The sequence below is a fragment of the Lutra lutra genome, chromosome X (genome assembly GCF_902655055.1).
Source record: "Lutra lutra chromosome X, mLutLut1.2, whole genome shotgun sequence".
In the NCBI taxonomy this organism is placed as follows: domain Eukaryota; kingdom Metazoa; phylum Chordata; class Mammalia; order Carnivora; family Mustelidae; genus Lutra; species Lutra lutra.
The window spans coordinates 15,885,383-16,029,561 of record NC_062296.1 but is presented as its reverse complement, the minus strand read 5'-3'; the positions used below and the strand labels follow the sequence as shown (position 1 = coordinate 16,029,561).

Sequence of the window (144,179 nt, the reverse complement as noted above, 5' to 3'; positions counted from 1 at the left end):
CTACCGTTCCATGAAAACTACTTTAGTAATGTTCTAACTGCAAAATGTTCATTGCATTTAACTTTAAATACAAAATTTTAATCACATTTGAACCGAAAATGTTGACAATCAGGGCCTGGACTACAGTTGGCGGTGTTGAGGGCTGAACAGCCCAGGAGGCTGATCTGTCCTCAACCTGGCTCCAACCCAACCCAGGGACCACCCCTCCTTGGCTTTCCCAGGACTCCTGCTTGGCACATTCCATTGTATTAGCTGAGATCAAATAGAGACACTGATAGAAAAATAAAACTTACCAAAATTTTACTAGAGAAGAAAGAGAAAATCTGATAAGTCCTGAATCTGGTAAAACTGTGAACGAAAAATTAAAAACATCCTCTCCAGAAGGCTTCCCTGATGAGTTCTCCAAACATTTAGAGGGAAATAACATCAGTGTGACACAAATTCTAGGACTAGTTCCCAAATCATTTTACAATGCCAATATAAACCTGACACCAACATCTAACAAGGACATGAGAAGAAAGGAAAATTACAGGCCAAGATGTCTCCTAAATATAGAAAAGAAAATTCTAAACAGATGATAAGCTAACACACACACACACACACACACACACACACTCACACGCAAACACAAATAGACAAAAAAGAGAGACTTCATGTCATGATGTAGTGCATTCCATGAAGGCAACATTGGCTTGAAATTTGAAAATCAGTCCATGTAAAGCATATTCAGAAAAAAAAAAAAACAAGGAAAAATTCCATTACTAATTTTATAGATGGGTTCAAGTTCAAGAGCAACTCATGATTAAAAATTATTAGCAGATTAGGGGCACCTGGGTGCCTTTGGCTTAGGTCGGGATCCCAGGGTCCTGGGATGGAGCCCTGGGTCAGGCTCCCTGCTCAGCGAGGAGTCTGCTTCTCCCTCTCTGTCCCTCCCCACCCCCACTCCTGTTCTCTCTCTCTCTCTCTCTCTCTCTCTTTCTCTCTCTCAAAAAAATCAATAAATAAAATCTTTTAAAAAGCTGTCATCAGTTTAGACTAGAAATCAGTTTCCTTAACCTAATAGAATGTATTCACCCCAAAAAATCCTATAGCAAATATTATACTTAATGGTGATAAACCAAACACTTTCTACCTATATTGGCAACCAAAAGAAGGATTGTCAAGAATATATGGAAGTCATAAAAAGTGCAGCAGTGCCAGGAAACTATATTAAGTATAAATTTTGGAAAGGAGGAAGCAAAAATGTCACTCACAGATGGCATTGTTTGGTACATAGAATATCCAAAAGGATATAAAGAACTAGAGTTAATAAGGGAAAAATAGCCAAGTTACTGGATGTAGGAGCAAGAACCAAATACCACATCTATTTCTATGGAATAATGAAAATACTTAGAAAAAGGAATTTAAAATACCATTGAAAGGAGTGTTAAGAACATCAAAACCCAGGGAGTAAACCTAAGGGAAGGTGTGTTGGAGCATTACATGTAAGACAGAAAACCTCACCGAGAGATGCTAAAGCCCTCAGTAATAGGGAGACAGTAAGTTTGCATGGATTGCACTCATTATTAACTCATTATTGTCATTTCTGCCCAGAATAATTATTGCATCATACTTAAAATGTAAATAATTTTTTATTTAAATTTTTCTTAAAAACCATCCTCTTAGTTTTGGGGGAAATTCATGACCTAATACTAAGGAATATATGGATATCAAAAGGCCTAGAATAGCTGAGACGCTATTTAGGCAAAAGCACCAGGTTGGGAGACACACACGGCCAGACAGCAGACGTAGGAGCCATGACAACGCTGTGGGGTTGGAGCAAGGGTGGGTGGATACACCAGTGAGACAGGACAGGGAGTCTAGACATAACTCTGGAAACAGCGGGTGCTAGATTGCTGACACTGGGGCCTTCAAGCCTCTGTGGTCCATTCAGTAAGTCCACCTGCTCCCTGTGGGGAACGGCACCTCTGCCCTGATCCCCTTCCTGTCCATATAACACTGATCTCCCATGAATAGGAGAGCTAGAAGGACATGTAGGATATTATCATCATGGCTTTGGAGTAGGCAAAGATTTTGAAAAAATAAAAGCACTGACCATGAGCCATGAGGAATGGGTTGATTAGACTTAATTACACTGAGACATTCTGTTCATCAAAAAGACACTGTTGAGAGAGTGACATGTGGGTGGCCTGGGTGGCTCAATTGGTTAAGCCGCTGCCTTCATCTCTGATTGTGACCCCAAGGTCCTGGGACAGATCCCAGCATTGGGCTCCCTGCTCACTGGGGAGCTGGTTTCTCTAGCTGCCCCTCTCAAATAAATTAACAAAATCTTAAAAAGAGAGAGAGACAGACAGACAGACAGACATGGGGCACCTGGATGGCTCAGTTGGTTAAGCATTTCACTTTTGATTTCTGCTCAGGTCATGATCTCACAGTGGTAGAGATCCAGTCTCACTTTGATCTCATGCTGGCTGGGAAGCCTACTCCAGATTCTTTCTCTCTCCCTCTCCTTCTGCCCCTCCCTCCTTGCCCCTCCCTCCCATGCTGGCATGCCCACACACTCTCTCTCTCAGAAACAAAAAGAAAGGGACAAAGCAAAACAGATCAGCAGAAGACAAAATTATATATTTAAATACACACACACACACACACACACACATATATATGTATATGTGTGTGTGTGTGTGTTGAACTACAAATTAATTTTAAAAACACAAATATCTCAGTAAGATGTGGGTTAAAGTCCTGGAAATGCTCTTTATAAAACACATACATGAATGGCCAATAAAGCACATTAACCAGTACAAAATGCACATGTACACAGAAGGAGAGGCCCCCGCACACCCACCAAGGCGGCTGAGATTGAAGACGCCCTATAGCAAGTGTTTCTGAGTATGGAAGGCAACCAACTCTCATATACTGTCAGCCCCAGATTCCCACTTGGATGACCACGGCCACCCACAGAAGGTTAGATAGAACCTCTGCGAGACTGAGATACAGAAACCCAGGGAAACTACTCCACCCCGGGCTAAGACAGAGCATCCAAACAAGAGCAAACCACCCCAAAGTGCACGAGAGCCCCCGACTAAGAATTCACCCCAAAGGCTTAGTGAGACAGACCACACGAGGGAGAATGCACCCCCTGAGCAGAGCCCCCAGAATGCTCCCCAGCCACGGCTGAGACAGGGTAGCGGAGGAAGAGCAGCCCACCTCCATAAGGGAGACCAAGAGCCCAAGGAACCCTCCACCCAGGGCTGGGAGAGCGCACTCAAGGAGAACCCCCCCCTTCTGGGCAGAGATGGACCTTTTGAGGAAGAGTCTCGGCTCCCCAGATGCAGCGGGAGCGCCAAGAAAGAGCCCAAACCCCCAGTGCTGAGCAAGCACCCAAGGTGAAGTTCTCTCCCGGCCACGCCCGGCTCAGACGGAGCCCCCCGGGACAGCTTCCCAATCGTCTTAAAGCATCGGAGGAACAGCACCCCCATAGGAGGGGACAGAGCCCCCACGAAAGTCTCCCCAGGACTAAGAGTCCCCATCAGGGACCAGCAGAACACCACAGAAGCCCAGCCCCACCATGGCTGAGACAGAGCACCCCGGGAAAATGCCCCCTCGTGCTGAGCTACACCCCAAGGCGAGTCTCTCGCAGGCTGAGGTAGAAGCCCTCAGGGACAGGAATCCGAGGGCTGAGCTGGTGCACCCCAGGAACCATGCCCCTCACGGAGCTTGAACGGAGAGCCAGGAACCATTCCCCACCCCACCAACACCCGACCCGGTTTTCAGGAAACCCCGTCGCCCCCAAATCCCCCACCCTCCGTGTTAGGATTCAGCACCTGAAGACGCATCCCTTCAACAGCAATGAGAGATTTACATAAGGAAAGTCCCTCACAGAACTCAAGACACCACCAAGCACAGATTTCTCTGCAACATGGCTTAAATAAACTGCCCCGAAAATGCGTCCCTTGTGCTGAGATCAGAACCCACCCAAGTGTCCCCACAGACCAAGGTAAATGAAGACACCACAGCCAAGAAGAAGCACTTCCAGGTCACAAATTGAGCCCCCGGGGAAAAAAATCCACACTTCCAGCCTTAATATCCTGACCTTGTTCCAGGAGGCTGAAAGAACTCACACAACGGCGGTGAAATTGTGGTGCCTCTCACGTGGAACTTTCTAGAACCTGCCCTCCGAGTTGCTGGATATACGCCCCCTAGGGAGTATGGGAGTGGTGTGCACAGAGAGCTGTCTGGCCAGAAGGCTCATCTATTATCACTGCCTCAGGGAGGTCTAAGCGCAGCTGCAGGACGTGGGGTGGTGGAGGCCACACTGCCATGCAGATGCCTGGTCCCCGAGAAGCTGTGTGCCGTGGGAAACCTGATGCTGGAGAAGCCTCATGTGCCCCACGGAGGGAGCTGTGCCAGAACCAGGAAGCAAGTGTTCCCCGGCCGTGTATCGGGCTCCCTCTACAGGCAGACGTGGGTCACACATGCCACAGGAAAAAAATATTTAAAGGAACCAGAACATTTTTTCAACTGGGCAGGCTAGAATTGTGAATTTGGAGCTGAGTGAATAAGTCAATAGCTGGAGCCCTATAGGAATAGAAAAGGAGGCAGATCATATGATCGTCTTAACTGATGCAAAAAAGACGTGATAAAATATTCATGAAGAAAATGAAAAGTATTTGGTAGAAAGGTGTCTACACAAATCTGCTTTGCACATTATTCTTGGGGGACAAACATTAGAAATACTGCTCACAAAATCAAAGCAAGACAAGGCTACTGACTGTCATCCCTTCTCTTCAACAGTCCCTGCAGGAGGGCTGCCTGGCCCCATAAGGTCAAGAACAGGGCTGCACACACAGAGTGAGCTGCGAGGGTATTGAATTATGCACAAGCCCACAGTGGTTCTTTTGGGGGAGTTGCCAGACACATCCAGTAGTGACAACTGTCTGGAAGTGGAGCTTTGGGGAGGCTGTAAATTTATTTCTTCCCCTTTGGTGGCTGATAGGTTGCTGCTTCGCAGAGCAATCATAGCCGTGAGTCTTGATATTCAAGGTTACTGCGGAGCAGAAGAGAGGATAGGAAGGGGGCCCTTTAAAACACCACAAAGCTTGTGGTTAGTATTGTGATTTAGCCATTTTCTTTTTTTTCCAAAGATCTTATTTATTTGGCAGAGAGAGAGAGAGCATAAACAGAAGGAGCAGGAGAGGGAGAAGCAGTCTTCCCACTGAGCAGGGAGCCTGATGTGGGACTCGATCCCAGGACCCTGAGATCATGACCTAAGCTGAAGGCAGACACTTAACTGCCTGAGCCACCCAGGTGCCATGATTTAGCCATTTTTCTGGAATAGACATTGTTCTGATTTTTTCAGCCCGTTGGTTAATTCCAGAGTTCTGAAACCTTGATATTTACCAGTATTCTCATTACCTTTTTGCATCAGTGGGTTTTCAGAAGTTCTTATTCATAAGTGCATCTTTCTACATACTGTATTTCAAATTACAAATCCAAGAAATTAGACTGTGTATTATTTACAAAATCTTCTTCCCCTGGAAAAAAACGAATATATGGTGCCTCTATAATTATGCACAACCACCTATGACCAGGATTGTAACAAATCTATCTAACTATCCCCTATTTTTCATTAAGACCCATTAAGCACCTGCTAACAGAGTTGCCTAGATGTTCCCTGAGGGGATAGCTTGTACAGAGGGAGTCTTTCAAATTCCATATGTAAAATTTCCTTGCTATTAAGTTGCATAGCTAAACACGAACAAATATCATTGTTGATGCTGAGTGATGTTTCAGATTTAAATCCTTCTTCGGTTGTATTTCTAAAGAAAATGGTACAATATTTTTTTCTGGAAGGAATAATGATTCACAAGAGAGCCATAACTGGAATTTCTCCAGCATTAATGAACTTGTGAAAATAAAAAATATATACTTTTATATATGCAGTGGCGTCACCTTTTTGTCCCCTAAATCTTTGTAAATTAATAAGAATGTAACTATTTGATTAAATGTAAACCTCTTCATAAACATTAAAAGAAAACTTCCCAATACCGTGTTTTTCTTCCAGTATATCCAATGCAGTCTGAACAGGATGTTTTATCCCCCAGACTGCTCTATCATTTTGCCTCTCTATATATGCAAACCCCACCACAGTGGTACTCACATTAGCATTTGCCTGAATAACCAGAAGACTAGCATCTTGAAGGGACATACTTAGAATCCCACCTACCACTCAGGATGAGAGGGGACAACAGCTGCACTGCAGCACCTCTCTAGGTCAGCCCTATAGGAAAGTTGTTCAAGGAAATCCTCCAGAGGGCAGAAAGTTGAGCTGGTCCCCTGGTTGTCCATTTTGATTGAAAGTAGAGATGGCCAGAGATATGTCAATATTGATGTGTATATTATGCCCAGTTGACTGGCTGAGTGGTCAGGAACTTTTAAGGAACACAATTGAAGAGCTGTGGCCAAGAGGTATGAGGAAGAGGTACGTAGATACATCTGTCCCCGTGAGCATAGGATGTATAGATAAGTGTGTCTCAGGAGACTAATCAGTAAAGAGTAACCTCAGCAGAGCAGAGGTTTAATAATCTGATGGCTAGAAGACCTATTTTGTAAATACCCATTAGGCTTTTCCCCAGCAGTCATGTCAGAACCCAGTGGGCTCAAGAACTAGGTAGCCAAGTGGCAGGGATGGAGCTTATACTCAGCAAAATGGGCCTCTGCTCACCAAGGCTGATTTCACTACAGCCATTGCTGAGTCCCAGATCTGCCAGGAGCAGAGGCCACCATGGAGCCCCTAATATGATACCAGGGAGTGATCAGCCAACTACCGGGTGGCAGGGACTTTACCTTGGACCAATTTCAGCTGAAATTGATGGTCCTTTCGAGAGACCATGATCATGGAAATGTGTTTCTCTGCACCAGATACAGTCTGAAATCTTGTATCTTGCATCATTATGTTCTAGGGATCTAGAATACTCTTCCTTTATCTCACTTATTACTGAGTTATTACTACAGGCTCAAATCACTAAGCCTAAAACAATTCCTATGCCCTTCAAGGCAGGGTTGAGAATGGGCTGGCCTCCCTTACATAATAAGCCCAACTCAAGAAAAACCCAAACTGACTTATTCTGCATTTGGAAGAACCTAGGCTCTGTGACGGCTTCTTATCATACAGAGAATTTTCACCTCTTTGAGAATTTAAATGTATATATTGACTCTCCTCACACACACACACACACACACACACAAAAGTACTCTTATACACACTTGGTATACAATTTCAGGGGGCCTGACCTGGCTTATATTTGTTTATTTTATTTTATTTTATTTTATCTTATTTTATTTTATTATTAGATTGGCTCCAAACCCATCATGGAGCCCAATGCAGGTCTTGAACTCAAGACCCTGAGATCAAGACCTGAGTATCAGGAGTCAGACACTAAAAGCAATATGAAAGACATAAATATATCAGACGAGCTCAAGAAAACACCAACTATTCATGTCATAATCTATCTTGTAAATATACCTTTGACAAGACATGTCTCTCCATTTCAGGGATTAAATTCATTTTTCTATTCCTAAATGTAAAATGTTTCCACTAAGATAAAATAAGGATTTAGTGTGCCGCACACCTATTTCATTTCAAGGAACTCCACGATCAACTACCAATGCCAAAGTTCTCTGAGAGTCAGACTACTCTGGTGGTCATCATGAGAACCACTCCTGCTTGGTTTTTGGCTGATAAGTGGTGCCACTTGGCTCTACCTCTTCAGATTCCAATCATGACCATTGTATTTACGAATGTTAGAAGTTTCCATAGTAATTTCTGGCCAGCAGACATGAGCTACCATAGCACTCTTCAAAGATGTTGGCCCTTTCATTACAAATTAGTTTTTCTCAGTCTTGGTGAAAGATGTGTCATCTGGACCCTCCAGAGGTAGATGAGCAGATCTTACATGAAAAATCCACTCTAACATAATCTCCCAGAGCCTTTGGATACCTCACACTACAGTCCACCAAGGAAGTTCTTCTTAATTTAGAGTAGGCTTTCTCCTTAATTTAGAGTAGGCTTTCTCCTTAATTTAGAGTAGGCTAACATTGGTCCTTATGTCATGCAACCAACCAAACAAGTTAGTAGAGCAGCCCAAAAAGCAAAAAGTAGCAATTGCCAACCTTCATTTTAATAATTCCAAATCAAGGGGTGCCTGGGTGTCTCAGTTGGTTAGGTGTCTGCCTTCGGCTCAGGTCATGATCCCAGGGTCCTGGGATCTGAGTCCCGCATCAGGCTCCTTGCTCAGTGGGAAGTCTGCTTCTCCCTCTCCCTTTGCCCTCTCCCTCGCCCCCTGACACTTGTGCTCTCTCTCAAGCTCTCTCTCTCTCTCTCTCAGATAAATAGATAAAATCTTTTCTTAAATTCCAAAATAAGAAATTTGGCTTGATCCAACTTTATATTTCTTCCACTTTTATACTCTTCCCCTAAGGGCCATTTCCAAACAAATACCCCAGTTGTTGGCTGTAAGTATTAGAAAAAAGCTTGCAGTTTTTCTGTTCTAGCACAGCTCCCAGTGGGTAGCAGGGTGTACCTCACTCTCTGTGCCTGTGGGAACTTGAGTCAAGTTATAGCTCTAGAAGCGAAAAGGGATGGAAAGTGCACCTCCTGAGGAGGATCTGAGTGTCCTGGAAGGGAACTAGCTCAGAGAAACCAGATCAGGTTCTTCAGAAAAAGAGAAAATTAATCTCCTTGGGCAAGAGTGGTAGAATGCCTACTAGCAAAGAACACTCACAGAACTTATGGGGTCAAGGCAAACAAATCCATGGGAATGGACCAATATATCCTAATTAAAAATGTCAGGATTCTGTTCCCTTCTACTCAGTACCCAAACATTAATAGTAGACATCCTGTGAATTTGGGATTCAATGTGTTGTAATTCAGTGTTGTGGATTTAATGTTTGCATCCCCCCAAAATCATATATTGAAATGCTAGTATTCTAATGCAGTAGGAGGTGGAGCATTTGGGAGGTAATTAGGTCATAAGACTGGAGCCTTCATGAGGGCTTTCAGGCAAGGAAATCAGAAAGAAGTCCCTTATCAGAAATTGACCTTGCTGGGACCCTGATCCTGGACTTCCCAGCTTCCAGAAATGGGAGCAGTTAATGTCTATTATTTAAGTCAGTTGCTAGTATTCTAGGATAGCAGCCCAAGAGTATATATATATGAATGATTATACTTTGGATCTGGTTTTCCCAAATCTCAGTATTGCAGTTACTGGACGTAGTGGCTCCTTTGAGGGCAATCCGAGAAACCTGCAGGTCCTGTCTTACCTCTTGAGCTGGGAATGTGAGAACTTGGGTTCATCATTGTCTTTCCCTGATTCTCAAACACATTTAAAAAGCAACCAACCAAAAAGAATAAATGAAACAAGATGGGCTCCAGAGGGAGACAAACCATAAGAGACTCTTAATCTCACAAAACAAACTGAGGGTTGCCGGGGAAGGGGGGTATGGAGAGGGTGGTGGGTTATAGACATTGGGGAGGGTATGTGCTATGTTGAGTGCTGTGAAGTGTGTAAACCTGGCGATTCACAGACCTGTACCCCTGGGGCTAATAACACATTATATGTTTTTAAAAAAATTTTTTTTAAAAAGCAACCAACCAACTCTGTTATACTTTTTATTGTGACTAGAATGCTCGAAGGTAGCAAACACTTGGTGACCCAGAGCCTGGTTCTTTATAGACACTTGATTAAAAGGAGATAAAATTTATAAATTGAATAACTCTTTGCCACTTCCTGCCACACACTACCAGTAGCCTCTTTAACACTGGAAACAGGGGTGCTAATGCCTTTAAATCCAATGGGATTAAAGATATTCCAGAAACACCAGAACCAATTCAGAGAATTATCTTTAAATTTAGATTTTTCTGGAACCACTCTCAGCACCAAAATCAGTATCAGCCTGTACTTCAATCAGAGAAAGTAGAACCAATGTGTATATGTGTACATGTACACATATATTCATATATAATAGTTTTAAAAAACTATTTAAATAGTTTTAAATATAAATACTGTATAAGGTTAATTCCATGTAACAATAAGGTTAATTCCATGTAACATGGAATTAACCTTATACGGTATTTGGAGGTAGTCATGTTATCTCCACCTATAAGGCTATTGTCTCCTGTAAAATGCTGAAGCCAAGAGAACATTCAAGAAGGGGAGATCAGACCAGACTGGCACTTACAAGCACCAGCTGGAACTCCATGTGGATTGACAGAAACCCATGGCCATTCTTACCTCTGACCCTAGAGAAAAGGGTATCCTATAGAAGCGGAGGTCCTTCAAAATGGAATTGAACACACACTCCTGGTCCTGGAGTCAGAGAAGCTAAAGTCAGATATGAGGAAGATAAAATAATCAATTAGGTGAATCAGCAAATTAGCCACGAAGTGTGGAGCCACAAAATGGTCACTGCCCCAAGGATCTCTGTCCAGAAACACACAAGAGTGGAAACGGTGTAACTTCTACTTCAGCCTAGCCACCTTTTCATATGACAGAGGTATCAAATGGCCATTGTTTGAAGGTGGACCCATGAAATTCCTGCAGCAGAGAAAAAACCCCAGAGCAGACAGAGAAACAGGCATATTCATCAATCACACTGGGAACATATCCACCAGCTGGGTAGAATCTGCCATCGTGGGGATTTGAAGAGGGTAAGCTGTTATTCTGGATACAGCTTTGTTTAACCTTCCTATTGTTTGTCAACTGGCATTAGGAGAGTCCCCGCAGCAGATTTGACCTTACATTTCTCAACATAAACTAGCAAGATTACCTCCTGTGCTACATGAACTGTCAAGAATGGTAGCTCAGTTTCTTATAATTTAAAGTTAAAAATAGACCCCAACTGGGGCACCCAGGATTAAGCACCCAATTCTTGATTTTGGCTCAGGTCATGATGTCAGGGTCGAGTCCCACATCAGGCTCCCCACTCAGCATGAAGTCTATTTAAGACTCTCTGTCTCCCCCCGCCCCCATTCCTCCCCTCTCAAATAAATAAATAAATAATCTTTTTAAAAAATTGACCCTAACTTCTGAAATGACTGCTTTACAGAGGTTTTCGCAGACTGATTTTGGAGGTGTTTTTTTTTTTTAAAGATTTTATTTATTTATTTGACAGGCAGATATCACAAGTAGGCAGAGAGGCAGGCAAAGAGAGAGAGAGGGAAGCAGGCTCCCCACCAAGCAGACAGCCGGATGCGGGGCTGGATCCCAGGACCCTGGGATCATGACCTGAGCTGAAGGCAGAGGCTTTAACCCACTGAGCCACCCAGGTGCCCCCGGAGGTGTTTTTAAGATGGAAAACCAGTTGTGGGATTCCTAAACATGCTATGCCTACTGCTACTGTAGCAACATTTAATGTGTCAGAGCAGTTGGTGAAGACTTATTCTGGGCTCAGCAAACTGGATCTTGTACTAGAGGAACAGGGCAGAGGCATCGACTAGAGCACTTAAACAAATATGGCCCCAGTGAGCAGAGAGGCTGCACCTCAAACACGCAACACTCCTGGGTCCGGGCAAGAAGCAGCATATGCACTAAACGGTGTGCAGACTTGATTTCCAGACTCTGCTCTGGCTCTAGCTGTCTATAACCTTGGATGGGTCCTTCTCTTCTTGGGGCCTCATTTGTGTCACTGTAAAATGGCAATCCAGGGACAGATGATGTCATAAAGTCCTCGTGGCCTGGACATTCCTGTCTGGGGAGATGGCTTTCCCTGCCCACAACAGTGGGATGTCTCTATTAACACTTTACTTATTTTTAACACCTTTATTCTAAAGTCTGAAAACTACCTTGTTGGAAAACAAAACGGTTGCTGTGAGGAATCTGAGGTAATCCGCAGACACTTGTTATGATGGTTCCTTCATCCAACAAATGTTCCTGGAAGGTTTTCTAGCGCTGGGTACTCTGGTAGACACTGAGTGAGATGGGGGTGAAGAAGATCAGATGGTCTGTACTTCACACATCTTACACTTCAGGAAGTGCATGACTCATGAGAGCACTGCGCTGGCAGAAAATCTGCCATGAGCATGGAGGTGGTTCAGTGTCTCACACAATGTGAAGTTCACAAGGACAGGCAGAGCAGGGCCAGGACTAGGTTGATCCAGGTGCAAAATTTTAGGAACTGCTGAAGCACTTGCCAGTCAAGATGAATAACAGCTTACCAACATGTTTTTGAGAGTACCCAAAACTTATTTATTGATAGAACAAGTTTGGAGACAAATTTCAGAGCTTACCATTCAGACTTCACTGTGTGTCATGATATGGTCCCTTTATTTTTTTTTATTTTTTTTATATGGTCCCTTTAAAATCCATTCAGCCCATAGGGCACCTGGGTGGCTCAATTGGTTAAGTGTCTGCCTTTGGCTCAGGTCATGATCCCAAGGTCCTGGGATCAAGCCCCATGTCGGGCTCCATGCTCAGCAGAGAGCCTGCTTCTTCCTCTCCCTCTGCCTGCCTCTCTGCATACTTGTATGCTCTCTCTCTCTCACTCTATCTCTCTCCCAAATGGATAAATAAAGTCTTTTTAAAATATCCATTCACCCTCATCCTTCAACAGACTCAGCCTCCAAACTTGAGGCTCCTTGTGGTTTCTGAAGCTCATCACACTATAAAGATCACTCAGTAAGTTATATGCATTTTATTCATTAATAATTTTTGACTTTTCAAAAAGAAATTTGACCAACTATCAAACATTTCCTGACAAAAATATACTTTACTGGGAAAATAATGTTATCAAGAACATTTTACACTTCAGTTACTTAAAACAATTATGAGGGTTGCCTGGGTCGCTCAGTCATTTAAGCATCTCCTTTCAACTCAGGTCATGATCCCAGGGTCCTGGGATAGAGTCCCAAGTCGGGCTTTCTGCTCAGCAAGCAGCCTGCTTCTCCCTCGTCCTCTGCCTGCTTCTCTTCCTACTTGTGCTCGCTCTCTCTGTCAGATAGATAGATAGATAGAATCCTAAAAAACAATTAGGAATATTATAATGGTACTCAATTTTTTTTTAGAGAGAGAGAGTGGAGGAGGGGCAGAGGAAGAGGGAGAGAGAGAGTCCCAGGCAGGCTCCATGCCTAGTGCAGAGCCTGACAGAGAGCTCGATCTCATGACCCTGAGATTGTGACCTGACCTGAAACCAAGAGTGGATGTTTAACCAAATGAGCCACCAGGCACTGTGGTGCTCACTTCATTTTTAGAAATTTATTTTTCATGGGTTTTTTTTTCAATCTGGAAACTTCGTGTGTAATATTCTGTTTGTAATTATTGAGTTTTGTATTTTATACAAATTCTTGTATGCACCTAAGTCTTTAATATTGTAATTTAGATGCCTATAGATAGTTAATATAAATTACTTAGGTATATATTATATACTACATTTACTTTAAATAGATTGTATTGATTTAAAAATATATTAATAAATTACACTATAATTATTTAATGGAAATAAGACACCAAAAGGAATGTGGTGCAATGTTTAAAAAGGTGTCATTTAAATAAATTGTAAAAATACTATGACACAGCTTCTAATTTTAATAAAACAATAATATTTTACTTGAATGTGGAATGAACCCAGAACAACATGCAGATTTTAGAGAATCGACTTCACATGATGACCGAAGATTTTTAAAAGACTGGTGTATAAGAAAATATTCTAATAGCGAGTTGATTCATCATGACTGGATCAATTCCAAAGAATGCTTGCCTTTATGTAGCTTTCCATGGAACTTTTTAGCAGTCCTGAGACACATTCAGATATTTGAAACTACAAAAACATTTTCAAAGATTGGAAGAATTGGAATAGAATAGAACAGAATAGAATAGAATAGAATAGAAACATGAGAATTCCATGTTTCATCACGTTCATCATCATGTTTCATATATTTCCAAAATAGAAATGTATTAAGATATGTGTGTGTGCGTGTGTGTGTGTGTGTGTGTGTGTGTGTAGTATCAAAGGGCCATCCCTCACTGTAAAGGAGCCTGAGTGAGTAAGAAAAGAGTTAAGGTATAGGCAGGGAGAAGTAGGGGGCCCCTGACTAGGCTCTGAAATTACTCCCAGCAGGCAAAAGTGCTCAGTCAGAGAGAACCAGAGATAAGGGAACAGACCAGACCCCCCTGGCCCCTGCTGTGAGGGAGTATTTTTCTTTGGCAGCTACAGTGTGATTACAGAAAATAGCCAAACCTCAAAATAGTAAGTCATTAAGGGCGCTATCATTTGTCCTTGTTCAAACCAAGATGGCACAAGTACTCAAGGCCACAAGCTCCCAGGTCAAGTTTTCAATAAAAGACCGGCCCTAAAAGCCCTCAGTGGCAACCCATGTGGGACCCCTCTCACCCTAGAGAAAATTTTCCTTCCTTTCTGCTCGCACCTTCACTTGATAAACTTTCACTTCACTTCACCCTATTGGGTGCACGAGATTCATTGTTCCACTCTGTGAGACAGGGACCCTGCAATCCTGCAACATGAGGCAGGGGCATATGTATTGAAGGACACATGGCCACCCACCCCAAAGTCAGGGTTCCGTTCCAGTAGTGAGGAGGAGAGGGGACTGAGCATGGGTGGACAGGTGGCGGTCCTTTTCCACGCAGAACCCACACAGAACCAGGGAGCGGACCCACTATCTGCATGTCATCGTAGCACTGACCGAAAAGGGGCAGAAGGAGAACTACGGAGGCTCTCACTTTAGATGCGGTGGCACAGTGCCTCTCTGAGGAGGTGGCATTTAAGGACAGAGAGGAAGGATGACAAGACTTTGGAAGGGAGATTGAGGCAGTGGGAAGTCTGCTAAAAAGACCCCTGAATGGGCGCAGGCTGCCCTTTGCAGGGAAACAGGAGGCCAGGGTGGCTGCAGAGCAGGGATGGGGGAGAATGTGGGGGTCCCGAGTGTTTTTGGACACAAGCATGAATCTTTTCAAAGGCCCCACCCATGATTGCTTTGTCAGTCCTTCGTGGTTGAATGGTTGAAGGTCATGGTTAAAACAGTTTAAACACGGGTCTGGGGGTGCCTGGGTGGCTCAGTGGGTTAAGCCTCTGCCTTCATCTCAGGTCATGATCTCAGGGTCCTGGGACCGAGTCCCGCATCGGGCTCTCTGCTCAGCAGGGAACCTGCTTCCCCCTATCTCTCTACCTGCCTCTCTGTCTACTTGTGATCTCTCTCTGTGTGTGTCAAATAAATGAATAAAATCTTTAAAAGAAAAAAATAAATAAATAAACACGTGTCTGTGCAGCACACTGCTCCCCGCATAAGGGACTTTTGCTAGAAGGGGATAACTCTATTCCTCTTTTTATGTTCCCTGACCATCACTTTTAATGATTACATGAATTGGATAATAAAGTCGTGGAAAGTCAACTTGAAGCAGACGATCAGCTATAAGTGGAAGCCTGCTGCATATCCAAGGGCACAATCATGTGGGACCCTGATTTTTGATCTTCAGAGATGACCTACTCATTATGTGCGAGCTCTTTCCTGAACCATCAGGGTAAGTTGTCATGGAAGCAGGGTGGGAAGATGAGCATCTAGAGTTAATTGCACCCCCCTCATCAAGGCTCCTGAAAACATTCTCTGGCTCCAGAGACCCTGCTGCTTCTCTGTCCCTAATCAGTAAGAGTTGGCTTTACCACTTCCTGAGAGAGCCACCTTGCCTGTGCCTTCAGCTGCCTTGGCTTGAATCTCCTCCTCCCAACAGAAGAGCCAAATCATCTCTACTCCACAGATGGTAAGAAGGAGTAGAAGAGGTTGCACATTCTGAGTGTGTTGCTGGACTCGGTGGCACCCAGAAATCTGTGAGTTCATGCTGAGGGTGATGAGGAGTGATCGCTGGGCTCCCTAATGCTGTGTGACCACTACATGGAGATGGACTCTGGGGAACCTGGAGTACAAGGGAGATGTCTACTCTCAATGCACAGAGAGCTAGCCACCGGCCGACATGCTCTTTGGGGGGGGGGGGGGCGCGGCAGGAACACCGTCCCTAAGGGGATGTGGGCTTTAGCTTTCAGCAGACTTTCTTCCTTGGTCTACTCCATGTTGCAAAAATTATCTGCCTAGGAGCACTCAACCCCTGGGAGCTCCTGTCAAGGAGGGAGAGTGAGCAGAGAATGTTCCAGATCCAGGGTTAGATGACAAATAAGGACCAATGGCAGGCTGTGGGCTGGGGACAGCCAGAGGCTGTGGAGTCTGGGGGCAGCACTGGAGGACTGGGAAGAACTTGGCTTCAAGCCAGAGCTGGCTTGGAGTGGTTGCTCCAGGTCCGCCCTTATTTGCTCATGACCTGGGGTTATGTACCCTACCTCCTTGTGTTTCCACATCCACTCCTGCAAACTGAGGTTGCTGAGAGCATCAAACTCCCAGGTTGGTCATGAGGTTTAGAAATAATTCATTAGCTATTTGGCACAAACTGACTAAGTGGCAGCTGCTTATTTAGGTGTGGAAGAACAGTGAACTGGACGCCCTTCGCTTGGATCTTCCATGAGACGCTAGACAAGCAGAACAACTGTCACGTAGTGGTAAGTACTCTGCACAAGGTACAAATGCAATGGAGAGATGCAAAAAGGTGGACAGTAGCTTTTACGGGGTGGTCAGGGAAGGCCTCCTTGAGGAGGAGACATCTAACGTGAATCAGAGTAAAGGGCCTTGGCAATTAGTCCTTTCAGAAGGGCCCTGGCCTCTACAGAACACCCTCTTCCCCAAGCAAGGTGGAAGGAAATGTACACTCATGGGCATCAGTAGGTCTTTGTGGTGCATGAGGCTCATGTCTGTGGCTTCCAGCCTGCTCCTGATCCCTTGTTCCTGAATTCCTGCCCTGCCCCAGCATCAGATGAGGATGCAGTCTGACAGACACTGCTGAATCAGCAAGGACCATTGCATGAAATCCTTTCCCTGGAACAAATCCATACTAGCACACACATCAACACATATGTGCATGGACACATACAGACACGTGTCCATATTCTCTCCTACTGGTTTTCCTCCTCCTCTCTGATACAGATTTGATGCTTAGAGTGGTTCCAGAAAAGCAAAAACTTTTTCTTAAAAGGATTTTATTTATTTGTTTGAGAGACAGGGCAAGCAGAGGGGGAAGGGGCAGAGGGAGAAGGAGAAGCAGGCTCCCCGCCGAGCAGGGAGCACTACGTGGGCTCCATCCCAGGACCCCGGGATAATGACCTAAGCTAAAGGCAGATGCTTAATGGACTGAGCCACCCAGCACCCCAGGGAAACAGAATCTTAAGGATGAGTTCTCTGAAAATGTTCTAGGTTTATGAGATTTCTTCTTTAATCTGACTAGATTTAAAGGCATTGGTGACTCTGTTTCCAATGGTAAAAGAGCACTGGTAGTCTGTGGCAGAAGTGACAACTGAGTTTCTCAAATTATGACATTTATATCTCTATAATCAAGAACCTACCAAATGAATCCAAAGGTCTGTGAACACTGTAGTCACAATAAGGAGGATATTGTGGAGAACTGGTTGCCTCTAAGTCAGCTCAAGAATATAGGGAAGGAGAATAATGTCCCCATGTTCTTCAAGTCCCAGCTCAAGGTCTACATAAAAGATCTAAAATCTTCTATGAACTAGCCCTGAAAGAAATCATTATCTCCTGCAGCCACAGGGCCAAGATGTGGGAAAACCAAAGTCCAAGACTAATCCTGTGATGTTTTGTATTAGAACACAATATGATTTCCCAAATTCTCAGGGTTTTTCCACATAATATTGATTGAGAATGATTCCACTGATTGAGAATGAATGAGATCCTGGAAGTTGGAGTGGGACACATGCACAGCCTGATGGAACCCGGTAATTTGAACCCTTAAGTTCTCTGAGGTGACTTTGCCAATACAAGTTGCTTGACCCTGCCATCTGAGGAGGTTTTCCCTCTCTGTCCAAAGAATCTGTAATCATCTTGCCTAATGGGGCCGCCTTGCAGGGCATGGCTAATCCTGCACACAAGCTACCTCCACCACCTCTCTTTCAAAACCCTGTAACAAGCCTCAAATTCCCACAGGCCAGGAAATGTGAGTTATAGTGGGTGTAGAATTTCCCAAAACTGGGGCACCTGGGTGGCTCAGTTGGTTAAGCATCTGCCATTGATCAGCTCAGGTCATGATGCCAGGGTCCTGGGATTGAGCCCTGTGTGGGGCTCCCCACTCATTGGAGAATCTGCTTCTCCCTCTCCCTCTGCCTACCCTCACTTTTGCTCTCTCTTTCTCTCAAATAAATAAATGAAAATTTAAAAAAATAACAATTTACCAAAACTAACCATATGATTTTTCCCAAACAAATAGTTAGATATCTGGGAAATTTGCACAGAAAATACTTCAGGGTAGGTTATGAAGGAAAATAAAGTTAAGTAGACCAAATATATTGATATGGAGTCATTAAGCCAAGCCTCTGGATCCAATGCTTTTGCTTCAGCAGATAGGGATGGCTCTAACACTTTGCTTGGCTGTTGGTTGAAATAAGTCCCAAAGGCAGCCTATCCTTAATTAAGGAGAAATGTAAGAGCTTTCCTGGTGTACTGAAGGGGAATAAATACAAAACCTTAAAGAGCCTGGGAAGTTAAAGTGAATTTATCATGTAAGATGTGTTCACTCACCTCAGGAGTTCCAGGAGATACAATATTCACTGAGGCTGTGGTAAATTGCTTTCTAAAGAGAGCCCAGGAATCTGTAAAGAGCTCTGTGTGGCTCTTCTCTGTTGGTCAGAAATTACTGTGGGCTTACCCTTGAGGAAGGACCATGCTACACTGCCAAATATTTATGCTGTTAATTGCTATCCCAACCTTCCCCCAGTGGACCTGTGGCCAATTACTAGGATAACAATGCACAGTGGAAAGGTAAGTAATCAGAATTCCAAGAGATTATTCAGTATTGGCTCTGAACTGGCACTAATTCCAGGAGACACAAATATACCAGTATTGTTCTCTAGTTAGAGTATTGGCTTACAGTGGTTGGGTAATCCATGTGGTTTTATCTCAGTTTCCTCTCTCAGTGAATCCAATCAGTCAATGAATTCATGCTCTGACCATTTCCCAAGTGTCAGAGTCTATAATTAAAACAAACATACTCAGTAAGTGGCAGAAATTCCACACTGGCTCCCTGATGTATAGAGTGAGGGCTCTTGTGATAAGAAAGTCTAAATAGAAGAGCTGCTTTAACTATAAAAATAGTAAACCAAAAGCAGTACCACATTCCTACAGGGGTTGGAGTGCCTTTGCCACCATGAGAATTAGAAAGATGCAGAGTTGTGATTCTTATGACATCCCTTTCAACTTCCATACTGGGCCTGTGCAAAAAAGATGGCTCTGAAAGAAAAATGGATGATTATCATCAACCTAATGGTGGTCATTCCAATTATAGCTGCTGTCCTGCATGTGGTTTTTGTTGCTTTAGCAACCAACACATCCCCAGACACCTGGTATACAGCATTGATTGGGCAAATGCTTTTTTCTTTCTTCATTAAATATCACCAGAAGGAGTTTGCCTTGAGCTGGAAAGGGGAGCAATGCACCTTCACCTTCTACCTCAGGCTTTTATCAACTCTCTGAGCTTATGTCATAAGCTATGCCTTAGAGACTTTGATTAGCTTTTCCTTGCACCAGACATGATGCTATTTTTTTTTTTGCATTGATGACATTATTCTAGCTTATAAGGATGTAGAAACTAATATAGACACATTGGCAACACACTTGAATGAGAGAATATGGCAAATAATTCCCACACAAAATCAGGGACCTTCCAAATGAGTGAAATTTTTAGTGATTTAGTAGTCTGAGAAATGTTAGGATAGTGCTCATTAGTGAACAGAAAGTTTCTACATCTTGCTTTTCTTACCACTAAAAAGGAAAACAGCAATGAAGTGGCCTGCTAAGATGCTGGTTGTAACATATAACTCATTGTGGTATGCTACCATGACCCATTGACTGAAAACCTACCACCTTGGAATGGGTCCCAGAAAAAGAGAAAATTCTGTGATCCTGCACCTGTGGCTTCATAGAGAGTTCCATATGACCAGATGACTGGGGGGAAAATTGTGCCTGATTTTCAGTCATTTCTTCACAATAGCCGCGCACCATCAAGTTAGTTTTCTATTCTTGTGCAACCAGTTTTACCCCAAATTTGCAGCTAAAAACAATGCAAATATTTTAACAAGCAGTTCTGTAGGTCAGAGGGCAAGGCAGGCTCCATTGGTTTCTCTGCTTAGGGTCTCATAAAGTTGAAGTCAAGGGGTTGATCATGCTGGATCATTAGCTAAACACTCAGAGAAACTGCTTCCAAGCTCATTCAGGTTATTGGCAGGTCCAGGATGTAGGACTGAGGACCATTTCCTTGATGTCTCTCAGATGAGACCACTCTAAGTTCCTAAGACCACTCCTATACTTTCTTCAAAGTGGTACTGGAACATTATGGTCACGGTGGCTATGATGGAGGTTATTCATGGGCTCAACATTAACTTCCAATCACCATGGCCCATCTCAATACAGTCACCAAAGACTGTGTAATCTGCCAGCAACAAACCAACACTAAGCCCCCAATATGGCACCATAACCCCAAGTGGTCATTCAGCTTCAAAGTGACAAGGGGATTACTTGGGTCTGATTCCATAATTGAAGCATTGCTTTGTTTTAACTCAGACAGTTATTCTGGATACGGATTTTCTTCCCTCCCAGAGTTCTTATAGAAAACCAACATTTGTAGTCTTAAAAATGCCATATCCACCATCATGGTATTCTACACTGTATCATGTCTAAGAACGAAACACAACAGGAAACGAGGTACAGCAATGGAATCATGTTAGTGGATTCCACTGGTCTTATATTCACTATCATCTTGAATTGGCTGGCTCAATAAATAATGGAATGACTCTCGGAGCCTCATTTATAGTTCTAGCTTGGTATCAATTCCTTTTGGAGCTGAGGCAACATAATCAAAGAGGTGGCAATGCTCTATCTTAGTGTTCAATACGTGATGCTATTTCTCCCATAACCACATTTGCATCTTCAGCAATGAAGAAATGGCAATGTGAGGAGGACCTCCTCTCACTTAATCCTCCATATCCAATAGCAAAAACTCTGTCCCTTCAACATTAAGTTCTGCCAGACTAGAGGTTTTTGTTCCAAATGGAGAAATTTTATCAACAGGTGACCCAGCAATGATTCATTGAAATGGAACTTGAGACTGCCAGTTAACCACTGTGGATTATTCATCTGTCTCAATCAACAGATATAAAGGGGGTTTCTGAACAGGCTGGGGTGGTAGAATCTATCAAAGAAAATTGAGTTCTTGCTTAAGCAGTGGCCTAGGATAAGTATGTGTGGAATGTCTACAACACTTCCTAATATTCCCATGTTTTGTGGTTAAAGTATGTGGAAAATTACAATAACCCAAATCATACAGGATGTCTAAAGGTCCAGATCCTTCAGTAAAGGATTAAGTCACCCCACCACCAGGCCAAGCACCATGACCAGCTGAATTGCAGTCTTAGGGCAAACAAAATAAGAATTGGGTAGGGGCACCTGTGTGGCTCAGTTGGTTGGTTAGCTGGTTCTTGGTTTTGGCTCAGGTCATGATCTCAGGGTCCCGGGTTGGAGCCCCATGTCAAACTCAGTGCTCAGCAGGCAGTCTGCTTGAGGATTTCTCTCCCTCTCCCTCTGCCCCTTCCCCAACTCTCTCTCTGTCTCTCTCTCTCTCCGTCTGTCTGTCTCTCTTTCTCTCTCAAATAAATAAATAAATAAATCTTTTAAAAAGGAAGCTAGGAAGCTACTGTATTATCTTGATGAAAGGTCATATCAGAGAAAACTAGAGGGATAAAGAGAAATGGTTGGATTCAGGAATTTTTACGATATTTACAGGAGAAAAAGAAAAGGAAAAGCAGAAGAAAAGAATGGAAGGGGGTTACCAATAAGGAGAAGGAAACCAGTAGAGCATGGAGTTTGGGAAGCCAGGAATGTCTACATGAAGGACAGACTGAACCCCTGTGTCCAGTGTGGCTGACAAATTAATGGCAGACTCACCCAAAGCCAGTGACCTTGATGGGAACTACTCCCTTGGCATGGAGGAGCCAGAGGCAGGGCTGCCCTGGATCAAGTCAGGGAGGGGAGGGGAGGACGGGGATCCTCACCATCTTCCAAGGACATGGCTGAGTCCCCAGGGTGGGACACTCCCTCCCCTTCCTCTCACTGACAGCAGTGCCACGCTCAGCATTCTCTTAGAAGGAAGAGGACTCGTGGGTTCTCCACAATGTTTGTTTGGCTTTCATCCCTGATAGCAGACTCCTCTGCTTTACCAGTCATTATTTCCTGAGAAGCATCAAGAAACAATTTCCATTAATGACAAAAATGCAACCATGCCCAAACTGCATTCTACATTTGTATAGGCAACATGCCTCTGAAGCATTTATATGAGTTTTCCTAGGGGCCAAGGTTTACCATGCCCACAAACACTCTGTTCTAGTCAATTTGCATGGAGCAAATTGCAGTATTGCATGGAGCACTGGGTGTGGTGCATAAACAATGAATTCTGTTACGCTGAAAAGAAATTAACAAAAAAAAAAAGAATACAGGGCAACTTCCCTAATCTCACAGAGCACAGCTACAAAAATAAATAAATAAATAAATAAACAACTATACTTAATGATGAAATATCAAACAGATTTTCCCCAAGTTTGGAAAAAAGACAAGGATGTCCACTATATATTCAGTAATTTTCCAAAGGTCCTAAAAAAGTGCAGTAGCACTAGGAAAGTATAATAGTTATAAAGTTTGGAAAGGAAGAAGTAAAACTGCCATTATTCATGGATGACATTGTTCTGTATATAAAATATGCAAAAGAATATAAATCATTAGTGTTAATAAGTGAATTAATCAAGTTATTAGACATAATACAAACCACTTTTTCTATTTCTGCAACAAATAATCAGAAAAACATTTTTAAATGCCATTAAAATAGTATCAGTTACATCAAATATCTAAACCTAATGAAAGCTGTGCTAAGGCATGGCACAAAAAGTACAAAACATCACTGAGAAATTAAAAGCTCCAGGAAATGAGGAAAAATACTTCTTTGCATAGATTGAAAGACTCATTAGTAAGACTCATTACTGTCAATTCTCCCCCAAATGATCTCTACCAATCCCACTTAAAATCTCACCATGTTACTACCTCTTTTTTTCAGCGTAACAGTATTCATTGCTTTTGCCCCACACCCAGTGCTCCATGCAATCCGTGCCCTCTCCAATACCCACCACCTGGTGCCCCCAACCTCCCACCCCCCGCCCCTTCAAAACCCTCAGATTGTTTTTCAGAGTCCATAGTCTCTCATGGTTCACCTCCCCTTCCAATTTCCCTCAACTCCCTTCTCCTCTCCATCTCCCCTTGTCCTCCATGCTATTTGTTATGCTCCACAAATGAGTGAAACCATATGATAATTGACTCTCTCTGCTTGACTTATTTCACTCAGCATAATCTCTTCCAGTCCCGTCCATGTTGCTACAAAAGTTGGGTATTCATCCTTTCTGATGGAGGCATAATACTCCATAGTGTATATGGACCACATCTTCTTATCCATTCGTCCGTTGAAGGACATCTTGGTTCTTTCCACAGTTTGGCGACCGTGGCCATTGCTGCTATAAACACTGGGGTACAGATGGCCCTTCCTTTCACTACATCTGTATCTTTGGGGTAAATCCCCAGTAGTGCAATTGCAGAGTCATAGGGAAGCTCTATTTTTAATTTCTTGAGGAATCTCCACACTGTTTTCCAAAGTGGCTGCACCAACTTGCATTCCCACCAACAGTGTAAGAGGGTTCCCCTTTCTCCACATCCTCTCCAACACATGTTGTTTCCTGTCTTTCTAATTTTGGCCATTCTAACTGGTGTAAGGTGGTATGTCAATGTGGTTTTATTTTGAATCTCCCTGATGGCTAGTGATGATGAACATTTTTTCATGTGTCTGATAGCCATTTGTATGTCTTCATTGGGGAAGTGTCTATTCATATCTTCTGCCCATTTTTTTCTATGATTATCTGTTTTGTGTGTGTTGAGTTTGAGAAGTTCTTTATAGATCCTGGATATCAACCTTTTGTCTGTACTGTCATTTGCCAATATCTTCTCCCATTCCGTGGGTTGCCTCTTTGTTTTGTTGACTGTTTCCTTTGCTGTGCAGAAGCTTTTGATCTTGATGAAGTCCCAAAAGTTCATCTTCGCTTTTGTTTCCTTTGCCTTTGGAGACATATCTTGAAAGAAGTTGCTGTGGCTGATATCAAAGAGGTTACTGCCTATGTTCTCCTCTAGGATTCTGATGGATTCCTGTCTCACATTGAGGTCTTTTATCCATTTTGAGTTTATCTTTGTGTACAGTGTAAGAGAATGGTTGAGTTTCATTCTTCTGCATATAGCTGTCCAGTTTTCCCAGCACTATTTATTGAAGAGACTGTCTTTTTTCCATGATTCTTTATATGGAAAACCCAAAAGACTCCACCCCCAAACTACTAGAACTCATACAGCAATTAAGTAACATGGCAGGATACAAAGTCAATGTACAAAAATCAGTGGCTTTCTTATACACTAACAATGAAAATACAGAAAGGGAAATTAGAGAATCGATTCCATTTACTATAGCACCAAGAACCATAAGATACCTGGGAATAAACCTAACCAAAGAGGTAAAGGATCTGTACTCAAGGAACTACAGAACACTCATGAAAGAAATTGAAGAAGACACAAAAAGATGGAAGACCATTCCATGCTCTTGGATCGGAAGAATAAACATTGTTAAAATGTCTATACTGCCTAGAGCAATCTATACTTTTAATGCTATTCCGATCAAAATTCCACCGGTATTTTTCAAAGAGTTGGAGCAAATAATCCTAAAATTTTTATGGAATCAGAAGAGACCCCGAATCGCTAAGGAAATGTTGAAAAACAAAAAAATAAAACTGGGGGCATCACGTTACCTGATTTCAAGCTTTACTACAAAGCTGTGATCACCAAGACAGCATGGTACTGGCATAAAAACAGACACATAGACCAGTGGAACAGAGTAGAGAGCCCAGATATGGATGCTTTTTTTTTTTTAATTGACAAGCTGAGGGGTGCCTGGGTAGCTCAGTCGGTTGAGCATCTGACTCTTGATTTCAGCTCCGGTCATGATCACAGGGTCATGAGATCCAGCCGTGAGTCAGGCTCCGCACTCAGTGTGGAGGCGGCTTAAGGTCTTTCCCCTGGGGCACCTGGGTGGGTCAGTGGGTTGAAGCCTCTGCCTTCAACTCAGGTAATGATCCTGGGGTCCTGGGATCGAGCCCCGAATTGGGCTCTCTGCTCAGTGGGGAGCCTGCTTCCTCCTCTCTCTCTCTCTCTGCCTGCCTCTCCACCTACTTGTGCTCTCTCTCTTTCTCTGTAAAATAAATAAATAAAATATTTAAAAAAAAATCTTTTCCCTCTGCCCCTTCCTCCACCTAGTGAGCACTCTCTCACCCTCCATCTCATTCTCTAAAATAAATAAAATAAATCTTTAAAAAGAAAACTTAAAAGCTAATAGTAAAAAGTCCACGGATACCAGAAAGCTTAGAATAGACAAGACAATCTTTTGGAAAAAGAATAAAGTTAGAAGACACACCCTACTAGATATGAAGATTCACTTATAAAAACACTGTAATTAAAACAGTGTGGTCACGGAGCAAGGTAGGGCAAACACACCAGTAGAAGGACAAAGAATCTAGAAATGAATCTGGAAATATAAAACAGCTCGATTTCTCACACAAGAGCCCCTGCAAATCATTTTGGAAAGGAGACAGTGTTTTTAATAACTCCACATAATATGTACAGGGGGAGAAAATGAACTTTTATTCTTACCTCATTTCATTCCATAAAACTTTATTAGAGATGAATGGAAGATCTAGTAGAAAACTTAGGATATTATCTTCATGGCTTTAAAGTAGGCAGAGATTTTTTTAACAAGGAGAAAAAAAGCACTAACTAAAAATAATAGTGTTTAGTTATATATAATTTAAAACTTCTGTTCATCAAAAAGATGCTATCAAGAGAAAGTAAAAGCAAAACAGATCTGTAGAAGAGACTCAAAATTATATGCATCATTATAAATTATATATAAATTATATACATATATGTTTATTTATGTATATATATTAATGTATATATCATGTATATATATTTATGTATAAATATATATTATATAAAAATATATAGAGATTATAAAAGACTTGAAATTATATCTATATAAAATTTATATATATATAATTGGATAAACATTTACATATAAAATATTCATATATACATATATATTATGTATATATATTATGTATATATATTTATTATATAAAAATATATAGAGATTATAAAAGACTCGAAATTATATCTATATAAAATTATATAAATAACTGGATACACATTTATATATAAAATATTCATATATTAATATATTTATAATGTATAACTATGTAATAAATAGAAATGACATGTAAATTGTCTATATTTAAATAGATTAATCTGTATGTATAATTGGATATATATACCTCTCTCTCCAAAAATTGCTGGAATCTAGAGCATATATAGAACTCTATCCATGAAAAATTTACAATATAAGCAAAAGACCCGAAAAGGCACTTCAGAGAGACATACCCAGGTGGTCAATCCACAGCTCGAAGGTGCTCAACTTCATTAACCAACAGGGATATACAGCTTAGACATAATGAGAGGCCCCTGCACACCCACCGGGCTGAGAGTCCCGACTGCCTGGATAGCAAGAGTCTAGAATGTGCTGCAGCTGGAGGTCTCATCCATTGCTGGACCCAGACTCCCACCTAGATTCCCAAGGCCATGGCTGAAAGGTTAGACAGAAGTCTTTCAAGGCTGAGATAAAGAAATCAAGGAAAATGCAACTGAGCAATCTGGTTTCAGTTGAAACAGGGGAATTCTGGCGATACAAGACGCATGGACTGATGGAGAGTTTCTTTAAGATGTCGCTCTTTGAGCAACTCAGCCTTGACTTTTCCCTGCAAAGATGCTGATTGCCCTAGTTTGTGTCAGGAAGGCACAGTTCTGGTAAGACCCTGTCGGGGAGAGGAGGCATGCCTCCCCGAAAGGGCATAATAGACAAAATCACCGGACATCAACCTTGCTAATGAAGAAAAACGTATCCCCTACCCTTGTTGCCTGTTGTTACTTCTCCTTTAGTGAACTGCTTCTTCTTTAAGTGCCCTTGATGTTCCTTCCCAACTATTCCATTAGTTCTTCTCTTACTCAGTTTTAGCTTTTTATATATTAAAACCATCTGCACCATATCTTCTATATTCATTGTAAATATTTGATAACTCTCACTAGTTTGTTAAAAGTTAGCCGGTATTCTTTCCAAAAATTTTTTTCTTGCTTAAATTAACCAGCGCCTATTCAAGAAGTTTGAAATGAAATAAACTTAATACCAAATAATAATAATAATAATAAGTTAAAAGTAAGTCAAGAAAATACTACATTCCATATAAATATTAAAATTAAATAATAACAAGAGTTATTACTGGCCTCCTCATAAAGTTTTTAAAACGCTGCAATTTTGGGGGGCGCCTGGGCAGCTCAGTGGGTTAAAGCCTCTGCCTTCGGCTCAGGTCATGATCCCAGAGTCCTGGGATCGAGACCTGCATCAGGCTCTCTGCTCGGCAAGGAGCCTGCTTCCTCCTCTCTCTCTCTCTCTCTCTCTCTCTCTGCCTGCCTCTCTGCCTACTTGTGATCTCTGCCTACCAAATAAATAAATAAAATCTTTTAAAAAAGTGCCGCAGTTTTTTGAAGCTTAACGTCTCCTGATCTGTTCCCACACAATACTCTTTCTTCTCATTTGTAAAAGTGAATTTTATTGTAAAATATTGTATATAAATATATTATAAATACAATTTATAAAGGTGGAAATTTACAAATAAATTGAATGCTTAACATACAGAAGTGATGAAATATTTTCATATCATTATATGATTAAATACTTTGCAACCATTAAAACACAGGTTTTAGGCTGACATTTACCAACTAGAGAAATTGCTGATGACATAAACTTATAGAAAACAACTGATTCTAAGATATGTAGTATGATCTCAATTTTGGGTAAAAAGTATCTATTTGCACATTAAAAAACTGCTAAAAGGGAAGATAAAAATATGTTCACATTTTACTGTTTTCTCTTTGTATTTATAACATTTCATTTTTTCCCCAATGAGAAAAAGTGTCATTTTTAAATCAGAATAAGATGTAGCTAAAAGAAAAAAGAGAAATAATAAATCAAAGTACCCCGCCGCACAGCTGAGACAGAGCATCACAGTGACAGCACCTCCCCTCAAAGTGCATGAAAGCACCCAAATAAAACCTCACCCCAAAAGCTGAGACAGACCACACCAGGAGGAATCTACCCTGTAAGGCAGTGACAGAGCCCCCCAAGGCCGGTTTCACTCTAGTCTTAAAGCATCCGAGGAACAGCACCCCCATAGGAGGGGACAGAGCCCCAGGGAACTCTCCCCAGGATTAAGAGTCCTCACCAGAGACCAGCAGAACACCACAGAAGCCCAGCCACACCTTGGCTGAGACAGAGCATCCCAGGAAAATGCCCCCTTGTGCTGAGCTACACCCCAAGGCGAGTCTCTCGCAGGCTGAGGTAGAAGCCCTCAGGGACAGGAATCCGAGGGCTGAGCTGGTGCACCCCAGGAACCATCCCCCTCACGGAGCTTGAACCGAGAGCCAGGAACCACTCCCCCCGTCCCTCACTTAGGACTGAGGTGATCACCCAAAGACAAGTCCCCTCACCAGTGCTGAGAGAATGACGTAAGCAAAGTCCCTCACAGAACTCAAGACACCACCAAGGACGGCCTCGTCTCCAACATGGCTGACACAAGCTGCCCAGAAAATGCCTCCCCTGTGCTGACGTCAGAACCCACCCACGTCTCTCCACAGAGCTGAGGTAGGTCCCTCAGGAAGACACTGTAGCCAAGGGAGAGGCACCCCCAGGGCACAGAGAGAGCGCCAGGGAAAAAATATCCACTCTCCCAGGGTTAAAATCCTGACCTTGTCCCAGGCACCTGGAAACAAGAATGGCACTGAAGTTGTGGTGTCTCTCAGGTGGAACTTTCCAGAAATATGCCCCTGGGCAGTGGCTGGAAACATGCCCCCTAGGTGGTCTAGGAGTGGTGCGCACAGACAGCTATCCAGCCAGAAAGCTGATCTATTTGTTATTACTGCCCCAGGGAGGTGTAAAGGCAGTTACAGGACTTGGGGTGCTCTGGCCACGCTGCCCTACAGCAGCCCGGCTCCCCGAGAAGCTGTGTGCAGTGCAGAGCGGGGTGCTGGAGAAGCTTCATGCCCCCCAGGGGCCAGCTGTGCCCACTGCCCAGAACCAGAAAGCAAGTCTTCCCGGCCACATCTCAGGTGTCCCTATAGGCAGAGCACAGTTACACATGCCATGGGGGAAAAAAATTACAGGAACTGGAACATTTTTCACATATCAGGCCAGAGGAGTGAGTTTGAAGCTGAGAGGTAAAAAATTAAAAAGCCAAAATACTATATTCGCCAAAAAGGAAGAAGGTTATGATTTTTTAAAATGCAACAAATGATCATGAGGAAAAATTAAAAGCCTTTGTTAAGCAGAATCTCCAGCAGAAAACTACATTGTACATTATTCCTGGGGGAGAAACATTAGAAGTATTCCACAAAAAATCAAAGCAAGACAAGATTTCCCACCACCATCCCTTCTGTCCAACACTCCCTACTGGAACTCCTACCCTGCACCTTCAGATAGTAAATGGCTGTTTGCTCAGAGCAAGCTCTCACACTGGTCAGTGATGGATGAGCCCGGGAGTGGAGTCACCGGGCACGTCCACTAGTGACAAGTGTCTGGGAATGGAGATTTGTGGGGAGCTCCAATCAGTTTAGTCCCCTCCGGTGGCTGACAGGTTGCTGGTGTTCCGAGCTACTGTGGACGTGAGGTCCTTGGTTTCAAGGCCACCGTGGAGCTGAGGAGAGGGCAGTAGGAATAGCGCTCCTCACAACAGCCCAAAGCCCACTGTCCCCAGTGGGACGGAGCCATCTTTCCTGAGTGAACGCACTTCTGGTTGTTGCCAGGCTTGGGTTAATTAGCACGGTTCTGAAACCAGTTAATTAGACAGGATTTGCCCGTGTCCTCCTTGCCTGTATGCTGGAGTGGATTTTCCCAGGCCCTGCCTCCACCGACCCAGACATGCCTCCTCCTATAGGCTACATAGTAAACTAAGTATAAAATCCAGTGCATGAGACTGTAAATTATTTATGCTGTTTCTCTCTTGTTCTGGAAGGAAACTGGAATAGGCAGCGCTTGCATATCAGGAAGAACTCTCTAGAATCCCAGGCTGCACGTATTGCTTCTCTAGCCAACTGGTTTTAGCAAAATCCACATGAGCGTATGTGAATCGCCATTCCGGGAGGGTATTTATTCATTTTTTTTTAATTTTGTGTGACAAATTACCCCAATTTCATGGCTTCAAAAATCATGCCAAACTTAGAGGCCTGAAACAATATTGTTCTTTCTTCTCTCAGGGTCCTGGAGCTCAGAAGTCTGATTTCAGCCGAGCTGGGCTCTCGTCTAGAAGATCTGGGTTGGATTGCGGTTCCGAATTCATTCGCATCTTTGGCCGAAGTCAAGTCCTTTGTGCTATGAGACAGATGCTGCATTTCTCACAGGCTGTTAGCAAGGGCTCAGTGTCACCTCTAGAGGTCACTCTCGGGCCCTTTTCATGTGGCTCTGTTGTCTCCAAGGGAGCAATGACACATCAAATTCTGATGTTTCTAAGTCCCTGGGCTGCAGCCACCAGCTGGAGGACACTGATTCAAAGGCTCAGGAGGGCGGCTGGGCGCTCCCATTCATCCCACTACAAGGGTCAGATGATCAGTAATCTCAGTTCCATCTGCGAAGTCACTTTTGTCCTGTAATGTCGGGATGGGAGGACACCAGGGGGCAAAGGTCACGGGGAACATCTTGGAATTCTCCCCAGCAAGAGAAAGAAGTGAAGGTTGCAGGACTCAGAGCCATGGGTTTGGGGCCACTTCCTCGTGCAAAGCCCTCATGGCTTCGGGACCTGCTTGGGCTGATCTTGCACACACCACTTCCATTTGGGAAAGGGTGCTTCTGTGCACACCCGCGGCTATGACTTGGTGGGTCAGAGAGCACCCAGGTTAGGACGGACAGCTCAGGTGGCATGGGGACACGGTGTCCCCTGGTCAAACCTTCAGTCCTACTAAGGCCAGTAGTAAGCCCAGTGTTATTCCAAAGGACCGGAATGATGTTTTGGTTTGTGCTGGCTTTGGAGCCGGGCTCCTCTAATTTGTGCTGGTTTGGAGCCGGGGTCCTCTGATTATGGACAAATCTGATTATTTCTTGTCCCCAACAGACGGTCACACTGGTAAAGGGTTGCAGGCCCCTTTGGGTATGCATGGGAGAAAGATAATAACAGAAACTTTTTTAGAAGGGCGCTTCCGTAAGAAGCCTCCCCCTTCATACACGAGTTTTTGGATCTTTGACTAAGTCAGGTGTGGGGTTTGATTGATTCAGGGACCCTTAGGTCAGAAGGGGAGTAAGCAGGTGTACGTGGGCAACGCACGAGATACTCCCATGTCAATACGCCCACGTCCACTTACTTTGGTCAATGGAAACTACACCAAGTTAATTCATTCAGGACTGCTAATGGCCATGAACTGCGGGAGAGAAAGTTTAGGTCACCCATCAGGAAAAGGATCATCCTCAGAAAAAGTGCCTTTGAGGCTAAAAGAAGGTGGAATGTGGAAGAAGTAATCACATAATCATATGCAGAAAAAAAAGACTGTAATAATGAGTAATTACTTCTTTATATTCATAGGAATTTACTCACATAATATTAAGCAAATAATTTTGGTTTTGACACCCTCTCATCCCCTTATCTTATAGCACAAGATGTTTTATTAATTTTTTTTCAGTATTTAAAGTACAGTATATTAAATTGCAGGGTAAATCAGATAGCCAAGGAATGAACAAGACAAGAAAATATAGGATTTAGTGCCCTCTGTTAGGGAAGGGTTAGGATTTTCTCAGTTGGAGGTGAGAGAGATTTGTGTCATGTTAGGCAGAAGTATGACTTTGTCATCGTCTGTAGAGATTAAGTATGGTTTAAGGAGATAGGTATGGGTACCAAAGTGACAAGGGTATCACTTGTGTCAATGCATCAATTTGGCTAGGCCAAATTACATCACCCGCAATCCCCTTTCTGGGATGTATGTGGTTACAGTGTGCCACAGACAGGTTCTTTGAAGATTGGGGATGGTGTCTGAGGGGAAGCAGCAGCCACTTTGTAGCTCCCACGTGCTCCTGCTGATTGGCTGATTCACCTTACCGAGGTGAAGTAGCAGCTGGCCCTGCAGTTTCTCTTCTTTCCCCGGGATCCTCCTTCAGCAGCTCTATCTTCTGGGCCACATGTAGGCACTTAGCTCCATGCAAAGGGCCCTCCTGGCTTCTGTGGGTTACCATCATCCCCAAGGTCAGAGGAAACAAGGATGAGTATGTACTTCAATTGTCCTTATGCATTCCAGATCATGTTTGTGTGTTCCGGCCTGTTTTTTACTTCCTTACCCTTAGCTGAGGTGACAACATCCTTATAGAGCCTGCTTAACTGCCTTCCACAGTTGTGTAATGCCAATTTTCTTTAACAAATCTATCATCTGTCTATCTATCCATCCATCCATTTATATAACCATGCATCTATCCCCCCTACTTTTTCTGCAGCTGGCTGAATGCTAAGGGCGGGGTGGGGGGGGCAATGATCAAACCCTTATTAATTCCATTATACCACCTGCTTCTAGACTTGTGAGGTTTCCCTCTGTGCTGATATCTTGAACATCATCCTGTTTCGAAATCCATCTTTTAAACTCACTCTGCTGTTAAGTTCAACATTTTGGGACCAAATGTGAACAAATACCATTGATGACAATGAGGGATGTTTTGAAGTCCAATTCTTATGACCTCTTCTTCATTTTTTAAAAGAAAATGGTACAATTTATTTTTCCATGAAGGAATGACAAATCATAAGAAAGATATAACTAGAAATTTCTCCAGCATTAATGAACTTGTGAAAAACCAGTAAGATGTGTTATTTTTACATATGTAAAGTTGAAGTCTTTTTTACATAAAATATGTGGAAATTCATGAGAACACTACCAAATATAAACTTGTGTATAAACATGAAAGGAAAACCTCACTTTATCTCGTTTTTCTTTTAGTGTTTCTTAAAATTATTTATTTATTTATTCGTTTATGTATTTATTTATTTTAAATTTTAAAATTGTACACACTTAAGTTTTACAACACCATGATGTATACACATATACATCGTGAAATGGTTATTACAGTCAAGCTAATGAACATCTGCATCTCCTCACATAATTATTTTGTGGGGAGGGGAGGTGAGAGCACCAAAAATCTATTCTTTCAGCAAATTGCCAGGATTTGATACGGTATTAACTGTCCCCACCATGCTGCTCATCAGATCTCTAGACTGACCTATCCTATGCAACCCCAACTGTACCATTTGACAAACTTGTCCCTCTTTTGGTGTTTTAAAAGCACAGAATGTGCAAGTCAGCCTGCACATGGTCTTCCATTCCTATCTGCCTGAGCTGCTCCACATCATATCTGGAGACAATGTCCTTAAGGGACTGCTTGAGCCAGTTCTACGTAGCAACCAAGTTCATTGGTTCATATGCACTCGTATATGTGATATACATACGTTAAAATCTCCCATTAGTTGTGCTTTTGAGGTTGAAGGCAACTGATACAGATTGGGGTACTGAGAATGGTTCCAAAGGAACAGAATTTTAACAGTGTGTTCTCTGAATTTGTACTGGGTTTCCTGGAATACATCTCTATTTAGACTGGAAGGCTTTAATACCCTGTTTCCAATGGTAAAGTTGGCACTGTTAGTCCACTGCGGGAAGTGGCAAAAATGCTACTCAAATGTTCACCTTTAGTTACCTATCATTAAGTGCCTATAAAAGATAAGTAAGTCTCTGGGTCACCAAGTATATGATATGTTAGAATATTTTCGTCAAAATAAGGAGGATTATGAAGAAAAAAATTGGAGTATTATGGAGTTGACTTGTCATTTCTAAACGAACTTCAGAACTTGAGGAAAGAAAAGACTGAGCTCGGGACCTTACAGTCCCAGATCAAGTCCAGATGAAGCACCTGAGAAGTCCTGTTACAGGTCTGAAAGAAATCGTTATCTCTTGTAACCATGGGCGCAAGATTTGGGGAATCCAGATCCAAAGTTTAGTCTTTGAGTGGCTGAATTACAACACAAATTAAATTCACAACCTTGCAGGGTCTTTCTGTTAATATTAGGACACTGACTGGGAGACATAGGATGCTGGAAATTGGAGTGCGGATATACAGGTGTATGCCAATAAGTCAGGTCCTCAAAACTCTGAATTATGTAAGGTGTCTTTGCCAGCAGAAACAGCCCTTCCACTCCTACCTGGAGAGGTTATTTCTCTTTCGCCTGAAGAAGCTCTAAGGGTCTCACCTGAAATGGTGGCCAGGCAAGGCCCTGTTGGTCTTCCTTTGTAGCTCTTACCATCGCCTCTCACTGCTCCTTAACATATACCTAGACTCGAAGGCCCGCAGGCCAAGACTGAGTGAAAAAATGAGACCCGTGGCAAGATGTGATAGTCACCAGAAGCACGTCACATCTTTTAAAATAGATACAAGTAGCCTGGGGTAAATGTGTGGGAATGGCTCTGAAGGTTGGGGTAAGGACATGGAAGCAATATAATGCTGGATCTTGTTCATGTACAAGTTCTTGTGTGGACACATGCTTCTGTGTCTCTTGAGTATGTACCTAGAAGTGAAATTGCTGGCTATCTGGTAACTTGATGTGTTCTTTTTTGATGAAATGCCAGCCTGTTCTGCCAAGATGCCACATCATTTCACATTCCCACCAACAACATGGGAAGATTCCAATCTCTTCAGGCCGCTTGTTAAACACCTATTAACAGCTATCCCGGTGGGTGTGAAGTGGTATCTCATTGTGGTTTTCAGTCCCAGCTCCCTCCTGACTGGTATGTTGAGGATCTATTCACAGTTTAAGACTGTAAACATGAGGTCCGCATCACATTGCTGGGTGTCAGCCAGGGGCCACGGTCAGCTCCTAGGTCCTCCTGCATATCTTCTCGCCCTTCTCACATGGACCCCTACACCTTCAAAGTGGTAAAGCGTGGCAAATCCTTGACTTCCTCTTCTCCCTGACCGAGATAGCTGCCTACCTTTAAAGGACTCACCTGCGTGGATCAGGCCCAGCCACAGGACATCTCAGGGACAGTGGATATAAAGAGCTTCTGTCAACTGCAAAAGCCCATCACAGGAGGTCACTGCCTGGGTTGGGGGTGGGGGGCTGCAGGGCCGTGGCCTCAGTGAGGACCAGGACGCGGGGGCACTGGAGACCCAGGTCATGGAGCTGGGGTGCAGTAGGGCGCAGTTGTGGGACGTCTTCCCGGAGGGTCAGGACAGGACAGACCTTGAGCCCTGGCTCCCAGTGGCAGGGGCGATGGCCTTGCTGCAGCTGCCAGGAGGAGAGGGTGGTGGTGGGGGGGACATCTGGGGGAGGCCCCAGGGTGCGGGCAAGCTGAGAGCTTTCAGGGCGCAACCCCCCACCAGCACACCCGGGGTGGGCAGGGTGGGGGGGGATGGTGAGTCAGTGAGGGCAGATGGGGGCCCGGCGATGGCTGTATCCACTTCTCTCCGGTTCCACAAGTGTCTGTCCTGGAGCCATCAGTCATTCCCCAATGAGTCTCCAGGCAGTGACCCAGAGAGACTGCTGCAGAGACCTGAAGAACGCAGCTTTGAAGATGGGGTGCCTTCACACCCAATATCCCGACTCTTTGGGCTACTGGGGGAGGGGCCAAGTTCTCCCAAACGAAACGGCCATGAGGGAAGCTGCATTTTGTATGGGAAATGGCCAGAAATACTCAGGACGCTGCTGGACTTATGCTTATACTAGACAAGGATCACTACTTACCCTTGGGCTTTTAGCACGTCTTCCAAAAGATGGGAGAGTAAAAGCCACCAAGAAAGTCCTAACTGTGGTGTTCTCTCTCTAGGGACCCAGACCCCCAGGGAGAAGTTTCTCTGGCACTGCTGACAAGCTGAAGATGAAAACTTGGGAGCACAATACAGGGCTGGCCTTGACCCAGGATGCATATTCGAAGCTGAGTGATGCAGACGTTTTCTGTACTAATGATGCTGATCACTGGGACAGGACTCTTCAATATTTGACAGTACCCTGGCTGCCAACATTCTGAAAAATGCGGTTCCTCAAGTTCCTAGCAATTTTCATGTGGAGACAGGTATGCAGCACGAGAAAACCTGTAGGCCATCCACCCAGAATTTTGTCCCCCTTAAATAATAACAAACAGCACATATTTCCAGAAACTCTACCAGTGAGAAGTTCGTTACGGCAGCCATCTTCCCCACCCAAGAAAGAGGGGTGGGGGGATATTAGGGCCCATGAGTTCTGTAAAAGCTACAGTGAAAAATCACAATTACAAAAGCAAAAGTGATAGTCTTCTGTCAGATATTAGTCCAATCAGGATATATAATCGAATAAGAGGTTTTGGGAACTGGTTTCTGCTTTAATACAAAAAAGAAATGGTTTTATAAAAGGTTTCCAAATATAAGTAAACTTTTCCAATTATATCTGATTAAAATTTAAAACTTGGGTTTTCATTTGAGGGGTTGTATTTAATTTTTTAAACATTTTATTCATTTGAGAGTGAGAGAGACAAACAAGCAGGGGGGAGGTGCAAAGGGAGAAGGAGAAGCAGGGAGCTCAATGCAGGGCTCGATCCCAGGACCCTGAGATTATGACCTGAGCTGAAGTCAGATGCTTAAACGAGAGCCACCCAAGCACCCCAGGTGGGGGGGTTGTATTTTAAAGTTCAACTCCCAACTGCTAAAGATTACCATCGATGATAAAGGAGCAGAGGGGACACCTTATTAAATTTCTTCCCCTATCATTTTATCTGGAATTTTGTACACTCTTCCACTTTCAAAGCCTATTTTAAGTACAGGAAAATTTATATAAAATTGTCATAGCAGTAAAAAGTATTACAATGAAATTGTTAGAGTGTTAATGGAACATGCTGTTTCACTCTTGACACAGTTGTTTGGAAGGGATTGCTTGACTGCTTTTAGAACTCAAAAAATATGTTTTTAAACACCCTGTCAGAGAGTTATTTTCAGTATTACAGATTCCTGTACCATTGTGTTAAAATTTGCCTGTGCTTTGGGACCTTCCTAAAACATTCTCATTTGGAATATATTTAGAGGATAACAAAGTTTAAACATTGTTTTCACCTCAACAGTAGAAATACTGTTGTTTTTTCCTTTAATGCTACCAAAATAAAATACTCATTTTTGCAGTAAAAACATCCCACAGCAGTACTCATACTAGTGTTTGAATAACCAGAAGACTGGGATATGGGGGGGGGCGCATAATTAGAATCCTGTCTCCCACACAGGCCAAAGGTGGACAGCAGATGCACTATAGTCTCATCCAGTACTGCCCTGAAGGACACTGGTGAAGGGTAAACTTCCCAGAGGGAAAATTTTGAGCAGTGCACCTGCTTGTTCACTCTGCCTGGAGGAGAGATGGCCAAAGGTATGAGTGTATAACCATGCATAGGCCGTGTCTGAGTCATTAGCTGAATGGCAGGGACTTTGAAAATACATGACTGAAAGTTTGTCACAAGGAGGTCTAGGGAAGAGGTATGTGGATACGCCCATCCGAATAGACATCTGATATGAAGATAAGTGTGTCCCATGGGTGATCAGCAAAGAACAACCTTACTAGGGCAGAAGTTTAATAATCTGATGGCTAGGGACGCCTGGGTGGCTCAGTCGGTTAAGCTGCTGCCTTTGGCTCGGGTCATGATTCCAGGGTCCTGGGATCGAGTTCCGCATCGGGCTCCTGGCTCAGTGGGGAGCCTGCTTCTCTCTCTGCCTCTGCCTGCCACTCCGCTTGTTCATGTTCGCTCGCGCTCTCTCTCTCTCTCTCTCTCTCTGACAAATAAATAAATGAAATAAAAATAAAATCTTAAAAAAAAATAATCTGATGGCTAGGGGACCCATTGTGTAAATACCCATCAGGCCCTTCCCCAGCAGTCATGTCCGAACCCAGTGGGCTCAAGAACTAGGTGGCCAAGTGGCAGGCTGGGATCACCAAAGCTGATCTCACTACAACCATTGCTGAGTGCCCGATCTGCCAGCAGAGGCCACCATGGTGCCCCTGATATGGCACCTGTGACTGATCAGCCAACTACCAGGTGGCAGGGGCTTCATGGTGGAGCACTTTTATTAAGGAAGGGGCCATGCTTTGTGCTGACTTAAATAGACACTCGGGATATGGATTTTCCTTCCCACCTGTAGTGCTTTTGAGAAACCAGTATGTGTAGGGGCACCTGGGTGGCTCAGTACGTTGAGCCTCTGCCTTCAGCTCAGGTCAGGATCTCGGGGTCCTGGGATCGAGCCCTGCATCGGGCTCTCTGCTCAGCAGGGAGCCAGCTTCCCCCTCTCTCTCTGCCTGCCTCTCTGCCTACTTGTGATCTGTCTCTCTGTCAAATAAATAAATAAAATCTTTAAAAAAAAAAAGAAACCAGTATTTGTAGATTTGAAAAATACCTTATTCACCATCATGGTATTCCAAAGAGCATCACTTCTAAACAAGGAACCCATTTTATAGGAAATGAGTGCAGCAATTGAGCACTATTCATGGAATTCACTGGTCTTAGGTTTCTCCTCATCCTGAAGTGGAATGGCATCTGGAAGACCTCACTTATTTCTAGCTAAGTGGTGGTAACTTGAGGATCTGGGGTAGCTAAGCATTTACATGCATAGGTATATGGTAGTGTTCCTCTTATCACATGGATTTATGGATCCTGCAATCAAGGTATGGAAACAGGAGTGCCTCTCCTCACTATTACCCCCAGCAAGACAATAGAAAATTTTTGCTTCCTTGTCCCATGACAAGAGATCTAGCTCTTCTAGGCTAGAGATCTTCATTCCAAAGAAAGAATGTTTTCACCAGGAAATAAAACAATGACTCCATTGAATGGGAAGTTGAGTCTTCCAGCTGGGCACTTGGACTCCCCAGACCTCTCAATCAACAGGCAAAGAAGGGCTATACTGTACTGGCTGGGGTGACTGAACCTGACCATCAAAGGAAATTGAGTTCCTACTACAAAACTGCTATGGAGGCATATGTCTGATATGTTTGGACAGCTTCTTGATAGTCCCGTGTTTTGTGATTAAAGTTAATGAACAACGCATGTCTATCACATCATCATGATGTACACTTTAAATATCTTACACTTTTATTTGTCAATGAAGCTGAAAAAAAGTTAATGGATAATTATAATAACCTAACCAAGACAGAACCTCTAGTGGCCAAACCATTCAAGAATGAAGGTTCAGGGTGCCTGGGTGGCTCAGTGGGTTAAGCCTCTGCCTTCAGCTCAGGTCATGATCTCAGGGTCCTGGGATCAGTCCTGCATCGGGCTCTCTGCTCATCAGGGAGGCTGCTTCTTCCTCTCTCTCTCTGCCTGCCTCTCTGCCTACTTGTGATCTCTCTCTGTCAAATAAATAAATAAAATCTTTACCAAAAAAAAAAAAAAAAAGAATGAAGGTTCAAAGGGCTCAGTCGGTTCAGCATCTGCTCTTGGTTTCAGCTCAGGTCATGATCTCAGGGTCATGAGACCAAGCCCCCATAGGGCTCTGCACTCAGCTCAAAGTCTGCTTGGGATTCTCTCTCACTCCTTCTGCCCCTCCCCTGCCCCACTCTCCTGCGCATGCTCATTCATGTTCTCTCTCATTAATGAATTAATTAATTCTTAAGGAAAAAAGAATGAAGGTTCAACTCCTCTTCCCAGGCAAAGAATCATGAGGAGCTGAGGAGCAGAAGAGGATAGCAGTGGTAAAAGAAGGCACTTGTTAGTACCAGCAGCATGACCTGCTATAGACACTAGGACAGTAGTAGGATTTTGCCTGAAGAGTTAATTCCATACCCTTCCTCAAGTGGGAAAACAAATGAGAAAGCAAATTATATTTTCAATGGATATTCTTAGGGCCAAAGCCAAATTTTACTGATGGAGAATCACAACATTAATAAGTTCCATTGTTGGGGCTCCCGGGTGGCTCGATCGGTTAAGCATCTGCCTTCGGCTCAGGTCATCATACCACGGCCCTGGGATCAAGCGCCGCATAGGGCTCCCTGCTCAGTGGGAAGCCTGCTTCTCCCTCTCCCTCTGCCTGCCGCTCTGCCTACTTGTGTGCTCTGTGTGTGTGTGTGTGTGTCAAATAAATAAATAAAAATAAAATCTTTTTTTTTAAAAAAAAAGGTCCACTGCTTTTTCTTAACCTCCAGAAGGCAATTCCCTTGAGAGCCACATTCTAGGAAACCAGCAATATCCAACACCATTCTACAACACAGCAAACGTGTCCTTGTTTCTCACAGATAGTTGTGATAACAGGCTATGTTTTTGATGTAATTAACTTTGTTGTGAAGACAGCAAAAATTACTTTTTCTAGTACCTTCTCAAGGTTGTGAATCTTTTTTCTAAATTGAAAATAAACAGAAATGTCATTAACCAAAAGATGCCTAAAACATCTATGCTGTGCAAGACGCTGTGGGGGATCCAAAAAGGAGCTTACAGTGTACATAGGACTATAAAATGAATTTTCATGCAAAGTTGCAGGATACTAAATCAACACACAAAAATCAATTGCATTTCTGTACACTAACAATGAAAAATCTGAAATGAAAATGAAGAAAATAATTTCATTTATAATAGCATCAAAAAGAATAAAATACTTAGAAGGGTACCTGGGTGGCCCAGTCACTTAAACGTCCAACCCTTGGTTTCAGTTCAGGTCATGATCTCAGAGTCCTGGGATTGAGCCCTGTGTCAGGCTCTGAGCTCAGTGGGGATCCTGCTGGAAAATTTTCTCTCCTTTTCTATCTTCCTCTGTCCCTATCCTTGCTTTTTGTGCTCATGCATGCACTCTCTAAAATAAACAAATAATTCTTTTTAAAAAAGAATAAAATACTTAGAAATAAACCTAACAAAGAAAGTGAAACATGTGTACATTGAAAACTATAAAACATTGCTGAAACAGGGCACCTGGCTGGCTCAGTCAGTAGAGCAAGTGCCTCTTGATCTCAGGGTCGAGTTCAAGCCCCACGTCGGGTGTAGAGTTTGCTTTTTTTTTTAGGTATTTTTTTAAGATTTTATTTATTTATTTGACAGAAAGAGAGAGAGATCACAAGTAGGCAGAGAGGCAGGCAGAGAGAGAAGGGGAAGCAGGCTCCCCGCTGAGCAGAGAGCCCGATGTGGGACTCGGTCCCAGGACCCTGAGATCATGACCCAAGGTGAAGGCAGGTGGCGCCTGAGCCACCCAGGCGCCCCTAGAGTTTACTTTTAAAAATGCTGAAAAAAATTAAGATGATACAAATAAATGGAAAGACATTCCATGTCCATGGTTAGAAGATTTAATATTGGTAAGATTCTTATACTACCCAAAGCAATCAACAATGTAATCCATACCAAAATTGCAACAACGTTTTGTGCAGAAATAGAAAAATTCATCCTAAAATTCATATGGAATCTCAGGAGACAATGAATAGCCAAAACTATTTTGAAAAGTCAGAATCAAACTGGAAGACTCCCATTCCTGATTCTAAAATGTATTACAAAGCTTCAGTAATTAGAACAGTGTGGTAATAGCATAAAGATACACAAGTAGACCAATAGAATAGAGATCCTAGAAATAAATCTGTGCATATATGGTCAAATGCGTTTCTATAAGTGTCAAGACCACTCAATGAGGAAAGGAGTCTTTTCAAAAAATGTTACTGGGGGAAGGGGGTACCTGGCTTGTTCAGTCACTAGAGCATGTGATTCTTGATCTCAGGGTCATGAGTACGAGCTCCACATTGGGTTTAGAGCTTACTTTTAAGAAATTTTTAAAAATGGTATGGGAGAGGCACCTGGGTGGCTTAGTGGATTAAGCTGCTGCCTTCAGCTTGGGTCATGATCCCAGGGTCCTGGGATCGAGCCCCACATCGGGCTCTCAGCTTTGCGGGGAGCCTGCTTCCTCCTCTCTCTCAGCCTGCCTCTCTGCCTTCTTGTGATCTCTGTCTGTCAAATAAATAAATAAAATAAATCTTAAAAAAATGGTATGGGAAAAACTGGATACCCACATAAAAAAGAATAAAGTTGGGCCCTTATCTTACACCAAGAATAAAAATGAACTCAAGGGTGCCTGGGTGGCTTGGGGGGTTGGGCCTCTGCCTTTGGCTCAGGTCATGATCTCATGGTCCTGGGATCGAGGCCCGCATCGGGCTCTCTGCTCAGTGGGGAGCCTGCTTCCTCCTCTCTCTCTCTCTTTCTGCCTGCCTCTCTGCCTACTTGTGATCTCTCTCTGTATCAAATAAATAAATGAAATCTTTAAAGAAATGAACTCAAAATGGATTAATGACCTAAATGTAAGACCTAAAACTATAAAATTCCTGAAGCTAAACATAGGGGGAAAGCTTCATGACATGGACTTGGCAATAATTTCCTTTTATAAAAGATTTATTTATTCATTTGAGGGGCGGGGGCCCAGAGGGAGAGAATCAGCAAGCAGACTCCCTGCTGAGTGTAGAACCTGACTCAGGGCTCAGTCCATGACCCATAAGATCATGACTTGAGCCAAAACCAAGAGCAGGAGACTCAACAGAATGAGCCACCCAGATTCCCCCAAAATTTCTTCACTATAACACCAAAAGCCAAAATAGACAGTGCTGTATGTGGAGAAGGTATGTGCAAGGGAGGGAGTTCAGGAGTTCAGTTTAAACACAAGGAATGGGTTGAGTTTTAAAAGTCTCTTAGACATGTGAGTGGAGATACCATGTATGCATTTGAATCTGAGTCTGGAGTTCAGGAGCAAGTTGTAATCTAGAGGTATCAGTTTGGGAGTTGTTGAAATACCCATCATCATATTTAAAGTTCCAAGACTATGTGGGATCATCTAGGGAGAGAGTATATTTAAGGGAAGAAGGCCCAGAATCCAGATTAGTGGCCATAGAGTATTTAGTAGTGGGAATGGAAAGAAACAAGCAGAAAAGGAAAATGAAAAAGAGTCCCAGTAAGGGAGGAAGAAATCAGGAAAATGTGGTTTCTGAAAGCCCAAGGATTTCATGGAGGATTGAGTGAATGACTGTGTCAAATACTGCTGAGAAGTTAAAGACAACATACAGCAGACACTGGGGAACTGACAAGGACAGTTTCAGTGAAGCAGAGGAGGCAAAACCCAGATGACACTGGGTTAGAGGATGAACAGGAGGTGAGGACATGCAGAGAGCGAGTGCAGGCCCACTGTCCTGTTGAGCCGATCATCTCCTACTGCCACAGAGACGTGCTTCACCCTACCAACTCATGCAGCAACTCCAAATGGTTGCAGCTTATTAGATTCTTTCCTTTCTACTGGCAAACATGCTCACATCTGTTTCTCAAAGACATAATTACCATCTTCCTTACTATTTCATTAACAGCAAGGCGTCCTCTAACTTCTCTTACATGACAAAGGACTGTCAGGTTCTCCAGGACTTTTCATTTTGTTTTCAAGCCCTGAAGCAAACTCATCTGCTTCATTGGTCATCAGCCCCTAAAAAAAAAGAAAATCAATCAACATACTCCATCGTTGACAAAAATGCAACTGTTGTAAAGTTGAAAAGTCTGCCTATGTGTCTAAAATCATGCATTTGCATCATCAATATAAGTTTTGATCATGCAGCAAAAATTTACCATCCACCAAGAGATGTTCTATTCTCAGAAATGCAACTTAATTTTAATCCAGCCTAAGCAGAATGAGGAGGAAGTGAAAATACAAAGTGCTGTCCAGGGCACCTAGGTGGCTCGGTTGGTTAAGCGACTGCCTTACGGCTCGGGTCCTGATCCTGGAGTTCCAGGATCGAGTTCCCCATTGAGCTCCCTGCTCGGCAGGGAGTCTGCTTCTCCCTCTGACTTTCCTCCTCTTGTGTTCTCTCTCTCTCTCTCTCATTCTCTCCCTCTCAAATAAATAAATAAAACCTTTTTTTTTTTTTTTTTTTTTTTTTAGATTTTATTTGTTTACAGACAAAGATTACAAGTAGGCAGAGAGAGAGAGAGAGAGGAGGAAGCAGGCTCCCCGCTGAGCAGAGAGCCCCAATATGGGGCTCGATCCCAGGACCCTGGGATCATGACCTGAGCTGAAGGCAGAGGCTTTAACCCACTGAGCCACCCAGGTGCCCCAATAAAACCTTTTTTTAAAAAAGTTGTTGTCCAAAGTCAAATATAATACAGCCATGATTCATCAAAATGTTTGGGGAATGAGTGGCTCTCATCAACCAAAAATGAGCCAATTACACGATTACCCATTAAAGAAGTATAACCCACTCTGTGTCAGATCTCTTTAGGGGAAATCATGTGTGTGTGTGTGTGTCTTTTTATGTTTTAAAGTCATCATTAGCAAAATTGATTACCACTTACCTAATGCTACACATAGATAACAAAGAGTAGGATAGTTTGAAAGTCTAAGTCCCCAAACACAAGGAGATTCAAATATGTCCACCTAGGTGCCAGGCAGAGATGGGTGCTTTTCAATGTTGGAGGATACAGATCAGAAGTATAGAAGGTTATGTTTAAAAAGAAAAGGTTGTATTTAAGCTGTTATCATGCAAGGATAACCAAAACTATGCCCTCTGTTATACGAATAAAATCCCAAGAAACAATTTTCATACAATTTGCATTTCCCACAGTAGAAGAGTACGAAGAGGGTAAAAGCATTTCGTTGAGCATTTACTATCTGCCAGGTATTATCCTAAATGGCTTACATGAACTCACTTAATCCTCTACAGAGCCCTGTGAACTAGGTGCGATGATCATCCTCTTTGTTATACATAAGGAAACCAAAGCACAGGAAGATTAAGGGAAACTCTAACTGAAGACTGGGGTAAGGTGGAATACCATCAAGTCTAGTTTCTGCGAGACAAGGATTATTCCCTGTCCTGTGCCTTTGTATCAATGACCTCTTCCACAAGTCCAGATATAACATATCTCTCCCATCCCCACCAGGGCTGTGATTGAACTCCAGAGAAGAGCCGCCCTTCAGGGCTTCGAAAGAACACCCAAGGAAAAGCACCACTCTCAGCACTGAGTCACAGCACCAAAGTTAGTATCCTCATCAGGACACCCAAGGAAAATCCCCCTACTGCGTAGCTGAGATACAATGCCCATGGGAAATCCCGCCCCCCCCCAGTACTGACATAAACACCCAAGAAAGAGTGCCACACCTGGGCTGAAATAGAACATCCAGAGAAAAGTCCTCTCCAGGACTTAGAGAGGGCTTAAGGGAAAAAATACACCCCCTCTAAAAGTATTGAAGTCCGGATCTTGTTGCAGAAACTGAGCTATGACTCAGTGCATTAAGAGGATTTCTGTGGTGCTGGAAACCCACCCTCTGGAATTAGAGCTGTAGAACCCAAGGCAGAATCCCTTTGTCTAGGGCTGAGAGCAAACACTGAAGGGAAAGCCCCTCCTTTAACACAGTTGAGAAAGACAGCCTTAGGAAGTATCCTCTTAGTCTCCACTCGGACAGGGTGCTCAAGTAAAAGCCCCCTCTCCATCTCTAAGACAGAGTCTCCAAGGAAGAGCCCCCACCCCAGGGCAATGTAAAGCCCCCATAGAAGAGTTTCCCTTTACAGAGGTTAGATACAGAATCTAAGAAACAGCCCCAAACCCAGGGTCGAGACAAGCAATCAGGAAAGGAACTCCCCACTGCACGGCAGATAAACAAGCAAGGAAAGACCCTTGCCAACATAGCAGAGATAGGGAGCATTCAGGGGAAAGTCTTCCCCCAGGACCGAGTACCAAAGAGGAGATCCTCCTCGCTGGACTCAAATAAAGCCCCCTCATCAACACAACTGAGAATGACCAAGGGAGAGTTCTCCTCCAGGCCTGAAACAGTCCCCCAAGAAAGACAGTCCCGCATAGCTGAAGGCAGAACACCCAAGGACTGGTCCCCCACCCCATGGCTGATCTATAGTACCCAAGGAAGAGCTCTCCTTCCCAGGGTTGAGAAAGATCAACCAAGGAATAGTACCACCCCCTGGGCTGAGAATACCCAAGGAAGAACCCCTTCCAGGACAGAGAAAAAGTTCCCAAGGAAGGGTATTCCCATGCCAGGAGTTGTAATCCTTACCTTATTGAGAGAGAATAGCAGCAACTCAGAGAATGGCAATCAAGTTGTGGTGCCACACCGGTGGAACTTTCTAGAAATCTGCTCTCTGACAGCTGCTGGAAATCTGTCTCAGGGGTATCTGAGGACGTTGCACACAGAGCTGTCTCACTGGAAGCACTCTATGTATTACTGCTTTGGAGGGTTTAAAGAGAAGCTGCTGGCCAAGGAGTGCCGCTGGCCACAATGCCCTGTATCAGCTAGGTACTGGAAAAGCTGTGTGGGGTGCAGAGCGTGGTGATGGAGAAGCCTCGTGCCCAGAAGGGGCCTGCTGTATCTGTAGCCCAGAACCAGAGAGCAAAACTTTCCCCTGCAATGTCTCTGGCGCCCCCTACAGACAAACTTTAGTAACAACTGCCACAAGAAAACAAAATTTAAATGAACCAGACCAATTCCAGAGATCAGGCCAAACAGATGAATTGGGAGCTGAGAGGCAAGAAACCCACAACCAGTACGCTACATCAACAAAGGAGCAAAGTCATACGATCATTCTAATCAATGCAGAAAACATTGTAGAAAATGTAGAAAAGTGATAAAATGCAATAACTATTCATGAGGACAAAATCAAAAGCATTCGTTGAAGAGTGAATCTACCAGAAATCTACAGTGCACATTATTCCTACTGGTGAAAATTAGAAGTATTCTTTGTAAGATCAAGAACAAGATAAGAGAGGTGCCTGGGTGGCTCAGTCGGTTAAGCATCCGACTCTTGATTTCGGCTCAGGTCATAATCTCATGGGTCATGAGATGGAGCCCTGTATCAGACTTCACAGTCAGTGAGGAATCTGCTTGAGCTTCTACCCCTCTGCTCCATCCTCAAATAAATAAGTAAATCTTTAAAAAAAATAAAAGAACAAGACAAGAATGTCCACTATCAGCATCTCTCTTCAACACTGGACTACAAGAATCCCTAGCTTGCACCCTAAGACAATAAAAGATAAATAAGTTATTTAGCTAAACTAAAAACTCAAAGCAGTCTATAGACAAAGAATTTAACAATGAAGCTAGGTGTAAAATCAACACATAAAAATTGATTGTATTTCTATATAACAGCCACAAGAAATTTAGGAAAGTACATTTTTAATTTACTGTTAAAATTAGCAAAATTATATAAGGATAGATATATAAAGATAGAAATATGGAGTATGTATGGAATATATACACAACAGAGAGAAAGAGAGAGAGAGAGTGTGTGTGTGTGTGTGTATGGAATGAATGTAACTAAATGTGTATAAAATCGATATATAGATAATTATAAAATGTTATTGAAAGATATCAGAGAATAAATAGGAAACTCAGTGTCCACTTCCTCCACCACTTGATTTAATGTATAAATCTAGCACAATTATAATCTAAACCCCAACAGGGGTTTTTATGAAACTTGAGGAGCTGATTCTAAAATTTACATGGAAAAGTAAATGCTCCAAAATAGCCAAGACAAACAAAGAACAAATTAGGGGGATCTGCCTTACTATCCCAAGACTTACTAGCCTTTAGTAATAAGGACAGTGTGCTAGAGATGCAGAGGTATATACATTGAACAACGCAGAGACCAGAAAAATTCCCATGAATAGAAGGACATTTGATGCATTTCAGAGATGTCATTTCAGATCACTGGGAAAAGAAAAGAATTTTTTCCTTTTTGCAATACATGGCGCTGGGATAATTGGCAATCTGCACGAAAAATAATGCAATTGGGTTTCTTCTTCACACCATATACAAGAAATGAAACAATTTTAAGTACTTAAATATAAAAAACATGATGTGGAAGAAATTTGGAAGACTTCAAATTAGAAAAAGATTTCTTAAGGAAGACACAAAGATTGCTAAACATAAAAGGTGAATACAATAGTATTGGCAATACTCTCACGTTTAAGTTTGATGGTAAGTTTACAAACATCCCTTTTATTAAGTTGCATCTTACATAAATGTCCCATATATTTTTGTATGGATGGAATTACCTTATAAAGTGTTTGACTGGAAAAAGAAAGACATACAAAGTATGGCAAAGAAGGAGGTCAGTGTGCTTAATAACCATGGAGGAAATAGGGGCACCTGGGTGCTTCATTTGGTTAAGTGACTGGAGCTTCGGTCAAATCAGGTCGTGATCTTAGAGCCATGAAATCTAGCCCCATATTAGGCTCCACACTTTGGGCAGAGTCTGCTTGGTACTCTCTCTCCCTCTGCCCCTCCCTGCTGCTCTCTCTCTCTCTCTCTCTCTGTCTTGCTCTAAAATAAATAAATAAATCTTTAAAAAGAATAACCATGAAAGAAATAAATCCAATTTTTAGCAGAATTCTAGTCTTACTACCGAACCTGTGGTTTAGAGAAATTTTTATAAAAGTAGAGTTAACATTAAAGAAAATCATAAAAAACAAAAATCCTAGAAAGCTTATTTTTTTAATAGGTACCTGCTTCATCCATGAATGCAAAGATAGGTCATCACTTAAAAAGCTATTCTTATAATTTACCACTTTGATACGTAAAAGAAAAAAATATATGATTATCTCAATATATACTAAAAACACATATGATAAAACTCAAGATTAATTCCTAAAATTTAAAAATTATAATAAAGAGTAAGATATAAGGTTAATATACAAAAGTCAATTGCTTTCCTAAATACCAACAATTAAAATTGGAATTTGAAATTTAAAAAACAATACCATTTGCAACAACACCAAAATAATGAATACATATAAATCAAACAAAATATGTACAGGATCTCTATGTGTAAAACCAAAAATCTATATAACAAAGAGATACTCCATGTTCACAAATTGGAAGATTCAGTATTAATAAGATTTCAATTTTAACATGATCTATAGATTCAAAGTAATTCCAATCAAAATCTTAGCAAGTTACTTTGTAGTTATTGACAAACAGGCTATGAAGATTATAAGGACAGATGAAAGACCCTGAATAGCCAACACAATCCTGAAAAATAAGAACAAAGATGGAGGACTCACACTACCCAATTTCAAGACTTAGTATAAAGCTACAGGAGTCAAGAGTATAGTATTGATGGAAGAGTACACGTATAGATGAATGGAACAGAGCAGACAAAGCAGAAATAGAGCTACACATATAGTCAACTCATTTTTGATAAAGAAGCAAAGCCAATTCAATGGAGAAAGCATAGTCTTTTCAACAAATGGTGTTGGAACAATTGGATGTTCATATGGAATAAAGGAACCTGGACACAGATCTTATATCTTTCCCAAAAATTAACTCAAAATGGATCATAGCCCTAAATATAAAGTGAAAAACAATAAACTTCTATAAAAAACATAGGAGAAAACCTAGATGACCTTGGGTTTGGAAATGAGCTTTTATTTTTTAAAATTTTTTACTTTAAATTTCAGTTTGTGAACATACATTGCAATATTGGTTTCAGGAGCAGAATTCAGTGATTGACCACTTGCATACGACACTCAGTGCTCATCATAAGTGTCTTCCTTAATCCTCATCATCCATCTAGCCCATGCCCCACCTACCTTCCTCCATCAACCCTTAGTTCGTTCTCTATCATTAAGAGTCTTTAATGGTAGGGCGCCCGGGTGGCTAGTTGCTTGAGCATCTGACCTTTGATTTCCACTCAGGTCATGATCTCAGAGTCCTGAAACTAAGCCCCACCTTGAGCCCCATATCAGTCTCCATGCTCAGTGGGGAGTCTGCTCAAAGATTCTCTCCCTTCCTCTGCCCCTCCCTCTGCTCTCTCTCTCTCTCTCTTTAAAATAAATAAATAAATCTTTAGAAAAAAGAGGCTCTTATGGTTTGTTTCCCTCTCTCCCTTTGGAAATGAGCTTTTAAATTCAAAACCAAAAGCATGATTTATAAAAGAGATTTGGTAAGTTGGACTTCACTAAAATGAAAACTTCACTGTGATAGACACTGTCATGAGAATGAAAAGATAAGCCACAGACTAGGAGAAAATACTTGAAAAACACACATCTGTATAAGACTTGTATTCAAAATCTACAAAAAAACTCTTAAAACTCAACAAAGAGAAAACAAACAACACAATTTGAAATCGGGAAAAAGATCCAAATAGATACTTTACCAAAAGACAAACACAGCTGACAAATAAGCATATGAAAAGATGCTCAACATCGTTTTCATTAGGGAACTGCAAATTAAAACACGATATCATGGGGCACCTAGGTGGCTCACCCACTTAAGCGACTGACTTCTTGGTTTTGGCTCAGGTTGTGATCTTAGGGTCATGAGATCAAGCCCAGTGTCAGTCTCCACAGTTAGCAAGGAGTCTGCATGGGGCTCTTTCCCTCTGCCCCTCCCTCTACTCTCTCTGTCAAATAAATAAATCTTTCTATAAATAAATAAATTAATTAATTAATTAATTAATTAAAAAAAAACAGGATATCACCACACACCTAGTAGAATTGCTAAAACTTAAAACCTTACCATGCCAGCTACTGACAAGGATTCAGAGCAATAGGAACTCTCCTTCATTGTTGATGGGAATGCCAAATGGTACAGCTACTTTGCAAGACAGCTTGGCAATTTCTTATAAAGCTGAACATAATCTTACCATATGACCCAGCAGTCATGTACCTTGGTATTTACCCAACTAATATGAATAATTATGTCCACACAAAAACATACATGCAAATGTTTAGAGCAGCTTTATTCATAATTGTCAAAAACTGGAGAAGTCCTTCAATAGGTGATAGCTAAACAGACTGTGGAACATTCATTCAATGGACTATTATTCAAAGATTTTAAACAATGAGCTAAGCCACAGACAGACGTGGAGGAATCTTGAATGCATACTGCTAAGTAAAAGAAGCCAGTCTAAAAAGGCTACATAGTGCATGACTCCAGTTATATGACATTCTGGAAAAAGGCAAAATGATAAGACAGTAAAAAGACCAGTGGTAAACTGGGGCCCCAGTTGAACAGGTGAAGCACAGGGGATTTTAGAGCTATGAAATTCCTCTATACGATAATGCGATCGTGGATACATAACATTATGGATTTCTCAAAATCTGTTGAACTATAGGGCACAAAAAGTGAAAACTGGTGTATATAAATTTTTAGAAATCATTTAGGTCAGGGGAATCCCAAGGTAGAAGGCAGAATGTGACAAAGCAATCTAACTGTATTACAGATCTGTGAAGCTAACATACTGAAGGAGAGGGGGTAAATTTGGAAATGTGTGGGTCTATAAGTTAATGGCAACCCAACACATAATCACTGCTCTAGTTGGAAATGTTGTCTTCCATGGGAGAACAGGGTAATGTTTCTGAAACTGTGTACACTGGTTTGTAAGCAATTCAAGTAAACGGGTAGCAGATGGTGGGAACCAGGTTTCTTAGTGTGGGAGTGGAAGTTTGCAGATCAGCAGGAGGGGTGGTTGGAAAGATTTATGTGGTGATGGATGGAACACCAGTATGAATTCATGTTTCACTTAATAGAAATACAGAGGTTACATCCAGAAATATTTGTATGTGTGTATATGCACAGGTTAGCGCACACACATGTATTTTCTTACTCTGTCAGCTCAAAGGGCCTCGAAGCAACAAAACACTGGCAGCACTGGGCACAACTAGGGCCCAGATCCTGGTTTCAAGTACCATTCTTCTGTAAGAGGAACTAGGTTCCCTGGAGAAAAGGTTGATTCCAGGACTGGGGAAGGAAGTATACACAATGAGCCTGGGACATCTTGTAGTGCCAGAAAGTAAGGAAGTGGTCAAATAAAACAAAAAAGTCCACAATAATGAGAGTATGTCAAAAGGACACAGGATTCCAGTGAAAGAGCTCCCAATGTCCAAAACTGGAACAATTTCAACCTCAAAATAAAGTGGTGTTACATGATAACCTGAAGTATAAAAAAAAAATCCAGGAGCCCAAACTCATATAAATATATTATTGAATAAATTAATAAGTGGGAAAGGAGAAACAGATCTCCTGTGCAGAAGAATGCCAAGTAATTGATGTAGATACTCCATCCTTGAGGAAGTGGACCATCATTCTCCACTCCCTAAGTGTAGGCTACACATAGTGACCTCCTTCCAAAGAGTACAGTATGGAAATGGGGAAAAAAGAGTAGCTTTACAGTGGAGAAACTTGACAAACACTAACTTAGGTGATCAAAAATAACAACATAAGTAATGTCAATAAATATGTGCCCTTGATATAACAACAGCACACACAATCCTAGTATAAAATGGTAAAGACAGACAAATCCCAATAAAGGAACATTTCACCAAATACCTGACCATTATTCCTCAAAGCTGTCGAGATCAGGGCACCAGGGTGGCTCCGTCGGTTAAGCATCTGCCTTCATTCATGTCATGATTCCAGGGTCCTGGGATTGAGCTCCGTGTCACGTACCCTGTTCGGCAAGGAGTTTGCTTCTCTCTTTCTGGCTACTCCTCCCTCCAACTTGTGCTCACTCTCTCTCTCAAATAAAATCTTTAAAAAAAAAAAAGAGCTGTGATCAGAAACAAGGACAGTGTAAGAAACTGTCACAGCCAAGAAAACCTAAGAAGTCATCACAATTAAATGTGATGCAGTATCCTAGTTGGAATCCTGGAACACAAAAATGATATTAAGTAAAATCTGCAGAAACTTGAATAATAACTGTAGTTTATAATAATGTATCAATATTGGTTCCTTCCTTGCATCAAATGTCTCATGGTAACCTAAGATGTTAGCAGTAGGGGAAACTTAGTATGGGTTATATGAGAACTCTGCACCATCTTCCCAATTTTTCTGTAACTCTAGACAGTTCTGAAAAATAAAGTTTATTTAGAAAATACCATTTTAAAAGAAGAGGTGGGGGGCCATTTAAAATTAGAGACTGGAGAGACACACTAACCAATGTAATTTGCAAACCTTGGTTGGTGCGGCTATGAAAGTCATTCTGGGGACACATGGGGAAATTTGAATATAATATTGGATGGTTCACCATTTTCTTCAGTGTGAAAATGGTATCGTGGTTAAATGGGAAATGTCCTCATCTTATAGGAACAGGGCACTAACATATTTAGGGATGTCATGGTATCGCAAAGTGTGATTATGAAATCCACACTTACCATAAACTATTCAGGAGGGGACAAAAGCACATTTGGAGATAACAAAAGCAAAAGTGGAAAAATGCTAGGAATGGTGACTAAATGAAAGGTGTATTGGCATTCCTCATATTATTCTTTCACAATTTCTGTAAGTTCAAAATTTATCAAAATAAAATTTTAGAAAAATATCAGTAGGATTCTAGGAATAGATAAAATGATACTAAGATCCCTCTGGAAATATAAACATACATGAATAACTTGAAAAGTCCTGAAAATAATAATAATGCAGTATGGACTAGCAATGTAAAATATGAAAGTGTACAGCAACTTAAAATAATTAAAAGACTGGTAATTTACATAACAGAGTGCAGAGCTCAGAAATAGATCTAAATATACACAGAAATTCAATGTATGGATGAAGATGGCTTTTCAAATCAGTGTGGGGAGAAAAGTAAGAAAGTGGGGTTGGGATAACCAGATAGCCATTTGGGGAGAAAAATATTGAATCCTTACCTCACTCCTTCTACCTAAATAAAGTCCAAACGAATCAAAGATTTAAAGGTTAAAAAGAAAAACTTAAAAGTACTGGAAAAATACATTAAATTTATTCTTAAATGTAAAGAAGGCCTTTTTAAGCAAGGCACCAATCCCCAAAGCCATAAAGACTGATACGTTTAACTACATAAATAAGTAAATAAGTCTCAGGAAAATAGTCTTAGACATATAACAATGGACCAATTTTCTTAGCTTACAAAGCGCTCATACAAATCAATAAAAAACAAATCATCTAATAGAAAACAGAACATGACCACACAGTTCACAGAAAATGAAATGTAAGTAATCAATTAGCATGACACAAGATATTGTTTATTCCGTTTCAGATGATCAAATGTTTAAAAATTTAGTACCCAGTATCAGCATGGGCCTTGGAAGTAATTGTTCTTACAAATTACATGTGGGAGAATAACTGGGCCAAGACTCCTGGAGAACAATTTGGCAATAACTGCTTAATTGAAAATGAAAAATACCCTTTGATCCAACAATTCTATTGCTAAGAATTAACTCCATGGGTATAATCTCATTATATGTGTAAGTATGTTCACTGCAATATGGTTTAGCAGTAGTAAAATATTGAAAACCTGAGATCCCATCAGTGTTTGAACATTTGTAACACATTCCTATATTGGAATACCACACAGTCATTAAAAATAATGAGGTATTTCTGTATATTCTGATATAGAAAGATCTTATAAGACACAGGTAGCAAAAACAGCAAGGTACAGAAGAGTGTATGCAGAGTGATTCCATTAACAAAAAGGTTTTAAAACATGTATTTGCTGGGAAATGATTTTTCCCCCAAATGAATATACAGGACACTCTAAGCTGTTTACCTTTGGAGAGAGGCATTAGGCACGAGAGAGAAGGGGGCAAGTTTTAATGGCATGCCTTTCTGTACCATCTGATTTTTTTGTTTTTGCCACATACGTATAGCGTCTTTGTTTTTCCTTTTTTAAATAATATTTGATTTGTAGGTTATTTTGAGATATTTCTAGGTAGATTTGAACATTGCTAGTGTTATTTTTCAAAATACTCCAAATAAGTGCCAAGTTTTACAAACCAGAACTTCCCCTTGGTTTTTCATCAGACTCTGGATTTGCCCGCTGATGCTTTTAATCATAATGATTTCCTGTTAAGTGTAAAGTTATAACAAATTTGTGATGGAATGATTGGACACTGCTACTCAAGGACTGAAAATCTAATACCCCAAAGGTCCTTTGGTAATTTATAAATATAAATGAGATTACACATTCTATTTCAACTCTAAAAACCCCATAAAATTGTAATTTGACTTTACATGTACAATAAAAAGTAAAGTATCCATTTAGTAGAACAGCATCACACTGGAAAAAAATACAGTCATAAAATTACCTCTTACATTTTTCTGGGGACAGAGAAGCAGAAGAGAATGAGATTTAAAAAACAAAAACAAAAACAAAAACCACTACCAAAAACAGGGTGAGACAATCATTTATTTATTGGACAGGGCAAGGCCATTTAGAGAGAGGAAACATATCCAAAAGAAGGTGTTTAGCTTGGTGTTACAGGCATCGATGTTCACAACAAACAACACTACTCAATACATCATGGAAACAGGCCACATACAACCAGGAAGATGCTGTCATGCCACTCAAAAATAAGCCACAGTGCTTAGGAAACAATCATTAGGGAGTTACAGAGCATCATGGTCTCCAATCCGCCGATCTGCATTTTCTGTGGCTGGGCCACTAGCCCATAGCATTTGGCTGGTTCCCTAGTTATTAAGAAGTCTCTTCCTATATTTTAGAGAGCCGTCCAAGAGTGCACACTTCTGAAAGTCACTAAAATGGCAGTTAACTGCAGGCTTAACTAGCTTACATCACTACATTTTGGGGGGGGGGGGCAGGTGGGAAACTACCCTAGGTAGTCATGGACTGTCTCAAAGCATTATAAATAAAATTCTGAGTTTAATCCATTTAGCACTGTTATGATGCACCCAAATCACCTTTAGTTCTATGGTACATATTGGAAAAAGAAAACAGAAATTCACTGGAGGACACTGAAGAAGAAATTTGGGAAGCTCACCTGGCCCGAGGTATACAAGCTGCTAGCAAAGTTAGACGCACCTGAAAACTATGTCAATTATCTGCCAAATCCTCAGGCATAATTTTTACTAGGACTTTCCTGACTGGGCAGGCAAAGATTTCCATATCTATTCTAGAGACTAGGCAAAATATTATAAATAGTAGTATATCATGAGTGCTTGGTTACAAGGGAAAACCATTCAGCCTAAGATTGATGAAGAAACACGGCTAAGTGTTTGGCCCTCCCTACTCCCCATCTACTGATTTGACAAACCACTTCCTTCCACAGCGATCACAGTTCTCATCAAGGGGAGAAGTTCTCACTCCACACAGAACACAAAACTATACTTGGGAAGCCAGTCACTAAAGACCAGATATTGTATGAATCCATTCATAATAAATGACCAGAATAGGTGAATCTATAGAGGCAAAAAGCAGTTTAGTGGTTGCCCAGGGCTGGGAGGCACTGGGCCAGGGGGATAGGAGAGGCACCCGCTAAAGGGTACAGGGTTTCTTTTAGGGGTGATAGAAATGTCCTAAAATGCATTGTGCTAGTGGTTGCATAATTTCACAAATATATGACAAAACCACCGAACTGCACCCTTTAAATGGCTGCACTGAAGGTATGTGGATAATAAAAAAAGGAAGGCAGCCCCCAAAGAGAAGAGGCTCTTTCGAATCAAGTCATACCTGAGGAAATGGCAGGCAAGCCTGATGGGAGGAGCTTGTTTCTCATACAATATTTTGATTTAATTATCATCATATTAACCCCTGAATTCCATTTTTAACTCATTTCTAAATTACCTTAGGCTAATCAGCAGATTTCTAACTTTGTTCTCCTTAGAGAGCAGAGTCAGTGTTCCACAGATTGGGTTGGCAAAACAAAACTAATCAACAGTAAAAGCTCAACGACAAAAGAGTCTCGTGCTTTGAGGCTACGTGTTACCCAGCAGAAAAGAAGAGCTGAGGTCCATTTCTAATGGGAAAAATGTCGTCAAGCAGAAGGGCATCTTACAACTCTTGCCGAAAGCGTATTGCTTTTCAAGTCTGCAGAGTCATTCCCTTTGCACCTATACAATTCAAAGAAAGCAATGTTTTCATACCTGTACATTTCAACAAAAGCAGCCTTCTCTACAAAGAGGCGTTCAGCTCCCTGCAGATCGAAGGGCTAGCCAAATTTCCAAACCCAAAATTAGTTTCTAAAAAAAAAAAAAGTCTACTCTGTCCCCTCATCCTCATCTTCAGCAGCATCCAACAAAGATGGAAAAACTCTAAGCCTGCTAACGAATCCGAAGCTATAAAACAGTTTCTTAAATGACATTAATGGTTTTTCATTGAAGATACTAGTTCCAAATATTTAAAACATATTTGTCCCAATGCCTTTGAAGCCTACCTTTGATGAGAAGTTTCCTTTAGTTTTACTAATTTGCGAGTTTAGTATGCAATAAAATAACAGAGACTTTGAATAAGTTAAACTGGCTGATGACAAGTAATCCGTTTTCTTCAGTGATTACTACTCTACACAGGCAAGATAATTCATGAAATCATGAAGGGTCTTGTGGTCTATCTTCAACTAATCTTTAACTACTTAATCAATCGGGGAGATTTCTGACAGAGAAATGAAGAGAACACAAGTAGCTTTATAGCAAGTTAAATTTGTTAAATATATTTATGACAGAGGATTTCTGACACAAGGATTGCTCACTGCACACAGAACCCCAGAGAAGTGATGAAACAAGACAGTCGATGTTAGAAGGTATATGGGAGTGGGGGTGGGGACGAGAAGTCATGAGAAATTGAAAACCGGCAAGCAGCTGCTGAAGCAGAGCCATTTTTTAGGGGTCATAAGAAAAACTGATAAGCCACCATTTTGGTCTCTTTAGAGAAGTCCATTTGTTGTTAAAAACCAAAGACTTTTTAACTTTCATTCATGCTGCAAAATGCAGTAGTCACATTATTTCCAAAAGGATCCTAAAAACTCAAGTGCAAAAGAAATCTAAGAAAATAAATAATTACAAAATCACCAACATTTTTCAAAGAAATGTGCTCAAAACAGTGACTTTTACAAAAGATATGGGTTTGTTTTAAATGGAAAAAAGAATTCTCTCTATGAAAGATCAGACTCATTTCACAGATAACTTATACTCCACTAACGATTTGATTGACAGTGTACAAACAAGGGCCATAGACTTTTTTTAATTAGGTCTGAAAGATCAATATAATATAAATACTGATGATGGGGGGAGTGTTTTATACCCCAAACTCCAATATTCCAGCTCTGTGTCCTGTCCTGTTATGATAATTTGTAAAAATCTTAACGACGCAGTGATTCAAGTTTTCGTAACTTCAATGATGTGTTCGAGGACAATGCATCTTGATTTGAAGAGTTTGCTGTATCCGAAGGCCGGAACAGTACTCGACCACGATGATTAAATACATAAAATGATGGGTGATTCCTTAATGTGTCAAATGTCCTTAAAAGAAAAAAAAAGCATCCACTTTAGATACACCTGTACAAAAGCCTATTTGAAAACAAGCAGGCTTCTGACGAATTATGAATTTGCTATGGGTTATAGTCTTAACTAAGTTTAAATCCATGAGATCAGGAGACACATAGCGATCATACTGTGTCTCGTGTTTGTTTGTTTCTGTATAAGGAAAATAAGAAACGTGGAAAAGCAACATAAAGCTCTCAAATCTTTCTTTCCGCCACTCCTTCCAAGGTGCCTATGACTATAACACAAATAATTGCTCAGCTTTAATCACCTCTGTAAATCTTAACACTAGCTAGCCCATGCCAAATAGTCTTTAAAAAAAAAAAACAGTACATAGTTTGTATCTTTGATTATTCTCATTTGGCCCTCACTATTCAAGCAATACAATCATTTCACAGATCTGTTTCCAAGAATCTTTCAAGTACAACAACAACAAAAAAAAACCTCATTTTGGCCCTTCTGTACCTACTGTTGTCCAAACTCATATATTTTGCTACCACCTACTAAATTTATATATTTTGCTACCACCTACTTAATGCCATTCTGTTTTACTTCTTTCTTTCCTGGCCCTTTGCCTATGATTCTTGGTAGACTCTTTGTAAGAACTATAGTGGGTGGTGATAGTAGAGTATCCTTTCTTCTTTCCCAGTGAGATATGTGTAGTCGAAAAAAGTTCACAAACACCTAAGTGTATGGCTTTTAGTATTGGTTTGTTTAAACACTATTTTCCTGGAAAAAAGAGAACTCTGCCTTGATTAAAAACTCCAATCTCAAAGCCAGCCCACCTAAAATTCCAAGCATACTCCCACATATAACAGGAAGCCTGACATGTAACTATCTAAAATGTAAACTGAAAAGTAAAAGTAACAAGGGGGTGAGTTTCCTCTAACATTATTAACTATTTATTATTAATAAATAAATGTTTATTGCGAACCCTTCTGAGGACACATCGCAAAGGGTTAAAACTGCCAGGCTCGAGAAGGTAGGTAACGTCCAGAGATGGAATTGAACAAAGCTAAAGAACAACTTTATGAAAGTAGGAAATACGGAAAAGAAAAGCAAGCCAGGTTCAAGAAAATAGCTTAGAAGAAGCACAAGAGAAAACAGAAAACGGAATAACAAATATATTGTAATCCAAGAATAGGAAAGGGCCAGAGAGCAGTTTAGGTCACAGTCTAGGCTCAAGTGATAGAGGAAATGGACCGAAAACCCCTATTCTTCCAAAGACTAAGCTGGGACACGCAGATAAAAAGAGGAAAAAAATGGAAGGGCGTGGGAGGGGAGGGAAGGAAAAAAGAACGGATGACAGGAAAACATTTGAGGGAATATCTTCCTATTTACCTATATTCCCTTCCACCCATCTAACCAATAAATAATTTTAAGCAAATATAACATGACCTCTGAGTCTAATGTCAATCATCTGTCATTCAACTTCCATTTTTCGGTCGTATCAAACACTGCCTCGATATTTTGACCTCATTATTCACACAAACTGCACCATCAAAATGTAAAAGCAAATTCAACTTTTATGTACCAGAAAACATACATTTGAAATTACATAAATGAAATAAAACCCTTATGAATCGAAATGCCTATGAAAAGGGAAAGACTTACTTATTTTTTAGTTCTGAAGTGGCATCCATGTCTTTAAATTCTCCTGCAATATGAACTATACCATAACAGGTAACTGCAAAGGCCAGAAGTGTCTGAAGAACTATCTGTGAGTATAAAGATTGAGATTATCAAATAACATACAAATATTATCATAAAAATTTACAATTTTCCCTCCATCTCTTTTTAGCCTCTGACAGGTATTTCTCCCAGATCCTATCAAGGAGTTAGTTCTCGCTTTAAATAATTTGAACTCAGACACAATAAAATCTTCCATAAATTCTGTGTATCAGTGGAAAAATACTTCTAGGTATTGCTCCAATAGCAAACAGGTACTAAGCTATTCAGAACTCATTTATCAACTATTACCTGCTTCCAAGAGCAACTAAGAATTTGTTAATGTATTATTGTTAAATATCATTGAGTATGAAAAAGAATACCCCTGGACCCACCACCCAGCTTAAGAAATAAAACTACCAGTACCTTTCAAGTCCCACGTGTCGATCCCCAATTATATCCTTCACCAACCCCCTCAAAGTTAACTATTGTACTGAACTGCATATTAATCAATTCTTTAAGGCTTTTCTTTATAATTTTACCAGCTATGTATGTACCTCTAAAATGTGTATTGCTTACTTTTCCCCATTTTTGAATACCTTGGGAGATTCATCCCTGTTGTAGTATATCCTTGCAGTCATTCACTTTTACTGCATTTTATATTTCATTATATGAAAATACCACAATTTATTCATTCCACTGCTGATGGCTGTGTGGGCTGTTTTCTGTGTGCTACTTTTACAATGCCAATATAGATATCCTGCAGTAGGTGTCCTGGCACATGGGAGTAGAATCAGTGGGGGAGGGTATACCCATGTTCAACTTCATTAGGTAATACCAAAATGTCTCCCAAAGAGGTTGTGCAAGCAAAAACTTGCAATGTTTGATATTAACCAACCTGGGATTACAGACAGGCACATTTGATTTTGATTGTGATTTTTCTGTATTTTTCAAATTTCCCAATTTGTAAACAGAAGCAAGCTATATTAAACAGATATAAATGAGGGACACCTGGGTGGCTCAGCCGGTTAAGCATCTGCCTTTGGCTCAGGTCGTGATCCCAGGGTCCTGGGATCAAGTCCCACATTGGGCTCCCTGCTCAGTGGGGAGTCTGCTTCTCCCTCTGCCTGCTCTGCCTGCTGCTCCCCCTGCTTGTGCTCTCTCTCTCTGACAAATAAATAAATAAAATCTTTTAAAAAACAGATATAAATGGATTTGTGTGTGGTGTGGGGGGGTAACCTACCACACTGCAAAGGTGATGGGAGAGTGGCTTAATAGTCCCGTCCATCATAACTTTTATTACAGACAACTATAGTCAAAATTAGCCACAAGCTATTACTCTAACTTTCTAAATTAAAACTAACGTCACATGTTATACCAGCTTACACATTCCCACCACCAGTGTACCAAGACCTATTTCATATAATGCAATCACAGGCACCGTGAACAAGAATGTGGCAAATCTGTGAGTTATCATGAAGTTATGTCAAGATAAATAATGTTAAGTAATAAAATGTTAATTATAAAACTATACATATAGACATGTAGATAACTTTTTAAAAGAAAAACTCTTTTGATTAGGTAAAACTATACATAATGTAAATAAAGACCGCTGTTTATGCACAGTGGGGGAGCTGAACTACTGACATGCTCCAAACTGGTGGGAGTAGCAGCAGAACTGCTAAGCAGTGAGGTCACTTGTCATTTCTTATTTTATGGGGTCAGTTTTACTTTTTATGCTTACTGCTTGATTCTGTTTTAAAGAAGTTACTATTTTGTCACTTAAAATCCATTCGAGATAAACAAAATGATGAGTGAAGTTCACACTGTCATTTCAGCTTAAAAAAAAAAAAAACACTTCCTTGTTTTCCTTTACTTTTTCCACCTACATATATGTCCATAAACAATGTTTAGTTTTGCTTGTTCTTAGCCTTTACATAAAAAGGAACTTTGCTAAGTAAAATAAAGTCAAATAATCAACTTTTTAAGTCCATCTCAGACTATGAATAGAACAACTTCTAGAATGACTACTTAAACTACAGTTCTAGAAACCAAACAGAAATCTTTTGTTTCCAAATCTTTGGGGTTTACAATGAGTGACAAATAGTAAAGTAGTGAACAGATGTTACTTCATGTCTGGAAATTTTTTAAGAGAACAAGAACTGGTAAAAAATTATTATAAGCTATGTGGCTAATTTTTAAAATATATTTTAACGGAATATAAATGACCAACTTACATCTATTGGCAGTGATTCATCTTCCTTTTCTGTTAATCGCATATAAGAACGATCTATAAACCAGAAGCATACCATTAAGGAAATTGTAGCCCATTTTTCTTTCTTAAAATGCAAGCAAATCAATATACCAAAGAAGCGGCTGACTTATATGCTACATAAAGTAATGCTAATCCCAGATTCCTCAAAAACCTCTATCTCCTAACCAGTCAGCCCGATCTTGAACTATTTTACTTTCATCATGACCTGCTATGTCACCTTATAAAACACCGTAAGAGTGAAAGGTGAGCAAGTAGGAGGAAGAAATACCTAAACGTATTTTTTTTTTCCCTTTCGGTACTATGGGAAAACTAGAATCCTCTGAAACTAACAGTTTCTTTCACTAACTGGTCAGAGAAATCACAGTTATTTTAAAACGAATAATCCTACAGAAAATCTCAACTCTGAAATAGCACCGCCATCACGTAGTATAGATAAAGTAGTATTGGTATGGACATGCCTTTTCCTGAGAGAGTATGTTGGGGGCAGTGGTGGAATAGGAGAAGTTCCAGAACATCAATTTCTGCCTCTCTGATTAAATCATAATTCTGCTGCTGCCTTAGCCTCAGGAAGCAGCACGGTATTAAAGAAAAGGACCAGGATTTGGAAGCTGATCAGCTGGGATCATAAAACCAGCTCCTCCACTTCCTGTCACTCACTGACTTTATCTCATCAAACCTTAAGACATTCTGGTGCATTGTAACATGTATCTCAATTTCAGACTGTTAAAATGTAGGAGTGGGAGGGGGAGTGCATCTTGGAATCAAAGAAATACAGTATCTTTCTACTGCCTAACTGTCTGCAACAGTAAAATGGGGGATGATGGGAAGAGTACATTAGATACATGGTAGCCATTCTGCCATAACAAAGTTCATCGCAGCAAAGGTGAGCATGCCGTAGCACAAAGGTGTGTTATCTGCAGCTACCATCCGACATGACACAATTAGCTTCAAAGGTAAATATTAGTCTTTTTCCAACATGAGCATTATAAAGTGGTCCCACTGTAGTGACAAATGCCACAAGGCATTCTCACCTCATCAGAAACACAAAAACACAAAACCCTAATTCTAGAAAAACCTGGCACAATCCCTACTTAACAACGTGCTGTGGACTCAAAAACCCAAATTGCTGTGAGGGAACATGCAGCAACTCTTAAAAGACAATGTGTTTAGAGACATTTCTAAGTTTTATCTTACAGGTTTAACATTAGGACCGGTGTAAAAGAAACATCAATCCAATACTAAAAATAGGTTTGGCTAACTTCCTACTGTCTGTTCAATTCCTAGCCAGGTTTCTTCTTTGCATGCAGCCTAATCTGATTCGAACAGTACCTCTAACCAGGCATTTCCTCATCTGTAAAATGAAGGGGTTGGACTTCAGTGATCTCCTCGCTCGAGTACTGTAAAATTTTACAGCTGAAGCCAACTGTAGAAAATGACGCAGTACTCCACAGTATCCTGATCTCTAGGGTAGTGTTTCTCAAATGAATGTGTAGACAGATCTCCTGGGGAGCTTATTAAAATGCAGATTAGGATTCAATAAACTCTGGGGCGGGGCCTGAGTTTCTGCATTTCTAACAAGCTCCCAAGCAATTCCCTGGAGGCTGGTCCGCTGAACACCCTTGAGCAGCAAGGCTCTAAGGTATTTCCTTAACCCTCTGTCCCCCACCTCCCATCCCCAGCCTGTCTCCATGCATCCTGACATACTCTTAGCACAGCATCTATAGCACTTTATCGTGATTATTTATTGATTCCACTTGACTTTGAACTCCCTTAGGGCATCACTGTACCTCTGGCACCTAAGCGCTATTTCAACCACTTACACAAAACTGAATTTCATAAAGCAGTGTAGCACACAGGCTCTAGAGTCAAACTGCTTGTCTTTGAATCCTGGCCCCACCATCATCTCTGTCAGTTTGTGCAAGTTTCCCAGCTATGCGTGTCTCAACTTCATCTTTCAAGAGTGATAACAACAACAGCTACCTCACAGGGCTTTTGGTAGGACTGAATTAGATAATACGTGTAAAGCGCTTAGTTCAGTGCCTGGCACACAGTAAGCCATTTAATAAGCGTTAGCTGTAATATTGTTATCATTAAAGACTGGAGCTTTGGAGAAACTGTCACAAAATATAGAACACCAGGGAAACATGACAACCAAATATAATGTGATACCCTGCTTGATTTCTGGAACAGAAGACCTTATTGGAAAAACTGGTAAAATCCAAAAAGAAGTTTGACTTTAGTTAGTAGTATTATACCAGTATCCGTTTCTTAGTTGTGATAATATACCATGGTAATAGATGTTACAATGCAGGACACTGGGTGTGGGTATAGAATAACTGTACTATCTTCGCAACTTCTCTGCAAAATTTCAAAATAAAAATGTATTTAAAAAATAAAGCTCAGTTTCAGTCAGACAAATGTCAGTACATGTATGTAAAAAGTAGTTAAAATAACTGGATCATTTTAATTCTACATAATAAACAAAAGGTTTTATCTTGAAAAAAATTAGAGCTTTGAAGGAATTCACATTTCATTTTCTACTTTATTCCTGAAGATGGAAAGTAATCTAGCAAATGAATTAAGTTCAACTTTGAATTCACTTCCTTCATTCGACTAATTTATTGAGTACCTACTGTGGGAAAACATTGTGCTAGGCACAGAGATCACAGCAATGAACAAAATGGGCTGCCCTTGTGGGCTCTACAATCTAAGACAGAGGTTAGCAAACTTTTCCTTAAAGAGTCAGATAATAGGGACGCCTGGGTGGCTCAGTGGGTTAAAGCCTCTGCCTTCGGCTTGGGTCATGATCCCAGGATCCTGGGATGGAGCCCCACTGTAGGGCTCTCTGCTCAGCAGGAAGCCTGCTTCCTCCTCTCTCTGCCTGCCTCTCTGCCTACTTGTGATCTCTATCTGTCAGGTGGATAGGTAAGATCTTAAAAAAAAAAAAGAGAGAGAGTCAGATAATAAATATTTTGGGCTTTGCAGGCCATACTGTGTCTGTGTCAACTACTCAACTTCTCACTTAGAAAGGAGCCAGACAATACCTAAATGAATGGGCGTAGCTATCTATCAGGAAAACTTCATTGATGGACACTGAAACTTGGATTTTATGTAATTGTCATGGATCATGAAATGATATTCATTTGTTTTTTTCCCCCAACAAATTAAAATGTGAAAACATTCTTAGCTCACTGCAAAAACAGGAGAGAGGCTGCATTTGGCCCACACGCCAGTTTGCTGACCCCTGACCTAGTAGAGAGGGAAGACCACAAAAAACAAATCAGCCATCTCAAGACAGCTATACCTCCTCTGCTAGACTCCAAGTTTCTTCTTGATGATACAATAGTATGTGTATGTTAAAGTAGTTTTACTTTATTCTTTTAAACTTCCCAGTGACTCTGTGACACAGAAAAAGCAAGAAAATCCACCTCAATGAAGGCTCAGAGAAGGGACATGACTTGCCCAAGGTCACACAGATTTAGCGGTAAAGCAAGTTTTCAGAACCAGCCCTCCAGACTCCCAGTCCAGTGCTCTTTCTCCTGTACCACAGTGCCCCCATGAGGTAAACGGTCACTTAACTTCTCACTCTACCTGGACAGCCAGGAGTGCCCAAGATGTTGTCCACCTAGTTGTCATGGGACCATGAGCACCCGAAGTCTTCATTCTGACACTTTGCCTGCTCAGCCCCACGCTGGATCTGACATCACCTGTCCCGCATTCCCCAAAAGACTGCCTTCCTGGTCACCCCGCAGCCGGAGAGACTCCCTCTTTGCCCACCCTGCAGTCAGCTCAGAGCCCTCTCTCCCAGACACCCTCTTCCCCTTCCACCCCTGCTGCACTCTCAGGTGCCCGTCTCCTCAAACTCAGACTCCGAGCCTTCCACCGGGAAGCCCCGCGCCGCTTCTCGAAGTCACCCCCCAACTCTAAGGGCTCAAACGACCATTCCTGGGACACTCGGTCCGACACTCCCTCAGGGTGCTCCCACACACCGCCCCCGGAGTCCCACAGAGGAGCGGTCGCTGTCCCCCCGGCACTTACGCTGCGCAGCGGAAAAGGCCGCGTGGGCTAGGGCAAAGAGGCCGACGCCCACCAGCCCCTTCCACAGTGACGGCGCCATGATTCCGGAGGAGCAGCAGCCCAACAAAAGAGGCGAAGGGCGGCGGAGCTGTTCCTTCTTCCACGGGCGGGTGTCCGCGCAGCGCAGAGAGATGACGTCACCGAACCCCTGGGCGCGAAGTGCCTCAGAGGTGGAAAAACCAAAGAGCCGTGAGAAAGCGGAAGCAGGAATGCCGGGAAGAAGGGGAAAGCGACACGGAATAAGGTCCGCGAGTGACCACGAGCCGAGCTTGCGTGCGCTGTCTCTCCGTGGGGGGCGGAGCTAAGCGGAGAGCTTACCGAAGGAGGCGAAAGCGGATCAATGGGGAAGCGGAGCGGAAGGGCGCCAGCGAATGAGCGCGGGCCGCGGGGCAAGGGGCGGGGCCTGAGGAGAGGCTCGGGCGGGGTGAGGGGCGCGGCGCCGGGAGGACTGGAGGCGGAGGTTCAAGACTGGCGGCGCTGGGTCTCTACTCCTCGCAGGGGGGTTTGTTTGTTTGCTTTGCTTTTCCCTCCAGCTGGGTCCTTTGTTTTCTGCCAGCCTGTCCAGTGCTTCAGCCCTCTGGGAGCCAACACTGCTGAAGGCGGCAAGGTTGTGAAAGCGAAGAGGCGGGTGGGGTGTAGAAGAGAACAACCGGTATTTGGAACCCCAAACACGTGGCAGGCGTGGGATGCTCCGTGAAAGTTAGTTCCCTTCTCCTTACCTTCAAAAGGTCTTGAAGAAAGACTCGTGTCCCAAGGGGTGTCGTGTCATGCGGGAGGGTTTGTCCTGAAGAGAGCCAGTTTAGGGAGAAATGAAAGGGGAGGAATAAAGGACACGCAAAACGCCAGCCCATCTCGTCTATCTCCGATCAAAAAAAAGTGTACTCTCCCTCTTTGATTTGTCTGTGTCTTCTATCCCCTAAAATACACACAGTCGTTAGTGAGATTCTCCCTTTCTTTCACTCTGCTCTCCTTTGGCGAGCTTACCTCTTCATTCCCACCCCTTCAGCTACCGTCGATAACACCGTAATTCCAAAGCGACATCTCGATCTCAAATGTCTCTCTTTGGCTCCAGACCTGGATTTCCAGACCCGCTAATCGCTTATTTCTATCCTGCGGCACTTCGAACTTAATATGGCCAAGACGGAATTCATCCATTTTTCCAAACTCTGCACCAACTCCTCCAGTGACTCCTGACTGAAAGGCACAGCGTTGTAAGCGGCATGTCACAAGGTAAATGCCCTCAGTCCTGTCAGGATTCTACTTTTGAGCTGCATCAATTTTGCTAACTCTCATATACTCAAAGATGCCTATCCTGGACACGCCTTTTAAATTTGCAATCTTACCATTCCCAGCCCCCTTAGCCTGCTCTATCTCTATATCACCCTCTGAAATATTCTATAATTTACCTGTTTATTATGTTTGTTGTGTTATTATTGTTCACTTTCTCTCTTCCCCCATTGGAATGTAAGTTCCAAGAGGACAAATATTATGTTCATTATTTTTCTCTGGGCCCACTCCAATTCTTTCACCTCTAAGCCAAGATTTGACACGGTACTCAATCAATGTCAAGTACAGCGAAATGTATTCCTTACAAATGTAGGCGTATTTATAAACCGCACAATCAGGAAGAACCAGGAAATAATCTTCCTGTACTTGACAGGAAAGTGCTTCCTTCACCCCAGGAAGTGGCAAAATAGAAAAGGTAGTTGACCAGAAAAAAAAAAAAAAAGTCTTAACCCTTGGTTTTAGCTTTGATAATGGTCAAATTTAAAATAGCCTTTTCAGATATCTCATTAAATTATATCTGCTAATATTAATTTATCCAAAGCAGAAAAATCATTAGGTTTCTTAAGCGAGCTGAGGTCTGGTTCCTTTCCTTTGAAAAGATGAGGTTAAAGAAAAAAGAGAGAGCTGGTAAGAAATCTGGTATTTCTATAAGCCACCATACATTATCCTAGTCTTCAGGGTAGTGGGCAAGCATTGAATTTTGTTTGGTCCACTACAGTCTAAGTTGCATGCCCCCATTCTCTTCTTTTGAATATCTTACCCATGTGCGGAATGCAAAAGAAACTAGGCTAGTTTCGCATTTTCTAAAAATAAATGGTTAACTCCTATTCAGGGAGTGGGATTTTAATGATCTCATCTGTAGATTTTAACATGAAGGGAAGCCAAGGTATTCATTCAGAGTCATAGTTACCAAAGATTGTATCATTCAAATAAGTACCTTGGGTCCAGTCATACATTGTTTTCTAGGTTGGAGTTCATTCCAAAGGTGCAAGGTACAGCTAGGGGCAGCACTGTTTTCATGAGCTTTTAGAACAGAAGTCAAACTTCATGTGAAAGAACACTTAAATTCCTAGGTGACCCCAGAAGTGCCTTTAGTCCTAAAGAAACAGTTATTTTCCATATGCCCAGAGGATACATGATGTGGATTTGTTAAAGGCGGGGATAATGATCTCTAAAGCATTTCCGACCCAGATGTTATTTATGAAGGCGCATCACGTTTTCCCAGGATAGTCTGTTGAATAGAGAAAGCACTCCAATCCCAAATTATCTTCAAGTTAATTAATTTGGTTACATGCTACCCAACTAGGCGAGTGACTTCATACATCACTCAGATGTGCCTCCATTTCCCACACACATTCTCCCTCTTTCCAGCACGCTCTGTCCTTTCCTACCTAGTTAAAAAACCTACTTTCCCTAGGAATACGTTGCTCTTATAGGTATGTGTAAAGGAACATATCTACTGTAGGTACTAAACCTTTCTTCAAACTATTTATACTTATTTCAACCTCCCTGGGTAACTAATTCTAGAATTTTACTACCTGCTGGGTAGACTAGTATTTTCAACATTTATATTGAAATTGTATCATCTCTTTTTTATTTCTTTACAAAAATGGTGTGTATTTGTGTAAGAAGTTCAAACAATGAAACCATGTATCCCTCTTAATGCATTAGGTGGCCCCTTGGCATCTCGCGTTTTGAATCTCAGTAAATAAGACTGTGGTTACTTGATTCATATCTTTGAAGACTTGTTTACTGAAAGGTTTATACTCCTGTGGTTAAAAGTGTATGCTTTAGAAACAGATTGGGTTTGAATCCTGGCTTCTCCTTTACTACTTGGGAGATTGGGCAAGTTATTTAACTTTACAGTGCCTCAATTTCCTCATCTGTAAAGTGGAGATAATAATAGTACTTACCTGGTAAGATTGTTTTTAGGATTGAGGGAGACAACACATATGAGTTTAGAATAATCCCACTTGGGGTAGGAAGGATGCCTGGCTGGCTCACTTGGTGGAGCATAGGACTCTTGATCTCCAGGTTGTGAGTTTGAGCTCCACGTTGGGGATGGAGATTACTTCAAAAAAATAAAATCTTAAATAAAAAGAATAACCTCACATGGTGAGTACTCAGTAAATGTTAGCCATTATCATTCCTGCTGCTGCTACTGTAGAGTCTTCTAGAAATTTTTCCAGACTAAAGGAGTTCTTTATCCTTTTGGTCTTTCTTAAAACATCAGTAGCTTCTCTCCTTTGTTTATTTTAATTGCTCTTCTCTGGGCCATTTCTAGATCTACTAATATCTCTCTTGGGGTTTCATTACCACATCTGCACAAAGTATCCTAGGTTACTTGTCTGGGGCTAAAATGATTATTTATTTCAAGTAGCCTTGACACTGAAAATGACACCAAAAGTCTAATTTGCTGTTTTAGCACACTGAGCTGATAAGTTCAGGAAGTGAACATAAAACTCTAGCACTATACTGTGTCCTAACTAATATTGGGGGCTTTTTGTTGTTGTTATTGCTGTTTGTTTGTTTGTTTGTTTGTTTGTTTGAGAGAGGGAGCGAGAATGTGCAAGCATGCACATGGTAAGGGGGAGGGATGAAGAGGGAAAGGGAGAGAGAATCCCAAGCCGACTTTACTAAGCAGGGAGCCAGACACAGGGCTGTATCTCAGGACCCTGATATCATGACCTGAGCCAAAATCCAGAGTGGGATGTTTAACTGACTGAACCACCCAGGCATCCCACCAACTGATATTTGTGACCTATTCTTCCTCTCACTTCTTTTTTTTTTTTTTTTTTAAGCAGGCTCCACACCCAGCATGGAACACAATGCGGGGCCTGAACCCACGACCCCGAGATCAAAACCTGAGCTGAGATCAAGAGTCTGACGCTTTGGGGCGCCTGGGTGGCTCAGTGGGTTAAGCTGCTGCCTTTGGCTCAGGTCATGATCTCAGGGTCCTGGGTTCGAGTCCCACATCGGGCTCTCTGCTCAGCAGGAAGCCTGCTTCCCTTCCTCTCTCTCTGCCTGCCTCTCTGCCTACTTGTGATCTCTCTCTGTCAAATAAGTAAATAAAATCTTTAAAACAAAAACAACCAAAAAAAAGAGTCTGACGCTTAAACAACGCTTAACCAACTGAACTACCTAGGTTCCCCCTCCCACTTCTTGAATATAGACATTCCTTATACCACTGCCTTAAAACTGGGTCTCTTTCTACCTTCTGTTCTTTGGAGAACACATGAGCTCCTATAACTTCAATATAGCCTATATAGCTCCCACATCTTTCACTGGTCCTGACTTCATTCCTGAATTGCAGACCCTCCACTTGGACATCCCACCAGTCCCTTAAATCCAACCAGTCCAGAGCCAAGCTGTACCTCCTGCCTCCCATTTTTTAAAAAGTTTTATTTATTTATTTGACAGAGAGAACACAAGTAGGCAGAGAGGCAGGTGGGGCAAGGGGAGCAGGCTCCCCGCTGAGCAGAGAGCCCAATGCGGGGCTCAATCCCAGGACCCTGAGATCATGACCTGAGCCCAAGGCAGAGGTTTAACTCACTGAGCCACCCCGGCACCCCATGACTCCCATTTTAATGCTATTAGCACTCCTACATTTTCAGGTTGCACGGGTTTAAAACTTTGGTGTAGTCTTCTAATTGCCCTTTCTCAAGCATTCCCCATCTACCTGCCCAGTCAGTTTCCATGACAGGTTAGTCCTACCTCTGCATTAGCTGCTGAACCCCACCTCCCTTCTCCCTTTTCCATTCCTACTGCATCCGGTCAGTTAAGGCCGCCTATTCTAACCCCCCCACACCTTTTTTTCAACTTTTCTAACCTCTTAGTCAGCCTCCCCTACTGCCCATCTGTCTGCATTTCATTCATCCCCCTTTCTGCTGCCAAATTAACATTGGGGAAGTCTTGACCAGGGAAATGAATGAGTTAAAAATGTCTGCTGCATAAAGACCTTCCATAGTATGGCCTCAACTTTGCTTTCCAGCCTTTCCCCCATTTCAGGAATCAATCAATTCAGTGTTTATCAAGCATCTCCAGTGAGCCAAGGACTGTGCTAACCACTGGGCTAAACTTATCTCCACTTTTCAGTGATCAGGTATTTACTGAGCACTTACTATGTGCCCAGTACTGGGAAGTCCTCTTTCAGTTTAATCCTTGAACTGAGTCTGTGTCCCTAAGAGAATTTAATGTCATCTGCAAACATGGAGATTTCTTTGGTCCTCAGTTAAATTTGAGAGACATTCACTGATGCTCAGATGTGTTATATTTTTTAAAAAAGATTTTATTTATTTGACAGAGAGAAAGAGAGAGCACACAAGCGGGGGAGTGGCAGGCAGAGGCAGAAGGAGAAGCAGGCTCCCCACTAAGCAGGGAGCCTGATCTGGAGCTCGATCCCAGGACCCTGGGATCATGACCTGAGCCGAAGGCAGACAGTTAACTGACTGAGCCATCCAGGGGCCCCTTAGATATGTTTTATTGAATACCTCTTTGGATTAGACCTTATGCTAGATACTGTCAGTAAAGAAATAAGTAATGCCTGGTTCCTACCCTCAGAGTACCTATCCATGAGCTGCAGAGTAACAAACATGTAAATCAAGCATGACAGTATTTCATGAGGGCTAAAAGAAAGAGTTGCCCAGTGGGCTGTGGGAGCTCATACAAAGGGCCCCAGACTCAGCCTGAGGGCATCCCGGAAAGCTTAGTGACCTCTATACTGAGTTTTGTCAGAGGAGCAGAGGTTAGGTGAGGAAAGGGTTGAAGGACATCCAAGCAGAGGGAGCACATGGAAAGGCACATACACATATGAAACCACATGAAGCATTCAGGAACCCACAGAGTTCAGAATGGCTGAAGCAAATGATATTTGGGGGAAAAGGGTGGGCTATGAAGGGAAGAAGCGGTAGGGAGTCGGGGCTCAGGGAGCATCACAGGTCAGGCTAAGGAGCCAGAACTGACGACAGTGGGGTCACTGGAGGGTTTGGAGCAGGGCTGTGCTATATATAATCAGATTTGTGCTTCAAAAAGATCCCTCTAGTAGAAGTGTGGGAGGACAGTTGGTAGAGGCCAAGGCAGAAGTCAGCAAACCTTTCCCGTAAGACCAGCCAGTAAATAGTTTAGGCTATTTGCAGATTCTACAGTCTCTTTGGCAGCTACTCAACTGTGCCTTGTAGTGCAAAAGCCACCACAGACCATTAGTAAACAAATGGGCACGGCCGTGTCCAATAAACCTTTACTGATGGACACTGAAATGTGAATTTCACGTCATTTTCATGTGTCACAAAATGTTCTTCTTTTGACTTTTGTACAACCATTACAAAAAATGTATAAAACATTCCCAGTTTCAGGCCATACCGAAATGGGTGGCAGACTGGATTCCGTTGGCTGTACGTTGCTAATCTCTGGACTAGCAGATGGGAGTGTAGAGAATGTAGGCAACTCTTTGGAGAAGTTCATTTCTGATGGGGAGACAAAACTAATGTGGTAGTGGTGGCAGGTATAGACAGTGGCCCATTTCTCCGAAGAGATCTGGAAATGGTTTTGGAAAACAGGAAGAGACAGTGGGCCAGTTTTGTAAGAAATGAGTCCTGGTAGGATAAAAGGTACAGCACAGGAAATATAGTCAGTGGTATTGTAATAGTGTCACATGGTAAGAGATGACAGCTACCCTTGCGGTGAACACAGCATAACATATAGACTTGTGGAATCACTATGTGGCACTCCTAAAACTGATAATGTGACACTGTATATCCACTAGACTTCAATTAAAAGAAAGCTAGTGGACAAGGAGCCATTGAAGTTGGTGGAGGGAGATGATGGTTGGAGTAGATCCTGGAAGAGGCAAGTAGGAGGTGATGGAATGCAGAGCACAGATTGCAGCGTATGTTTCATAAGGGAAGAGGAAACATATCTTTCACTGAGCTTGGAAGGGAGGAAGAAAGGTGGGGTCCCCACAGGATAGCTAAGTAGATGGCAGGGTAAGGAAGGCGAGGACCATCTTCTTGAGGATCTTGATTTTCGCAGTGAAAAAGGAGACCAGGCTCAAATTCCAGGTGATTTATCAGTATGGACATTGAATCAGCTGGGATGAAGGCAGGGCTGGGGCGGGGGGTGGATGCTGTGAGCCAGATGCCCACATCCTCCGTGAATGTACAGGAGAGATGAGGAAATCATTAGGGGACAAGGAATGGAGAGTGTTAGAGCTTAAAATGAGGGCTGGAGGAACGAGGAGCTTGGAACAACAGTGGGGAAGTGAGCTGAGTGGCAACCTCTTCAGGCCACAGGATACAGGGTGGGAGTTGCACGTAGGTATTGTGCGTGTGTAAGCAGGATGGTGACACAGCACCGCCTGAAACAGCCGCAGAGCTCGTGATGTCCTGAGTGAGATTCAAGTAGCTGTTAAAGGAGGACATCTTGGGGACATCAGTGCAGCAACTGGTTTGGGTTGAGCGAGGGGTACATTCTCAGGTGAGCCAAAACTCATGGGGATTGGCCCATTTGGTAGAGTTACTGCCCCATCAGGATTCCTCCCAGAACTGGATATAAAGAGGTGGCTGGGTGGCAGGGTATGGGGGGTGGGTAGCTGCTAGGTCGCTGGGGCCTGTGGATAAAAGTAGAGTCTGGCGCTTGAAAATATTTGCTTACTGGTCAGGCAAGCAATCTCTGACTTCAAGTTTGTTTGTTTGTTTCTTTTTTAATTCCAAACACTCAGAGACTGAAAAATGATTTTGTGCTGAGGAAAAACAGCCTGAGAGTAGGTGGTTAGGCCTGAAGAAACAAGTAAATGAATTTGGTGGGTCTTCTGGGGTGATCAAGCTAGGTCTGGGGAGGGGTCAGTGGGAAGACTGAGAAGGATCCTCACCTGGGTTTCTTAAAGGCCAGCCCTGTGTGCACAGGGCAGTGTGGTTAGGCTGGAGCCAGGGTATAGGGGACAGGCAGGCATGAATTTCTTGGGAAAGTGCAGATAGTCCCAAGTACTAACAGGAGAAAATGGGCTTCACAATCCCTAGGACAGTTCCTGACCTGCTAGGGACAGAATTTGGAGTTGAACAACCTGTTCTAGGTCTTTTTTTTTTTTTTTTCTTCTTAAGCTCTCTATCCTCACAGAACTTAAAGAGATTAAAATGAAGAGCCAGTTAACAGGAGGGAATCCAGAATGGGGTAGCTTGGAGTTACCTGGATGTTATTTGTCTTAGCAAGGGGGTGATATAGCATTTAAGAATCAGGACATCTAGGCAGAATGATAGGAATTGGATTGATAGTACCATTGATAGTATGCAAAATTTGAGAAGGAATTCATGTTTGTAAGGGGGAATCGAGTTCACTTCAAAGCAGTTCTAGTTTTTGAGCTTGGTAGGCCCTTCAACAGGATGTGATCAGTATGCCTCCGCCACTAGAGGCCTGAAGGGAGAGTGACAGGTCAGGGCTGGGGATTTGTAGTGCATTCATGTAGAGGTAGAAATGAAGGTCCAGAGAGAACAAAAAGCCCACACAGACTAAGGTGTGATTTGATAAGTATGGAGAAAATAGGAAGCCACTGTTCTCCAAGAGGTGAGAACTGTGAATCTTTCCCTGTGGGTGTGAGGCGTGGAAAGGCTGAGAGTAGAGAAAATACTCTTGGAGGAAGAGAGATGAGAGATGGTGTCAAAGGTGACTTCCCAGCTGGGGAAATCTGCATCGTAACAGCAGGAAAAAAGGAGCAAGGAGAGAAAGAAATGCACCACACCTCAAAAGATTTCCTCTTTGGGAAGGAGAGGAGTGGTTTAAAGCTTGGGTAAGTTTGAGCACACACTGAATCTTCTTTGCGAGATGGACGAGTGTCTCTGTACAGGTTCCTGATGTGAGAAGATGACTCGCATCTCGGGTGGTTTACATAAAAGGAAAACCGAACGTACAGACACACTCATATTCCTTGCCTTTGAGTCAATTCTTTCATGAACTACTACAGTGTTGGTTTTTGCCCAGTGAGGACAGAACAAGGAGAATCCGATTTAAATTACAGAGATGGAGTTCTAGGCGTCCCCCAAGGGGACAACTTCTTATCCAGTTAAGAGACACTGGGGGACAATATTGAGATGGGTTATGAAAGCTCGATTCCCCTGAGAGCTCTAAGAATAGGACCAAAGTAGACCTAGCTCGATCCGCCTCTGCTTGATTAAGCCGAGCTGAGGTTTCTTTTCCAGAAAGCCGTGGGCTGGATGCGACAGCCTTTCGTTCCCTGGAAGCCCCCGAGTGTGCGTATCCGAGTCTGGGGGAGCCGGTGCGGTGGAGGCCCGAAGGGCAAAGGGATGGGGCCGAACCAGCTGGGAGTGTCGCGTCCCCTTTAAGAGCGGCGGCGGTGGCAGCGGCGCGCGCTCCGACGGCTTCCCTGGGGCCCCGCCCCTTTCCCGTGAGCCCTCGGGGAGTGGTCCGACCGCGGGCGGCTGCGGGTGAGGAGCGGGGCGGGGGGCGGGGGAAGTCATGGCTCGGCGCGGCTGGCTGCGGGCGCCCCTCAGCCGCCGCGGTGGTGGCGGCGGCGGCCGCGGCCCCGGGGCCCACCGGCTCATGCGGCCGTTCTGGTTGCTCCTCGCAGTGGGCGTCTTTGGCTGGGCCGGGGCTTTGGACGGCGCCGGCGGAGCGGCGAGAGCCATGGATGAGGAGATCGTGTCCGAGAAGCAAGCCGAAGAGAGCCACCGGCAGGACAGCGCCAACCTGCTCATCTTCATCCTGCTGCTCACCCTCACCATTCTCACGATATGGCTCTTCAAGCACCGCCGGGCCCGCTTCCTGCATGAAACCGGCCTGGCTATGATTTATGGCAAGTGCCTCAACCCATGTCCGCCCCCTGGCGCTCCCCCTTTCTCTGCCCGTCGGCTGCTTCGCCTCCTCTCCTGGCCCTGCCCGGCCTGTGTTCAGCTCCCCTTCTGATTCCTTTCATTTTCTGTCTCGCTTTCCCTCCCACCCCCGTTTCTCAGCCTCGTCCCCCCTTTTTCTGTTATGCCCCCGTTTCTCTGCCTCACCCAATTTCCTCAGCCTCGCCCCCCGTTTTCTCTGCTTCTCACCCCCTTTCCTTTGCCTGTCCACACCTTTTTTCCATCCGACCCCACCCCCTTTTTCTTCCGCGCACCACCCCCCGCCCCCCTCCCCCGCCTCTGCCTACCAAGCTTGGGACCCGGGACTGAGGATGGGAAGGGAGTGGGTGCGGTGTCTCAGATTGGGCTGGGGACTGGGGGAGGGGAAGACAGCGTAGCGATCTATTTCTCTGGGGTGTCAGTTTGTTTAAGGTCCATTGAAGCTGCAGTAGTATCTCTACCGCTCAGCATCTGGCGTCCTTTTGGAGCCGGAGTCCACCTATACCCATCACCCAGCTCTTGCTACGCCCTGTCCTTTCGAGGTTGAGAATGAAAATGTTACCTCCCTTGTAGCCCAAGTGAAAACCCGAATGCAGAAAAAGCTACCAGGAAGGCTTAGGGTATTTTTAATGACATCCTGATTTATTGTACTATGCTCGTAATATCTGATTAGGATACGTGTAGTCTACCGTCCTAATCCAGGCATACCGAGGTGAGGACAGGAAAGAGTTAAAGATCTCCCAGCAGTGTGTTGTACTATACGGGCGATCAGGACAGTTCAGCCAAACAGTGTTTAGGAACACCACGCATATGCGGTATGGGTGACTTGCTGGTGCCATAAGGTTATTGACGGATCATTGAGTAAATGGTTTCAGTTCTGGTGTCTTAGTGTGCTTTCTTTTTGAGGTTTCTTATTTATGTATTTTTATATTTTGGTCTTAAGGCAAGAAGAGCAAATCAAACCATGGGCTCACAGGCATTTTGGCCTGCTGGGAGGCCTCCTGAGTGGTAAAGATGCATATTGCTGTCTTAATGTGACTGTGAGGGTAGATGGCTGAAGAGATGAGGATGGACAGACAGTCCTTTCAGCGAGGTCCGTGAGTGAAGATTATCTTCATATGAACAGGCTTAAACTGATGAGCTTGCTGAGCTTTGTTTCCCAGACTTGCAAATAGGTAGAAGCAGCCTTGGCACAAAAGAGACATTTCTCCACGACCCCGCTCCCCAGCCCTTCCCAGTAAATACAGACTTCTGGAACGTGCATATGTGCATCTCAAGAGTGGCAAAACAAGGTAGTTGTGTGCATCAGGAAAATACATGAACTCAGGCTTATTTTTCATCTGTAAGGTAGTACGATTCTAAGCCTGTGTGCAAATATCTCTGCTCCATAGGATTCTTAGTTTCTAGACATATTGGGTAGTTTTCTTACTTCATGTTTTTTTTGCATTTTACTTGCAGTGCCCCTTAAGCTACACCTCTCTCTATATATAATTTCTCTGTATAACAACATATGATTTGTATTTGCTATACTGAATGAACATTTGCTAGTTAGCCAACTACGGCACAGAAAATACAAAGAAATAGAAGAGCCCCTCCTTCAAGGCACTTAGCTTCCTTGGGTAGACAGGTCACATAAAGAAAATAATGGCATCTTGGGACACCTGGGTGGCTCAGTCGGTTAAGCCACTGCCTTTGGCTCCGGTCATGGTCCTGGGGTCCTGGGATCGAGTCCTGCTTCGGGCTCTTTGCTGGGCGGGGAGCCTGCTTCTCTCTCCGCCTCTGCCTGCCCCTCTGCCTGCTTGTGCGTCCTCTCTCTCTCTCTATGACAAATAAACGAATAAAATCTTCAAAAAAAAAAAAGAAAGAAAAGAAAAGAATGGCATCTTAAATTCAGTTAAATGCCAAATGAGTATTATGGTGTTAAAATAAGGAGCTGATCATAGAAGCCTCGTTGCTCCATATGGGGAGAGTATGATGTAGTGGTTAAAGGTGCAGGGCTTTAGACCAGAGGTCCGCATTTTTTGTGTGTCAAGGGCCAGAGTGTAAATATTGTTGATTTTGTGGGTCACATAGGTCTCTGTTGCATTTTCTTCTTTTTTTTTTCCTTTTAAGAAAGCTAAAGAACATTAAAACCGTTCTTAGCTCTTGGGCCACACAAAAACAAAACCTCACTGTGGTTTGCCAACTCCTGCCTTGGAGTCAGACCAGGGTTTCTGTCCCACTGTGCTAATTGTTCCATGTGATCTTAGGCAAGTCCCTTACCCTCTTACACTGTCACCTGTAAATTGGGGGAAATGACAGGAGGGTTGTGAGGAAGAAATGTTTTTAGCTTAGTATACCTGACCCCTAAGTAAATGTTCAATAAATGATAGCTTTGATACTATTATTATTGCTGTTATATTGCATTTTCTCAGATCAGGCTCAAAACATTTCTTTTAATTCATTAGTCTTATAAGTTAAGAGGCAAACACAGTTTTTTTTAGTATCAAATACAGACTTAGAATTGCCCTGAAAATATTTGCTCCTTGGTAGTTGATGTCATTAACTTCCTCTAACTCTTGAGCTAAATAGGAAAGTGGGATTACTGACTGCATTTCCTGACATTTCTGGTAGTAAAAGGTAACGGAGTAGCTTAGTGTTAGTATTTTGTGAAGGAAATACAAGGGTGTCTCTTGTGGAATATCAAGCGGAAAGGTGTTATCTGGGAGTCAGATCTGGGTTTGATTTGCCACGACTTGGCATTCTTTAGCCTGTTCCATTTTCTCAGTACGGCATTGGGGGCTGTGGATAAACAGCGTCCTGAATAACTCCCAAGTCCAGTTTGAGAATAGGTGGGATTGGGTCAAAGTATTTTCAGTGCCATAGAAACCGATGTTTTCTAATCCTAATTACTGTCTGCCATTTACCTTTTCTTTTACTCTTAGACCATCATAGCTGTTAATATACTAACTTAAGACCTGTATTTTTCTGCTTGACTTTTGGATGAAAAGGCTCCTTACTCTGCGACTATCCAGCCCTCCACGATTCAGCCCACCAATGATTTTATTTCTGTGATGTCAGTTTAGCTACCTAAATCCTGGAAGAATGCTATTTAAAATAAGCCTCTCCTTTATCTTTTTGAGAATCAAGAATAAAAAAAGAAAAGATTATATTGTGATCAGTTTCTAGATTGTAATATAGCCTAATTGCTCTAGTTACAAACACAATGTGAAAGCACCCAAGGGTTCTGTTCACTGGGCTAGCTTGCTTAAGAAGCTTAAAAGTGAGTCACCATTAGTAAAAATTGTCAGGGTAGTTAATTGAGTCTGAAAAGTGATCACTCACTGTAGTGTGTTTACAGATGCTATAGAAAGCAAGAGACAGGAAAGAAATATTTTGCCTGAAACTTCCAGCATCCAGAGTCCTATGCTTAACTGACGTGATTCATCAATAAATATTATTGTCTTTGACATATGAGATATGGTGGGAACTACAGATATGAATCATCATCCCTGCGCACAAAGCACTTAGGATCTAGTGCCTTAATAGATAGTGTTCATTGAGCATTCTAATGTGTTCATTTAAACCCCCTAACAACCTTGTGAGATGGGTACTATTATCTCTCCCATTTTACGTATAAGATAATTGGGGCAGAGAGAGGTTAAATGACCTGCCTGAAGTCACATAATTTCTAAGTATTGAGCCAGGATTCAGACCCAGTCAGTCTGGCTCAGAAGCCCCATTCTCTTACCCCCTAACCTTATTGCCTTATATTGAAGTGATAAAACTTAAGTATAAAGATAAACAGTTAGTATTATCATCACAACATATAAGGAAACTGAGGTTCAAGGAGGGTTTATTGACCCTAAGATCACAGACTAGAACTTGATGGAGCCAGAATTCATGCATCTGACTTTCAGACTTGTGCTTTTCTGCTGTACTAAATTTCATAAGATCATATATGTAGAGAAATAATACTTAGGTTGTAGGAGTTTTGGAGGTAGATTGTGAGGGAAGGCTATGAGGGAGTAGAGACCTTAACCACTGGAGCAGTTCATTGTGACATGAGATGTTTAGAAAATTGGAGACTATGGACTCTGAGAAACAAACTGAGGGTTTTAGAGGGAAAGGGTAGGGGGATGGGTGAGCCTGGTGGTGGGTATTAAGGAGGGCATGGATTGCATGGAGCACATAAACAATGAATTTTGGAACATTGCATCAAAAACTAATGATGTATTTTATGGTGACTAACATAACACAATAAAAATTTTAAAATAAATAAATAAGAAAATTAGAGAGGCTTGGGGTACCTTGGGGGAGCTCAGTCTGTTAAGCGTCCGACTCTTGATCTCACCTCAGGTTTAGATCTCAGAATCATGAGTTCAAGCCCTGTGTTGGGCTCTATGCCAGCATGGGATGTACTTAAAAAAATAAAGGAACTTTAGAGAAGCTTTGGAGATAGAAAAACCAGATTCAGTGCTGGTTTATCACTTGATGCCAAATACTGGTGGCTAAGTCATTTATCCCCATTTTAGAGATAAGGAAACAATGACTGAGAGATTTACAATAATATCTACTACATAAGGTTATGAGGGTCAGATAATACATGCAGAAAGAATTAAGATGGGGATTGTTTAGTTCAAGGTGCTAAGTGAGAGAATTCCCTTCGAAAAGAGGTTGATCTTTCCCCAGAGCGGGCTAAAGAGAAATGAGCTTGTGTTGACATGGAGAGGCTTGGAATTGAGGCAGCTTACATCAGATGACCTGTGGCTTCTCCAAAAAGGAGATAGTGAGATTGAAGATTTGAGAAGGACGATAAAGGTTGGAGGAGCTGCTGTAGAAAATGTGGTAGGAGACAAAAAGTTGAATAAACACATGTAAAACTAACCAGAGGTCAGCAAAGGCCTTGCCTTTTTTGGTTGTCTTGAAGCCGAATTAGCTTTTTTTTTTTTTAAGATTTTATTTATTCATTTGACAGAGAGATCACAAGTAGGTGGAGAGGCAGGCAGAGAGAGAGAGGAGGAAGCAGGCTCCCTGCTGAGCAGAGAGCCCGATGTGGGGCTCAATCCCAGGACTCTGGGATCATGACCTGAGCCGAAGGCAGAGGCTTTAACCCACTGAGCCACCCAGGTGCCCCTGAATTAGCTTTTAAAACAAAATCTAACAGCATTCTTCAAGAAGTAGACAAATATTATATAATAAATATACGCACATACATATGTGTATATAAATCTCTGTGTACATACATACACATGTTAATCTGTAGAAATTTTATCAATTTTGACCACATTTGATATCCCAGCAATATTCCTTCCATATTTTGACTATCAGAGGCTTTTAGTGTCATAGCCTGGGAGAATGGGCTGAGATCCCTTAGAAAACCAATTTCCATTGACCGTGAGCCCCATACAGTGTTGGGACCCTGGGTGATACACTGAGTTCTTTATCCCTGGGAGGAGGTCCAGCACATGAGGGTCAGGAATGTGTAGGAGAGGTGGGACCTTTCTGTTTTGTGAAGGATATCTCTTTGAGATTGTATTCTTTGTTGCCTGTTAGTGATAATTTTACATTTCGTGATATCAGTATTTTTTTGTGCCTCTGTCTGTGTAGGAGGCTGGAAGTTTCCGCCTTATCCCCGAAACAAAGCACTCTTTTTGTGTACTGCTCTTCACTGAGAATTGCTTTAACTCTCTGATTACAATTTGACCTTTCACAGAACCCAAATTAACTTGAACTATCAACTTTATTCAGAGAAATTCCAATTTTTCAGATGTCTGATGCTGTAATAAAAGCATCTCAGTTTTTTCCAACCTAAGTAATTATTCTCCTTGCTGAAGTTTTAACTGCCAAAGTGTGTGTTTCAAATTTGTCCAAGCGCTGAGCCCTCCTCAGGGCACGCAGTGACATTTCAGCTTTGAATCGGAGTGCAAAACTGGTGGATACCATTCCTTCCACAGTCGGCCTTAAGGACATGGACAGAATTTGTGCCACTGTTATCATTATTTTTTTTGTATTTTTTTATTATTTATTTTTTAAAATAAACATATAATGTATTTTTATTCCCAGGGGTACAGGTCTGTGAATCGCCAGGTTTACACATTTCACAGCACTCATCATAGCACATACCCTCCGCAATGTCCATATCCCCACCACCCTCTCCCGTCCCCCCACCCCCCAGCAACCCTCAGTCTGTTTTTTGAGATTGAGTCTTTATGGTTTGTCTCCCTCCCATGTTATCATTATTTGTAGTAGCTTAGCTATGATATTGGCACAGAAATATAAGGGGGGTATGACTTTTACTGAGCCTCTTGATTAGGAGACCTTACAGGATAGTAGAGAAAAGAGCTCTTTTTGTATCATATAGGCAGGGGGACTATGGATCTATAGCTTTTGCTCACCAAGGTTGTGCTTATGAAACCCAACTCATACCCAACCATCCCTTTCTAATTTTGTATTCTAGAGGTTAGCTACCCTCACAGTGTATCTTTTATTTTTTTTTAATTTTTAAATAAATGTTTACTTCTTCACTAATTTCTTCCACCTCCCACACCCCACCTCTGGCAACCACCAGTCTGTTCTCTGTATCTATGAGCTTGGTGTTTTGTTTTGTTTTAGATTCCACATATAAGAAGGATCATAAGGTATTTGTCTTTCTCTGTATGACTTATTTCACTTAGCCTAATGCCTTCAAGGACCAGCCATGTTATTGCAAGTGGCAAGATTTCATTTTTTATGACTGAATAATATTCCATTCTGTATATACACCACATTTTCTTCATTCATCCATGGATGGACACCTAGGTTGTTTGCTTGGCTTGGCTATTATAGATGATGTGGCAGTGAAATTTGTGGGTACATATATCTTTTTGAGTTAGTGTTTTTGTTTACTTCAGGTAAATACTCAAAAATGGAATTGCTAGACCATATATGGTGGGTTTTTAACAATTTTTTTGAGGAACCTCCATGCTGTTTTTCATAATGGCTGCAACAGTTGGCATTCCCCACCAATAGTGCACAAGGGTTCTCTTCTCCACAGCCTCGCCAACACTTGTTATTTCTTGTCTTTTTGATCTTAGCCATTCTGACAGGTGTGAGGTGATCTCATCATGGTTTTAATTTGTATTTCCCTGATGCTTAATGATGTTGAGCATCTTTTCATGTACCTACTGGCCATCTCTGTGTCTTCTTTTTTTATTTTTTAATTTTTTTAAAGATTTTATTTATTTATTTATTTCACAGAGGTCGAGCACTAGTAGGCAGAGAGAAAGAGGGAAACAGGCTCCTTGCTGAGCAGAGAGCCCAGGACCCTGAGACCATGACCTGAGCCAAAGGCAGAGGCTTAACTCACTGAGCCACTCAGGCACCCTCTATGTCTTCTTTGGAAAAATGTCTGTTCAGGTCTTCTGGCCATTTTTTAATCAGATTCTTTTTTTTTTTTTTTTTTTTTTGCTAGTGACTTATGTGTATTTTGGATATTTTTTGTCCATATATATATATATATATATATATATATATGGGGGTATTAGTCTCTTAGCAGATTTTTGACTTGCAAATATTTTCTCTTTCATTTATTTTCTTTTTTCTTTATTTTTTCTTTTTTTTATTTTTTAGAAGATTTTATTTATTTATTTGACAGAGAGAGAGCGATCACAGGTAGGCAGAGAGGAAGGGGGAAGCAGGCTCCCCGCTGAGCATCGATCCCAGGACCCTGAGACCATGACCTGAGCCAAAGGCAGAGGCTTAACCCACTGAGCCACCCAGGCACCCCTTTCATTTATTTTCAATCTAGGACTTTGTTAAAAACTTTCTAAAAATTTGAGGTCATCATACTGTTCAGCAGTTACTCATTGCTGCTCACTTAAAAAATGTGTGACTGTAAGTTGCCTAAAAGAATCCCTCATCTCTGCACCCTCCTCACTTGCCACATTTGCCCCCCTCCCGCATTTATCACTTCCCATTCTGGCCTGGCTTCTGCCCCCACTGCTCCACGGGAACGGCCCTTACCAAGCTCACCTGTGAGCTCCTCGTTCCCAAACCCAATGGGCCATCCTTAACATCTGTCTTCCTTTACTTGGCTGCAGCATTAGCTAGTTTTCATCACTTCCTCCTCTTCTCTTCCTGTTCCTGTTACTTTTCCTCCTTCCACTCCTTCATCAGCTCCTCCTCCTCTACCAGCTCCTTCACATTGGCTGTTAAATGTTGGGATAAAATTCTGGGCATATATCCATAGTCCTCTTCCCATTTTATTTGCTCCCCAGGTAATCTCAAAGGCACCTGACTTCAGCCATCTCCACTTGAGACCCCCTACTTCCTTGAGCTCCAGATCCCACACACTCAACTGTGCATGTTGTCACAGGTACATCAAAGTCAGCAGGTCTGAAACAGAACTGTATGTTTTCCCCTGTGAACCTGTTCCCTTTCTCACCAAATGGCCCTGCTACCTATCTGGTTGCTCAGGCCAGCTTACCCACATAGTTGCCAAGTCATTTTGGCTCCTCTTAGTCTTTCTCCCAGTCTCCCTTCCTCCTGATCTACTCAGTCACTGATTCTTGTAAAAAATAATTACCTTCTAAAAATCTGTCTCCATCCCTTTCTCTGTCCTCTTAGATGAAGCCCTAAGCTTAGTGCCTGAAAGACTGCAGTGGCCTTCTGTCTGGCCCTTTCAAACCACTGTGGTCTAAAGCAACCAGTCTTTCTAAAATAGAAATCTGATGTCAAGCCCCTGTTTATTTATAACCCTTCTATGACTTCCCTTTGCTTTCGAGATAAAGTCTAAACTCCCTTCCCCAGCTTGCAAGGTCTTTTATGACTCCGCTCCTGCCGATCTTTCATACTCAACTCTGTCACTTTATAACCCAGCCATACTGAACTACGTGTGATTCCCTGAATGGGCTATGTTCTCGCTTCCATGACTGGGTGTGTCCTACTGTACCTCCTTCATGGAAAACCTCTTCTTTTACTTTGTTTCCTTGCTTAGGTGACACCTCTAGAAAGACTTCCTCACCATTCCACTCCCCCCGCCATCCCACTTCCCCCTCCCACTTCCCTGGCTTAGTTAGGTACCTCTTTTTTCTGTTTTTTTTTTTTTTAACACTGTGTGTGTGTGTGTGTGTGTGTGTGTGTGTGTGTGTGTGTGTACACCATACTGTAATTGTTTATTCAGTCTGTTTTCACTAACTAGGCTGAGAGCTCCTTGAAGGAAGGACCTTGTTTTCATCTCTGAACCCTGGGGGCCTACTCAGCATAGTACTCTAATCACATATATTAAGAGAGTGGCTGGCGGGTTAGTGTGAAAGGAAACAGGGAGGTCAGGTGTAACTGATAGTGGTATGCTGTACATCTTGGAGTAAGGGAAGTTCCAGAAGTTTGAGTTCAGTTTGCAGTTAAAATATAGCTAAACCATGGAATATTATTTGACCATGAAAAGGAGTGATGTCTAATACATGCTACAACGGGGATAAACCTTCAAAACAGGATGCCGAGTGAACAAAAGCCAAACATGAAAATTCATATTGTAGGATTCTGTTTATATGAAATGTCCAGAATAGGCAAACCTATATATAGAGAAAACAGATTAGTGGTTGCCAGGCGCTGGAGTTTGGGGGTGTGGGGGGGAAAGTGGATGCTAATAGATACGGGGTTTCTTTTTGGAGCAATGAAAATGTTTTAGAATTAGATAGTGGTGATCAATATATGGCTTTGTGACTATACTAAAAGCTACTGAATTGTGTGGTTTAAAGGGTAAACTTTATGGTATTTGAATTACATCTCAATAAAGCCATTATCAGTTTGATCAATATAGGTGTTAGTACCTAAAACATGGTGCACATCTGAATATCAGTATGATGATCCAAGTACAATTCCAGCAATACGTTGATGTCATAGTGCTGGACTGAGGACTTCTTTTCCATGTTTTGATTTTGAAGCACATATTTTTATTTATTTTATTTTTATATATTTTTAACTTTTTTAAGATTCTACTTATTTATTTGCCAGGCAGAGAGAAAGAGAGCACAGAGAGAAAGTACAGAGAGCACAGAGAGAAAGAGAAGCAGGGAGAGGGAGAAGCAGGCTCCTCACCGAGCAAGGAGCCCAGTGCGGGACTTGGGGATCATGACCTGAGCCAAAGGCAGACACCCAACCAAGCCACCCAGGTGTCCCAAAGCACATATTTTTCAATTAAAATCTAAGCTTTTAGTGGTAGAAGAGCTCAGTTGCTCTTCAAATGCTATTGACATTCCAGTTTGTTAAACGTGTATTATTTGGCTAGCCAGATGCTGTAATAATTTGGGAAGTGTCATGTGTTTAACGGTCTTATGAACTTATGGATGGAGGTGGAGGTGGTAAACACATTTCTAACAGGATTATGCTGTCAGGTTGGGACACCTTGGAGCATATTCTGTGTGTAGATAATTTGAAGGTATTTTTTTATTTTGTTACATTCCTAATTACCCACTTATATCTTGATCTAGAGATGCAGCGATATATGCTTGTGCCCTAGGAAATGTTTTTTCCTCTCGTCCCACTGGATTATATGAATATTAGACTCTTAGATTTGCAAATTTAATACTACTTTAAAATGTAACTGCATTCGGTCTAGAAATTGGTTCTGAACCACAGAGGACTATCATAAGAGTTTTTCTGTTAACAATCCAAAGGTATGTGTGGGGTATAAAAGAAGTAGTCTTTGTCCAGAAGAAGAGCTTATATGGTTCTTTTATTATTTCCAGGTCTTTTGGTGGGCCTTGTGCTTCGATACGGCATTCATGTTCCAAGTGATGTAAATAATGTGACCCTAAGCTGTGAAGTGCAGTCAAGCCCAACTACCTTATTGGTAAATGTTAGTGGAAAATTTTATGAATATACACTTAAAGGAGAAATTAGTTCACATGAGCTCAATAACGTTCAAGATAATGAAATGCTTAGAAAGGTAAGTTCTTCATTAAAGGGAATATTTGGATTTTTTTTAAGTGTATAACTAGTACCAAAGTGGTTCAGGAAGCAAATAGTGAATTTTTAATGATGTTGAAAATCAGTCTCTTAAAATGGAGAGAAATCTCAATTTGTGTGTGATATAATACTAAGGAAATAGACATCTGTACATTTCATTTTCTGATCGAGGCTAAGTACTATAATCCTTTTTGTTTCATTCTGTGATGTTTATAATTGTAATAAATGGTGACTAGTATTGACTTAAGCAGAATTTATAAGCATTTCTTTCAATTAGCAGATAGTCCTTAGAATTTTATGGTACTTCAGCACGTTGAGTTTATTTGATAATACCTAAAATATTCCATTAATATTTCTTTGAATATTATTATTTCTTCCTTGTTTTGACTGTGTTCTATATGGAGGACAATCTAATCTTTCTTTGATTCATAATCTGGCACAACTTCAGGGGCCTCATTCTGAGAACCAGTTACTGTACCAGGCTGTGCATAAAGCTTTATGTAGGAGGCTGTGCAGCAGTCTCACTGGCACCCCGACATTCCTGGAGCTGCTTCTTCCTGTCCTCGCCATAGTTCCCCATGAAGCTTCTCAGGGCCTCTTTGCTCGTGTCTCCTGTTTGCCGCCCACCCTTGGCCAGGCGCCTCCACTTCTGTCTTCTGCATGGGCAGAACTTAGCTTTCAGAGCTACGTGGTTGTGGTTCTGACCATCCTTAATGCTTTTTACAGTTTCGTACAAGCTTAGTTTGCTTTGCAGCGAGAGTTCTTTCCACCTGTGGAAAATTCCAGTTCCTTAAAAGTTCTGGTAAACGAAGTTTTAGCATGGGTATGTGTGTAGTAGCTTTGTGTTCATGTCAGATCCTGCTGCAGCCTTATGAACAGAAAGGGTCACTATATTATTATAAGAAATAGATATTAAAAGAAATGGGCCATCAGGACTAGAAATCTTAGTCACACAGAAAGTTCTTGCCATAATATTATACTGTATACCCTTAGAGGCGTTACCTGTGTAAGAAGTCTGTTTCTTTTTGCCGGCAATAATGGTATACCCCCAAATTTTGTTACCTAGTTTGGGGGTCTCCTGAATTTAAAGCAAAGAAATGTTCATGATTTCCCCATTTTTAAGATTTTTTAATGTCATAGTATTTTACTACCCTTTCCACAGATATGACTTAACTGATTGCTCCAACAGTGTCTCCTTGTCGTTTGGTTGAGAAATAGAACAGCTATCCTATATGAAATACTTTTCAGTGACCACAGTAATAATCTTGCCTTTCATCAGTTTAACATTCAATCTTTCTTTTTCATAATTTGATAATGTAATACAAGGTCTTCTAAGGGAATTCATCTAAAAAAACTCTTTATTTTAACAGGTTACCTTTGATCCAGAAGTATTTTTCAACATACTACTTCCTCCTATCATATTTTATGCAGGATATAGTCTAAAAAGAGTAAGTGCTTGTATTATTTCATATACTTTGAACAACTTTAAACTCCGTGGACTTTATCATGTCTGACACCTTCAGAAACAAGCAGTTCTTAACGGCTTGCCCTCCCTTCTCCTCTCCTTGCTGAAATTTATGCCTGTACAAAAATTCTTTCTCTTATTTCCTTTAATGAATAATGCATTGAATATTAGCAAAGCACACTAGAATAGAAAGCCTTTTCTTTTTCAAATAATCAGTAAGTATTCTAACACACTGTAACTTTTTCTTTTTTCTTTTTTCTTTTTTCTTTTTTTTTTTGTTAGAGACATTTCTTTCGAAACCTTGGGTCGATCCTAGCATATGCTTTTCTTGGAACAGCAATTTCTTGTTTTGTAATTGGGTAAGTACTTGAAAATTAAAACACTTTTTATCCTTCAAATTATACTTTTTAAATAATGCAAATTTGATTTATGTAGTATTGTATTCCTGAGTGTGCCTAAGGACCTTTCTCAATAAAATGCGTTCACGTAGATAAGAAGTTGTTTGAATTCTCCTTAAGGACAAGATATTACCATATTTAAATGAAATGAGTTAAATTTGGGATTAGGCACAAGGTACTACAGTAGACTCATCTTATTCTTACTATATTCTGACTTCTTTAACAGTTGCTGATTTTTTCTAAAGTAGAAATGTGTTTATTGAGCAGGTCAATAATGTATGGCTGTGTCACACTGATGAAAGTAACTGGACAACTTGCGGGAGATTTTTACTTTACAGACTGTCTGCTGTTTGGTGCCATTGTATCAGCAACTGACCCAGGTATGTGTCCATGAGAGCGGAGCTTCAGAACTTAAAGTACAGCATTTTAAAGATTTTTTTAAATTTATTTGACAGAGAGAGGTCACAAGTAGGCAGAGGAAGGCAGAGAGAGAGGAGGAAGCAGGCTCCCCACTGAGCAGAGAGCCTGATGCGGGGCTCGATCCCAGGACCCTGAGACCATGACCTGAGCCGAAGGCAGAGGCTTAACCCACTGAGCCACCCAAGGTGCCCCAGTACAGCATTTTGCTAGCAAAAGCACATGTGTACAGTCCTTCCTTTGGGTGTAGAATTAATAAATTCCCATAGTACTGTACTTCCAATTGTAGAGGAAAAAACAAAATTCATGGGTCCTTTTGGCTTAAGCACCCTATTTTATTTTATTTATTTTATTCCTTACATTTGCCATTACTGGTCCTTAGCTTGATGCTGTTTAGATGATGGCTCTAAGGCCTTTTCTTCAGAAATTCAGGTTGGTGTCTATCTTTAGTAATTGGGTATTTGGAGAATATGAACTAGATTAGTTAAAATGGGTAATAATGGTACACTTCCTTTCATGCTTTTAGAAGTCCAGTTCCCTAAAAACCTTCTGTTTATATTCAGCTATCTGCATGTAAGAATAAGAAAAATATTTTTTATATGATCGTTAGAAGGCAGTTGTGCTACCATTAGTGTGATTTAGCATCATTGGTAGGCCTTACTATACATTAAAGAATTATTTTTATAAAATCAGCTTTATGGTTATGATATAGTTTTTTATTTATGTATTTTTTATTTTATTTATGTATTTTAGAGAGAGAGAGAGCTGGGGTGCCTGAGTGGCTCAGTTGGTCAAGTGTCTGCCTTCTGCTCTAGTCATGATTCCAGGGTCATAGGATCAAGACCCCTGTCGGGCTCCCTGCTCAGCAGGGAAACTGTTCCCTCTCCCCCTGCTTGTGCGCCCTCTCTCTCTCTCTCTCTCTGTCTTTCAGATAAATAAAATCTTGGAAAAAAGAACGCTTTAGAGAGAGAGCACTCACACAAGCAACTGGGGGTTGGGGGTGTAGGGAGAGAGAATCTCAAGCAGACTCTGCAGTGAGCACAGAGCCCCATGAGGGGCTTAATCTCAGAACCCCGAGACTATGGACTGAGCCACCCAGGCACCCCTGCAATAGTTCTGATATGAACACAGCTGGAGAATGAATACAATTCTATGGAGTTAGGTGGTAATTTTCCTAATACAGTATTGTTGAGCCTCACAGTTACGTTCATGGTAGCAACTTAGAGAAGACGCAGGCTGAAGACCTAGTGATGGGACCAAAGACTGGAGTTTTTGAACTAAGGATGCCCGGGGTTCTTTCACTGGGCTTTAGGACCTCGGCTGAGATTTGTTCTGTTTGACTTTTTGCCCTTGTAAGTTAATCATCTTCTTTAATTGTCATGCAGCACAATTAAAGGTAGGATAATAAGCTTATCTCTGAACTCCTGTGTTAACTCTGATAACACAGGGCATTATATATAGGAAGTAGGAAAATATGTTCTCTACTCTATATGAGATGATTTTATAAAACTCAGAGGGCATTTTACAGAGGCATTTGTATAGTTCAGCATTTTTATTTTTATTTTTTAGTTTTTTAGTTCAGCATTTTTAAAACCGAAAATCAAATTGCTCCCTTCAAGACCGTCAATGCTATCCCCTTACTATTTAGAGCTGCTCCCATTATCTGTATGAAGATAAGATGGTTTTTGCAAGGAGGCAGTAGTCTCGGTTTTCTGCGTCCTTTTGCTGAGAAGCAAAGCCCTTGGCTTTTCAACATCTATGAGAAATCTAAGTCAACTGGACTGGCTACATTAATTCAACCTTCTGGTCTTGTGTTGGTAGAGGTATTTCCTGAATGGCTTAAGCAAAAGTGTTCTGTTCATATTAAACTGGACAGTTAACATTTCTTCTGAGTTATATAGGCATTTGCCCCTATAATAATTCTGTTATTTTGCAATAGAAGGGTGAGCCATAGGTTCTCTTTGCAAAATTCTTCAGCACTGCTTTTGCTCTCCTTTTCTCTGTAAGCTTTTGTGTCAGTATATTCCAAATGAAATGCTTTGCGGTAGAAACTACATCTTTTAAAATGCAAGTTTCCTGTTTCGTTGGTTGGCATTTGAAGGGGCTTTCCCATCTCTGATTATAATAATCTTTCATGACTGCTTGGGTTTATTTAGTGAGTGAGCTGTATGTGACTCAGCAACTAAAGTTATAGTACAACTTCAGCTCATCTGATTTTCTAAGAATTCTCATGGAATTGTTGCCTAGAAGAAGGTTGTTTTTTTTTTTTTTTTTAATCTTCTCAGGTTATAGCCTGGTCATTGGCTTCTTATTAAGTTAAATATAACAGCTGTAATCCCAGTCATAAATTTTATCTCAGCCAAAAACCATACTTGTGCTTTCATTTCCTACTGTCTTTGCTAAACTAAACCATGTGCCTGAAATTTGCAAGTCAAATAGAAACAAGTTGTAAGGCTCCAAGGAGAAAATGAAGTTAGCAGCAAGAGATGCTTTTTGTAATACCCTTCTTCATCAGATTAATGATCACCTGGTCTGTAAGAAGTTCTGTATATATTCTTTATGGAAAAGAAATGTGCAAGACAAAGATGATTAGCATTTGCATGAAACGTGTAAGTCAGCTCAGTCCTCCAGGGTTAATTTCAGCTGTTTGTAAGATAAAGGAAATATTGTGGTACACAGTTAGGAAAAAGAGCAGTATTAACAGGAACATACTGAATCTTTAATATGGTAAGAGAATTTGTTGGAATCAGATCCTAAGAGGAAGAGATGAATTTCTAAGTAGCCATCATAATCATCTATGAAGGGGACTGTGTTACATTTGTAATGTCTAAATACTTCTCTGACTCTTTCTGCATGCTAGTGACTGTCCTTGCCATATTCCACGAGCTTCAAGTGGATGTTGAACTCTATGCACTTCTTTTTGGGGAGAGTGTCCTCAACGATGCTGTTGCCATAGTGCTATCTTCGTAAGTGTTTGTTTTCTTGTTATCTTCTATATTTTGAATATTGGGGTACTAGGAACCGAAAGTCGCTTATTGAATGAAGTACATTACAAATGCAGATGTTTGAAAGACTGAGGCACTGTTTTTTTTTTCCCTCTTAAAGAAATACATACTTACAGACAACATGGAAAATGAGGGGAAGAAAAAAATGGTATATCCTGCTCACACCTAAAGACAATTACTTTAAAGATTCAAGGCACTGCCTTTTATTCTTGTTTTCTATGTGCGATGAGTGCTGTTTTTACACAGTTGTGACTGTGGTGTGTATATAATTTTTTATTCTATTTTAACATGATAATGTGAACATTTTCTTTTTTAATTAAATTTTTGGAACAGATAAAATATTTACATGGTTCAAAAATCAAAAATGTATAGAGATATAACATAGAAAAGTCATGTTCTTACTCCTGTTCTCATCCTCCTGTTCCCCCAGCCCCTTGTGTGTAACCATTTTGATTAGTTTCTTGTGTATCCTCATATTTCGTCAACCAAATGCAACCACACATATGAATAAATATTCTCATCTGCCTCTTATTTCTTTTTTTTTTTTTTTTAAGATTTTTTTTTTTTATTTGACGGAGAGAGAGATCACAAGTAGGCAGAGAGGCAGGCAGAGAGAGAGGAAGGGAAGCAGGCTCCCCGCTGAACAGACAGCCCCATGCGGGGCTCGATCCCAGGACTCCGGGACCACGACCCGAGCCGGAGGCAGAGGCTTCAACCCACTGAGCCACGCAGGCGCCCCTCATCTGCCTCTTATTTCTTATTTTAAAAGTAGCATGCTAAATATAGTCTGTGCCTAGCTTTCTCTCACATAACTATATCCTGGAGCTCTCTCCATGTTGAAGCAGAAAGTTTTCTCACTCTTGGTTTGCAGCTACAGAGTACCCTATGTGCTGTACTATGAACTGTTAAAGTTGGTTTACTCAGTCTCCCATTGCTGGAAGCATTAAAGAGTTTTTAGTCCTTTGCTATCCCAAACAATGCTACAGTGATTAACCTTGACCTCACCTGTTTTATACATGCATAGGTATATTAGTTGGATAATTTTCCAGAAGTGAAATTAGTATGTTCAAGAGTAAATACATGTGTAATTTGGTAGACATTGCTACATTGCCTGTCAAAGAGATTATGCCATTTTGCACTTTAACCACTGAATTATGGGAGTGTCTGTTTCCTCATAACTTTCCCAACAGAATATTTGTCAGACTTTTACTTTTTTGCCACTTTGATGATTGAGCAATATCTCATGGTTGTTTAATTTGTATTTCTCATATTTAACGTAAGCATTGCAGAAATGTTTAATTTTTAGAAGTGGTAAGACAATTACTGAAATAAGCAATACTTTAATCTACTTATGGAAGTTTCTATACATGTTATTAGAAGGTGTTTGCTGGTGAAAGAATTTTTAGAAGTGTTAAGACAATTACTGAAATGAGCAATACTTTAATCTAGTTATAGAAGTTACTATACATGTTAGTAGAAGGTGTTTGCTGGTGAAAAAATGAGTGTGAACCTCAGAGGAACTCAATCCTGCCAACCCACTCCTACTAAGCAAATATCTAGCCCTGTAGACAGTTGCCTTTACAGGACAGCATCCACCACCCAACAAATAATTACCTGACCCCAAATACCAATAGTGCCAGAACTGAGACACTCTGGTGTTTTAACCAAGCTCACTTGTACGTTGTTCTTAACATTGCAGTTGGTATCATCTACTCTTTTGCACTCTACCTTTTTGTCATTATTTATGATAATAAAATTAATACGTTTATAACAATCTCAAAAGTATTTGACTTAGAAAGTAGAACATTCCTGAAATTTTAGCTCTCAGATAACCACTATTCAGATTTTCATTTAGGCTTTTCCATTAGGATATTAACATACATATAAATATATTAATTTTCACAATTAAAAAAATATACCAATTTTATTTTATTTTTATATTTAATTTTGTTTTATTTAAATTCAATTAATTAACATATGTATTATTAGTTTCAGAAGTAGAGTTCAGTGATTCATCAGTTGCATATAACACCCAGTGCTCATTGTATCAAGTGCCCTCCTTAATGCCCATCACCCAGTTACCCCATTCCCCCACCCCTATATTAATAATTTTTAAACAAAAAAGGCATAGTACTAAACATACTCTTCTGTAACTTGCTTTTCTCATTTGGACATTTTACTGTGTTAATACTTCTACCATCCCATTGTATGGTACACCACAAATTTACCTCTCCTGTCCCTTAGCATTTAATGTTCAATGTTTTCTAATATTGTTTTATTGTGAATGGCACTGCAGTGAACATATTTATGTGTAAATCTCTGTGAATCCCTGTGAGCTTTTCTGTATGATTTTTAGAAGTTGAATTTCTAGGCCAATGGATGTGATCAGTAAAAAATTGAGAGATACAGTCCTGTTTCCCTCCAAAAATGTAATATAGGTCTATTTGAAAGCAGTTGCACTACATGTAAAAGGAGCCATAGGTATAGTAATACCCAGGTTCCAGAAATATAGCACAGGGAAATAGTCCAAAATTTGGAAAAAATGCAAAAATGCTCTTTCACATGTTTATTATGGTAGCAAAAATATTAGAAGCAAGTTTTACATGTCTAGCAGTAGGGAAATGGTTAAACAAATGGTTATATCCATTTGGACCATTCTTGACATCTTAAAAATCATAAAAGGTGGTGGGACCCTTTATGTATAGATAAGATAGCATGACATTAGAGGCCATTTCATATTTATTAAAATAATTTTTTTAACTTAACTGTGGAGGTATGAAAAAAACTTGGTGTATATGGTATAGCAAGCCCATTTTTCAGCTTGAAACTTAAAAGGCATTGCAGTAACCACAGTGAAAATTCATTATATTCCTGGGAATGTGTTTTTTTTCTTCTTCTTTTCTTTGACATGACTTGTATGATGTCTTTGAGTCCACTTTTTATAAAAACATTGATATGTCAATTAACTGAGATGAGAACTGATTTACTAATGGTAGGCACTCTTGCCAGACACCTGCTGGCAATAGTGATTTTATCAGCCACTTCTCTTTCCCAGGGTGACCATTTTAAAAAGAAGCATTTTAGACCAGGTTTGGACTTGTAATTTCAAGATGGAGAGTGTCTCCTGTAATTGCGTGTCTTGGCCACTTGCAGAGTGACTTTCTTTCAAAAGTTTGAGGTAGAGATCCAGCTGGGTAAGCTGAGTGGATTCTAATTCCTTGGATGGACTTTCAAGCCCTTTTCCCTATAAAAGTCTATTTCAGTGAGTGAATAGATGTTAGGCATTGGGCCCATTCTGGTATTCTAAAAGTTGAAAGGGTACTTCAGTCATCTTTTTTTTTCCCATAGGAAAAACAAAATGTGACCAGGTTGAGTATTGAGCAGTATTCTTTATATTCTTATGCCTCTGCTGAAAACAAGTGGAATTTTTCATTAGTTTGCTCACATTAGTATGTTAGGACTTGTAGGCATTCAGTGCTAGGAAGTCTTGAACAGAGTCATAGAAGAATAGTACTGCATTGTCTTGACATTGGAGAAAAAGGCTGGGTCCAACTTCACATAGAAGACCTTAAAACCTTCAATCTCCTGAAATTGTCGTTTAAAGTAAAAGCTGAATTTCCTTGCTAGCTGGATCCACCACAGGGTGTTTTGGTAACCTTTTGTCCTTATTTTGGCAATTCAAATCAAAGGTTTTTGTCCCCTTTCTCCCGTACCCTCCTCCGGCCCTGATTTCATCTTTTGAGCTCTACGACACTAGAGAATGTATTTATTTATTATTTTTAAGATAGTTTTTGAAGTAAAAGTTGCTTCTAGAAGTAAAAACGATCTCTCTTTTGTAGCTCAATAGTGGCATACCAGCCAGCTGGAGACAACAGCCACACCTTTGATGTCACAGCCATGTTCAAGTCTATTGGGATTTTCCTTGGGATCTTCAGTGGCTCTTTCGCAATGGGTGCTGCTACTGGCGTGGTGACCGCTTTAATATCCTTTTGTTAATCTTTCCTTGTTAACTGAAAAAGTGGTTGAATACTGTATTCCATGGTCTCTCCTGCTCCATAATTGCTGTTGTGGTTACAATTTTTTTTAAAAGATTTCATTTATTTGAGAAAGAGACAGCATGAGAGAGGAGCACAAGCAATGCGGAGCAACAGGCAGAGGGAGAGGGAGAAGCGGACTCGCCACTGAGCAGGGAGCCTGACGCAGAGCTCCATCCCAGGGCCCTAAGGTTGTGATCTGAGCCGAAGGCAGACACTTAACTAACTAAGCCACCCAGGTGCCCCTATTTATTTATTTCAGAGAGAGAGAGAGAGAGACACAGAGAGAGAGAGAGAGTGGAGGGGGAAGGGCAGAGGGAGAGAATCTTCAAGCAGACTCCCCACGAAGTGTGGAGCCCAGTGTGGGGCTCAGTCCCAGGACCCATGAGATTGTGACCTGAGCTGAAACCAAGGGTTGGGTGCTTAACCGACAGCCACCCAGGTGACCCCATTGTGTTATAATTTTTAACCTTATAATCAAGGACTTGGTTTGAAAATATTATGTAATCATCTTTCCCAATAAATAAAGGAATTTCCTTATTTTGCATTGGGCTCCATGCTCTCCAACTTTCACTACCAGAGTCTAATTAGACACAGTGACCCTCTGGGAGTGAATTTTAAGGTTATAGGCTAAATTGATATAAAGGTAAATATATTTCAATGAGCCTCTGGGTATTCTGCACTGCTGTTCATTTGCTCTTTGTTGAGTGGGACAAATAGGAAATGTATGACCATAATGTCAATTGAACAAAATCAGCTTCCTGGGTTTGGACAGATGGGAGTTCATCTCGGCTCTCAATGGTTTTAACCTTCAGTTCTAGAGTCCTTGGCACTGCCACTGGTTTGCTATTAGAAATGTTGGGCAAGGGACGCCTGGGTGGCTCAGTTGGTTAAGCAGCTGCCTTCGGCTCAGGTCATGATCCCAGCATCCTGGGATCGAGTCCCACATCGGGCTCCTTGCTTGGCAGCGAGCCTGCTTCTCCCTCTGCCTCTGCCTGCCACTCTGTCTGCCTGTGCTCACTCTCGCTTCTCTCTCTATGACAAATAAATAAATAAAATCTTTAAAAAAAAAAAAAGAAATGTTGGGCAAGTCATTGTTGTGCTCATTCAGAAAGCACTTCTTGACTGCCTGCGGCATGTGAGTTGCTATGCTCTGGGCATCAAAGATGGGCAAGACAGACATGACCTCTGCCTTCCTGGAGCTTCCAGTATGGGAGCACTGGCCCTTCACCTGTGGGCCCTCAGTGTAGGAAGGTGGCAGGCCCTTTACCTGTGGGCCCTCAGTGTAGGAAGGTGGCAGGTAGGGACAGCAGGAAAGATGAGTGGGACTAGATGATCTCTAAAGAGCGTCCAACTCTAAAATGTCTAAGATATTTTCATGTAAAACAAATACTTTTGGGGGCACCTGACTGGCTCAGTCAGTAGAATGTGTGACTCTTGACCTCAGGGTTGTGAGTTAGAGCCCTACGTTGAGTGTAGAGATCACTTAAAAGTAAGATCTTTAAAGAAAATAATAACAACAAATACTTTTTTTCAAGGATCTGTAAGTTTGCTCTCCTTCAGCCTTGTGCTAGAAGAGACTTGTCTTACAGCTTTTTACAGGTGAACTGAGGCACAAAGAGACAGTACAAAGTTCTGAAGGAGGAACCAGGACAAATCATACCGCTGTCCCATTGCAGTCTCCTTGAGGGGAAGGAGTGTATCTTGTTCATCTTTCTGCTGTGGTACACATTTTTTGAAGCAGACGTAGATTCCATCCTGAGATTTGTCACAGGTCTGCACAGGCCCTTCCTTGGTCGACTAACAAATAATTTTTAGATTCGTATAAGTGAGTGACATGCTGCAGTTTCTTCATCATGGAATGCTCTACATCACGGAGGTGCTAGGGGATCAAATAAACATGAAATCTCATGGAAATGCCACGTTCTTAGTAATTGAAAATTGCTATAATTAGGGAAGCTGTCTTGCTTTGAGTTGCAGATTAATAGTCAGAGGTGGCCTGTCGTGTATCTGATCTGTTGCTTGCCTCTCTGACTGACCTTTATGATGTGGTTTCCAGCAAGGCATTTGATACCCATAAAACAATTGGATTGACAAAACTATGTGACTTCCTCATGGAAGCAGAGACTGTGGACTCCTTGGTACAACACTCCTTTTAAGAAGTCTTTCACTTTGGCGCCTCCTTATTCTGTGTCTTGTGTTAGATTGAAGAACCCTTCTTGCCCTGTCATGGTTGCCTTGCCTCAACTATTTTTCTTGTCTTACTTGTGTATTATGAGATCCTGTTACCAACCTTGACAGTCTTACGTGACAAAGTTCACCAAATTACGGGAGTTCCAGCTGTTGGAGACAGGCTTGTTCTTCTTGATGTCCTGGAGTACCTTCCTCTTGGCTGAAGCATGGGGCTTCACAGGTAGGATCCTTTCTCCTTTTGATTGTCAGCCTTCACAGGGAGTGACTTTGCCAGTCATTGCTTCCACTCGTGGACACATCCTCTACCATTTGAACATACTTGTTAGCGTTGGGATTTGTGCTGTCACTTTAGAATATAAAAAAAGATTTTTAATGGAAGTGGTTCCTCTTAAAGTAAGTCACAACTGGAAATTCCAACACTAAGCATATGATCTTCTGTAAAATACAAGCCTCGGTATGAAAGTCGGGAAGTCTCCTTTGATGTGAACTTGGAACTTGTTGTCTTTATAGGTGTGGTTGCAGTGTTGTTCTGCGGCATCACACAGGCCCATTATACCTACAATAATCTGTCCACCGAGTCTCAGCATAGAACTAAACAGGTAAGAGAAGCTTATAATTATAGTTTGTGAATAAGTGTTTCCTCCTTGGCAGCAAAACCAAAGTCTGTCTTTACTGAAAAACCATCTTTGGTTGGTTCCAAATGATGTCCACCCATTTCAGCTCCTCTTCCTTTGATTCCAAAGATCGATGGGATTGGCAGATGGAAGGGTGGCAGCATTTAAGGTAGAGATAGTTCATCAGAATAGCTCGGGGCCATTATTACTGTGGCTCCGGTGATCAGTTGGCTTCCCTTCCTTGTTTTCCTAATCAAATTGCTTTTAAGAGGAACGTTTTGGAAGTTCACTCAGGTCTGCCTAGAAGGACCGCTGAGTGATAGAAACAAGATACATTTCTGATCTGACTGGCTCTGCTGCTGGGTGACATGGAGATGATCGACCTCCCACGGGCACCTTGCAGCTGCTCTGTTTCCAGGAATGTCAGCTACGCCCGTGGTTGGGTTTCATATGGTGCCAAGTGATCGGGTGTGCAGGGAACCTAAAGGGACTTACAGAGGAAATAGGCGTAGCATTTCCTAGTCTCATGAGACGTTTGGGACAAATGAATGAACAATATGAAATGTCTGGAATAGAACTAAATGCATACTTGATTATGATTAGATGCTTTCAGTTTTGCCAAATGACTAGAACACAGTGAGATTAGCCTGGAAAGGACTCCCGCTAAAGCAGGAGCAAATGTCCTTATTCTTTTCTTCTTTCTTCTGGAGCTACAAATTTAGTATGTGACCTGTGCTTTTTCCTAACTCTTCAAAAGAGTTAGACATTTTTTTCCCCCAAGCATATATGTTGAGGCTACAAATCCCTTTTATGAATTAATTTACTGTAGTAAGTGTGGAGAAGAAAATCAGCTGGGGTTTTTGGTATTTTTCTAGAGTGGAGTGGGGAATTTAAAAAAAAAAAAGAAACAAGGTCTTTTGGTCTTGTTGGTGATATGAAGCTTGTATAACATTAGAAAAACCCAGACTAACGGAACTTGTAGATAGCATGTTTCAAATGATTTGCCATACAAGAGGTCAGAGAAGTGGGGAAAGGGTTTGAGGCTTGCAGAGGCTGGAAAACTATCATTGAAGAAATGGTATACCTAGAAAGATTGGAAGGACTCAGAAAAGCATAGAGAAAGGATAAGAAAATAAGCTGTGGGAAACTCCTGGTAAAGGCAGGAACAAAAAGGTAGCTAGCGTCAGCGAATGGAAGGCCGCAAAGTATGGCACAGGGGTTGGCAGACAGCGGCCAGACCTCCTGGTAAGGTCTGTGAGCTGAGGATGATGATGCTGACATTTCTAAATGGTTAGAAACAAAAAAAGATTTTGTGACACAGGAAAATTCTTTGAAATTCAGACTGCAGTGTCCATTAGTAGTTTTATTGGCATGCTGCCACACCCATTTTTTTCTTTAACATGTAGTCTGTGGTTGCTTTTGGGCTACGTTGGTAGAATTGAGTGACTGTGACAGGGACCATGTGGCCCACAGAGCCTAAATATTTACTGTCTCTCTCTGATCCTTCATAGGAAAGATTTGCCAGCCCTTGGCATTGTGGTGTAAAGCAGAGAGTCTGTGTTGTTCCAAATCCTGGTTCCACTGCTTGCTGGCAGTGTGACCAGGGGCCAGTTACATAACCTGTCTGTTCTGCAGTGTTGTCATCTTTAAAATGAGGATAACGATAGTACTTACCTCATGGAGTTGTAAGATTAAAACGAGATAATGCTTGTAAAGTCCTTAGCATAGTATCAGGCATACAGTAAAAACCAGATAAAGCTTAGCTATTATGCTTAAACAAATAAGTATAATTATAGCATATTAAGTCATTTAAAGTAAATTAAGTATGTACTTACTTATTTCCATTTTTAATTCCCATTTTTCAAGAATGAGGCAAGCCCGGTTTAAAAAGTTTAACTTGCCCAAAGCCACACAGCCAGCAAGTAGGAAAAACAGGCTTCAAGCCAAGGCATTTTGACCCCTGGGCACATGTTGTTATTTAACCACTACCCTGTTTAGTGGGGCAGAGGCTCGTGTGCACGAGCAGTGGTAGATAACTGTGACGGACGGACGGATGCTGGATTACACAGGGCCTGGGATTCATTCATGCGGCAAGTCAAGTCGCAAGTCTCAGCTCCCTGCTGGGTCAGTAACACTTGCCTGGGCAGTGGTGTGAACGGTGGGGCACACAGGCAGCCGGGGAGGGGAGGAGCACAGGGCTATAACCCGCAAGCCCCTGCTCCCTAAACAAGGGCTAAGACCCACGTGAAAAGTGAAATCACACAAGGCAGTGATACAGAAGTTGTCATGAAGCGTTCGGTGCCAAGAGAAAAGAATTTGAACTGCATCTTCCAGCCTAGAAGAGGGAGGTGTCTTCCAACTGCCATATCTGGAGAGACTCAGCGGATGAGGCTGTGGGATGGGGGCAGCAGGATACAGTTAGGGGCCCTTTGCAGTAATTAGGATTTGGGCTTGCTGAAAGCTTTAGACTAAGCCAGTGGCAGGGACAAGGAACATCTCCATAGGAAACTTGACAGGTTTTAGAGGAGGAGGTGGAAGACAATGACTAAACTTGGGGATTGACAAAGGAAATGATGGGGGGACGTGCGGGGGCAACATTTCTGGCTTTATCTGTGGGACTAGAAATGTCATCCCTACATTTGCTCCCCTCTAAAGCACCTGTTTGAGGGATATACATGAGCTTTACGTATGTGAAGTGTCTACGTTGTTATCTTAGTGATACTCGTGTTTTCAAATTACGTAACTTAATGTATTTACTGGACTAACCTTTCAAAATTTCGTTTCAGTTGTTTGAGCTTCTCAATTTCTTGGCAGAGAATTTCATCTTCTCCTACATGGGACTGACACTGTTCACCTTCCAGAACCATGTCTTTAATCCAACATTTGTAGTGGGCGCATTTGTATCCTTTATTATGTGTTCTATTTTGAAAACCTCTTTTCGGTTGAGATTCGCACGTGTGTTCTGGAGAGGTGGTTGATAAGAATACATTTAAATATATAAAATTTTCCTCTGAGTAAAACAAAGGAAGAATTGCAACTCTTTTCCCTATTCTGTGTATTCTATTCTCTTTTCATTTTGTTTATTGCACAAGTAACACAGGTTGAGATGGCAGAAAAAGGTCTCCAACCATTCCAGCAGTCCCCCAAAATAAAACTGTTAGTCCTTTGTCACTGAAGGGAAGAGAGAGAGCAGATTCTGGGGAAGAGTTTGCAGTCTGTGCCGTGGGGCAGTGGTTGCAGGATGGTGAAAGGCTGAAGGGGGCTGCTTTCCTCTGTCTCTGTCTCTGGCTTTAAAAACCAGTCAGAATGGAGAAGCTGAGCACATGAAAGCGAGCACTCGTAGTGCCAGCCTTGGGAGAAGACAGGAGAAAATGGAATCTAACACGTGTGGGGAAGGGTAGGCATCCAGTGGGAGGAGGCCATTGTTGCAGGAGAGGACAGGGAATGTCAAGATGCAGGTACACACCTGTAAGGTAGAGTTCCTGTCTGATGGCTTCTATTTTTATCTGTAAAGTAGGAGGTGAGAGCATCTGCTGAGAGGGAGGGAGAAGCAGGTGGCCTATCAGTTTTCTATTGTATAACAAAGCACCCTAAAATGTAGTAGCTTAAAACAACAAGCACGAATTACCTCACACAGTTTCTGAGGGTCAGGAATCCAGGAACAGCTTAGCTGGGTTCTGGCACAAGGCTCTCTCCTGGGGTTGCACTCAGGTTCTGGACTGGGGCTCTCCTCTCTCAGCACTTGACTGAGGCTTGGAGGATCCTCCCCATCTCACTCACATGGCCTTTAGCCAGAGGCCTTTCTCCAGGGGACCTCCTCGTGGGGCAGCTCACAGCATAACTTTCCCCAGAGGGAGCGAGCTGAGAGAGCATGAAGATGAAAGCTGATGTGCCTTTTATAACCTAATCTCAGAAGTGACTGTCATCCCTTCCTCCACATTGTATTGGTCACACTGATGGCTGCTGGTACAGTGTATACAGGGACTATGAAGGTGTGAATACTAGGGGACCCTCTTGGAGGCTGGCTCCCACAGGTGATCGGAGTTTTGAGGAGAGGGTTTGGAAATAGACGTAGAGAGCGTGGGCAAGTGAGTGAGTGAGTTGACTGAAGAAATGCAGTAGAATTGCCAAGCAGTACTAAGGATGCTTTTGAGTTTGAGGAATAGGTGTGAACAGCAGAATTGGTCTGCCCTGCGGTACTACTTTGTCCAGGAGTACTTGGCTGGAAGCATGGAGAAGAGAGAGAGATGGGTCTTTCGAGGTTTGGGGTTTAGTCATGTGAGTGCTGTGAAAACCCAGAGAGGGACGGATGAGTATAGGGTACCAGGAAGAGTGTTACTAAGATGTGGCTGAGAAAGGAAGTGAGGAAGGGAGAGGACTGGTTGTTTGAGGGAAGAGTTGAAGGTTCTTTGGATGGGAGGTCCCAGGGAGATGGAGGTGGGGGAGCGATCCAAGGGGGATAGATAAACATGAGACATGGAAGCAGAGAGTGTGATTAGAGAGGGGGATATTTGAATTAGTAGTTTCCAAAAGAAATATTTTTAAAAACTACTTCAGAATGAAGTTTCTGCCAAAGAGAGTACCAGGAATATTTTTAAAATTACAACTCTAAGTAGGAACTCTATTAGAAAATAAGGTATTACTGAAATGCCATCCTGTTGTGTTTTAGTCTTCTGGGAATGAACTTCAGGCAAAAAAAGAGAAAACCCTATTAATAAGAGAAGAACCCTAGATGAAGACTCCCATGAGATCAGTCCCTTTGTATCCCGTTAGTCTTTGAGAAACTTTGGAGCTGTCAACTGGCTTGATCTACTATACTTATCCAGAAATGAGGCTAAATATTCTCTATATGTTTCCGAGTCTGTGAGGAATTCAGGTACCTCAATGCAAAAGCCTACCAGGAATATTGACTTTTACCAGGACAGAGTTGTCCTCTTGCCAGCTCTATTAGTTAGGATATAGGCTTAATGCTATGTGACAATGACCCAAATTAACCAAGATTTAAACAAGATAGAAGTTTCTTTCTTTCTTGTGTCAAAGTCTGAACTAGTGTGGCAGCTCAGGGACCCAAGCAGCCTTCTTGCAACCATCCTTCAGGAGTTGCCCTTATTCTTAGGGGCCAGCATGGCTCTCCCCTGTGTCTGCCAATTCCCTTTAAGGACATGATCCAGAATAGCCACACATCACTTCCACTTAACATCCATTGGGTTACACATACCTGCAGGAGAAGCTGGGAATTCTGTTCTTTATCTAGGTGACTGTGTATGCAGATGAAAATTGGAGGTGAAAGTGAGGAGGGTCTGCTGCGAGAGAGGAAGGGAGGGATACATATTGGGGATGTAACTAGCAGTCACTGCCACATTGGCCCAAGTGTTTTGTTGTTCTTTTTTTTTCCTTTTCTTTCTTTTCTTAGGGAATCACTATATTTGATAACCTTTGCATTCTAGACTAGTTTTAGAAATAAAGAAAAATTGTGAAGATGATACAGAAAGTTCTCCTATACCCCACAGCCAGGTTCCCCTGTTATTAACTTCTCACATTAGCATTGGTACACACATCACAATTAATGAACCAGTATTGACACATTATCATTACCTGAAGCTTGTCCTTCACGCAGATTCTCAAGAGCTTTTCCCTAATGGCCTTTTTCTAGTCTAAAATCCCATCCAAGATGCCACAGTTCATTTAGTTGTCATGCCTCCTTAGGTCCCAGTTGACTGTGACAGTTTCAGACTTCTTTTTGATGGTCCTTGATAGTTTTGTTTTTTTTTTTTTTAAGATTTTTATTTATTTGACAGATCACAAGTAGGCACAGAGGCAGGCAGGGAGAGAGAGGAGGAGGAGGCAGGCTCCCTGCTGAGCAGAGAGCCCGATGTGAGGCTCGATCCCAGGACCCTGGGATCATGACCTGAGCCGAAGGCAGAGGCTTTAACCACTGAGCCACCCAGGCGCCCCGGTCCTTGATAGTTTTGAAGGGCTGCTACAGAATGTGTCACGACTAGAATTCCTGATGTGCTCCCCATGATTAGACTGGGGTTGTGCATTATTTAGGAGGAAGACGCAGAAGTAAGATGCCATTCTCATCACATTATATCAAGGGCATATACTCATTAGCATGTGAATAATGTTGGTATTAGCATTCATCACTTGACCGAGATAGTGTTTATCAGGTTGCACCACTGTAAAGTCATTCATTTTTTTTCCCCTTTCTCTATTGTCCCACTTGGAAGGGAGTCACCATCCACAGCAGGGAGTTAGGTTCCACTTTCTCAAGGACAGAGTATCTACAAAATTATTTAGAATTCTTTGCATGGAGGACTTATCTATTCTTCTCCATTTGTTATTTTATTTTCATTTATATCAGTATGGACTCATATGGACTCACTGAAATTTATTTTATACTTCGGGTTATAATACATTACTACATTTAAAAATCTTGTTGTCCAAACTGTTCCAGCTTTGGCCATCAGGAGCTCGTTCAGTGGGTACTTTGTTCCTTTGGCACACTCCCATCGTTGTGTGTTTCGAAATTTTTTCTGAGCACTGCCTTACTTTCTAGGGAAGATGCTTCATGCTCATCTTGTGTATTTTCTGTTCCAACGTCAAATCAGCCATTTTCCCAAGGATCTCTGGTTTCTTTTATTGGGGAATGGTATTAGAAACCAAGATCTGAGCTATAAGTGTGTTCAGTGTTACTGGGGTGTCCTGGCTTCTAGGCACCCTCAGCTGACACTGGAAGGAAAGATGTACGTATGTACTAACTCCTGTATGTACATATACCTCTATGTATGTATGTAATCATCCATATCTCTTTTAATCTAAGCATAAGTTCATACTGATGTCTCTAACTCTAATCCATTACCACACTCATCATCCTGGCCTCCTCCTCTTGATGATCCATGAATTCCCATTCCAATAGTGAGAAATCTGGCTCCCACTGTACACCATCCCATTCCCTTAATTGTTCCAGCATACGTAGGAGCATCAGAATCGTTACCCAGTACTCCCATGGGAAGCAACTTGACCAACAAGCCCATGATGCCTTTGTGCAGTTCCTTGTGCCTTTAGTCTTACAGACTCTGTCCACTTCCAAAGTTTCTCGGGTCAACACTCTTTACTCCACCTAGTTTGTTTTTTCTCCTCCCCCAGCTTCCCCTGCCTTGTCTTGTTTTGTGTCTTAAATGCTCCTTTTTATCCCTTTCAGAAAATGGGGTGGAGACTGTATCATAAAATTGTAATTGCAAAGCAGGAGTCTCTACACAGCTAAGTGGGCAAAAAGACGAGGATTGGTTTTTAGTTAAAACCAGTCTGCATTCCCATTAAGACTTCCTTTTGAAGCAGTGGGGATATGGTAGACTTGGAGGAACACACCTGGGCCAGTAGGAAAATCAATGGTAGGAGGGGTTAGAGCTGCCCGTGTGTTTGCTCTGAGGAAGCAAGGGCAATTTTAGCCAGTATTACTCTCCCTCCCACCAACACTGACTTAAATTAAGATGACTTAACCTATTACATTAATAATCTTACAGTTATACCAAAGAAGATCAGCTTTTAAAAATGTTTCTATTCATCTAATGAATTTCCTGTATGTTAGAGCTGTCCAATTTGGTACCAGTTAGCCATATGTAATTATTTAAATTTAAGTTAATTTAAATGAAATAAAGTTTAGTTCCTCATCACACAAGTCACATTCAGACACTCACCTTGTTGGGGGCAGATACAGAATATTTTTTGTCATGGCAGAAAGTTCTATTAGACAGCGCTCTGTTAGCAAAAGCAAAAGACCGTTAAGAGACTGAACTTTTTTTTTTAAGATTTTATTTATTTGAGAGAGAGAGCGTGGGGTTGGGGTTGGAGGGACATGCACAGGACTCAGTCTCATGACCCAGAGATCATGACCTGAGCCAAAAATCCAGAGATGCTTAACTGACCGAGCCACCCAGGCACCCCGGAGACTAAGCTGCTGAAGATAGCCTTTCCCCGTCTTGAGTGTGTAGTCTAGTTAATATTAATAGTAAAATGAAATTAGCCTTAACCTATTAATTTTAGATTGCTATTTTCTTGGGAAGAGCTGCTAATATTTACCCCTTGTCCCTCTTACTTAATTTGGGTAGAAGAAGTAAGATTGGATCAAATTTTCAGCACATGATGATGTTTGCTGGTAAGTTGGAACTTTCCCTCTTGGCCCATTCCACGGAACCACTCACAACACATATGCTAGCTTGATTTTAAACAGGAATGATGTGCTAGTAATATGACTCCCTTAAACATTGAAGTTGCAAACTCCAGTAGAAAATTCTTTTTATAGTGTCCCATTCCCTTCTGTCAGAATTTTTTTCTGGTTTCAAATTCCTGGTTCAGAAATATGTCACATGTTGTAGAGAAGGTAACGATTCATGTATTTTCACACAGAAACCTGTATGTGAGGGTTTATGGCAGTCGTAGTCATAATTGCCAAAACCTGGAAACAGCCCAGTGGGTGAACCAGTAGGCGAACCGTAGGATGTCCATGAGGCCGTGGGGTGCTCCTTAGCACTGGAGTGCCCAACTGGGGATACGTACATGCCTGAGAGGTGTTGCACTGCATGAGAAAGAAGCCAGTCTCAAAGGGTTCCATTCTCAAAAAGACAAAAGCACAGTGGTGGAGAACAGCTCAGGGGTTTGGCAGGGTGACAGAGAGGTGGGACTAGAAAGATGTAGTACCAAGGATGTAGTACCAAAGATGTAGTACCAAGGACACATGCCTCTAGCCACTGTCCACACTCGTGGGACTGTACGCCCAAAAAGAGTGGATGTCACTGCGTGTAAGTTTCAAAATAAAATTCAAAATACTGCTAAAGGGTCAGCGCATGTCAGGATCCTCTACTCATTCTCTGTATCTGTATATATTTTTGTGCATTAGTATATATTACGTATTTGTTCACATGCTTCTGAGTTCTTAGAATGTGCCTTACTTCTCTGAGTTTCTGAAGCTCACGTTAGTAGTGAGTTACTGAAGAAAGCCTCTTTCGTTCCCTTCCAGGCCTCCGTGGCGCGATGGCATTTGCCTTGGCCATTCGCGATACTGCCACTTACGCACGGCAAATGATGTTCAGCACCACACTTCTGATCGTGTTTTTTACCGTGTGGGTATTTGGCGGTGGCACCACTGCCATGCTTTCATGCTTGCATATAAGGTAGGTAGTGCCTGGGAAGCTCATTTTCCTATTAAATTCTAATTTAGGGGGTTTTTTTCTTTCCATTATGAGAAAAGTTTAAGCTTTGACAAATGTATAATGTTTTATTCTTTCCTTTTAAAATTATGTACCCTGTAGTACAGAGAAAATCGGAAATGTGCAAAAGAAAGTTAAAAACCGTTGTTTACACTTCAAGGGATGTCCGTCCAGATCTCTTGCTATGCGTTAACATGTATTTTTAACAGAAAGGGGCAACACTGCAGGTATTCTTGTAAAGCGATTTGTAAATGTAATTACAGCGTGGGCATTTATGTTAGGAAGTATATTTACATCAGAACTTCATGGCTGCATACACCGTAATTTATGTAACCAAATCCCTGTCTTTGGGTTTTTGCATTATTTCTAGGATTTTTCTGTTACCATTACCATTTGAGGATTTTGCTCTTAAGTGTTACCATTAACAGCATGAGCATACATAAATGTACACACCACTGTGCACTCGTTCGACTATTTCCTTAGGATCCATTCCTAGGAATGGCATTGCTTGGTCAGAGGATATGCCTATATTTAAGGCTTTTCATCCATATCACCTGATCAGATCGAAAATGTTTCTTCTCATCTGCAGCATATGAGACAGTCCAGTTTATTCCAATCCTAATCAGATAACTAGACGTTATCCTTCTCTCTCAACTTTATGATCAGCACTGTCTCTAACCTGACAGTCCAAGGCCAAGATTGCAAGGTCTTAGTGTTAAATTCATACTAGTTAATGTATTCAGTTGGAAAGCTCCCTGTCTCTCAGGAGTACTGCATTGTTTCCATGGATACAACAGCCTGTGTTGCTAAAGCTTTTGTAGATTTTAGTTCTGTGTTTGGCTGAAACTTCATAGACCTTCTGCTGAGCCTCTAGAATGTGTAGGGTTCATTAGAGAAAACAGTATTTATGTTTTATAGAATCTGTTCTCTACTTTTTCCATTCTATTATGCCTTTCCCTTAAACATTCTAGAGACCAGCCGGCCCTAAATCACACTTTGAATGTTATTATTGTCTTTATTTCTTTTTACTTTTCAAACTCCTTTCTTACCATTTCTGTGCTATTATTGTATATAATTGCAAATAATGTTCTTCTAATCCAGATCATTACTTCAGGGAGGACCTGGCATTCGTTGAGCACCTACTATGTGCTGGGCATTGGGCTAAGTACATTTCATGTATTCATCTAATCACAATAGCTCTATTTTACAAGTGAGGAAATAGTGGCTTTAAAAGTTTCTAAGTTGTTCAAGGTCATACAGAGAAGTCACAGACAGAGGAGCCTCGGGTCTCACCTCATTTCTTGTAGACCGTGCTGCATCAAGAAATGAAGGTGTTCACTTCTGGAAGGATTAAACTCCTTTCTTGCCTTAAGAGCTTGTAAATGAAGATTCGTCCTTATTCTACTGAGAAGAACAAAAGTCCATATAAGATAATTTATGAAAAGTAATGCTCTTCGGTAGAGTCTCAGCATTTCCTTGGACTCAGTTCTCTTTCCTAACCACTCTCCACACAAAATACCCATGCCTACCACCGCCCCCTGAAAAAAAACCCCACCTAGAGTTGAGTCCTCCTCACCAGATTTGCAAGCCCTTCGGCGCCATCTTGCCTGTCCTGGAGCATAGTTTGGCACTTAACTTACATGTATTGCCTTACCATCTTAGGTTAGTTCTTACTCTGCTTGGTTGGGGGTTTTTTGGCCTCTTTGTGAGCAGGGGCTGGATTTTAAGTTTCCTTTCCCTCCCCCCAGATTTGTCTAGTACAATTTGAAGCTGAGAAGTCCTTAAAGTTTAAGATTCATGCAGACCGAGTTTTGACTTTGAGTTCTTGCTCCTTCATTCTCCAATTCTGTGGTCTTGGGCAAGTTCTTAACTCTTCTTACGCCTCAGGTTCCTCATTTGTAACATGTGGGTGATAGTACCTGCCTCCTTGAGGGTTGCTGTAAGGATTCAGTGAGCTAATGTCTGTAGAGCTCTTGGTACAGCATTTCCAATGTGCCTTTTATTCATTGATTTTATTAATACCAATTGATCGCCAGCCACGTGCCAAGCACTATTTTAGGCCCTGACTTAGTGGTTCTCAGTGGAGGGCTGCAATTTGGCAATGTCTGGAGACATTTTTGATTGTCACAAAGAGACGGGGCTGCTCCTGGCATCTGGTTGGCAGAGGCCAAGGATGCCTTTAAACATCCTATAGGGCACAGAGCGGCACCCCCGCAGCAAAGAATTGTCTGGACCAAAATATCAGTAATGCAAAGCGTAAAAGACCCTGCTCTGGAGGGATACAGTGGTAGCAGTAATATAGAAAAGTCTACACTTTAGTAAGAGAACACAGACAAGAAGCCAGCAAACAAATGTATGGAGAAAACAGTTTAGTGCTGTGATGACAAACACAGTACTGTGAGAGTGACTGGGGATAGAGTGACTTTTATATGCAGAGGTCAGGTAAGGTCTCTCTGAGGTTCCACTGGAGCTCAGTCTAACTTAATGACAGGAGATTATGAGTTAAACAGTGAGCAGGAAGAAGAATGGTCCAGGCAGTAGGGAAAAGAAGTGCAAAGGCCCTGAGGCAAGAGCAAACTTTGCCTGTTTAGTAAACTGAGAAAAAAAAAAAAAAAAAGCCCGCATAGCTGGAATATAGTGATTGAAGGGTAGGCAGGAGCTGAGATGGGCAAGATCCTACAGAGCAAGGGTTGGCAAATGTGTCCTGTAAAGGGCCAGATAGTAAATATTCTAGGCTTTGCTGGCCGTATGGTCTCTGTCTCAACTACTCAACTCTAGCGTGAAAGCAGCCATAGACAGTGAGTAAATCCATTGGATTGGCTGTGTTCCAGCAAAACAGGAGGCATACCGGATGGGGCCTGTGGGCCGTAGTTTGGGGAGCTCTGCTATTTGGCCTTGTAGGGTGTGGGGAGTTTAGATTTTAAAATCCAATTGGAAATCTTTTAGGATTTTAAAGCAAGGGAGTGACATGATCTCTTGGACCATATGAAAGGATTGCTCCAGCTGTTGTGCAGACAAAGGCTCCTCAGTGAGCTAGAGCCAGCCAGCCAGCTCTTCCTGCATCCTTTCACGTAGCTTGTGACAGTCACACTTGGCTCCCTGGCATTTCCCGCACAGACTTGGCACTTCTCGGTCTCCGAGCCTTTGCTCATACTGTTTCCTCTGCCTGGACTTCTCCTTCACCGCCCCCCCGCCCCAGGAAATAGCACAGCTCAGACGCCTCCTCCCTTTGCCCTGTTCTCTCGGACCCCCTCTTCCCTTTGCTTAACATGGGCATGGCTGTTACAGCACTTCTGTCGGCCAATCTTGTAATGGCCGAAGAGCAACTGTCCAGTGAGGGTGAGATGAGGCATCAGATGCTTTAAAACTCTCTAGCTACATTTCTCATTTAATCCTTGCATCAACTCTGTGTGGTGGATATGGTCCCCATTTTCCAGGTATAAAATTGGGGCTCATCAGGCTGCATAGCCAAGTTCACCCAGCTAGAAAGGAGCTGAGGCCAGACTGGAGCCCAGCCTTCCCCAGTGGCAAAGCCCCTGGGGATTGCACTCTAGTTGTGTCTGTGCCCCCCGCTAGTCTGTGAGCTCCTTGAGGGCGGGCGCTGTGTCTCATTCATGTCTATGCCCTGTGCCTAGCACAGTGCCTGGCAGATAATAATTGCTCTATAAATGTTTATTACACTGAACTGGCTTCCAGTAACGTTCCATCTGAGTATTACAAATGTGCTATCGCCAAGACCACTAGATGTCACTTTAGATGCACAAATGTGTCTGGAGTTTAATATGGCTAAGAAGGTATTAAACAGCTTCTGGCCATTTAACAAAGTCAAGATGAGCCTTTTGAATTATGAATCTGGTCACGGCCATCTGTTTTCAAGCACTTGACCATGATTCACTTGCCTTCCAGATGAGGTCTTGCATCATTTTCCTCCCTTTGGTGTATTCATATTCTGGGATGCTACTGCTACAGCTACTCACACTGCTATTTTTTTTGTGTTGTCTGTAGTAGTGACCTTAATCGATAAACATTTGAGCACCTATTGTGTATCAGGTACTGTGCTAGACTCTGGGGCTACAGAGATGAATTGAGACATGGCCTTTACCCTCAAGGAGCTCACAGTCTATTTGGGGAGACTGACAGGTAAATAATTATACTCTACTGTACTAAGTATTATTATGGAGGAATCTAGAAAGTGCTGTAGAAGGACAGAGGAAAGAATGGTTCCAGCTGCAGGGGTCTCAGAATGGTTCTTTTAGAGCTTACCAAGAGTAGGAAACACATGAGGGACAGTGCATTTCAGATAGAGGGCAAAGGCACAGAGGCTCGGGAGAGTATGGGTCTGGGGACAGGTGTAGGTGGGGATGGCTAATACAGGGTATATAGAAGAGAATGAGGGAAAATGAGGGTGGAAAGCTAGTTTGGAGTGGCAGGGGTCACTAGTCTTAGAGTCCTCGGTGCCACCCAAAGGGCTTTCGGCTTGGCCCTCTGGGTTATAAGCCACCCTCAAAGTCTTTTGCCAAGGGAATGACCCAGTGAGTTCTGTACTTTAGACAGCTAACTCGAGGGGGTATCCTGGCAGCCAGACAACCTTACAGCCAATTGCGACAGACCTCATGAGTCACAGTGAGGCCTGAGCTTGAGCTGTTGGAATCGAAAGGAGAGAAGATGTGAGAAACAGGGTAGAGAAAGAACAGACAGAGTTGGTGGGAGCTGCTGTTGCGAGAGAGGAGTCCAAGAGAGTTTCCTAATGAAGCTGTTCCCTGGGATACGGAAAGCAGGAATTTTAAGCAGATGAAAGATAATTATGAAGAAGCCGGCTAATATCTGTCCATTAGCCTGTGAAAACAACTGTAACTGGGCCCTCTCTTCAGTCATCATAACAGAATGTTGCCATGAGAGCTGAGAGGTCCGCAAACATGCAGCTCCCTCCTGGAACTGCGCCATGCCGGCCTTGTGTTTGGAACTACCCAGTGGTTCCTATCCAGCCTCCAGTGCCCTGGCATTCAGTGAAGAGAATGTTATTTTTCTGAAACTGGTAAGTGGGATTGCAGGAAGAGGAATCATTAGTAGACCCTGCCTGCCTCGGGATCCAAGCTGTTGCTAAGGAAAGTGGCAGGAGCCAAAAATCTACATCAACAACCAGAGAGAAGGAAGAAAAGATTCACCATTCCATAGCTTGCGTGTTGGGGAAAGTAGCGGCCTGACACGGCGCACAGGGGACTAGACCTCGTTTTGGCCTCCGGATCTCATTTGCCTTTTGTGTTTCTCCTTTAGGGTTGGTGTTGATTCCGACCAAGAGCACTTGGTAAATATGCATTTATGTTGTCTCTAGCGTTCCTGTCGAACGTGCAGCCGCTCAAAAAGGAAAGGGCCTACCGTACACTTCATGCCACTGTTATTTAGACTCTGTCCTGTTTGCACCAGTTTTTAACTGACATCATTCCTGGCTTTTCTCACTGCTTGATAGGGACAAAACCAAATTTTAGACAACATATGGTTATCAGAGGTGACAGGTCTCCTGTCTGTGGGCCGGCCTGGGTTTGGCCATGGAGTGAAACAGTCCCTTAAGCACTCCTAGTTTTCAAGTGGTGGCTCTGGCACATGGAGCCTTTTTCCACTCTGGTTTGCGCATGAAGGCTTGTCTCTGATGTCAGCTCCACTCCAGCTGCTCTTCCTGTGTAACTCTCAAATTGGATGACCAGCAGCTGCCCTTGAGAACCACCTAGAAGCTTTGCGGTCTTTAGCCAGTCTTCCCTGGCTGGTCAGGAGAATGTACTTTCTTGCCCCTCGCCTCTACCTTGGCCAAGTCTCCTTGCTTAATTTTAGGTGTCTTTTTTTCACTTGTTCCTCTGAACCTGACCCTGGTAGGTGCCTTCTCTAGACTGGCCACCCATTTCTGGTGTTTTCCATCTGCTTTTTCATGGTTTCTGAGCACCACTGAATACGTGACTCCATCCTAGACATTAGATGGTAAATCACAGAAATAATGTTTTGAAAGATGGAAAGTCTCTCTTCCAAAACACATTCCTATTCCTGTCTGAAACAAGTGGTGGTCTATTTGTCTTCTGGGTGTGGTTAAAAAAAAATTCTCAGATTCATTTCCTAAATGCTAATTTTGTTAGCTGTTGAGTGACGAGTGTGTATGTAATACAGTAAGTACTTGCCTCTTTTGTGGTCCAAACCAGACTAGTTTAGTTTCATGGGCTTGAAATACTTGTGCAAACCAGGCTGGACAAATCCCCATGATGCCGAGCTGCTGGGGTAGTTTCTAAGGGGTAGTAGTTCCTCAGGCCTCCACCCCCGTGTCCCAACAAGAATAAAATATCATACGATTCACCAGACCAGCGCTTGGTCATGGTCCACGTAAGTCTCCCCCTGCTATGTCTCCTCACAGAGGAGAGATGGGAAAAAGAAAACCAGGTAGGTGAGTACCACCTGTGAGATACAGAAAAAAAAAAAAAACATTTTTCCTTGCCCTCAAAACCCTGTGGGTGTCTTGCTTTGTTGCATCATGTAGTCAGTATTCTGAGTGTCCACCAGGAAGCAGAGAGGAATGTGTTAGGAAGCACGGAGTATGTGGGGGTTAGGGGTATAGGTGTTTATATAGTAAGGGGATCATGAGATTTATAGACCCATTGCTCTTCAAAACACAGAGACATACAAACCTTTGTGTACCAGTGTGAATGGAAGTGCAGGTGTTTTTCAGCTCCTGTAAACCCATGCAGTGTTCTCAAACATTCTTACTTTGTGTATGTTTGGATACATGTTGAGAGAAAGATTTACTTATTTATTTTGAAGATCAGGAAAGACAGGAAGGAACCAAAACCCAGAATCTAAACTCTGTGTCCTTTAGAAAGCCTGGGACCATGGAACATCCATGCTAGAAAGGGCCTTTGAGATTCTGCACCCCTCACGCTGTGGACACAAAGAAATCCAGGCTCAGAGAGGGGAAGGGACATGTCCAACTAGTTCATGTCAGAGCTGACATGAACCAGATCACCTAACTGCCCCACTGCTGACTGTTCCGCATTACAAATAAGGACCCAGTTTGTTTTTGGAAGCTATTTTAGAAGAGGCCTGCTTGCTTTGTTAGTTTTCCCTTCTAGCCAGTCAGGCTTACCATGGAATTTTTCTGCTTGCTTTCATTTTGCTAGTGTTCTAAGAACATAGCATCTTTGCAGAAGCCCCTTACTTTTGGGACCCATAACAACTCCCAAAGATAGGGATGTCGATATGATGTTTTCTGTTAAGATGCAATTCACATTGTGGGTGTAAGTCTTGCAGATTTAAGGGTGAATTATCACACATTGATTTTTTAAATGACAGTCGACTCACAAATCAGCAGGCAGCCTGAGTAATAGAGGTATTCAGAAAAACATTTCAGTTCCGTATTCCAAAGCTGCAGTATACAAGCTATTAAATGTCTAATGCTACCTGTGATAGAGGGTATCTTGTGTTGAAGTAGGCTATATTTCCAAGTCTAAAAAGAAATCATTCTAAATAAATGTGTTTTTTTTTTAATCTTGGTATATGGATTGATTTCTTTATTATCTGTTTGCAGGGTATCCCTGAAAATGAGAGAAGAACCACCAAAGCCGAGAGTGCCTGGCTTTTCCGGATATGGTACAACTTTGACCATAAGTATCCTTAACTGAGGGGAGAAATGGTAGTGTGAACATGGGCAGTTACAACTTAATGGGATGGCTGTTTTGACTATTCCCTTCCATAAGTGGAATACAAAACCTGCCTTTGGTCTTCCTTTTCCCCTTCAGTGTGGTGGTGGAGAAGGTTATGAGAGACAATCCCCACAAATGAATCCCTCTGAAAACCCATGACACCAGCAGGGAGCGGTTAGTGCAGAAGGTAGCTGTGTGATCGGCCTCAGGAGCCCTTATGGGAGACTTTATGGAGCAGTTGTTGTCTTTTACCTAATTTAGTGAATCTTGCAAAATGTTATTTGCCAGTCCTTGTCAGTGCACTAGGGTCAAAGCGGAAAGGCTGCCTCAGGGAAAAGCGTGCAGATGAGATGAAAACAGAGTCATATTAGATACCGTGGTAGCCAGTGGTGGGTCTGCTTTCCCTGACCTGTCAGGAGACTGGAAGATTCGCCTATCCACTCAAGGTGCCAGTGTTTCATTGTTTACCAATCTCTGTCTTCTATTATAACTGTCTTCCTCATAGCACTGCTTTGGGTTGTGTTATGTTCTATAACCTGTTTAAATCATGCCTTTCAGAAAATACTTTATCCCTTACTATTTATTAAAATCAATTTCTTAGGGGCACCTGGGTGGCTCAGTGGGTTAAGCGTCTGCCTTCAGCTCAGGTCATGGTGCCAGGGTCCTGGGATTGAGTCTGCCATTGAGCTCCCTGCTCAGCGGGAAGCCTGCTTCCCCCTTTCCCTCTGCCCCTGCTTGTGCATGAGCATGCTGTCTCGTGTAGTCTCTCTCTCTCTGTGTCAAATACATAAAATCTTTTTTAAAAAATCAATTTCTTATTTGAAAATTGAACTGGGAAAAGGGAGCATGCAGTTCTTTTAGGCTGAGGCTTATTAGTAAATGAATCAAAACCCGGTCTCTGTTCCACCAAAGCCAGTTTGGGACAACCACGTAAAAAATGTTTCCCTTGCTTTCGACTTGCTGATGAAAGCTTTGTGTATTTAAGAAAAATGCACTTGGCACTTATCATTAGAAGCTACTACTTACTATATTCCATTTGCTAGATTTTTACAATCACTTTTTGCAAGTACTCAAAATGAAATTACTCTATGGAAATAAGAACACAAGCATATCTGTGGTATTAAGCCTCCCAGTAGGGAGAGAGATTCTGCCTCTTTAAAATTGTTTAATGATTATGTCATTACTTCTGGCTCCATTATCAGCATTTTGGGTATAAGCCACTCCCATATCTCTTGGGGCTTTTTCTTCCCTCTGATTTAACAAAAATTGTTTAATGTTTCCTGCATAAAATGTTTTGCACATTTTCTGCATAATACATGTACGAAACAACTAAATAATCCTGATGTAGAGAAAGGGCAGAATAATAGCTTATTTTTCTGTATATTTTTATAGAAGCAAACACCAAGATTTGATGCAGTACTGCTAGACTAAGACACAGTAATTTTTTTTTTTTTTGAGAGAGAGAGAGAGCTAGGGCAGGGAGGGAACGGGGGGCAGGAGGAGAGGGAGAGAGAGAATCTTAAGCAGCCTCCATGCCCAGCACAGAGCCTGATGTGGGGCTCAGTCTCACGACCTGAGATCATAACCTGAGCTAAAACCCAGAGTCAGGCGCTTAGCCAACTGAGCCACCCAGGTGCCCCCAAACCCAGTAATTTTAATACCTAGTGCCCTAGTAGAATTAATTATTCATCATTCTGGATCTCAGGTCCTTTGGGTAGCCAGATTGTTATAATTGAGATACAACTGAAATAATATACCCAAATCTTAAGCTTGCGACCTGTGTATATAGCTGTGTGCTTGCTACCCTTGTAAAGATACATAGAACATCTCCAGCATCCCCGAAGCTGCGCGTGTTCTCTTACAGTCAGTAGTGCCTTTCCTGCCTCTCCTCCCCCGACAAAGGGCATCACTGTTCTGCTTGCTGGCAACATGGATTAGTTTTACCTGGTTTTGATCTCCATATAAATGGGATCATGTATCGCGTATTATTTTATGTCTTACTTTTTTCACTTAGCAACATGTAATTTGTCCATATCATTGCCGATACCAGTAATTCGTTCTTTTTCATTGCCGTGTGGTGCTCCAAAGTGCAAATATATTACAGGTTTGTTGGTTTGTTTGTTTCCAACCATTCTACTGTTTGGTAGACATTTGGGTTGTTCCCAGCTTTTGGCTATTACGAACAAAGTTAAAAGTCCACATATGCATCTCTTAGTGACCCTCGGCACTCATTTCTCTTGGGTATATACCTAGGGGAAAAACTTCGAGCAAGTGTATTGTTCGGCTTTCATAGATACTGCCAACCAGTTTTCCAGAGTGGTCATAACCAACTTACATTCCTACCAGCAACTTCAGGGAGTCCCCCTTGTTCCCGATCTCCACCAAAACTTGATATTTAATCAATCTTTTAAATTGTAGCCATTTCCATGGATACCTAGTGATACCAGATGTGGTGTAATTTGCATTTCTCTGATGGCCAGTGAGATCAAGCATTCCTTCATATGTTTATTGGCTATTTGGACTTCATTTTTAATGAAGTGTGTTTAGTTCTGTTTAGTTCCTTTGCCCATTGTTTAATTGATTTGTCTTACCTTTTTCGTATTGACTTGTAGTTCTTTCTATGTTCCTGAATTGGGTTCTCTGTTGGTTGTATGTACTATGAATATCTTCCCCCAGTCTTTAGCTCACCTTTTCATTTTCTTAATCCTGTCTTTTTTTTTTTATTTGAGAGAGAGAATGAGAGAGAGAGCACGAGAGGAGAGAGAACAGTGGGAGAAACACTCTCTGGCGATCAGAGAGCCCCATGTGGGACTCGATCCCAGACTCCAGGATCATGACCTGAGCAGAGGGCAGTTGTTTAACCAACTGAGCCACCCAGGAGACCCTTAATCCTGTCTTGTAAGGAATAGAAATTCTTCATTTTAATGAGGTTTATCTTACTTGTCTTTTCTTTTGGTGCTTTTGTGTCTTGATAATGCTTTTATATTTCATATCCCAAGATCCTATGTTTTCTCCTAAAGTGTAATTGTTTTAGCTATCACACTGAAGTTTTTGACCCACCACAAAATAATTTTTGTGTATGGTGTGAGGTATGGGTCAACACCTACTTTTTTCCCATATGAGTATACAATTAACCCCACACCATTTATTGAAAATGCCGTCCTTAACCCACTGAATTGGAATGGAGCCTTTGTTGTAAATCACTTGGCCATATGAGTGGAGGTCTGTTTCTGGACTTTCTTCTCTCTTTGTCTTTTTTTTTTCTTCACATCAATACCACACTCTATTAATGATTGTACTTTGTAATAAATCCTGCTGTCTGATAGGGGAAGTTCTGTAGGTTTGTTATTTCTTAGTATTGCCTTAGCTATTCTAGGTTCATTGCATCTTCATCTAAATTTTGGAAACAGCTTGCCACTTTCCACACACACACACACGCACACATACTCTCACTAACTCATCCATTCACCAAAAAAAAACCCTGCTGGTAATTCTCTTGGGTTTGTATTAAATCAGTGGATGAATTTGGAGAGAACAGACGTCTTAACAGTATCGAGTCTCCCAATCTAATAACACAGTATAGCCTTCCATTTCTTTAGATCTTTAATTTCTCTCATTAATGTTTTATAGTTTTCATTGACCAGTCTTGCATATCTTTTATCGTATTTACTATCCCTAAGTATTTGATGCTGTTGTAAAAGGTACTTATTTTCTACTTGTTTGCTCTTAATATATAGATCTATAATGGGGTTTTTATATATTGACCTTGTATCCAGTAGTCTTGTCACGATCACTGATTATTAGCGAATAGTTCTTTTGTATTTACTGCTCATAAAATCAAGTGAAAAATAATGTGTCTTTTTTTCTTTTCGAACACCTTATTTTTTTTTTTAATGTCTTATTACACTGGCTGGTCCTCTCCAGTACAATGTTGAGTATAAGTGACAATAGTGGACATTTTTGTCTTATCCTGACCTCAGGAGGAAAATTTTCAATATTTCATCATTTAGTATGATGTTAACTATAGGTTGTTGAGATAGCTTTTGTCAGGTTAAGGATATCCTCTTCTATTTCTAGACTCCTGAGAGATTTTAGCATGAACAGGCAGTGAATATTATCAGATGCTCTTTCTGCATCAGTTGAGGTGATTGTGTATTTAATTTGTTCTCCTTTGATCTGTCATTGTGCTGTTTTCATTGACTGAATATTAAACCAGTCTTGCACGGTTAGAACAAATCCCACTTGGTTGTGATACACCATCCCTTCTGTGTGTCACTAGATTCAGTTTACTGATATTTTGTGTCTGATTTTTGTGTCTGTTTTTGGGAGTGATACTGGTTTGTGGGTTTTTTTTGTCATTGTTGTAATGTCCTTGTCAAGTGACTATAGCAAGATAATGCTGGTTTGATGACATGAATGGGGAAGAATGTTTCTCTTTTTCTGTTTTCTGGAGGATTTGTATGTTTTCTTCCTTAAGTGCTGGGAAGACTATACCAGTGAAGTCACCTGGGCCTGGAGTATTTTCTCTGAGGAGGGTTTTCATTTCTTTAATAGATACAGGATGAGTCCTCATTTTTTTAAAAAGATTTTATTTATTTATTTGACAGAGAGAGATCACAAGTAGGCATGGGGCAGGCAGAGACAGGGAGGAAGTATAGGGGCAGGCAGAGAGAGGGAGGAGGCAGGCTCCCCGCTGAGCAGAGATTCCCGATGCGGGGCTTGATCCCAGGACCCTGAGATCATGACCTGAGCCGAAGGCCGAGGCTTAACCCACCGAGCCACCCAGACGCCCCTAGTCCTCATTTTTTTTAAAAAAAGGTTTTATTTATTTGAGAGAGAGTAGGTGTGTGTGCAAGCAGGGGCAGAGGAAGAGGCAGAGAATCTCAAGCAGACTCTGTGCTGAGTGTGAGGCCCAGCACAGGACTCAATCCCATGACCCCAAGATCACCACTTGACGTGAAACCAAGAGTTGGACGCTTAACCAACTGAGTCACCACCCAGGTGCCCCAGGACTATTCCTCATTTTTAACTGAGAACAACCTTGGGTTGTGACTTCAGAAAGTGGGGAATATGTATATGTGTCTTTCTCCCATTGTCTCTACTTTTTCTTATGATTCCCTCTTGTTTTCTTCTGAGTATCATACCTGTTATCGTGTCTGTTTTTATTTTTTGGAAAATAAATGAACACTGAAATAAGGGTCTGCGATAGAGGAACTCATGATGCATAATTTTTTAAACGTTTTTAGAATTGAATTTCCTTTGATACGAAGTTTCAGCTCATTCAAGATACCAACTGAATTCACAATAGATGATTAAAACCATTTTTGTTACTAAGTTCTGCGACTGGAAAATTTCATCTTTTTTCTGACTCTTCCCACTCTTTACTTTCTACCATATCTCCTTCAGTGCTAAACTGAGAGTGATTCTGTCTTCCCTTTGGGTTTAGTAAAAGCAAAACGGCAATATGACACAGTAGACATGGTGCAGGACTTGGAATCCAACCAGTTTGGGTTCGTGTATGGAAATGACCCACCTATGTGGTCACTTGCTTCATTGTGTGACTCTTAGGTGGGTCATTCCTTTCCCTGAGCTCAGTTCCCTGAGCCTCAGTTTCCATTTCTGTGAAATAGAGATGGTAGCAAAATCTCGCTTTGCTGACTCACTGGCACGATGTGGCCACAAAATGAGGCAGCACACGTGAAAGCCCTCCGCTGCCCTCGGAAGCAGTAGGTACGCCGTGAGGGTGGTGGTGAGCACACGACTTGTTTGGAGTTCGGGAGGAAAGGGGCGTGGCTCTTCCTTAACCCAGGGTGCAGCTATCTGAAGCCCCTGCTGACACACAGTGGACCTCCTCTCACTACAACACTCCCTGCCTGCTGCGGGCCTGTCGCCAGATGCCTGACCAGCCCCCAAGCTTATGAAGTAAGTTGCTTTTATCCAAAACCTAAGTTCTTCATGAAGTTAAATTTTTCTGCTCTGTGGATACATCACTGGTTCGGTTTTGCTTCACCGGCCTTTAAGGTATAAAATCCATGAGAGGGAATATAAGCCTATTTTGCCCGGCCAGAAAATGCATATGGATCCATATAGAAATCTAGAGATACAATTTCACGGTCTTTGAAACCTCATTTGAAAAGAGATCTAGTGTATTGCCTCACTTACTGTCAGCGATTTTAGTAAATAATTCTATTTCCACACTGGTTTTCATTTATTTACAGTATGTGGCCCAAGCTCAGTATTGAATGTGTTATGTTTTCATCTATGAATTAGAGAGGTCACAGTCATGTTGAGAGGATTAATAAAATCATTTTTGATATCCCTAAAGCACAACAGATGGTCTTTTACTTCAAACCCACCACATTTGGACATCAGGGAGAGTTTATCTACCAGTGTTCCACATTGCTCGGTGGCAAGAGCATATCTAGATAGAACCTAGAGTCCATATTTTTTCCCTTAGCTGCCAACATGAGATTGGTGATTCAGCATGCGTCAGAACACAGAAAGAAATGACAAATGCTGACAGCCTTTACTTTAAAATATGAACATCTTATTTTTCAAGTTCTTTTTTAAAAAAAACCTTTGCTTCCAACCCAACCCTTCCAAAATCATCTGTGGCATCAGATACAGGGCTCAGATTAAGCCCACCACCTGGGCTGGTCTGATGGAACAGCTTGAGTAGAGCAACAAGGCCATGGCGAAGCAGTGTAGACAGGCACCGTGTGGTTCCCTACGCCCTCCTCTGGGGTATGTTAGAGCAGAGCCCACAGAGAAGGGACGGGCAGAGGAGTCTTAGTAGAGGTGGCACCTACAGGGTGGGATGCCCTACAGCTCTGTGGGACGTTGAGTCCATGCAGCTTCCTGACAGATTAGGCCCGGGGGTGTGGGGAGCACCCGTGTTATCTTGTCTCTCCCTCCCACATGGCCCAGGCTCTCCATGTCAAGCAGCCTCCCTGTCCTCTGTGCCCTGTCAGCCTACGAGGCCGCAGAGGGGCAGCCAGCTTTGTCAGCTCGGTCAGTGAGCCTCAGCTCTTGGATTCCAGAGACCCACTCACGGTCACCGAAAGCCAAGAGTTCCACAACTACGCATCCTGCGGACTATAGCAAAATACAACATTGTCATTCTCCTTTCCTAGGGCAGCCGTAACAAAGTACCACAGACTGAATGGCTCAACAGAAATGTGTTGTCTCATAGTTCTGGAGGCTCGAAGTCTGAGGTCTAAGTGTGGGCAGGGTTGGTCCCTTCTGAGGGCCATAAGGCTCAGTCTGCTCCGGGCCTCTCCCTAGCTTCTGATGGTTTGCTGCCAGTCTTTGGTGTTGCTTTAGATGAGTTATATAGATTGCTATCTTCATCTTCACATGACACTCTGTGTGTATGTGTCCCCCCAAATTTCCCCTTTTTTTTTAAGGACACCCACCAGTCATACTGGATCAGGGCCCACACTAATGACCTCATCTTAACTTGATCATCTGCAAAGACCCTATTTCTATATGAGGTCACATTCACAGGTACTGGTGGTTGGGATTTTAGCATCTTTGGGGGGATAGCATATAACCTGTAATAACCATAAAACTTAATTTTTAATGTTTTTTCATTTGTTAATTAATTAAACAACACCTACTTTTTTAATTATTAAAGTTAACTCTACTTGTGGCCAGCTATTCAAACAGCATGGAATGTACAAAGTGAAAAATCAGTTTGCTCCTTCTCCCACCTACATCCCCCCAGAAACGGTCTTTATTAATGATTTATTGTGTATACTTCCTAATACACAGGAAGTACGTTACTTACATGTGTATATATAGCTTTACACAAACTTAGACAAATTTACATGTGTAGCTTTCTTACTGTTTTATACAAGTGAGATCACAATTGCATTGTCCTGCTAGTTGCATTTTCACTTAGTGATATGTCGTGGCTACCTTTCCATGACTACACGAGACCCATTATCTTCTCTTTATTCATGGCTGCCTAGTGTGGCTAGACCAGCATTGATTTAATCAGTCTCCTATGGATAGACCTTTAAGTTGTTTCCTCTCCTTTTTTGTCTCTACAAACCATGTTTATAGTAAATATTCTTGTACCTATGAATTTATCCAAGTATATAAAGGTATATAAAATAGATTTTAAGGGTTAAATTGCTGAGTCAAAATGCATATATGCATTCTAAAATTTGATAGCTATTGCCCCAAACCTCACACTCAACACAGTCCCTTAAAGGTGCTGAAGAGCCCTTGCTGGTGCAAAGGCATCCCCGAGCTTTTTTGTTGAATATCACTCAGTGAGGTGACAGACCCTGGTGGGCCTTCATGTCATACTCTATAGAGCAGGAGGGCCTTATGGTTGGTTAGTAGAATGGGTTTGTTTGGTTTTTAATTCACATGGCTTTGAGTGTTTAGGCAAATATTTAGCAACAGCAAATTAAAACTATTTTAAATTGGTGTTTAACAGTCTCCTCAGTCTGACTCTCTCAGACAAATTTAAGATTTTTAAACACATACAGCTCAGGAGAGACAGATGTCCGCTGTTCGTATCAGCTCTGCTTCCCTCAAGAAATATTAGTCACAGATTTTTTTTTTGTCAGATCCATAGGAGTGTTTAGAATGATTCTTATGCTTTATATTAGAAAAGGATGACTTTCTGATTTTTAAAAGTAATATGTACTCAATATAATAAAATTTCAGTACAAAAACATAAGAAAATAAAAATCACTAGCAATTTTATCATGCAGAGCTAAAGATCATCATTTTGTTGACTACCCTTCCAAAGTTTTCTACGCATATATAACATTCTTTTATTTACCAAAATGGCATTATGTGTGTGTGTGTGTGTTTGATTTTTCCCCTTTTGTAGAACTTTATTTAATTCTACATTTTTGGCCACAAAGTCTCCATGAGAACCAGAAGCTTATTGAGCTGGGAGACAAGTGTACAGTGAGGTTTCAACACATTATATCTCTAGGCATTGTTCATACTGAAGTAAAAGCTTCATTTCCATAAATCCACTCATCCACTCAGTGATCCATTGACCTTACATTTGGAGAATACCCTCTGTGTGCCCCCAGGCCGTCTGGTGGTTGGACTCGAGCGTAGAAGGGGCTCAGAAGCTAGTGTGGGCTGAGAGCAGACCAGTGCGTGTGCAGCTGTGGTACAAGGGTAAAGGGCACTACAGGGCCAGGGCTAAGTGCCGGACACTGGGAGAGAGCACAGGAGGCACACCTAAGCCAGCTTTGCAAGATCAAGGAAGACTTCCAGCAGGAAGGGACTTTCTTTTAAGCCAAGACCTCAGTGATAAGCAGGCTCTAGTCACAGGACGGACGGCGGGGGAGACAGAAGGTAAGGGAAAGCATGAGTGATTTGGGTACGTGTCAGCAGTTCAAATGGCAGGCACACAGTGGGGCAGCTGGCATGGGTGAGGCAGATGCCAGGGCGGGATGGGGTGGGGGGATGGTGAAACGCCACATCCCGAGTCACGAGGTGTCTTTAAGCCAAGGTGAGGACTGTGGGCTTTATCCTGAAGGCAGCAGACTAGTCCTGAAGGGTTTTAATGCGAATCCTCGAAAAATTCTTCTATTGGAAATGTTTCTTGAGTCAGTCACATAGCAATTCTTAAGACTTATTTTATTTGCATTTAGAACCAGGAGCAATTGAAAGACGATGACTCCGATCTTATTCTCAATGATGGCGATATTAGTTTGACGTATGGGGATTCCACTGTGAACACCGAATCGGGAGCGTCTGGTGCCCCTAGGAGGTTTATGGGAAACAGTTCTGAAGATGCCTTGGATCGGGAGCTTGCGTTTGGGGACCACGAACTGGTCATTCGGGGAACACGCCTGGTTCTTCCTATGGATGATTCTGAGCCCCCATTAAATTTGTTAGATAATACAAGACACAGTCCAGCCTAAGCTTACTAATACTCACCTAGTGATTTGTAAAATTTGCACATGTGATTGTGAAGAAATTTGTACTACCTAAAAAGTCCCAGTGCATGTCTCTGAATGTTTAAGCTATATAAATGCTCTTTATATGGCATCGAGAGAATATAAATATCCTGTACAAGGCAGATTGTGAACAAACTATTCTTTTATGTTTCATTGGCTGCACTATGTAGATTGGATCTGTTTTAGAAAAAAGTTATTTTCACAGTGATGTTGTGTGTTCCGTTAGCTTTACGTCTCAGTTAAAGTACACAAAGTGACAGATTTACTCTTTCTTACACTTACCTGATACTTAACCAGAGTACCAAGTTCTTGTGCCGTGAATTAATTTTGTTTCGTGGGAGGGGAGGGAGAGGAAAGAGGGAGTGTTATCTCTGGGAAAGCCCAGGGACGGAGAGGTTCCTCTGTTGGGAAACTTGTGTTCATTGCTACTGCCTTGGTCGTGACCTTTGTCTTTCCTTTTTCTCCGGTGGCCTGTTGTGGCATTAGAGGCTGATGGTGTTCGGATCTTGTCCCGTTGGGAGTTGGGAGTGAAGTGGGAGGGGCTCTTCCCCCCACCCTTGCTATGAAAGAACAGATTCATTAACTATAGCACACTGGTATTCAGAAAAGAAGGGCTACAAATGACACCCAAGACTGTGTTGTTTTTCTCCCAGACCAAGACCATAGGAAGGAGTCGTATCATCCTGCCAGGTTAGCCAAAGTACGGGTGTACATGGCACAGGGCAGGTGGTTTGCATTGGTGGGGGCCGGGGCGGAGCGTGGGAGCGGAGTCCAGAGAAGTGGGGGGTGCTTCGGAGAGCTCTCTTCCCAGATATGTAAATATTCCATACCAGATAAGTTTAAATAAGAAACTCAGTGCTGCTTACTTTTGGATTATATACTTTATCTGTATAGCAAGCTTTGTGGTCAGATGTTTTTATATCGATTTAAATCGCTGCTCTTTAGCAGCCAAACAGGAGCAAAATGTAAAATTTTTGAACTTTACTGTGTCTCATTGTCATTCGTTAGTCTGTAGTTGATGTTTAAAGTTAATTTATGACTCCCATGATCGTTCCACACTACATCAAGGTCAGTCGGGGAGAAGCGCACCGCTTTGGAACTCATCATAAGGGCAGTGTTCCTTTACGTGCTCCGGCTAGACTAGTCTTCCTCTCCATGTTACTTTTTAATATGAAATACCGAAGCTGCCATGTGGGTGTGTGTGGGTGTGGGTTTGTTTTTTCTTTTACAGTTTTCAAGGAAGAGTACATAGCAACTTCCCATTTCCTATTCAGAGAATGAAAGTAGATCTATTTTGTAATGCTGAGAAATCCTACAGGTGCAGTGAATGCTTCAAAGGGGGATACGTTCTGATGTGGATCCTGACCTGTTGTTCATGTTTCGGAAGACAAATGGAAACTTTTGTGGGTCTTCCCCCCCCCCCCCCCCCCGCCTCGGGTCTGAGTAGCATTGCCTTAAATCTTAACCCAATTCATAAACTGATATGTTTACATGATGTTCAAATTTCCCAGCAAAAGATGTCTTTCCAAACAAAATATGCACTTATTCTCCCCAAGGTGTCTGTACTGTTGCGAACACTCTGAGATTTTAAGGGAATTCTACTGTCGGACTCTTGAGCGGCAGCTCTAACTGTTGGCATAGCCATTTGTTACGTAGTGGTAGCGACTTTCCTGCTATGCAGGAGCCCCGTGACGTGTGCATTCGAGAGGACGTGCGCCTCTTCATACAGTCTCTCATTTCTTGTTAATGTGTGTTTGAGGGGCTTTGAACTTCAGCGTCATTCACCCACGAAGTTATTCAAGTTGTGAAAGGTCATACACGAAATTAACAACTACCTTTTTTATTCTGTCAGTTTACTGAGCTCACTTTAGGAAAATGGCTGTAAATACTTAGCATGACCCAGTCAGTAACTCGTCTCTTTCAGCATGCATCAGACTTTTTCTTAGGGAAACCGATACAGCTTGAGTCAACTAAATCTGCCTTCGTACTTTATCAAAGGGGAACCAAGGCTGCTGTGCTTATATCAGCATCTGGAAGCTTCTCCTCTCCTCTAATCTGTGTGCACATCTCCAAGCAAAGAAGAACCAACAAACTGTGCTCATATACCCGTCGGTTTTTGACACCTGAGTGAACTCGAATGAAGGACAGTCTGAGTTACCATCACGCACAAAGGAGAGCTGCTCTCGGACTTAACTGTTTTGTTCTTTGTGAACCCTGCGCGTTTGAGTGACTCAAACATTGCATCTTTCAAAGTTATTTTGTAAGGTTCCTTGGCAATTTATCCTCGTCGTCCGTGTTTGGCAATGTGCTGTTAAAGAAATAGACTTAATCTGTATGTATTTTTTCATTTTCCCTTGGGGTACTTGGACAGATGTTATAGTGGTTTCTTTTAGGAAAATCTGTCATTAAAAAAAATTATAGCCTTGCAAATAACCACTCACCGTATTTGAGTCACAGTTTATTCTAGTGAGAAGTAAAGAGTGCTGACTTCATTTATTTTTCTACCTATACACCTACTGGGAAAGCGGGGAAGATTGATGTTTAAAAAAAGAGCAGACAGGAACCTACCAGAACGTAACGTGTGGGGCTGCCAACCAAGGGGCTTACGTGTAAGGCTGGACATGTTTGCTTGTGGTCACAATTGGACCATTTAAGAAATAAGACTCAAAGCACTCAAATTCCGTCACACTGATTTGTAGCCTGTTAGCTCGGTAATGGATAATGTCACGAAAATGTCAGTTCCGTGATGTGGCGAGAGTAGATTCTGTGTCCTGTTAGGTAGAAAAGCCATTCCAAGTTTAGTTGAAAGCACGCTCATGCAAACAGCCCTTTCCCCAGTTAGATCTTTCTTTGTGTACCTGAGCAGTTTTATAGTTTAGGGTTTGCTCACAGCAACTTTGTCTAGTAAAGGCACCAACCACACTAGCACTCTGTTTTGTTGCCAGCTTTCTTATTCATGGTCCAGTGAGAGAGGCAGGTGGTGGGCCTACACACCCCTCTTTTCTTGAATAAGCCATGTTTTCTAATTCACAGATCAAATCTGACATTCGATCTGAGTAAGTACATTGTTAACCTGGCTCAACGCAGGAGTGTAAAGAGATGAAGGGTAGGGACGCCTGGTGGGCTCAGTCGGTGGAGTGTGCGACCCTTCATCTCAGGGTCATGAGTTCGAGCCCCATGTTGGGAGCATTGTTTTCTTGAGTTCACTTAAGTTACTTAAGCTTAGTTTCTTCAACTTAAGTTTATTTAACAAAAAGAGATAAAAGTACAGATGTTTTAACTCCATCAGGCAGTCCTTGATAGGAGGCACCCCACACAGATGATGCAGTGTATGAGGCTTAGAATAAATTGGAAATGATAGCAATACTAATTCCCATTTTTTGAGCCCCTCTTGGATACAGGCTGTGTGTATACATGGTCTTCTTGAAGAGCTACATTTTAATGTAATCCAAATCATGCAGTGGGAGTACGTTCTGTTCATTTCACAGACGTGGAAGGTAAGGTGCAGGGAGGTCGTCACCCTGCTAGTTAGTGACAGAGCGAGGACTCAAATCCAGGCTTGATCCAAAGTCTAGATTGTTAGCCACTCCTCTAGTGGCTCCAGTGGCGGTCTGCGGGCTAATCCATCTTGAGAACTAGAAGGAGACTGCAGAAAATTGCAGGCTTCCATTCCGCTGCCCACCACCTGCTTGACATGAGGCCAGGGAAAGGCATGAAGTCTCAGCTCTGTCCCTCCATTCGCTGCACTGTTGGCTGCCAAACACAAGTTTGCCCGATTGGGAAGTTTCTTGAATTCTTGGTGAAGTGCCCTCCTGTGTCCATAAGCAAGGCAGCCTGGCTAGCACCATGCCTCCCCACTCTGCCTTCCACCATTTTCACCAAGGGGGGCCATCTTTTGTGGCAGAGCGTGTGGTCCTAAAGAGTGGCTCTGTGCCTACATAGCGTAGTGTAGTAGAAAAATTCCAGGCTTTGGAGTTACACAGATCTGGTTTCAAACCCAGGCTCCACTGTTACACAATGTCAGCTGGTTACTTGACTTTGCTGAGCCTTTCTGCTTCCTTAGCTATAAAGTGAATTCATTCAAGAAATATTTGAGAGCTTACTTTGTGCCACACACAGTGGCTATAGTGCAGACAGTTCCACAACCATCCGTGCTTTCACAGAGCATATGCTATAGAAACACTGATCGCCTTCCAGTAGGGGAATATCTATCTTAAATAATTGGCAAAGAACATAAAATACAATAGCCATAAAGACCGTGATGGCAGAGTACGGGAAGCTGGGAGAGGGGACTGCTGCCTGCTGGTAGGGGAATAAGGCAGATCTTCTAATGAAGTGACATTTAAACAGACCTCGAAGCTAAGCAGGGGGTCACCCAGATGAAGGGCGGTGAGGACGAGGAGCAGTTCTGGGCAGAGTGAACAGTGACAACTCACCACTGTAATCGATCTTCCACACAACATTCATCCGATCAAATGGTTCCACAGACATACTGTGTGCTATGCTGTATACACAGTGAAGAATAAAATTGACACAGGCCACCCTCCTAGCCCTTAGTATCCATATGGAAGACAGTACCCAGCAATTGTAACGAGGGGCACCTCAAAGCCAAACCTACCCTTGTGACTTCCTCCCAGTCAGCCCTTTCGGGCTGCACCTGCTAGGCAAGTCGTGCCCTCTGTTCCCTTGCAGCCTTTAGATATTCGAAAAGAGGAGCCGGTATGTCTTCTGGGCCTTTCTGCTCCCAAGCTTATAGCCTCATTCTCTTCCTATCTTCTGGACACGCACCAGGAGTCTGTTGTTCTAGACTTTTTCATGAATGCACCTGAGCCCATGTTGGCTCTTCATTTCAGTGGCCACATCTCCCTCGTCTTACAGTGGGCTGACTGTCCCCAGAAAGTCTGGGCAGGGCCCCTGCCCTCACAGAGCTTATATTCCCGGCAGAGCAGGCCAACCACAGATACGCACACAAAATAATTAGAGATTGGGATCAAGGACAGGTAGGGAACACGGTGGAGGGCGATGGGCACGAGGAACAGCAGGGGAGTGTGGGAAGGCTCGGGAGGTAACGTTAACACGAAGGCTTGAAGGAACCAGCCAGGCAGACAGCAAACGGGAAGAGTGGCGGAAAGGTCTGGTTTAGGGTAGATGCTCAATGAATGTGTTGAAAAGAAGCACAACGTCCTCCTGACCTTTCACTTAGCTGGGTCTGGAAGGCCTTCGAAGCATGGAGCAGGAGAAGCGATAGGCCAAAGGCCCTACCCTGCCTGCCACTGGGCGCTCTCCGGAAGCCACCTAAACCTCTCTGAGCCTGTTTCTTCCCTTATGAAATGATGCCAGCCGACTGACTCAGTAAACATTCATTGAGCTACTGCCGGGTGCCAACACTGTGGTAGGTGCTGGATTCTGATTCCGGCCCCGTGCAGCTGCCAGCCCTGCTCAGGGGAGCAGATGAAGTGATGTACATCGGAACATTTTGACCAGGATTCCGAAGGCTCTTGAAACCGAGGTTGCGTACCCTGTAAGGTTTTGCTGATGAGGTGCTGTATGAGTAAAATATGGAAAACACTTTACAGACCATGATTTGACTCTGGGCTGCTTTTCTTTGAAATCTCCCGTTCAGCAAGTTGGAGGGGTCCCAAGCCGTTGCCACGGTGCAGACTGAACTCTGAGAAGTGGCTTAGTTGGGGCTGTCCTGGCTGTAGCCAGAACTCCGTGAGACCCGACAGTTTCTGGACAATTCTGTCTGCCTAGTAAAAGACCTTCTCTCCTTTGCCACGCACCATACTGCAATTGTGGCCGGGGAGTCCTGCCCCTGGCATCCGCCTGGACCCCAGGTCTACTCATTTTCCACTTGGTGCTGGCTGATGGGCCCTCGGTCCCCCTAAAGTGACACGGTGTATTTGTGCGAGTTATTTCTTTTGCAGCGATGAAAAAAATGCATCAAAGGCTCAGTGAGCACTTCTTGGAAACAAGGTTTAATTTCTCCAGATTTGTTGGAACTGAAGTGGCTTGCTGTGTGTTTAAATACTAATCTTACAAAAATTGCTTGAGAAGGATTCAATTCTTGGTTGCTCTGGGAGTCACAAGGCTTTATGGCATGCTTTTTTTTTCTTTTATTTATTTGAATTTCCTATACAGCTGTGTTTCCGTGTAGACTAGGCAAAAAGCATGTGAGCTGTTTTTTTTGTCTGAAAAGATCTGGAAGACTTCTGTCGAATTATGGAAGATGCCTGTTTTTTGGTTTTTGTTTTTTTAACTATAAAGCTGGTTTAGTGTGAGAAAGCAAGACAATGGCAACTGGACCCCTGATTGTGCTACAAAATTGTTTTTTAACACTTGCTTGAAACCTCGACCCTCAAAGCTCCATTTTCTTTTTCTTTTTTTTTTTAAAGATTTTATTTATTTATTTGACAGAGATCACAAGTAGGCAGAGAGGCAGACAGAGAGAGAGGTGGAAGCAGGCTCCCTGCAGAAAGCTCCATTTTCTAAGAGGAACCAAGAGGTTGATTTAAACATTCCGGCCAACCGACCCTTTACTCCCTGACTTCCAGTCGGCAAACGCTGAACATGTCAAATGGGCTGAGCCCTGGGCCAGGCTCTGGGGCCACAGAGGGGACTCAGTCACAGTTTTGATCTCCAGGCCACTGTGGCCCATTAGGTCAAAGCATTGCAATTGTGTGAAAAGCATTAGCAAGGGACTTCAGATGGAATTCCCTCACCCGCCCCTGATTCCGATGGGCAGACTAATGGTCCCTAAAGACGTCCGCAGGACATCCCGGGAACCTGTGACTGTTAGGTTACCTGGCAAAGAGAATTAAGACTGTAGGTTGGGTTGCTAACCAGCTGATCTCAAGAAATGGGGAGATTATCCTGGGCCCAGTCTAATCACATAGGCTCACAAAACCAGAGACCCTTTCCGGGCCGTGTTCAGAGAAAGAGCTGAGACAACAGAAACAGGGTCAGAGAGATGCTATGTTGCTAAATCAGAAGAGAAAGGAAGGCCTTCTCTGGAAGCTGGAAAAGGCAAGGAAATGGATTCTCCCTGTTACAGCCTCTGGAGGGAATGCAGCCAGCTGACACCTTGACTTCAGCCCAGTAAAACCAGCTCAGACTTCTGCCCTCCAGAAGCATAAGAGGACAAGCCCCTGAGTCTATGCTAATTTGTTAGGGCCATAGTGGGGGGCTAACAAGCTGCCTTCGAGGGAGAGAGTGTCGTCTCTGTTACTATTTAGTTCTGAATGTCTGCTCTGTGCCAGGCACTGTGCCCGGTGTTGCAGACCCATCACTGAAACAGGTCCACGGTCCACAGCCCAGTGGGGAAGACTAGCAAGTAAAGGGCCAACATGGCACCATGATGGAAGTCCAGATGGTAAACGCACAGGGAGGGGAAGGATCAGGAGGTTGGGAAGCCTGGGAAGGCCCTGCTGTTCCTATGACTTGAGCACTTACACATTGCTCACTGGTGTAAGGAATTTTCCCAGGCCATCATGCCCACTACATTCCCGGGGAGTGGCAGTGTATGGAAGACATTGACCACATTTGGGTTCTAGAAAGATCTCTCTCCTTGCAGATGCAGTAGGAAAGATGGATTATCGAGATGGGGCAAAAGTGGATGCAGGGGTAATGGTTAGAACACCTGGCCAGGTGAGACAGCTGGCCCAGGGGAGAAAAAAGTCATTTAATAGGTAGACTCAGCAGGACTCAGTGACTAACTGTAGCGAATGACTGGGGGGTGGGGCTGGGGGAGGTGGTTACGGTGACACCCTGCCACCTGGAGCTGGGCAAATGAGGGGGGCAGAATGACAGTAACTGCAGCTCTAGAAAATACTTTCATGATAAAGAAGTTAAGGGATGGAGCTGTCAAGGTACAGAGCTAGGTTTGCCCCTGGATCCCTCAGGTAAGAAAAGACAGAGCGCAGCTGGGAAAGGTGTGGGAGAAGGGGACTGAGGGCCCCCAGCGAGAAAGTTGAGGGAGGATGCCAAGTTTGAGAAATGCCAGGACTTGTAATCCATTCTCCCATTATAACCCAAGAACATCTGGAGTTTTCTGCTATGGGTGGTGTCTGGGGAAAATAATTGCTCTAACCCAAATACAATAGATGGAGGAAAAAATAAATTATTTTCCCTCCTTACAAAAAGCAGAAAGCTTCCGAAGTTCTCAGGGAATGATGGGTGGTGTGATTAGGAAATTAAAAGTGCGTCACTCTGGATTTCGTTGTATCCTCCACTGGTCTGGCCAGAAGAATGAAAATATATGTTGCGGGCTCGCTAAAATGCAGTCCTTAGCATTTTCTGGGAGGGTCAAGGGCCAAGGAATGAATACTGGATCTGGAGAGGAAGCCGCGGCTAGTTGGCCAGACCTTTGCTGATTCCGTGGAGGTTGATCTGCGAGCGCAGAGCCTGCTTCACCCTGCTTTTCCCCAAAGGTTGTCGCAAGCGTTCTCTAGCAAGTTCCAAGCTCTCTGGCCTGCTGTAGCTTTGCTGAAACGGTCAGTGCTGGAGCTGCAGTCTTTGTGGAAGTTCGAGCCAAATAGCAGGGACTCAAACTTTTTAAAAAATTGATTCTTGCCTCAATAGAAGGAAATCAGCAACGGACAGTGTAACTGACCAACGAAAGCATAGAGGCCTATAGTAAAGTGAAGGAAACATCTGGTTTTGTTTTCTTAACTTTTATTAATTCATCTGAGATGTGAGTCACCAGCTCACCCAGCCAATGTTTCCAAAATGGAGGCTTCATTGCCTCCAGGGTCATTGGGAAAAGTCACTTCAGAACTACCTGGAGAGAACGATGATCTGCAGAGAGATGTCAGGTTTTGGGTTTTGGGTTTTTTTTTTTTTTTTTTTTTCAATGTAATGTTGGTCCTGATAGATATTTCCTAAAATTGCTTTTATGTTAACTCAGGATTGCAGTCCTTCCGCAGCAGGATCTAAGTCCTCCGCCCAGAAATTGTAGGACTAATGTGCTGACCTAAAAATGTCCATTAAACTCAGAATTTCACAAAGTATGCCCTTCACACTATAAAGAAAATTATCTTGGCTCACCTTAGACTTTCCCGGGAGAGGCAGGAGTGAGATGCGTAGCCCCTGGAGATGCTGTGGAAGGAGAAAATCTCTCTCTCTGTCTCCCCGCCCCCATCTCTCTCTCCGTCTTTCCAAGGTTTTCTTGAACCAACACCAACCGCACCCCACAAAGGAAGCTCAGGTGGAAACACCAAAGAGAGATGATGATGATGGGCTGGGGTCAGATCCTACCGCCCTTGGGGCTGATGATTCTCTGTTCTCACCCACAGCCCTTGGTGACCATTGTTACATTTCCAAGACGGCCACTTAGAGTTCAAAGTTGGCCTATGGTTACCATCCAGGACAAGCTGGCTGGTCTGTGGAATGATGGAGCCGGCAACTTTGCTCTCATTACTCTGTACTCTAACCAGCTGAGCTCTACTTTTTCTGACCTGTTGGTAGAGATGTCAGTAGTGGGAGTCAAACCTCTACCTTTCACAGGTGGCTAATGACTTGATTCTATTTATCATTTATTTATTGAGCAAACTTTGAGTGCCTACCCTCGGTACTGGGAATTCAGAGGTGAATAAGGCAAGGTTTGTGCTCACGAGGAGCTCACACATTAGTGATAGAGACAGAGCTGCAGTAAGGGGGCACTAAGTTCAGCTTTAAAGGACATGTTAGATCTCTGAGCCCAAAGCACAGAGAGAGATCTCGGCTTTGGGTGTGGATGAGATCACCAAGAGATCCTGGTCTGCAGCAGAAAGAGTCCTAGAAATAAAATAGGAAATAAACCAAAACCAAACCAGAGCAAACGAAAACCAGTAACATTTAAAGGGCAAGTAGAGGACTTGGGTGGCTGGGTGGCTTAGTCACTTAAGCGCCTGCCTTGGGCTCAGGTCATGTATTCAAGTTGAACTTGGGGGTTGGTGAGAAACAATAAGAAAGTGGTATTGTTACAGATACAAGGGAGAAAAAGAATTTTCATAAGGAAGGGATGGTCAAAAATGTCAAAATCAATCAAGAAGTCAAGTAATAGACCGAAAGGCATCCACTGGGTCCAGGAATATGGAGACATCACTGACCAACAGTGACGGTAAGGGAACGGCCAAAGCAGGTTTAGGAGAGACCCTACTGACTGAGATGGAAGAGTGAGGGAGAGTGGAACATTCAGGATAACGACCACGTTTTTGGCCCAAGTGAGTGGTGAGTGGTGGTTCCATTCTCCACAATGTGGAACTCAGGAAGAGCAGGGAGAGGGAGAAGGAAGGAGTTCAGGTTGGGACACATTGAGCATGAGGTACGTGTGGGTCTCCAAGCGAGCATGGCCAGGGGGCCATTAGCTAGATAGGTCTAGAGTTTCAAAATCCTAGTTTGTAAATCAAGTAGACTAACATGGCCAGTTTTTTTTTTTCCCCCTGTGGGTAACTCCATGCCACTCCATTTTCATTATGCCCTTTTCCAGGCTCAGTCACTTAGATTATTTTCTGATTCTCAGTATTTCTCTCTGAGTTCTCAACTGATTTTATTTGAAGCAAAAGCATCTGTACATGTAGTTTCTGTACCACACATTTGGAGCCACTTGTAAGGAAGAACAGAAGAATTTACAGGCAAATTAAAGAGGAGCTGGAACAGCTCCCCTCTCTATACTAAGGCAGTCACACACACACCCCCATAGCATTGATGGAACTCTCTCTTGTTGCTAACCTTAGGAAGAAACTAAAGGGTAGCTTTAGATTCTATCTCAATTTTTTTTAAAGATTCTATTTATTCATTTGAGAAAGCATGAGCAGGGAGGAGAGGCAGAGGAAGAAGCAGGCTCCCTACTGAGCCAGGAGCCCAACATGGGGCTCGATCTCAGGACCTGGAGATCACAACCTCAGCAAAGGCAGAGGCTTAACCATCTGAGCCACCCAGGCATCCCCAGATTCTATCTCAGTTATACAGCAGCTGATGTCATAATGATGGACAATGACCTGTTCTCTATTAAATAAAGCACAAAGCAGTCACAAATATTTAAATGACATGGCTGGGTTGGACAGGGCCTACCCTGGTCATTCAGGACAGGAATCGCATTGTCTGTCTCTATGCTGTAGATATAGTAAGCCCTCTCGGGTCCTTATGTATGAGGGAGGGTCTGTGTCTAGGTATTCCCACTTGCCTTCTACAGATAATCTTCATTTCTTGCCAACTTCAGGCTCATATAATTTCCTACTCTAAGATGGTCTTTATGTTGTGTCTCTTGCAGTAAATGAAAACTCCAAGCTTCGTAAAGAAAATGATGTCATAAACCATAAGTGACTCTTAATCTCACAAAACAAACTGAGGGTTGACGGGGGGAGGGGGGTTGGGAGGGGGGTGGGATTATGGACACTGGGGAGGGTATGTGCTATGGTGAGTGCTGTGAAGTGTGTAAACCTGGTGATTCACAGACCTGTACCCCTGGGGATAAAAAATATATGTTTATAAAAAATAAAATTAATAAAAAAAAGAAAGAAAATGATGTCATTGCCTTGCCCTTTTCTCGATTCCCCATCTGATTGATTGTAGGTATGAGATTGGCGAGAGCAACAGTATAAATGATCAATTTGTGATGCGTCCGGTCCAAGGGGGATGACTTTGACAGTCTGCTCTAACCATACAAGTGATGTTTCCAATAAAAAGTTTTATTAGGTGTTGTCACAGATGTAAATGTTTCATAAAGATATCACTCCAGTTGTAAATCATATACTTGAATTCATACTAAAATCACCTCATTAAATACCAAGAAAAACTATGTCTTTCACATAAATCCTGGTCTCAAGTGACTTTTTTAAAAAAAAAGGAGCAAAGAATGAAAAACAAAACTCAAGCCCCAGCCATCTAAGGCTGAACATGGGGAGATTGACAGGCATAGGAAAATTCTTTTTTTCTCTGATCTTTTTTTCAAAATTGTATACTCCAAAATATTCATTATCTTCTATGTTTATTGGACTGTCCTGAGATAATAGAACTGGAGAAATGATCCACACTCCAACATTAAAAAAAAAACCTCTGATATATTAAGGAACAATTTATATACACTAAAATTTATCATTTTTTGCATATAGTTCTGAGTTTTGAAAAACACACAGTCATGTAATCACCACAAGAAGGATACAGAATGTTTTTAATCACTCCAAAAAATTCCCTTGAGTCCCCACACCAGACTCCTGGCAACCACTGACCTGTTTTCTGTCCCTATAGTTTTGCCTTTTCCAGAATGTCACATAAACAGAGTCATACAGCATGTGCCTTTGGCTGGCGCTCCACTTTTGAAATTTACAGTGTTTTTCAGATAATAAAGATGAATAATGATCAGTGTGGGAACACTTAAATTTAAGTTTAAGAAACAGGAAGATATAAAAATACTTCCCCAAGACAACCCTCATTAACATTTTCATGTGTTTCCTTTCCACCCCTTTTGCTGGATATGCACCTGCTCTCCCACGAACAGAAACAAAGTGTTCTATAAAATTGGAATCCCACCAGTCTACAGGATTTCGTCTTTTTACTTTGTATTTCGTAACCTCAAATCTTGAGCATTTTCTTAAAGATGAACTGCTGGCGGGTTGGAGGCTTGAGCCTAATCAACAGGCTCAGGGATGGTGGACAAGAAGGAAAACCCGAATCACCAGGAGCCAGACGAACAGGCTCGTTTGCAAGTTCTGCACCAGCTGCATTTGGTTTCCTGGGCTGCTGAGTTCCGCTTGTTTTCATGAGAGCCTATTTTTTGTTGTTGTTGCTGCTGCTGCTGCTTCTGCTGCTGCTGCTGGCTTTTTCTTGGACTAAAACAGACACGCTCCGTGATGAGCTCGGGACCTGTTCCTCTGGGGCCCACCGCCCCCCTGTGCTCCTCTCCTGTGGAGAACTTTGCAGGGCATGTTGGAAGCACTTGTTTATTTTGTCCAGCTCCCCCCACTAGACAGTGCGCCCCTAGGGCACAGTCACCTCGTCCTGTTTGCCCCATTCCCCCGTGCCTGAGGCATATTACTCAGCGAAGAGTAGATGCCTCCTGAGAATGGAAAGAATGAGCAGAACGACGCACCAAGACAAAACACTCCATTCCCTGGACCCGTTGCTACCCCTCATTTTTGTTCCCTCTTCCACCTTACCTTCAGAAACACCTCTGGGGGCACTATTTGGGGTGGGCCATCACAGAAGGGGTGGGTTTTCTTTTCGGATGCCTTGGCATTTCTGATTCACAGCTACACAGCCCGGCAAGGTAGCCCACTGCCAACTTCTCACTGGGCAAGCGTGCCAAAGTCACGTTGTCCAGGGAGATGCAGAAGGCGGACCTGGCCAGGAGGAAGGAAGAGGCAGGCTGCTCAGAGTCGCTGCTCATGGGCAGACAGAGCCACGAAGGATGGCTTTGTGCTTCCCGCCCTGATGGTTCAGCCCTTGCCCTCTGCCCACCCTTTTTGGGGGTCGGGGGAGAATTGAACGAGTCTGTGTCTAAGAGCCAAGGGAAGGTGAGAAGAGGGAAGGCGAGGGAGGACAGAAGTCAGACAGAGCTAAGACTATTCTCATTCCCCCACTTCGATCCTAATCACTGGATATTTTTCATGTGGAACAGTTACCGCCCGTGTACGGAGTGCCTAATGGGTCCAGGGACACGGTTAAGCCCTTCACACACGTGGCCCCAATGAGGCCCTACAACAGCCCTCTGAGTGAAGCACTGATATGACTCCTCTTTTCCAGATAACCTACAAACTGAGGCTCAGAGAGGGTCAGGGAATGTCCGAGGTCACACAGCTGCTTAGGGCGGCGCCTGGGCCACCAGGAACACTCAGTGGTAGCTGTTATGGGCTTTATCACTATTATTCATCCTAAGCAGTGGCTGATGCCATGGGCTCACAGAGGCCTGCTCAGTGGGCACGAGACTCCCTGACCCCCCCTTCCCCTTTCTGCCTCTTTGAGACTTGGGAAGGTGGCTCCTTGGGTGGTGGGAAAAATGATGCCATGCCTATGTTTGGCTCCTTCTTGGTTCCCACAAATGCCCTGAACATTTTCCATTTTCTGAGCACTTTTGTGAAACAGCTATGATGTGGTTGACAGTATTTGTAGTCAGAGCCAAGTCAAGCCTTCCTCTGGAGGAGAGCTGGAAGCCTCTAAGGGTCTTGTCAGTGCTCACATAGCCCACAGGCCCCTTCCCGGTGTCCCCCGAGGCTGAGGCTTTCCGGGCAGGCAGCTGCCGAGACAGTGCACCCATTGACGCCCGCGCCGTGTCTCCGGGTGGGGAAACCGGCACCGTATCGGCCTGGCAGGGCCTTGCCGGCGCCTTTCTCCAGCAAGCTCTTTGCTGGAGCCTCTGATCTGCTCATGATGCTCTTCGTGGTTTCAGAACTGCCACGGGTGGCTCTAGATGATTTCCCCTCCCATGTTTTCTGCAGGTTTTTTTTCCCAGAACCTGGGAGAAACTTTGAAACTTAAAATTGACCCCCGTGCCAAAAATCCCCACAGCCTCCAGCTGAGGGGGAGATGAGCACCATATGCTGTTTATAGAAAAATAAATGGCTTCCCCCCATGAAGCACACGGGCCTGAATCACTGGCTAATCCCTCTTTTACCTTAGCAGCTGGAGCAGCGGCCCTCTGGATGGGGATGCGTCTGCAGAGAGCAGTTTGGCTCAGAAAAGCCCCAGTCTGTCTGTGCAAGAGCTTTGTCTCCTGGGGAGGCAGGTGGCGGGCAGGCCAGCAGCCCCGGTGGGACCAGCAGAAGTCAGGACCAGAAGGCAGACAGGTAGTGCTGGGCCATGCCCTTCTGCCTCTGCAAGTGGATTTTCAGAGGGGTCCCTTCGTCTAGTGCCCCCCAACATCATGAACTCTAGAGATGACGGAGAAGGGGTCTCTTTTCTTGGACTTCAAACACCAAAGGACTTGGCTTGGGCGATAGCCATTCATTCATTTGTTCATTGGTTCATCCATTCATTCATTCATTTGCCAAGGAATTACTGAGCACTTACTCCCTCTACGTCCTGATATGGCACGAAGTCTAGCCTCAGGCTCTGGTCCCCAGTGATGACCCAACCAGGCCACTGGGCCCAAACTGAGAGTTTGGAAGTGAGACAGGTGGAAATTCGCCAGCCTAGGCATAGTGAGTGAAGGCATCGCATGCTGCATTTCTGTGGGGGGCCTTTCATTCATTCAACAAACAATTCGTGTGTCTACTGTGTGCCAGGTACTATGCTAGGTGCTTGGCTCATGAGAAGGGAGAATCCCAACACAAATTAAAGGGAATCTCAGATAACAGTAGCTGACGCCGTTTGAGTCCTTGCTGTGTGTCAAAGACTATGCCGAGTGCTGTCCATGCCTTGTCTTTTTGAATCCTCATTCCAGAGCTGGCAAGATGGAAAAACTAAGGCTCAGAGGCCACCCAACCAAAAAGTGGCAGAAGTAAGCTTGAAAAATCCAAGTGAGTCCAAAGGCCTGCAGCTGTTTTGTGTGCAATCCTGCCTACTGCAGGGGTCAGTCCCCTGTAGCCCGTAGTCCAGATCTGGCCCATTGCCTGTATTTGTACTGCCCAGAGCTAAGCATGGCTTTTACGTTTTTAAATGGTTAAAAAAAAATCGAAAGAAGAATGTTTTCTGAAGTGAACATTACATGAGATTCAGATTTCAATGTTGATCAATAAAGTTTTATTGAGACACAGCCACACCCATTCGGTTACACATAGCGGAAGGCCTTTCCTCTGCAACAGTGGAGTCGAGGAGTCGTGACAGAGACCTTATGGCCCGCAAAGTCAAAAATGCTATCTAGATCTTCACAGGAAGTTTGCCAAACCACCCTTCCCATCACCTTGCAGGTCACTGGCAGGGGAAAAAAAAAAAAAAAAAAAAAAAAAGCAGGTCTCAGCTGAATTCAGGTGGTTTCCAGAGAGCTCTGGCCTCCTCTCCCAGCCTCTTCCCCAGCTTCTTCCCCAGCTACCCAGGGCAAGCTCCAGGGAGCCTCCAACGAACATCTCCATGACGCTGCCTTTGGGTTATTTTCAGTACTTCTTTCAAGAATCTTTGAGGCCTGGGATATGTAGGGTGGTATTAGGTTTTTCCTCAAATGTTTAGATGAAAACATAGACAGCAGAGTGAGAATTATTTGTGAACAAAGCCCCGAGAGCAATCCTGTTGGCCTTTGCCGAGAGGTGCCAAATTATCTCAGGCTCCACTGGGAGCTGCCTGCAGGGCCTTATATGGGCATAATCTCCTAACCCGGCCTTGTCTCGCTCTGCAGCCTGGTCAGAGCCACTTTTAAGGTTATGTGTGACCATTTCTGGTCTTTCCCTTTGCTCGGGCTGTGGGGGAGTTCGCTTCTGCCACACTTGAAGGAAACACGAATGCTGTCAACTCTGCGCCCATCTTATTTGGACACGAAAGATGACAATTAACCTTTTTTGGGGAGCAGTCATCTCCCTTTATGTTTGTCTGAGGGTGAAGGGAAGCGTCTTTGGAAGCACTGGAGTGGGGCGAATGTGGTTTCATTATCCTAGCTGTTTCCTGGGATTCACAGGGTTGAAGAGATGTTGACGAAAAGAACATTCATAGAGTGCCTACAGGCAGTGGGTACTGTGTGAGGCATTCCGGGTGGGTTGGCTTACAATACTAGACCTCACTGCGTTCCTTCATGCATCCCACACATAGCTACTGAAAGCTGGCTGATGTGCCAAGCGCTGTGCTAGGCCAAGGCCACGACAGTGGGTAGGAAGGACGGCCTGTGTCCTCATGGAGCTAACCCACCAGTAGGGAGAAGCAAATCACGCACAAGTCAAGACATATGACCAGTCATTACAGATGGTGTTGAGGGAGACAAAGAAAAGAACTGTGAGCCAGGACAGAGTCGTGGGGAGACCTACCCGTGACTGGGGAGTCAGGGACAGCCTCTTGAAAGAGGAGACCCTGAAGAGAAGCCCCCTGGAGCATAAGAAGAAGCTGGCTGGGAGACTTCCAGGAGAAGGATGGACAGTCTTGGTATATAAGAGCTCAGTTAAGAAAGTTAACGGAAGGGGTGCCTGGGTGGCACAGTCAGTTAAGCGTCCAACTTGTGGTTTCAGCTGAGGTCAAGATCTCAGGGTCATGACCTCATGGTTGTGAGATCAAGCCCCGCGTCGGGCTCTAAGCTCAATGCGGAGTCTGCTTGAGATCCTCTCTCTCCCTCTACCCCTCCCCTCATGCACGCTCTCTCTCTTTCTGAGATAAATATATAAATCTTTAAAAAGAGAGAAAGAAGGAAGGAAGGAAGGAAGAAAAGGAAGGAAGGAAGAAAATAAGGTAGTTAGTTAACAGAAGAGCTATGCGAGTGATACAGTGGATGGGAGCTTTGTGCTGAGGAAGCCAAGGCTGTGTATTCTAGAGGCCTTCACCTGGAGCCCTAACTGAGGCTAGCCCTGGAAAACACAGCTCTGGTTCAAAAGAGAACAGCTGGGCAAGTAAGGTCTCCATGATTGGGCATCTACCCTCACAGAGGTTTCTGGAGTTCTTCCCGAGCACCAGCACACTCTCTGCCCTGGGAATCCAGAGACAAATCGGACCTCAAGGAGCTCGCGCTCTTTTGGAAGAAATCAGTCAGATAAGCAAATAAAGGACTGGAGA

The 144,179-nt window shown here is 42.6% G+C and overlaps 2 protein-coding genes, 1 long non-coding RNA gene and 1 pseudogene across 7 annotated transcripts in view; 2 read left to right on the top strand and 2 right to left on the bottom strand.

Moving 5' to 3' along the window:
• Positions 1 to 4,156, bottom strand: part of LOC125092422 (uncharacterized) — a 19,185-nt gene extending 15,029 nt beyond the window's left edge. For both annotated transcript variants that reach the window (XR_007124919.1, XR_007124918.1), the window contains exon 1: positions 4,097 to 4,156. This is a non-coding gene — a long non-coding RNA (uncharacterized LOC125092422). The remainder of the gene's footprint in view (positions 1 to 4,096) is intronic.
• A 31,478-nt stretch (positions 4,157 to 35,634) lies between these two features.
• Positions 35,635 to 36,646, top strand: LOC125092232 (alpha-1,6-mannosyl-glycoprotein 2-beta-N-acetylglucosaminyltransferase-like; annotated as a pseudogene).
• An 18,804-nt stretch (positions 36,647 to 55,450) lies between these two features.
• Positions 55,451 to 75,725, bottom strand: MMGT1 (membrane magnesium transporter 1). Its single transcript, XM_047716592.1, has 7 exons — positions 75,696 to 75,725; positions 73,222 to 73,395; positions 67,651 to 67,770; positions 66,538 to 66,877; positions 62,462 to 62,514; positions 60,171 to 60,274; positions 55,451 to 58,535 (listed from the first exon to the last, which is right to left on the bottom strand). Exons 1-7 carry the CDS (start codon positions 75,723 to 75,725, stop codon positions 58,376 to 58,378), a joined length of 981 nt encoding a protein of 326 aa, XP_047572548.1. The 3' UTR covers positions 55,451 to 58,375.
• Positions 75,726 to 76,248: 523 nt separating this feature from the next.
• Positions 76,249 to 129,014, top strand: SLC9A6 (solute carrier family 9 member A6). Of its 4 annotated transcripts, none has more exons than XM_047715235.1 (17): positions 76,249 to 76,295; positions 76,439 to 76,663; positions 87,407 to 87,606; positions 88,997 to 89,074; positions 89,374 to 89,450; positions 89,757 to 89,869; positions 92,767 to 92,872; positions 96,751 to 96,892; positions 99,253 to 99,358; positions 99,649 to 99,737; positions 102,539 to 102,652; positions 107,799 to 107,910; positions 108,772 to 108,925; positions 114,236 to 114,266; positions 116,523 to 116,602; positions 122,454 to 122,559; positions 126,270 to 129,014. In XM_047715235.1, exons 2-17 carry the CDS (start codon positions 76,495 to 76,497, stop codon positions 126,540 to 126,542), a joined length of 1,950 nt encoding a protein of 649 aa, XP_047571191.1. In that variant the 5' UTR covers positions 76,249 to 76,295; positions 76,439 to 76,494; the 3' UTR covers positions 126,543 to 129,014. The 4 variants fall into 4 exon arrangements, with proteins under 4 accessions (XP_047571191.1, XP_047571193.1, XP_047571190.1 ...); XM_047715237.1 differs by lacking the exon at positions 76,249 to 76,295 and adding an exon at positions 113,012 to 113,101 and having other exon boundaries at positions 76,319 to 76,663; XM_047715234.1 differs by lacking the exon at positions 76,249 to 76,295 and having other exon boundaries at positions 76,319 to 76,663.
• The last annotated feature ends 15,165 nt before the right edge of the window (positions 129,015 to 144,179 follow it).

Coding starts and splice junctions, on each gene's coding strand:
- MMGT1 (XM_047716592.1), bottom strand. CDS start 75,725: ATGCGAGTCATCTTCTCACATCAGGAACCT. Junction 73,396..75,695: donor TCTTCTCACATCAGGAACCT/GTACAGAGACAC, acceptor AACCATTTCCAG/ATCTCTTCGGAGAAATGGGC. Junction 60,275..62,461: donor ATGAATCACTGCCAATAGAT/GTAAGTTGGTCA, acceptor TTATACTCACAG/ATAGTTCTTCAGACACTTCT.
- SLC9A6 (XM_047715237.1), top strand. CDS start 76,327: ATGGCTCGGCGCGGCTGGCTGCGGGCGCCCCTCAGCCGCCGCGGTGGT. Junction 89,075..89,373: donor CAGGATATAGTCTAAAAAGA/GTAAGTGCTTGT, acceptor TTTTTTTGTTAG/AGACATTTCTTTCGAAACCT. Junction 92,873..96,750: donor GTTGCCATAGTGCTATCTTC/GTAAGTGTTTGT, acceptor TCTCTTTTGTAG/CTCAATAGTGGCATACCAGC.